Genomic DNA, 139,935 nt, shown 5'->3' on the forward strand with positions numbered 1-139,935 from the left:
AGCTTCCGCCGGCCCCTGCACCTGCTGCACGCGCGGGGCAAAAGGGGTAGGCAGCATGGAGAAGCTCCACGGAGCCGGATGGAGCCACGTTTTCGTGGCTCCTCCTCGCCTGTGTAAGCCACGAGGGGCTCCAGCGGGGGCTCCAGATCTGGAGTTGGTGCCAGAACCACCATTTGGCAGGCCTCCGGGCGGAGCTGGTTTTGAAGCCACTCGTGGAGCCCTGCCAAACAGGGCGTAAATCCGAACCCAGCCCAACCACCTTTTTTTGTGCATGGACCAGCTTGAGCAGAAGTGAGTGCTAGTGTGGTCTACTCCCTCTCTCCCTCCCGTTCTTTTTTTTAAGAAAAAGGAAAAGTCCAATTTTCACCCTCGATCTATTGCAAAAATCTAATTTTCAACCTTCAACTACGAAACCGGATAACATAGACCATCCAACTGTCAAAACCGGGCAAATTTGACCATGAGGTGATTTTGAAGGTATTTTGCATTTTCTAAACAATTAAATAAATCTAATTAGATCTAAAAAATCAAAACTAATTCACTTTAAATCAGAAAATATATGAAACTAGTACCAATTTTTTTTTTAAAATGTAACCTATCTATTATTGCTCCATTTGAATCTTAGTTATTAAAAATAATAGACATAACTGCAAGCAACCAAATATTATGAACATAAAAAAATTAGATCTAAATAGCTCACAAGTCTTGTGACAATAGATATTTACATTTTTAGAAAACTTTTGATACTCATTTCATAATTTTTTGACTTAAAATGACTTACTTATAAATTTTTAGCGTAAAATTGAATATTTTTAATTCTCACAAGATGAAAAGCCACCTTCAAAACAACCTCAAGAGCCAAATTTGCCCGGTTTTGACAGTTGGATGACCTGCGTTGTCCGGTTTCGTAGTTGAAGATTGAAAATCGGACTTTTGCGATAATTGAAGAGTGTAAACCGGACTTTTTTTTAGTCCTCGTGAACAATAGGCGCAGACCGGTATGCATGCAAAGTGAACTACTAGTAGTGAGTGCGTTTCTGCCGGTGTGTCCGTGAGACCGTGACCGTGACCGTGACCGTGACCGTGAGACGAAGGCGTCGTTCCCTGCCTGGCTGTGCCTTGTGGTAAATCCGCACCCGATCCATCCATCCATCCGCACGCACGGACGAACTGGACCTCTCTTACACACGAAGTTAACGCGCGACCACAGATCTGTAGGGACGACGACATCCAATGATTCATGCTTCAACATCTTGAAATTAGTATGTGTGTGTCTATATATATATATATATATATATATATATATATATATGCATCATGCATGCATATGTTACCTAGAGACTGGTTGATTATTGGATCGATCATTTCTCCAGTTGTTGCTGGATCTCCTCCTATCAGCCACTGCACTACAAATCTACAATGCTAAAACCATTTCCCGACGAACTGTGGTCGAATTTCCTTTGCCTCGCGCGCCCTCGCCGCTACCAGTTTGCCTATTCACCAACAACCTCAAACATGCACCAGGTTGGGCTGCCTTCCCTCTAAGCATGCATGCTACCGTCATCAATTGAATCTCTCAGTACAGTTGGCAGGGGCGAAGCTAGGATTGGAATAACCTTGGTGCACTCTCCGTTACATAAAACAAAATTATGTAATTTATATGGTAAAAATTAAGTTAACTACTAAAAATTTGATTTTCACCATGGTGCACGTGCACCTGGAAAATATGCAAGGGGTGAAAGTCGTCGGGACTCGGGATGCAGCAGTACATATCGTCAGAGATGAGAAATCATTGACTGCAAAACGGATAGTGATGATCAAAATTTCGAAAGTTTGCCAGGTCTTGGTCAAAGCATACCAGAGGGAGCGACGTTTATTTTAACATAGACAATCCTATTGATGAATTTTATTGATCTAGGAACAGAAAGAAGTTTTATTCCAATGAACATTTTGCTGCACCATAGAAACAAATTACTGCAGGATTTTAACGTGCAATTCACTACTACAAAAACTTCATTTTTTTTCTAGGGGCAGCCCAAAAGGTAATCCACTGCTGTAAATGAAACAAGTTATTGTAGCAACTCAACCACCCTTGGAAATGAATTTGGGGGGGGGGCACAATTACCTACTCCTGCAAACAGCTATTTCTAGCTACGAAAAGCAGGAGCTGGTACAGCATCTGCCCCTACAAATGAATTTTTTCTCATCCTAAAAACGCTTTTCCTAGTAGCAGTTGTGATTTGCACGAACCAGAAGCATGCATGCAGTGAATTGTGCGATGCCTGCATGCAGAATTTTAATGTTAATCAATGTTTGAAGACGAACTTTGCATGACACCTCTGCACCTGCATGCATGCACACAGCAGCAATTTGTCCGGCATGCATCTGCACTTGCATGCATCTGCACCTGCATGCATCTGCACCTGCATGCATGCACACAGCAGCACTCACCGGCCCGTTTCAGAGACGTCCTGCTGCATGCATGCATGCGTTATTCAGTCCGTAAGACCGTAACGCGTAATTATTGCTGCTCATATCCTCTTGTTCCTTGATCTTAAAAAAAAATATCCTCTTGTTCCTTTTTCAATTTTGTGGATTAAGGTGGCATGTCGGTCTCCCTGCCAACTGTGATACAATATCATACTAGTGCTAATCATCATGAGCTTATGTTTGGATCAAGAGTGAATCATACGAAACTGATCTAGCATGAGGTTGTTATATGTTCTGTCGTTGGGCATCTTCTTTACGGAGTAGGTACCGAAACACATTCTTGTCAGAGAAAAAAAAGCAATGTTATTGCTCCACCTTCATTGATTGGAAAATAATCGGCTGCATGACTGACACGTTAGTTAGTAAATATCACTTTAATTTACTGGGCTACGATCCACGCAAATATACTACTATATACTTATCTTTTACGCTTATTGGGATCAATCAGTCCCTCCACTCCTTTACTACCGCTTTTCCAACGTTTACACCTCTCTGACCCTCTTTCTTCATTTTTTTTTAAAAAACATCCAGGAGCTTCGTTCAAACCTTGGTGGGTAAATTAAACTAGGGACGGGCGCGCAATGGCGTCTACTACCATCCAAGCACATGCATAGGCCAGATGGCAGTTCGTCCACCGATAAAAATCAGGGAGAAAGGGACATAAAAACAAATCTTATTACAGATAATTATGTGCATGAAGAAGTAGAACTTCCAAAGCTTGACACGGCCGGATGGGAGCACAAGACATGCAGATTACTAGCAAGAGGACAGGCGATTTTTCCTAACGATTGAAATGAAAATCAGGAAACAAACTTCCTTTTGATCCTCCACGCATGCATGGGCGGTGGCATTCAAACTCACGGCTCAAGCCAATGCCCAACAGTATGTCAGTATCAAGTTGTCGCCCAAGGCATGCACCTACCACAGGATCACATCCACAAGATATCCAGCCAGACACATGGGGCCTCTGAATTGATAACCACAGACGCCAACACATGGCGATGTTCAGCTAAAGCTAGCACGTAGCATCTCTCTCTCTCTCTCTCTCTCTCTCTCTCTCTCTCTCTCTCTCTCTCTCTCTCTCTCTCTCTCTCTCTCTCTCTCTCTCTCTCTCTCTCTCTCTCTCTCTCAAAGGGTTCCATTTACGCGCGCATACTTTGACGCACACTGTTCTACCTCTACGTGATGTCGTGCATAGTTGCACTGTAGTGGATTTGTAAGGTTACGCGAGCTCACGTGTCAATCCTGAGTTGTTTGCTAACACCACATGCAGATGCAGCTAGCAGCCCAAGATCTATGTGAGGTAAGCATACTTGTCTCATGCACTCATGCAAGCCGCAGCTACAGCTACAGAGCACGGACTGAGGCCGGAACGATTCCCTCTTCCAAAAAAAGTGCATTTTTTTTAAAAAAAATCTGGAATCTAGAAACGCCCGGAAGGCTAGCCCATCATCAAGCAGATTAGTATTTATTTAGGCCAATTAAATAAAGCCAGGCACGTCATGGGTCATACCGTGTATGGCTATCCCGTCGTCCATGGTTGGAGTTTGTTTCCAGAGAAAGAAAGATGGGGCGGCGCGTCTGCAGTTAAGGTGGCGCAGGGCACCACATGTGCCTGTTTGGAATTGGCAATTGGACGTTGTCATTGGCAGCTATCACCGTACGGTTGCCGTTTCTCTCGACCGGTGACCGAGAAACAACACGTTCTCGGACAGTCGGATTTCATTCTCCTTTTTCTCTGAAACCATCGAATTTCATTCGAGGTACACCAATTGCAATCTCCAGAATCCTGCTGCGTGCTGAAAAGTGTAAAGTGTACATGATCAAAACGAACAGTGTATGCCAGTCGGGTTCGGGAAACAGTTGGAGCATACTACACAGTAATAAAATGCACACATAGAGGATGTGCTTCGTGCGCGCGCGCACTAGGCATGGCGCTACGTACGGCGGCGCCCGCGTGCGTGGCAGCGTGGGCGCAGGGGCAGGCAGGTCGCTCGTCTCCGGCCTCCGGGGCAGGGCCGCGTCTCCCGGTCAAATCAGTGCTCAGTGCAGCCATCCGGTAAGCCCCAGGCGGGGGCGCGGAGAGGCAACCAACAAAGACGCGTGCGCCTGCGGCCCTCGTCGTCGGGTCGGGTCGGAGGCACGCGCCCACCCTGGCCGCTTTGCTGCCGTGCCGCATGATCCCTCGGCGAGTGGTGGCCTGTGGGGGATCGTTACCGGCACGCGCCCACCCTGGCCGCTTTGCTGCCGTGCCGCATGATCCCTCGGCGAGTGGTGGCCTGTGGGGGATCGTTACCGGCCGGCCGGTTGACTCGCTCGCTCCACCTGCGCGCCGCGCGGCGGCTGTGGGATATAGTAGATCGGAGGTCGCCGGGGCCCACCCGGCCCGGCCCGGCGCGGCACGCACACATGCATGCCGCTGGATCGTGCGTACGTGGGGCGCGGGCAACGGCCAGGTTCTGTGGCGCGCGAGCTGTGGAGAACTGGAGATCATCGATCCCATCCAGCCGATCGGGGCGCCGGTGGGGGTGCCCGGCGGCGCGCCCCGGCCGGCCGGGGGCCTCTCGTCACGTCTCTTTCGCCGTTTCCCCGGCTGCAATCCATGCCCCCCCGCGCGCGGATCGACCGACCGGGCTTGTTTTGGCTGGCCCGTGACGCCCGGTCACTTCGGCCGGTAGCTGCTGCTAGCTAGGGTGCCAAACGCTGAACCGACCTGGACGCTGGCCACCCCGCTCACCTGAGACCTGCTGACCGGCCGACCCGTGCAGTACTGTACTGATCTGTATCCGCCGGTAGCCACTACTTGTGCAGAGAGAGTACTGTGTGGTCTCAATCTGTACCTCTAGCCGGCCGGCCACTTCGTTCTGCGCGCGGATAACGAACCACCTGACGATCGCGCGCCATGGTTTTCTGTAGCGCCGAGCTAGTGAAGTCGATAGATCGACCCACGGATGGTGCACGGGCAAGTTGTAGGCCGGATTCCACAAATCGCTCGAGGACAGCGGCTTGATGGCCTGGCGGGGTACGGCCAGCCGAGTTGGATGGATAGGCCCCTGAATTTATGAGCAGCTGGATCATCGGACGCACCCCCATGCAAGTCCACACACCTTTGCCAGGGGGAGCCAACCTACTATCAGGTGTGGCGGCAGCGTCTGTCCGGCCCTGCAGCCAAAATATCCGACCCGCCCGGCCGGCCTGGATGGACCATCTCAAATGGAGAATGGTAAAAAGGCAATCGACGTGATGAGCGATAAATTAAGGAATACTGTACTACCCTGAGATCCTTCGTGCAACGAGTAACGACAGTACCTAATCGCGCTGCGCTTGCCTACCTTGGCCAGTAGATGAACTCAAAACAAATTTAAGCTATACTTTGATATGCATCATGGGTTCGAATTTTTTAGAAGTGAAGACATCATGGGTTTCAAATTTAAGCTGCTTCACTAGATAGCTAGTTATGCAGTTAACGAATGAAAAGTATAGGGGCTAGCTAGCTGAGATAATATAGCAGATCGCACCCAATCATTGTCTTGATATGCAATAATAACAACCTTAAAAATAGTGTGACCACTTGAACTGGAGTGACATGAAAGCTCACTAGTACCAAATTTTGTCTGGTTTTTGTCAAGGCGCTAATCATGCGTTTCCTTGAATCGACATTTTCTGATAGTTATACTTCCAACTTGCAAGTAGCGCGTAGACTTCTTAAGAAAAAACTTCCAAGTAGTATAGAAGTTCAAATTCAAAACCTTCATGCACAAAATCGATACAGAAATCAGCCTAATAAATTTCAAAATGCCAAACACAACATATAAACCTTTTTTTCTAGTGAAAACATGCAGATAACTTTGATGTCTCCATATGGCTGCAGTCTGACCACATTCCTTTACGGACATCATCGACGGGGATCAGCGCAAGAACCGAAGAAAACAAGAAGCTTTTATTTGAGAGGCGCAAATTAAAAGGAAGCTCTTGCCTCCAGGCAACATGGTAATAAAGGGCTAAAGGCAATGAATTATGGAGAGATCGGAGCAAGAAGAAGATGTCTAGCCACTCTTGCTACCACATAGGGTGCTGCTGGAGTGCAGCTGGTAGCCGGTTACCGTCCGCAATACACGGGCTGGGCCCGCTGCGCAGGATGTGACTGGACCCAGGTGGCCCACATGGCGGGGTGACGTCCGGGGAAAGTGTTTGATTGCCATGGCCTAGGGATCCAGGTGGGAAGATTCCAACTGCCTGTATGACGTGGCGAGGCCCATCCGATCCCAATCACGCTCCCTACAGTCCTACGGCCCGGCCTACCTCCGTCTACCTGGCCCTGGTGCGCTAGTGCCTAGTGGTACTCCTCCTACACGCCATGCATCATGAGCTTTATTTATCAGTGTTCTGCGATCAGGCCATGGCCTGAAATTACATTCCGTCTTCCCATTAATTCGAGGCATATTATTTGCGAGGTAATATCACCTGCAATATAAATACTATTGCTTGGTTATACTTGTTCTTTTAAAAGGTCCTAGTCCATATCAAATCGGCTGTCCAGTCTTTATGAATTGAAAGGTTTCATTTCTGTAGATGAGCATAACATAAACCAATGTTTGCAGGCTTAGAAAATAATAATGAGAGACATCGTGGTATGGCCAAAATTATAGAAATCAGCACGGCATATTCCTTCAGTTAGAAATAATTGACATTTTGAGGTAATATCAATTACAAGTTTTAGTGACAAAGTACAATGTTGAATTGCACTATTTTTTAATGCAACAACTCATAACCAGGCAAATATACATTTTTGCTGCATTGATTAAGATTTAATTTCTTTTAGTCAAAAAAATTAAGATTAACTGTTTATTAGGAATAACTAATATTTTTTCCTTATAGCAACAGACTAGATTGACCTTTGAGCTTAATTTGCCGATGCACATCATGGGCACAACGTCTCTAGCTAGTCTCTCCACAATAATGTTTCAATTCAGAAATATAATACTTGACCAATTTGATTTTAACTCAATAATGTCTCTATATATTAAAGGCTTTCTTTCCTGAAACTTCTAATACCATGCAGGATTGCAGGCCCATCCCGTAGGGACTTCCATGCTGGACGTTCAATAGAGAGATAGATATATAGCAGCAAAAAAAAAGGGAAAAAAAGTCATGTATGGGGATAAGAAATGAACTGTAGCTTCTGAACTCTTATGTGTGCTTTGACTGGTTGGTTGGTTCGATTGACATTATATATAGCCAGCCAAATGCTTATCTTCACCTTGTATATAAACGCACAAATCGGCTGTAAACAGAAAAGTTGTAGTGGGGTTGGATCCGTCTCTTTCACAATTTCTGTTCTGCAGGCTTGTGAACAAGATAGACATATCCTTGTAGCTGGTTTCTGTCAACTCCAATATTGAATAGTCAGTGAATTAAAAGCAGAATTTTTAAACATCAGTAAAATACTCAAAGAAAATAAGAAAAATAATTAATCAATTGTAGTCCAGTAACAGACATGTGGGGGCATCAATAGTGCTACTGGGGGAGCATTTGTGTGCGTGTGTGTGTGGCGGAGGGCGGGGGGAGGGTCACAAATCCTTAGCCCACCGAGTCCATGATCGCCGGTAGGCCGAGGGATGAGCCTTCTCTCTCAGGGATCCACGCTTGTTCAGTCATGCATTTTTTGCCCAACAAATAGTTTGACTAGTAAAATGGCTACCAAACAACTACGACATTTTAACTTAAATAATTAACAGAGAAAATAAGATGGCATAAAACTGAATAAATGCAATCAAGTTTTAGCATAGCTTTTGTCTACTTTTGGAATGGCTATTTAATTCATTCATACCCTTTTCTAAACAGAAAAAATAACTTGCCTAGAACATTGACACAATATACCTATGATAATCGATAAACATGGTAACAAATGAATAAATAATTAAATTTATATGCTCCAAAAAAGAACCCCCACCCTCTGCGTTGCATCTCTAGGCGACGGGAGGAGCACCCCCACCTCTGGCCACCAACCCGCTCCATATAGCTCCCTCCGGCCGCCGCCACTGCCGCAAACCGTCAAGCAACAGCTGCGGCCCACGACGGATTCAAAGTTGGCATCCGTTCGCGAAGTCTCCTTTCCCTTTTCTTTTGTTCACCCTCATCTTCACCTTCATCCCTTTCTTGAGCTTGGTGTTCCTTCCAGTTGCATCCATGGCCATATCTGCCTCTCGAGGTGGAAGATCCAGGCCACCCTTGGCCGAATTCAGTCCCTCCCCTACCGGATCTATTCTCCCTGAGCTTCGGCGGTGTGGTACCTTGATGCAAGCGTGAGTTGCAACAGGGCTATAGCAAGGTGCTATCTCTTCACCCCAACCACCGGTGTGGAGGTTTGGATTGGGGCTCCTACTGTTGCAGGCCTGGAGTGGTGGCTCGCTGCATGCGCAAGACGCTAAGAGCTCAAGCAGCAAGGTGCAGCTACTGGCCCCATCTGTGGTGGTCACGGTGCAGCGGCATAGACATCCAGGATGAACTTCTAAGGTTGGTGCTCCAATCCAATGGGTGCATCACCATGTGGCTTCAACCGGCTGCCCAAAGCTTCCCACCGCACCTTGTTGTTGGCGCAAGCCGCCAAGGGCGCAAGCAGTAAGGTGTACCTAACATGGCTGGGTCCGGATGGAGTTGTGGGCTCGGAACCAATGGAGCTTGTGCGTTGCTGAGCATGTCCAATGAGGTTTGGCATTGCGCTGCGGGATTCCGGAGAGTTGCAAGCGAAAGTTGTGCTTGATCTTATTGGGCTAACTATGGCAACGCCTTTAGGCACAGCTCACCTTCTTCAGGCATCATTTTAGCGCTCTCCTCCCATGTCAACTTCAAGTTCCTTTGGATGAAAGTGCAATTCCGATTCTATCGGACCGGCGGCGGCATCAATGACGTTGTATCCTACCTGTAGATGGCATCGTGGAGGTACATCGTTGGTTCCACACCAAGTTCTTCACAAGGTTCATGGCTAAATCCTTCCTTGATGGTTGCCCAAGCTGATTGCCGGTGAGTGTTTGCTACTCATGGTTTAGCCCTGTCATCATCCATGTTCCTTGATTGCTTTGTCTCACTTAATGCCAGTTTGCAAGACCATGATCCTCTCTCTTGAATCTCCTCGTTCTCCTGTCATCGGCCCTCCCTCTTTGGGGATTCTTCCCCTCAAATGGTGGAGGGAGGTGATTGAATCCCGGATATGCACCATAGATGATGCAAATCATGGTTGCCATCTGTCAGGATCAACTCCGAGCTTCACAGTCGCATGTGGAATGGAGGTCGTCGGAGTAAAGCCCTCAGTTGGTGCCATTGCTTGGTGAGTAACAACATGTATCCATTGCTGGGGACTAACCCCTAGCCTTGTAATAACTTTGTTCCTATCTTTTTTTTTGTTTGTTGATGTTGGTGGATTGTTCATCTATACTTTTAGTAGTGTGAGCGTTCTTCACCTCTCATCTCCCATGTTTTGTACTCTTCAGTCCTGCCAAAGACAATCATGTATTTGGTGCTATGCACCCTCCATTATCGGCTTGCCAGCATCTGTGGGAGTCAACTCAGGTAGGGACTATTCGTCCCCCTCCCCCGGTGTTCCATCAAAAAAATTAATTAAATTTATTTGCTGATCAAAATAGAAGTTAATTGTACATTATGGAAAGTATGTACGTATGTATGCATGTACTACTATATATTCAAAGAGCAAGTAGTATTGACCGTGTGTTTTAAATCTACACAGTTGTTATATATATATATATATATCTCAAAGTATCAAACACACAGAAGGCCAGGCGGAAAATATAAACTAGCCACACAATCATCATTAGTGATGTATTAGCTAATGGAATCAATACACACCGCTCCCTTAGCTTTCATAAACCATAATCATTAGCAGACCACGAATTGCAGCTCTGTATTATTGACCATTTTTAAATTGATTTGATAAGATTATCTGCACATACCATAGTAATATACAGTAATTAGGACAACCCATATTTTATATGCACACCTTAATTAGTACCTTGGCGAGCATTATTAGCAAACCTAATCATTTGTTTCGTTAGCTTCTCAATCATTTGATATCTGAACTTCATGCTTTATTTTATTCTTATGCCCCATTGATCACATAGCTAGCGAATATTTTCTTTGCTGGCTTGACAATTGTGGACGCCTTTATTTGCTTTCAGTACCAGTACATATGCGTCTTCTACATGCAAGTCGAGTCTTTTTTTTTTGGTCGGTTCTTTAAAACCACAATGTTCTAAGAACAATGCATAAAAAGCCAACATTAGATATATATACCCATGCCTAGCTTGCCAGTAGTCAGTTGGATGTCAATTTCCTATGAAATTTTCATTTTATATATAGTTCTACGTTGTGAAAAATAGAACATTCAACATGCATATCCTATTCGCTAAGAATAAATTGTTGGCAATGCGGTTGTACTTACTATATATATAATCATGAAAACAAACTCAGCCTAGCTAGTTCAGTAGTGGGAAGAATAATGGTTAGATAATCACCACCCTCGCTATCCAACTTTAAATTGATGGCTTTTGCTTTCTTAATGTAGAAATGGCTAGTTTTCAATTAATCTTGTTTTGAATGATCATCATGCTGTGTGTGAGTAGTATATTTTTGCATGCATGTGAAAGATCCTCCACTAGCTCGCAATTTTCAGGCTCCTCTTCCTGCTTAACTTAATGCACTTATAACCTGTCCATTTACAGGCTTTCATGTTTACTACCTGGGAGGTGGTTGACCCAAATCACTCAACTTTATACCACCACACACCAGTACCCTGTTGCTAGGTCTCAAAAAGCTGAGGATTGGCCTGCCCTCCACTCTTTTGCATCCCTTTTATTGGCATAGTGATCCCATATTCAACCCTTTAGGTCTTTGGCACTTGGTGTCATCCAACTTTAAACAGAAGAAAATTGGATTATTGCTATATGTACCAAATGTGATTCGATATGTGCTGAGAATTTGTGCGAAAAGGTGACGTATGCAAGTAGATGATACCCCATGTGTGTGCAATCTTGCTGGCATTTGCACTGTTCCAAATTAATATGATATATTTTGATAGAATGAGCATGCATACAAAAGGTTGTGTCTGGCTGAGCTGCACTGAAAAGAAGAGATGCATGTAAAGGAAAGGCTGATCACTTGGAGCATTGTTGTCTGTCTTACCTGTAACACAACCAACAACTTTTACTTTTATCATTCATCCATGTGTTAGCCCCTATTACACAATAATAACCTAATGCTGATTAGAGCAGCCTTGGTGCTGTTCACCACTTTGAACACTGGAGCATGGCATGGGGACCCGGTTCAAGGATTATACTAGGGGTAATACATGTGGTTGATAACAGATGTATTTCTTCCGACACCATACTAAGAATTTTTCAAAAACCGAATAGAGAAGTAATGGAGTGTCGTGAAGTTGCACTCGTCAAAATACAGCCATATTGAGAGACAGAGGGGGTAACATATATCACCAGGCATGCACCAAACACATCAGCACTTCAGCAATAAACAATGGGAAAGATTTACCTTATTACTTTTTTAACTGAGAAAACTAATGCAAAAGGATTTAATTTATTCGAAACAGATCATCTAAGTATAAATTCCAGTGTATACCAAACTAATGTCGATTGCATTGTGATCAATATAGTGTAAGTGTTGGAGTACCTACTACTTGAAAGAATATTCTACCAGAATAACAAGAAGAAAGAAAAACAGAGAGCTGGAAGACAACCTTGTACTATTTGCCTGCTTATAACAGAAACACCAGCTGGTCATATTTGGTACTTTTTAATGATTCAATGTGGACTAGAAAAAGGAGAGAGAAACGTCAGTCACTGCAAAAGGTGCTGTTTTTTTCGGGTAATTTCTGTCTACCAATGGCCAGCCATATCTCCCATCCATCTTCTCATTACCGATCTTTGTGATCATGTGTGATGTATATATTGTTGTGGAAAACACAGTTGACAGGAAGGTGAGAGAGATGAACTAGGTCCACTTCAGAGAATGGTCGGAGAGGAAAACGATATGGGGATTTGGCAGGCTCTTGGTTGGGGCCCCTAGGAAAGTATAAAAAAAATGAAGTTGCGATTAATTTATGTCACTAAACGACATGATTTTGCTGGAACTTGGTCAGGGTGGTAATTAAATCACTTCAAAGAAGGAACAATGAAAGGAACGTTTAGAGGGCCTTAATTTGTCGATCCATCTATTGTACTAATTACCTCTCAAGAAAGGATTATTAGAATTAAATGACCAAACTCTTTTGATGGACTGGGTTTGGTTCAATTTAGAAAATGACAAGAACTCATCAAAGGGTCACTTGCTGCATGATGTATATGTAGTTCTTGCTATTGAGAAAACGACATCGGTACGATATAGTCGCTCTTATATATGTTAGCTAGGCTATTCATTTATATGCACAGATGATATCATTTCTAAGTAGAATGTTTCACCTAGTAAATTGCTGGTTTTAGAGTTACTTAACGACAAGATATATATATATGTATATATATATGTATATATATATATGTACATGTACTGTTGTAAAGAGCGGGCTATATCATTTAGCAGAGCTGGGCCCGGTCACCTTTTATTGAAAACATATATTACCCAAAATTCAGAGCCAAAACTTTACAGAGTAGGCATAAATAATTCTTTCTGCTGTTGCTTTTTTATGTAGCAGTTCTATTTCAGTTTATCCAAGCCCAAGTGGACTAGTGGAGTAGTATACGACATATGAAGGCAATACGTATGGAATGCTTGTGTAACTGCACCACGTCCATGGCAGCAGAAACTAGGCACCACGAATTCTAAGGCTGGCAAACAAAGTAGGAGCAAAGGCTAATACAAAAGGCAATAGAATGATTACTTATTGAGCTGGCCCTACATTATATTATCTCTCTTTGCTGTTGTTGCTCCCATATTTTTTTCCAAATTAAACATACTCTTTTACTGATCAGCTTCATTCGTTCCATTTGGAGAGAATATATATGCAGTACTACTCTGAATGGACACACATAATAATCTGCAGTTTAAGCACAATAGCATGAAACAGATATCCACATCAATTCAAAAAGATTACCAGGGCCCAAAACAAAAAAATGTTGCTAAGGTATCTTCCTAGCTTGTGTATTTTGACTTTAAGAGTGGCGGCTACAGTGTGCAGTCTTTGGGGGATTGAATGATAAAGAGCACCGCACGTGGAGTCCCTGAGCCACTGATCTGACTGCCTCTTCACAGTTTAAAGATTTTCCTTTTGCCCAAAAAAGAATAAAGAAGAAGATCGGAGCAGAAAAAAGAAACACATTTCAAACAGCAAAAGGACCGGGGAGAGAAATTAGAAGACTGAGGGGTGCTCTCAAAAGCAGCCCATCCACAAAGGAAGCTTTGCTTTCCATTGCCTGTGTTTAATCCGCAGCACAACGCTGGCGGCTTCATGAGAGAGAGAGAGAGAGAGAGAGAGAGAGAGAGAGAGAGAGAGAGAGAGAGAGAGAGAGAGAGAGAGAGAGAGAGAGAGAGAGAGAGTAGTGGCGTGGCATTCTTTTGCTGGTTGGATGGGAGATTCGTCTGTTAGCATCAGGAGAACATACCACGTTACGTTCTGCCACAGTACTGACGCACACTGTGCATGGGATTAGCTATCTAGGTGAACATAATAATTCCCCCTCCCCATCAGTAGCTCGCTCCCCTCTCCTCCGCCTTATCCTCCTCTCACTAGCTCACCACCAGCTAGTCTCCGTCCATGTACACTCGTGTAGCACCAGACTAGTAGCGGTTTCTTTCTCCAGCTTCTCTCTCGGAGCACCAGAAGGAATCCATTTAATCCGTCCATCTCTCTCCTCAAGCCCTACAAAGTACACCATCCTCTTCCGGCGGCCGCCTTCCTCCCCCTCCTCTCCCCTGGCCTCCTCCTAGCTAGGGTCATCAGCTCCCACCCCTGAAATCACAGATGAACCACACCAAAAGTCCATAAAATAGTGCTTGTGATCTCCCACACGCACACACAAACACAAGCTCGCCACCCTCCTCCCATCCATCTATCAGCCATCTTCTCTCTCATCATATCATATGAGCAAGGATTCTTTCCAACCTACAATCTTCTTTCCCTGATAGCTAGCCAGCTCTTTCTTGGACTCTCTCTTCTCTCCCTACCACCACACCTAACCTTCTCGAGCTTGACCCACAGCAAGGGGGGAGAGGCTGCTGGAGACATCAAATCCGTTCCGCTTTCTTCCAAACCACTAACCACTCCATTTACCCCGCTAAAAACCATACACGCCAAGATATATACTTGTGTCTGTGTATATATACCATGGCCTAATTCACCATGGACGTCGCCGGTGATGGCGGAGGCGGCCGCCGCCCCAACTTCCCTCTGCAGCTCCTCGAGAAGAAGGAGGAGCAGCCGTGCTCCAGCTCGGCTGCCGTGGGCGGCAACGCCGGGAATGGATCGGGGGCCACCGGAGGCGAGGTGCAGGTGCGCAAGGCGGCGCCCAAGCGCAGCTCGACCAAGGACCGGCACACCAAGGTGGAAGGTAGAGGGCGTCGCATTCGGATGCCGGCTCTGTGCGCGGCGCGGGTGTTCCAGCTGACGCGGGAGCTGGGCCACAAGACGGACGGCGAGACCATCGAGTGGCTGCTGCAGCAGGCCGAGCCGGCGGTGATCGCGGCCACCGGCACCGGCACCATCCCGGCCAACTTCACCTCCCTCAACATCTCCCTCCGCTCCTCGGGCTCGTCCTTCTCCGCCCCGGCTCACCTCCGCACGGCCTTGCCTAGCCCCGCCACCGCCGCCCGGTTCGGCCGCGCTGACGCGTGGGACCGGGTTGTCGGCCTGGGCTTCCCTTCGGAGGGCCCGGCCTCGTCGTCATCGTCGCCGTCCCCGTTGTTGCTCAACTTCCACTCGGGCAGCGTCGGCCTTGACGTGCAGCCGTCGCCGTCTGCCGCCGCCGCAGCCGCCGACATCTCAAGGAAGAGGCGGTGGGAACAAGAAATGCAGCAGGCCCAGCAGCAGCAGCAGCAGGCGCAGCAATATCAGCAGCAGATGGCGGGGTACACGCAGAGCCAAATGCCGGGAACCGTGTGGATGGTACCGAGCAGCAACAACACGCCGGGTGGGGCGCCTTCCGGCGGCGGCGGCGGCGTCGGTGGAGGAGGCGGCGGCGAGTCCATCTGGACGTTCCCGCAGATGGGCAGCGCCACGGCCGCGGCCGCCGTGTACCGGGGGAGCGTGCCGAGCGGGCTACATTTCATGAACTTCTCTGCACCGGTGGCGCTGCTTCCCGGGCAGCAGCTGGGGCTCGGCACCGTGGGGAGCGGCGGTGGAGGCGGTGGCGAGGGCCACATGGGGATCCTCGCCGCCCTCAATGCGTACCGGACACAGGCCGCGACGGATCCCGCGGCAGGCCAGGGCGGCGGAGCAAGTACCGGAGGAGGAGGGTCCGGCCAGCAGCAACACGGTGGCGGCCGCGGCGGCGAGCGGCATGAGAGCATGAGCACCAGCGACTCGTAGCCGACGGGGGTCTCCGAGGATCGCATACATCGCACAGCTGGTGTGGCTTTGATCTGTTCTTTGTCTTGGTTTCAATTTTTTTTTCCTTTCTTTTTTGTGGTTTCCTTCGTCCTCCTCCTCCTAGCTAGACACCCCCTGCGAGGATTACGCTCAGCTCCATTCCATGGCATGCGATAGGATCAGCCACGATCCTAACGCGGGCTGTGCTTGTGACCTGTGTGAGTGAGAGAGCGGGGTGTGCCATGGGAGAGGGAAGAGGAGGGAAACGCAGCAGCAGCAGCAGCAGAGATTGTTCATTTTGTTCTTTAGTTTTAGGGTTTGCATTGATCAAGTGCGAGCAGAAGAGATTTTTATCGAGCATGGCACCATTCATCCGCCGTGATGGTTCATTCTTTTTCCCCATCCAAACAAGCAGTGCTAGTTGCTAGTTCTTCTTCCATCTTGCTGCAGAGACTTGAGTATTAGTAGTTGGTTGCTTGATTATTGTGCTAAAACTATCTTTTTTTAAATTTTAGCTAGTAAAACATCAATCATGGAGTGTTTGATCAGCAGCAGCTACCGCTAGGGTTTCCGATGATCGTCCGGCGGCCGGTTCGTTGGTTCCTTTTGGTCGTTCTCGGCTACATCTGCGGCCATCTTAAATTAGGCTGATGACGAAATAAAATGCGGAGCAGAGAGGTTGGTTGGGAGCGTACAAAGCATGTCCGCCCCAAAACCAGGCATATGAGCGGACGGCGACGGGCGATCGATCGGCGCGGAAGGGATCGGATGGCAAAGGCGCCGCCTGGGCGAGGGCGAGGCTGTCCAGTCCAGTCCTGTCCAGCTGCGCGGGCGTAGGTTTTTGTCATCTGATGAGCCAACAGTCTGCAGGGGCGCCACGCTAGCAACCAACCGGCCGCGGCCGCTGCCGGTCGATCCAGGACCACGCACGCAACCACAGGACTGCTGGAGAGAGAGAGAGAGAGAGAGAGAGAGAGAGAGAGAGAGACGCAGAGGCAGCGCGCGCGGAGACCGACGTCTCGCTGGCGCGGACTCGAGTCCAACAGTGCCGACGCACCGTGGCGTGGGAGTATTTTATTCCCCTTTTTTTCTATTGCCGCCGTCAATGATTTCACACGCGCGCTCGCGTTGTGGCGCGGTCGTCTCCCTCTCCCCCGCCCGGCGAGCAGGCAGGCCAAGCTCTCGCGTTCGCGTCGCGCGCACCAACCGCACCGCGCCAGCCGCCAGGCGCGGCGACACGGAGCCTTGTGCCACTACAGCCACCGCCACCGCAGACCCGCGCGCGGCTACAGCGGCAGCGAGGCGAGCAGGCGGGGGCATTCATGGCCGGCCGGCCGGCCGTGTAGTCGCCGCAGGCCTCCCACTGCAGGCCCGCGCGCGCGCCCTGGCGGGATGCCCCCTCCGGCCGGCGCCATGCCGTCACCTCGAGACGTGCCCGCCCCGCGCACGCGCCGTGGCCAGTACTGTACGCAGGAGGCCGGCCGGGCAGCCGAGGCCATGGCCAGTGTACCAGTCCGCGCGTCCATATAAAGCAAGCGGGGAGGAAGCCAGGCAGGGTGTGTACGTGGTCCTGCCTGCGCTCCAGGGTTGCCGTCTTGGTCGACGCCCGGGCGTGGTGGTTTTCTCGATCGCATGTGCGCGCCCTTTCCATATCCATGTATCGCCCTTGTTCCCTTGCTGCCCCGGGCGGGGCGGGGCCAGCCCAGGGGGGGCTACGACGTGGCTAGTAGTAGTAGCTGGTGCTGGTTGGTGGTTGGAGAGCTATGCCGCTGTGGTCGACGGATGGATGGGCGTGCGGTGAGTGACTGCCTGCCGCTGCCTGCCGTGCCCTGCCGGCCGGCGCGCGCTCTGGATCCCCGTGGAGTATAGCTGGCCAACTGGGCCGAGCCCGTTGGGCCGGCACGGGCCCGGCCCAAGAAAGCACGGCACTGTCCCGGTCCGGCCCGGGAGCAGGCGGGCTAGTGCCGGGCCCGTGCCAGGCGCCGGGCCGTGCCTGGGCCGCGATCAAGGCCCACGGCACTAGCACGGGCCCGGCCCGACAGAAGCGGCGGCACGGGGAGGCACGGCCTCGGCCCGTGAGGCACGGAGGCGGCCCGATGGGCACGCCGCAGCCTCCCCCCGCGCCTCCGGTGACCGTTGGATCGTCCCGTTGGGGAGTCGATCCGCCCGTTGGTGGCTGGGCTATATAAGCCCCGGCGCCGGCCGCCCTCCCTCCCAACCCTAACCCTGATTCATTTCCTCCCCCCGGCAGCCGCTCGCCTCGCCTCTCTTCTCGTCTCTGATCTCTCACCCTCTCGCCTCTCGGCCTCTCCCCTCGTCTTCCTGAACTCCGGTGAGAGGCCGGGGCCTGGTGCCGGCACTAGCAGACGGCACGGCCTTGGAGACCCATCATCTCGATCTCGCACAGACCATGTAGCGTCCTCATCTCCTTGTCGTCCTCCTCGTCATCTCCGTCGCCATCGCCGCCGCCGGACTCTGGTGCTCCGGATCCGGATCTAGCGTAAGTGAAACGAATCCTCTCCCTTTCGTACCTATTCTTTCAGTCTCAGACTCTCACTCACTTCTTCAGTTCTTCTGTAGATGTAGAAGGGATCCGTTGAGGAACCAGGGCCGGAAGCGGAGGGCTGGATCCGTGCTTCATCCACGTCGCCGGTGCACCTGGTGCTCCAGCTACAAAGGTAAGTCCCAAACCCTAACCCTAATCCTAGATCCAGTCATCCAGTACCGTTTCTTCTCCAAGATTTAACCCTAACCCCTGTTCTTTTCTGTGTTGCATTGTAGCTGTTGAGGAACCAGGTCACTGGCGCTTGAGCATGGCCGGATCTGACGAAGAGACGGTGGAGGTGGGCATGAACGAGGAGCGGCGGTTGTGCGGCTTGGCCGGAGATGACGACGAGGACAACATGGACGAGGACCGCGCGGCCCTATTCGGCGCAACCGCTGATGATGCTATTCCCGTCGACGGCGACGGCGAACACGTTGAGGAACCACCTGCACCTGACGGTAACACCGCCAAGCGCCCACGCCCCTCTACCTCTCCTGTCTGGGCTGACTATGAGAAACTATTCAAGGAAATCAATGGTAAGACGGTCAGGTATGGAGCTCGATGCCTTCACTGCTCTAAGGTCTACTCTGGTTTCTCTAGTGGTGGCACTGGTCACTTATCCCGGCACATTTTAGTTTGCGTTAAGAAGCGTGAAAAGGATCGCATGTCTCAGTCTCAAATCTCTTTTACTTCTGATGGTAGTATGCGTACTTGGGACTACTGTCCTATGCGCGCTCGTACTGAACTTGTTCGATTGATTGCTAGACTAGATGTTCCTATCTCTCTTGGTGAATCTGAGGCTTTTGTCGAGTACATTAAAAATGCTCACAATCCTAAATATACTAAAGTGTCTAGGCAAACCACCTCTAGAGACATACTAAAGTACTTCACTGATTGCAAGGCTAAACTTGTTGAGACTTTTACTACTTCTATTAACTGTGTGTGTCTAACCTCCGACATTTGGTCTGGTAATGCCAAAGAGGATTACATTAGTGTTGTTGCTCACTACATAAACTCTGACTGGCAACTAGAGAAGAGGGTGCTTGGTCTGGTTCTTATTGATGTGTCCCACAATGGACAAAATATTGCTGACCGTGTAGCATCTGTTCTTGCTGATTATGGTTTGTCTGAAAAGGTGTTTGCTGTTACTTTGGACAATGCATCGTCTAATGCATCAGCCATGCATAAACTGAAACCTATTCTGTCTAAATACCTTGGTCTTGAAGTAATTGATGAATCAGAGTATGCATCATCTAGTTTAAACAATGCAGTCAATTCTATATTCTTGCATCAGCGTTGTGCATGTCATATTCTGAATCTGATTGTCAAGGAGGCACTAACTACTCTTAAGCCTTTGATAGAAACATTTAGAACTGCAATATCATTTTTAAATTCATCTAATCAGAGGATTGCTGCATATAAAAGCTACTGCATTGCAACTGGTGTTAGGCCTAGAAAGTTTCAACTGGACATGGAGGTTAGGTGGAATTCTACCTACCTAATGCTTAAACATCTGTTTCCTCATAAGTCCCCTTTCACTACTTTCATCCAAGCTCAGTATCCTAGGGATGAAGGTGAGCCTTTGCTGTTAACTGAGGATCATTGGATGATGGCACAAAAAGTGCTATCCTTTCTTGAGTTGTTTTATGATGCTACTGTCACATTGTCTGGTGTGTACTATCCTACATCTCCACTTATGATTCATTATCTTGTTAAGATTTCTCTGCACCTAAAAAACTATGCTAATGATGTGCACATCAGATCTGTGGTGCAACCTATGATAGACAAATATAATAAGTATTGGAGGGACATACCTTTGCTTTACTCTTTTGCATTCATCTTGGACCCCAGAGCTAAAATGAAAGGTTTTACTAGGGTGCTAAGAAGGCTAGGTAATCTCACCAGTACTGATTATTCTGCTTATTTGGTTGGCACTAGAGCTAGACTTGCTGATGTTTACAATAAATATGATGAGAAATATGGTGCTGTTAGGTTGAGGAGGACTGACCCTCCTGTCCTGTCTGGTAAGTCAAGATCTGCTTGGGATGAAATATATGATGATGATGGTCCTGTTTTGGGTGGTGTTATCTTGCCTGGTAATCCTAACATGTCTAGAGATACATCTGCAACTTCTCTACTGAATGCAGTAAGGTCATCAGCTTCTAATGCTTCTGAACTTGTGTCCTACTTGGACTGTGACACTGTAAACCACCTAACTGATGACTTTAACATCTTGGACTGGTGGCATCAACACAAACTTACATATCCAGTATTGTCAATCATGGCTAAAGATATCTTAACTGTTCCTGTGTCTACCATATCTTCAGAATCCACTTTTAGTATGACAGGCAGGATTATCGAGGAGCGGCGAAGGAGTTTGAAGCCTGAAATGGTGGAGATGCTGACCTGCATCAAAGACTGGGAGGCTGCAGAAGCAAGACTGCAACAGAATGTGGAGGACAAGGAGCTTGAGGAAGCTTTTGAAGAACTTTATCTTGATTCATGATCATTTATGTAATGGCCTGTAATATTTAGGACTTGGACTATAGAACTTTAAGTTTGAACTGTGATGTAATGAACTACTTAATTGGAGCTTGGCTGTACTCTTTTTCCCTCTCTAGGGTTTCTCACAAGGGTGAGTTTTACCTAGAGAGGTTTTTAATGAGGCAGCCATTGCACAAGCTCCTAATAAAATTGATTTTTTGTTAACTGTTTGAGTTTGGTTTGTGTCTGAGTTTGATTCAGTTCAATTTCTTATCTGTTATTTGCTTCTATATGTTTGAGACTTGAAAGTGCTTGAAATTTAGAGTTGAATGATGTGTTTTGGCTATAGTGCTAGTGCCGGCACTGGCACTACTGTGCCCCTTGGCACGGCACGGCACGGCAAAGTGTTAGCCGTGTCGTGCTAGTGCCTTGACACCGGCACGGTGGCACTACTGGGCACGGCACGGCTAGTTTGCCGTGCCACTTAGTGCCGTGCCAGGTCGTGCCGTGCCTGGCACAGGCCGTGCCGTGTAGTGCCGTGCCGGCACGTTTGGACAGCTATACCGTGGAGAGGGATTCAGGGATTGGGCATGGCCCGTCTCTCCCCGGCCGTGTGGGAAGGCACGCGGCGGCATTCGCGAGACAGGTAGTAGTAGCTCCGATATGACCACCGGCGGGCGGGCGGGCTTGGGCGTGCAGAGCATGCCTGCGCTCCGACCGATCGGTCGCTGACAGATGAGCTGTAGCTGCATATGAGCCTGTCGCGCGCGCGGTGATCTGCAGCTGCAGCTGGATGGTGGCAGGAGCAGCATCTGAGCCACTGATTAGACCGTCGTGTGTTACTCCTAGTAGCTAGTGGCGATTTAAGTTTAATTGGCGTACCAGCTGCTAATTAAGCAGCTCGCTTGTTTGCTGCACGTGATTAATTAATAATACTGTAAGTGTGTGCCGGCAGTGTTGACATATAGTACACACACATATTAATTAGCTAACGTGCTCATCGATCAGCTGGGCTGGTGTGTCAGTGATGTGATGCACGGTTAGGTGTAGCTCCTAGTGACGCTGTCGCACGCTGGCTATCTAGCTGCTGGTGATTGTGCGCTCGTATATTAGTTAGCTCTAGCTCCTTGCTTGCTTCTAGAACACTAATAATAACCGGTAATTAACAAGTTGGCCCTCTAACAATCGAGCCGGGGCTGAGTGGACACACGTGAGCGGGCTGCGTTAATGTTCTAGGGCTATGGGCACACGTGTCAGTGACGGTGGCGCGGCATGATAAGGTTGCGAGCCAGACTGCGCCGCGCGCGGCCGGGACAGTGCGCGTGCGTGCCCCCAGCGGCGTATGTGCCGAGTCCTCCAGCAGGAAGGAGGAGAGGGGGATGAGGCCAACGCCGTGCTGGAGGGCCTGTCGGTTGCGCTCGCTCCGTGCCTTATTGGAGCCGTCGTCACATGCTGAGCTGATTGGGCGCATTGAGTAGCTAGCGCCCGGCACAGCAGCTAGCGCCCAGCTCCGGCCGGCCCTAGCTAAAAACATGTGCCCTTGTCCTGTAGTTTGGGCGCCCGTCATCGAGAGGCAGCTAGGCGGCTCTCTCTTGCCTGGTTGATCGATCAGGAATTAAACGCAAACATACATCATGCGTGAACACAGTACTCTTGTTGTGGTTTCCTATTAGATAGCAGTCTCTCCTCGCTCGCTCCTTATTAGCCTACTATCACGGTCGTACACACCAGAGAGAGAGAGAGAGAGAGAGAGAGAGAGAGAGAGAGAGAGTACTACTGGCAACAGCAAGTAGGGAACATATGTTTTTGGTGGTGGACGCAAATAAAGCAAATGCAAGTCATTTCAAACTTCAAGCTCCTTCCCGGTGTGTGCATGTCTAGTTGTCTCCGGCCGGTCTGGTCTGTCTAATTCATCGCTCTGTTGCTCGGCAGCTCCAGAAAAGCTCAATAAGGCCGGTAAGGTGTAAACAAGCAGGAGATGGCGGCTTCAGAACAGAAAGAAAAGTTGATAATGCACACAGCAGACTAATAATCTCTCTATATACATGACTACTGTCCAACTGTACGTTCATGATTAGTACTCCCTCCGTTCCAAATTATAAGTCATTCCAAGAATCTAGGAGAGTCAAACCATCTCAAAGTTTGACCAAAATTATAGAGAGAAATATAAACATTTATGACATCAAATAGGTGCACTATAAAAATATAGCTAACAAAGAATCTAATGATACTTAATTGGTATCATAAATGTTATTATCTTGTCATATAAATTTGGTCAAACTTGAAAAACTTTGACTTTTCAAAATTCTTGGAATGACTTATAATTTGGAACAGAGGGAGTAGCATGCAGTAGGTGCAAGCGACAACAGTTTCTAGTGCATGCATGCGCCATCAGTGGAACATTACCTCGTCCTTTTTTCAGCTGCAATAATAGATCGTACACAACGTCATATATGCATGTATTTCAGCAACCGGATATATATACTATATAGTATGAACTGAATAGTTTAGTTTATTACTGGGGTGAGGGGCTAAGCTTTTGAACGAAACGAGCTCTCATTTTGACTTGGCTTTTGTCAGGGCTGTGCGCGCATTCTTCTTTTCAAAAGATAGCTGTTGCGTGCGTGCTTGTCGAGGTGACAGCAAAATTACAAGGAATTCATAGGGATCATGATCAGTGTAAAGTAGCTAGGTCAGGAGCAACTAACTCATCGCATTGCATCGGTTTCCTCAAAGAATATATAGCTACAGACTATCCTCTCCCTCTCTTTTTTTTTTATCTCAAGCATTCTTGCATATTTTCTTCACAGGAGGAATCTGCTGCTTGCAAACACCAGAGGACCTACTCCCCTCTTTATCACTTTATAGCTGGAAACAAGCAGCTCTTCAAAACACCAGCAGCTTTTGTGCGATCAGATTTTGAGCATAGTGTGGTGATCTGTGATAGATGCATATTACTTGCTTTTTCGCAGTGTGTGCATGCTTATAATTCTTTTGCTCCCCTCTCCCTCTCTCTGTAGCCCTTAGCTTTTTCCGAAAGGTTTTTGTGTCTCTACTTTCATCCCTCGCCTGTCGCGCTCCTGCTGCCCCTCGATCTCCTTTCTGCTCCTCGAGATCGACTGCGCCATGATTTACGTTTGATGGACCGATGATCGATGGTTTGCTGCTCAATGCTCATAGTCATTGCACGCAGAATTCTGCGTGCTAGTACTCTTTCAACTATCATTCCAGCTTGCCCTATTTTGTTTCAGACTTTTGGAGAACGATATGGTACAAGTGGGCAAGTTTAAATGCGGAAGATTGCTGTGCTAGGCTGCTACGGTGCATCAACTAAAAAAATGTCCATAAATAGTGATGAGCCCCAATATAATTATGCATGGTGCCAAACATGATCTGATGGAATAATCAGGGGATCTCATCGATCTGCAGCAGCAGTAGTTAGTTGTACTTTTAATTAGGCTGTGTAATTCATGTCCATGCTGGATGTTGGCTGCATCCTAACATTCCTAGGCAGGTTTGTCTTCCTCTAGGCCATTACAATGAGATTAGAAGGCTCTAATGGTTTTAAATTAGGTTTCAGTGGTCCATGTCGGTCTGATGTTTGGTGTGGTTGATACTCTACAAATGGAGGCTTAAATTATGCAAAGAATATTAGGGGCTATGTACTTATAAGATAAGATCTGTTTGCTTACGCGTGCACTCATACCCAGAGAAAAGAATCTTGACCCCTGCCCTACGCGGACAGAAATATACATTTGCCAATTGCAACTGATGATTATGGAGTAGACAGAATAGGTTACGCTAAATATAATATGTACTGTAGGTGGAATTATTAGCCCCATATATATATAAAGGAACAACGGCGGTGACTTTAATTCTTACTTTCAGAAGCACAACACTTCCTTTCTAGCGCTACGAAACAAAGTCCAACCATCGATCAAAAGTTCTTTCTTGAACTGAAAAATACTTTGATTTGATTTCTCCCTTGAAAAAGGGGAGAAAACCTGAAAGCTTTACATGCATGCAAGGGACTTGAGTTCAGAAGATGAAAACTAGTAACTAGTACGCTGTATTAAATCTGAGCCAATTAGATGAACTGATTATTGTTTTGCAATTGCTTGAAAAGATGATGTGTTTGAAATAAAGCTTCCTTCCCTGGAAACTAATCATTACCCCTCCAGATCATGAATATGTCCTTAACCAACTTTTTAGAAAGAAGAAAACAGTGCAAGCTAATCCAGCTGGATCAACAATAAGTGGGCTTAACCTTTTCGCTAACCCCATCTTAATCAGTCCTTTATGGATGAATTATATATATTGGCCTCATGCATATGTCTTCCTTTGAAAAAATAGACCCCATGCATGCACATGCAACTTTAGTCAAATCTGCAGTGCATGCATTGCATCTATTGATATTCATCTATCTATCTACCAACATTTGTAAAAAAAAAAAAAGACTTTGCTGGTAAACTAATGCAACTGTCATTTGAAGAGTGCGCAGCATCGTTTGATCATTCATAGTACAGCTTAGCCGCTGCATGTTCGTTCTAGAACAGGATGGCCGGGCGACATGCATCAGCTGCATGGGTCACTCATCAGGCCGTCGTCACGGTTTCAAGACGGGAAAAGCTCCGCTCCGCCGTGCTGGATCGTACGCACGTCGCGCACTTAACAAAAAGCGGCGGCATGCATGATTACCCGCGCGCGCCCCCCTTTGCCGAGTTTGGAACACGATCATTGTTATTAGCAGCAGCAAAAGCAAAAGCACGACGAGAGCGCATGGTTCGTGCCGCCCTGGCGCGCGCGCGCTCCGATCTATCCATCGTCCACCACCCGTCCTTGTCGTCTGTTCTCGATCGATCGAGCTATCTATCGGAGATGCAGATCGATGCATGCACGGCCGGGGACGCGCGGCCAGCTTGCCCCCTGCTGGCGTGGCGGGCAGCAGCAGCAGCAGCCGCGAGAGGGCTATAGCCAGAGACGTCGCCGTCGACGACCCAGCCGGCGGCCGTCAGGCATGCACGCATCATGGGACGGCTATGGCCAACAGCGACAGGACGTACGGCTGGGCTGGTGCGAGGCACCCATGGCCATCAGCCCCCCTGCCGTGCCCGCCGCCGTCCTCCCTCGAATCTCGATCTCCTCCCGCCCGCCGCGCACCACGCAACGCATGCGCTCATCATTCCGTCTGCTAGCTCCCCCACCTGGGGATTGGGGACTCGCGCGCCCCGGCGGCCTCCGTGTCCGTGTCGTGTCGGAACCGGCGCCGCGCCCCGCTCTCGTACCCGTTGTACTACGCTACGCGCCCAATGCAACATCAAAGGAGAGAGACGATCGAGCTGTTGGGCCTCGGCGGCGCGCCCGTGCGGAGGAACCCGGCGCGCGCGGCTTTTGCGCGAAAGGTTTGCGGAGTCGGTTAGCGCGGCCCGCCGGGAGCGGGTCGGGGGCCGGCGGCCGGCCGGTCGCTTTCGCTGGTTCGGTCCTGCGAAACCGGTACAAACCAGGGGTTCCCGACTCGTATTTTCAGAGATTTTCTAACAGTGTGCGATTCCGCCGCCTTTGTTTTGTTTGTTGGCAAAACGTTGGGTGAGCGGATCCGTCGCGCACGCACCGTCCCGGCGCCCCTGGCACCTGCCTGAGTCAACGTGTTGGGTCAGAAAACCGGCCCGTGTCTGCTTTAATGCTCGGGGTTGCAGGGTTACGTTTTCCTGCCTGCGCACAACTATCTGACTTGTTGTACAATGTAACCCGCGATGAAATTGTCCAAGCCGACGTCGACACGACACGATACGACGTCCGTCTTTGATCGTCTCATATATGCTCCAACCACCCAAGTCGTGCGTGCGTATAATTAAAGGGTATCGCTGCAAAGCATTCCCCAGTGTTTCTCGAGCGGTTTTCAAACGGGCCGGTTTCCTCCTTTTCCTTTTCGAAAAAGTGCCTCGACCAGGATAGGACTGCTCTTTCCTTTTCAAAATGAAAGAACCCCTCCTTATTCACTACTCGATTTCTAAAAGGTTTCAGAAGCTATTCCTAAAGTTCCTCGCAAAAAAAAAGAAGCTATACCTAAAGTGAATGGTGATTTGAGTACTGCACTGAAGACAAGGCTTGTGAAAGGTAGTAAAAGATCAATTTTCCTTTTGACATTAATATACATAGAGTTCGATGTACTCAATGAACTATTTGTCTATTTCATAAAAGAGTTTGTAGCCTAATGGTTATAGAAGCCTCGGTAGCACATTAGATCATGGGTGGTTCGACTCCTCGTGGGAGAGAATATTCTAAAATTTAACGCATTGTACTTTCAGTGGTAGGCGACGCCTCAGTCTTCGAAGATACTCATAGGGGCAGAGTTTGCGTACGTGTATTTACATATGACGAGTGTGCGTGCGTTGTGAGTGTCTGAGTTGTTTTGTGTAATTAAGGAAAACTACCTGTCTATTTCGGCTGTTTTTTGACAAAAGGATAAAGCTAAAGTGTACAGACCCACCAGGATCCGGCCCAACCCAGTACACTTCACGGGCCGAGGCCGTATCGGAGAGGAAAGAAACACCCCACGCTGGGCCGAGCACGGCTGTGCCACCAGCCCACCACGACCCTGGTCAACGCGGTCGGTGGACGATGGAGATTGGAGACTGAAGGGGAAAAAATGGCGGAATTTACTGGCCACGTCAGGCGACGAGCAAGACGACAGAGGTTGGTGAAAGCGAAAGCCGGGCTTCGCAGGTTCTAGACCACCGAACCCAGCGGGCTCCGCTCCGAGCAAGCCGGCACTCGCATTCCTCCTCAGATTCGCTGGTTCTGTTGGGCGGCGGAGTGCGGAATGGGGGGCGGTGGATCCGGATCTTTCCTCAAGGTCCTGGTCAATAATCTGGATGTTCTCGCCGGGTACGCGCTCCTGATCTGGCTCAATCCCCTCGGATGCTTATCTATCGAGCTGCTTGTCTCAGCGTTTCTCGTACGATTCCTGTGATGTGCTGCTGTTTCGCTCGAGGTATAGCGTCATTGTGTCCTGTTAAGTGACCTAGACGGAGCGTGCTCGAGTCGTTGCGTGATTTGTCGACTGCAGTGGCTGGGAATTTTTGGTTGCGGTGCGTATAGTGGATTGTGCTTGGGCTCAGGGTTTTTCGGGCAGCAGAGGTTGTTCATTCTAGTGGTATTAGGGAACGACTTGTTTCGCATGCGGTGAGTGGTTGCGAAGCTACCCAAAAACCTGCAGAGCGTGACTGTAACGAACGTGACCTTCCAGATTAGGACGTCAGCATTTGGTCCTGGAACGTGAGTGTTAAATTTCCAACAAAAAATGAGAGAGTAAAAGGCCCCTTGATTATTGCTATTCGTGACCAAGTTTGTGCAAAAACTTTGGAAACACATAAATCAGCCAGATGGATGCTGACATTTAGTTAGTGATGTTGACGTTCTTTCTTTTAGATCAGGGAGCTAGTGATGCTGATGTTCTTTCCTTTTAGAACAGGAAATCTTTGCAGATAGTCTCCTATCCTTTTACATAACGATGGGTTTTTAAGCTATTATAAGCTCTATTGATTTTACTTATACAGAACTTACTAGTATTTTCAGATGCGTAAGTCACACAACCAGGGTAACTTCTTCTTGGCTAGAACATGATATGATAATACATAACCACATGGTATCCAGTGGTTACTAAATGCGATAGCCTTTTAACTGTGGTTAGCTTTCTTTCTGTCCATTAAGTGACATTTAGACATAGTTATGGTTTTCAACGTTAGTGAATGCTCACCTGCAATTTGAATCCTCTATTTTTTTTCCTTTGCAGGCCTCTAGTTTCACTTGCATATCCTCTGTAAGTTGACCCGTTCACTTTTTAGATAAACATGTAGACGCTGCCCTTCTTTCATTTGATGGTAACTGTTTCTGTTTTTCCTCATTGGACATTTTTCACAGGTACGCCTCTGTTAGAGCAATTGAAACAAAATCTGCTGTAGATGGTCAGCAATGGCTCACGTACTGGGTGCTGTACTCATTTATCACTCTATTTGAGCTCACCTTTGCTCCAGTACTGGAATGGTAAAAGGAAAACCCCTCTCTTCACACTTTATATTACTTTTAGTCTGGTGTGACTCGATCTTGGAACCTTCTACAATGTTCACGTATGAAATATTTACTGTCATTGTGCAGCCTTGGCGAAAGGGCTGAGAACAGTAATACCATGTTTTACTTAATGAATTTCTTCGCTGTTCACCTTCTATTGTTTAGTTATGTGCTTCTTAATTTGCCGTTAATCAAGAGATGAGTTGATGTGCTTACTACGGGCTCATGCTTGCAGGCTTCCTTTCTGGTCTTATGCAAAATTGTTTTTCAATTGCTGGTTGGTATTACCACAGTTTAATGGCGCTGCACATGTGTATGAGCATTTTGTGAGGCCAATGATTGTAAATCAGCAAGTTGTAAACATCTGGTATATTCCAAAGAAGGGTGAATCAGAGAGGCCTGATGATGTGATTTCAGCTGCACAGAGATACATTGAGCAAAATGGGTCAAAAGCATTTGAGAATCTTGTTAACAAGGTATTATCTATTTCCTGGTAAATTTTACCATTCTCACACTTGGCGCCAGTTTGTTTGCAACAGTGATGCTGCCTCACCGGTCCAAAATTGAGTTTCAGTTATCAAGTGTCAATGTCTGTTATGACAGTGCAGTGCAATTTCTGTACGACTATAGAGTTTCAGTTATCAAGTGTCTTCTATAAAAGATTGCATTAGTGATCTCCCACACAGGGGCGTAGACGGGGGGGGGGGGGGGGGGGCTGGCCCCCCCTATGGCTCCCAAATTTATATTGAAAATTTGAATTTTGATTAAATTTTTATATAAATTAGCATGGTTGGCCCCCCCTAATAATGAAAAAAATAAATTCCTGGCTCCGCCCCTGCTCCCACATCCTAGAGCTTTTATACATAATTACAAGGATTTATTACCAAAAGTCCAAAATTGAGTTTTAAGTTGGGGCTAAGTAGCTAGGTTGCTTCTGGGCTTTATCTTGCAGAAACTCAGCAAAGCGGATCCTAAAAAGTGAGATAAATTACAGTTTGACTAGCTTGTGGGCTTGTGGTCCTCCCCTTAGCTAGGTTCACTCTAGCAGCTTTTAAGCATTATTCAGTAAATTTGCTTGTTGAGCTTAACCCAAGAGAGTAAGAGACAAGACTGAATAAGTTGGCTTGTTGATCTCAACACAAGGATAATTTGGCTTGTTGAACTGAACAAAACTGGATAAGTTAGCTTGTTAAGCTTTAACGCAGAACTGGATAAGTTGACATGTTGAGCTTAGCACAGTCAATGGAACTGCTCTTAGCTTGCATTCTTTCTTTTATCCTGTTACCTAAAAAGTAGAAACATCGCTTTACTGCTGTTAAAATCATCAGGCTATCACACATCCTAATCCCATTCTTATTGCAAAAAATTGTCAGCGCACCAGCTTAGTTTCTTTTCAGTTTTGTACATCTTTTTTTTTACTAGCGAATCCTTTCTTTGAATTTAGGGATTCATGGAACATAACTATTTTCTTATTCACTTGTGCAGTTTAAGAGTTCAAACCCAAGACGGTCAATACTGGAGGAGGTAGAGGTTGAAAGGAGAGCCAGGATTCAACGAGAATCTGAAGCAAGGGAAGTTAACCCCTTCTTCAATCCAGATTACTGATACTAGGAAGCCTATTTGCTTTCAGTTGGCAGGTGAGAGTTCAAACCCAAGACGCTCAAAGTGTTGCTCATTTGGCCCTTTGCAGAATAAAAACTTACATAATTTTCTGTGGCTATGATAATTGGGAACTGAATGCAGGAATCTATAGGATCAGTTCGAGGGAAGATGTATGGACATTAGGACTGGCATTTTGCACCTACTGAATCAATAATAATGTGTAGCTGGACGACCATGATTGTTGTAAATATGTTCTAGCGTTGAAACTCTTTATCATGTAATGGTCATGTCATGAATCTTTCGTGTCACTGAAAATTATGTATCCAGTATTCATGCCACCAGACTCTAGGTTTGTGACTCGGTGGTTCTATGGAGGCTGTTCATGATCCAGTGGAAAAGATTGTTCTTCGTTATCTGATGTAGATGCGAACCATGTGTTAGTGCCTTGTGAGGTTGAGATATAATCCGAGCAGGTCACACGTGAACATGTTGCAGCAATCAAACTTCTCCCAATTGTTTTGGAGTAGGCTGCAGTAGAAATAGAAGCTCCAAAGTCGTAGATTGACAGGATATCTGGAGAGATCAACCAGTGTCCAAGTCCAATGCAGGCTTTGGTTCAACCGATTGGTTCCTTGGCGGTTGCCTATAGTTTCGGCCTTTCGGTTGCAGGTGGTGGTGAATTGGTGATGGAATCACGGGAGTCGCCTATAGTTTCGGTTGCAGCTAACCAAGCACACCTGAAGTTCACGCGAGGCCACGGCGTCGCGACACCGGTCCAGACCGAGCCTACAAGCTCCAAAATATCCGCCGGTGCACTGGGGCCTCACACGGGCCGCGCTCCTCCAGATCCCATCCTGCCGGAATGCCGGTGGTCCGCATCGGTCGTTTTCTCAAAAACGCTCACGCGCAGGCCTCCAACTAACCATCAACCACGACCGCCAGGCAGCTTCCTACACGCGGTGATAATATTCGGCCACCGGCCCACCACTGCTGTTTCAACAACCCGGCAACTGCAGAATGCACATCAGCAGCAGTATTTCCGGGACGGCGACGTATAAACCACATCTGCTGCGCTGAACATCAAGCATGGAGCATTCGAGCATGATGGTGTTGTTCCTGACACGCCGCGCCCAAGATCCAACACAGGGGTCCGGCATACGCTTCTGCTCTGCGAGATGGTCAGTGCCGTCCCATCCAGATAAGGAAGAAACTTTCAGTGATGTCCATTACTGAACTGCGAACAGCCGTGGGGAGGCAGTAAGCATGAATACAGAATGGACGTAAATGCAGTCAAGGGGGCAGCAAACACGAAGTAGCAGGCATTTTAGGTAAAAGAGTGGCGAATATGAAATGCTCCCAGGTAAAATGCATTCCCTCGGATCATAATCTGAGTACCATTCTTCAGAAACATCCAAGGAATGTTCAGTCTGACAGAACGAAGCAACCGGAGCAGAACATGAACATTGACTACTATGTAACATTTCCAGAAAGACCAATCTGACAAAAAAAAAGCTATCATCAAGATAGAACATGACCACTGATTCGGTAACATTTCCAGGAGGATCTATCCTACAAACCCTATGATACATGCTCAAAATCCTCATTACATCATTTTTGCTAGGTGATAGGATAATTGTTACCTTAAGACTTGAAAGCAGAACATATTGAAAAAATGCAACCAGTTCTTCTATCTGTATGTACCACTAAGTTTCAAATCTGTCTAGGCAAATCTGCTCAATAGACAACACCACCGCATCGATGTTCAAGTTATTATTCTGGCTTCGACATGAGCAGCCTCAAGCCTTCCCCTTCTATACAATGCATACCTCTGTCAACATAGTTGCTTCGGTCAAAGTTGGTCACAGCATTTTTGCCACGTATCTCAATGGCAGCAATATCATAAGCCTCTGCAGCTTCTTCCTCAGTTTCTAATTCAAAAAATAAGAAAAATCATCAGTACACTCAATTGAATTACTTCTAAAAAGCATGGGTATATCAAAATTGTTGTGCAGCATACTGAATGTTCCAAGGTATATGTCTCTAGTTCCAGCAACCAGTCCTATGCGTGCTTGCCATCTCCCGTCTTTCTGCCTTCTGTCATGTGACAAAAGACTAGCTTATCTTCACTGATTTTACAAAAGAAAACTAATTGACCAAGCTGGATAAAAGAAAAAAGAGAGGTAACCTTGTCACTCCTCTATAAATGGAAGCCCCTCTTGAAAAGCAGCTGCTCCTCCTGCAAGAAGAAACAATATTCTTGCTGTGGTTAAATCTCTAAGTAATCATACAGATATAGGTAAGATTGATAACATACCTTCTCAAATATGTCACGCATTCCTCTCGTGATAAGTCCCTTATGTCCTCCAGCTCCTTTTCGTACAGTGAAATCTGGAATGAATCAACACATAAGATCATGTGATTGACATATATCACACTTAAAACAAAGAAAAGAGGGGAGAACTTGCTGGAAAGTTTAGTCTTGTATTTTGACCCCAGTATTTAAGAGCTGCAACATCATAAGCCCTAGCAGCTTTCTCCTCAGTATCATAACTTCCTGCAAGGTAGGAAATTTGGGGGGGGGGGGGGGGGATGATCAAACCGTAACACAGGAACTGGGAAGGAAACAAACTAGCAATAGTTACCTATATAAAACTTTCAAAAAGAAATAATTACCTAGATAAACTGAAGCATCGTCACATGAGAAGACCATCGCAAGAAAGAAATCGTTAGTAACATGCCACAAAAAAACTACATATAATTTCTATAGAATGAAATAATAGAAAAGCTATAATAAGGACCACAAAAGCTATACATACCATACATAGAAAAGAGTTGCTACAAGGTAGGTTAAGCCATAAGTAATTAACTATGAAATGCTAAAGATCATTTAACAGAGGGACCCAGGTCCTTAAAATATTATTTAGTACATGGAGAAAAACTCTTCGTATGCCCAAGAGTTAGGAGGTCAGGATACCAAATTACATGTTAAAAAGTATTAACAGTACTGAGTGTAATGCTTTTTTCTCATACCATATAAATGTAAGAATTTGATTGGTCATGCAAGAACGAATTTTAATAAAGGATGCAGCTACTTTTGCAGTTATGATTAATTGTTTACTTCAGCAAACGAATGGCATCTATTAAGAGTATGCAGCTAGAACTTAGAAAATAGAGATGCAGAGATATTTGAAAGGCGGCGAAATGTGGGATTCAACTAGGTGCATAGTAAACTATGCGCCACACCTAAATGTATATCGAGCTACTTTTGCTGCATACTGATGGTCCAATTATCGCAGCACAATTGTGCAATGCCAACAATAGTAAGTGAAAGAATCAGAATAAGGCACAGAAAAATCTTAATGTGCAAGTGGGGAACTTGGACAGATGAGTTAGGGCCCGTTTGGTGCCACTCTCAGGCTGCTCCACACAGCTCCTCCAGCTCCGTATCGATTCGTGACCCAATCGTTTGGTAGAGATTTCTGGTCAGCTCCAGCTCCAGGTCTCGCTGGTGGTCAACGGGACGGAGGCCGTAGAGGCGGAGGACGAGAAAGGCAAGCCGCAGGCGAGCGCGAGGAGGTGCGGATGCTGCTACGCGAGTCGCGAGGAAGCAGCGCGGGCGCTGAGAAGGGGCAGGGGCGGCTGCTGCGCCGCGAGGAGGTGCGGACATCAAAGAGGGCCCGCTTGAGGAGTCGCGAGTGGCAGTGCGGGCTGCGCTGCTTGCTGCACGAGCGCAAGGAAGAGGTGCGAGTGCCGGAGAAGAGCCTCCTCGCTATGAAATCCAGGCCTCCTTGCCGCAAAATCTGAACGCCGGAGAAGGATGCGGCCGGCAACCATGGCTGCGCACGGTGACTCCATTGGATGGAGAGGGAATCGAGGGTGAATCAGGGGGGCGCAGGTATTTTCAGCTCCACACCCGTAGGTCAAAAACGCGAATCGATCCAGAGCAATTCGGAGGTAGAGCAGCTGGAAGCGGCGGCGTTTGGCAGCGCTCCGCCCAATTCTTGATTTCTTGCAGAGTGGAGCGCTGCCAAACACAGCTTTATATGATATCCCCAGAAAAAGAACTTCAATGTTGACCCGATAATGAAAGAAACATAACATTTAGAAGTATTCTACGGCTGGGTGTAGTTCGTGCTAAGTGAATGTAGCCTGGAGAGTGCTATACAAAACTGTGCTCTTCTATTAAGTGGAAACAATCCTAGTCATGTTCTACTACTGCAACAGAACAACTCAGGATAATCGCACACTGATAGATAAATGAGAAGAGACTGAAATAAATGCGAGAAACAGCATGCCTTATACGAAACCTATTTTCGTTCCATCGAATGTTTCTATATCTGGCAATGTTGTATAATTAATATTTACTAATAAAAGCAGTAACGGTTCAGTATATAACGATTAGATGACACGCCTCACACTGTCCGTTAGACAGTTAAAAATAAGCGCATACCTTGTTTCCCTTTTCTTCTACGTCCTTCTACTCTGCAAGAACTGTCCCACAAATGTGCTTCATATTTCCCACTCCATCTATGCCTGCACAAATGGATGCTTCTTTAGCAAGTCTGTCCCAGTATGCTTAGATCAGAAAAAAAAGATACATTTATTAAATTAGCAATGCGACAAAATCAATCACGTTATTTTGTTTCCACTTAACAATTTCAAATTAGGAGGACACGCCCGCCAAGCTCACCTGGTCACACCATGGAAACATGATGATCGAGAACCAGCAGGTCGCACTGCAGAAATTCCAGCAGAAGCAACTATTGCGCCCTTCTCTTCTGTACACCCTGCCTCTGTCAGAGGGACAGGATTAATAGAGTCGCCAATTTCATCTGCAGGTTCATCCTTCTTGACAATACTGAGGACCTGAGCTCTCTCGTCGTCATCACCATAACCAGCAAGCCCTTCATTTCCCGCCACAGTAACCAAGGCTGCCTTATCGGCAGGGTCCTCACGGCCTTCAACTTCACTTTCATACTCCACTTGCTCACACTTGGGCAGCTTCTTCTGATCAGCATCACCGGGCTGCTCTGGCTCCCCGGTTCTTGAATCCTTGGTTCCAGACACCCCTGCGCCATGCGTCTCACCATTCTCCTGAATGCTCCTCGCCTCCACAGCAACGGGTGGCACCGTATTCAGATTGATAGAGTGGCTCCTCTCCATCGTACCCTCATCCCCCGATTCCCCCGCCGCCTTCTCCTCTTTCATTTGCTTCCCAAGATTAACCCCTTCCTCCGATTCCTCCATCTAATACGGGAGACGAAAACAATTCCTAGAACCCTAACTATCTATATCTATGTACCCCCTTATTCACAAACCACCTGCAAGGAAGGAGATGAAAGAACATGGGAAACCAAAATCGCATAGTTAGATCCGAAAAACCATAGAAAAAAGGGTCCACGAGGACACCTAAAATCTGCTAGAAACGGATAATCCAGGAAAGCGGCGGAAAACCAGTACCTTTGAGCCGCCGCCCGCAGCCACGCTGGGATTGACGGGGAAGCCACCGGACGACGATTGAACCCTAGCGGCGTGGGTACTTAACACCGGAGACGCAACGAAACTGCAAATTTCACGAGGCAATCGGCCATCGACTATCGAGGCAGCGAATTAATAGGGGCGCGGGCGAATGACGCCGGTTTGGGCAGGAAGCGACGAGCGAGCACCAGCGCGGAGAGGGGCGGCTGGCGGCTCGGCTTAGTGGAGAGCGATGCGGGAAACAAACGAAAAATTTTCTCGAGCAAATCGAGAGAGGGAGGCAGGGCGAGGACGAAAGAATCGCATGATAATTTCCCTCTTGCTCCGGCGGATTTACCGAATCGCCCGCGACCGGAGCACGATCCTGCCTGTGCCTGGGATAGCTAGCCAAAGCCCACCCGCAGGCTGCAGCACACTCTGGCGCCCGCCGCTGCTGAGGACGTCAGGGAATAGGTAATTAGGGCGCGTTTAGAATTCCGTTTCCTTGGGGTTAATCGGGCGATTAAGCGCGAGCAAATTGCGGGGGCGTTTGCTTCGTGCGCGACGCCCCTCGTGATGCGTGCCAGCCTGGGGGACAGGGGGCGGAGGGACGGGCGGCCGGCGGCGCGTGCACGGCGTGAGGACGTGGACGGCGCGGATTCCGTTTGTGGGCTGCGGGGTCGATCCCGGCCGTTCGGAGATGACGGCGGTGGGCGGGCCGGAACGTTCTAGGGCGGGGTGGGCGGGAGCGATGCGGGAGCCGATCTCGAGGCGTGCCACGGGCGCGTGGGGGCGTTGGACGGCTCAGAGCGGCGGACGGTTCAAGTGGGGTCGCCATCTTGCGGCTTCGAATGTCAGTTGGGACCAACTTGGACTCAAATACGCAAGTAAGGACGCACCCCATGAACCCTGTAAACGAAAAAAAAATATCACATCGAATATTTCGACACATTTATAAAGTACCGGATAAAATCTATTTATAAAACTTTTTGCATGGATGGGCTGTAAATCGTGAGACGAATCTAATGAGCCTATTTAATCCATGATTTTGCAACAGTGATGCTACAATAATCATCTGCTAATTATTAATTAATCATGGATTAATTAGCATCATTAGATTCGTCTCGCGATTTACAACTCATCTGTGCAAAAAATTTTATAAATAGACTTCATTTAGTACTTCAAATTAATAAGATTCCAACACAAAAAAATTGCGCGTGAAACTAAATACGGCCTAAGCATATGTGAAATCTCAAAATCATTGGTGTAATATGTTTTGTTTGATACCTGTACAGCTATGGTTCACGTTAAAAATGCTAAGGAGAGTTTTGGATTTCAGTTTCCAGCCGGATGTTATCTTATGTCACGTTAAAATTGCCATGTTCTGCATCGTCCATCCTACTTCGGTAGCCCACCAAAATAATATATAAATTTAAAGTAATATTTATGTTGTTTAAAATTTTGGAGGCTGTCTGGTTGCCCGCCAATATTTGCCAAACGATGGCAGCCACAAGCTTCTCTAGTTCATTTTCTCGCCACGGTCAAGTGCGGATCCGAAGAGAGGCTAGGGGGTCGAGCCCCCTACCACTCCATTTTGGGGGTGAAAGAATTAAAAGAAGAGAGGAAAAAGAAAAAGAGAACAGGAGAAAGAAGAAGAAAGAGGAGATGAGCCGTCTACATATCTATGGACTAGGGACTAGATTCGCCACTAAGCATAGTTGTGGCGGTCATTTACTTTACATCGGTTTCGGCGTCGCCACAACTAGCGTGGCTGGTATTGGTGGACAACCAAACAGTTCCTAGGTCAATCATGACCGTGATCGGATACGCAACCGATGCACGACAGCCTAGAGCATACCCTGACAATGTCCCACCTTATTGGCTATCTATCCAGATCTCGCATCGTATATCTACGCTACTTGTGATAAGGAAGTGATACGTATGCTGTTTTAGTTCATGTCCATCTGGTGTTGGAAACTTCATAATAGTTATACATATTAGGTTGTCTATTCGTTTATAAATTGATTAACCAATTTCAGATCAGATGAGATTAGAGAGAAAGAAAGATTGATCATTTCACATTCTTATTATTAAAAAACAAAGTAATGAAGGTTTTAAGCAACGCCATTGATAATTTTACAAAGACAATATTGACGGTGGCAAGTTTGCAAAAAAAAAACCATTTCTTTGAAAAAAAACATTTCAGTGCAAAAGTCCGAATTTCTCTCTCTATCCGCCGCCCTCTCCCGTTCCTTCCTCTCTTTTCTCCCTCCTCCCCGCCGCCCGCTTTTTGCGCCGCGCCTGCTCCGGCACCGCCGCCGCCGCGACAACCCCCACCTCCTCCTCTCCCGTCCTCCGGTTGCAGCTCTCTCCCTTGATCCCCCACCCCCCGCTCCCCAAGGGAGCCCCTCACCGCTCATTCCGTTTGGATCCGACGATTAGGGTTTCGCCCGCTCGCCGCCGATGAAGGGCGGCCGCCTGCACCGTCCGGAGCCGCCGCAGAACCATCTCGCCACGGCGGCGGCGGCCCCAGTCCCAGCCCCCAATCCCGCCGATGACTGGGTTGACGGCTCGTGGACGGTGGACTGCTCCTGCGGCGTCACGTTCGACGACGGCGAGGAGATGGTCAGCTGCGACGAGTGCAGCGTGTGGGTGCACACGCGGTGCGCGCGCTACGTACGCGGCGTCCACACCTCCTTCTCGTGCCACAAATGCCGGAGGTCTAAGCGCGCCCCTTCCTCTGCCGACGAGGCCGAGGTTGCCGAGCTCCTAGCCGAGCTGCCCACCCACCGCCCGCCCCCGCTGTACCGCCGCTGGGCCGAGGTTCCGCTGCCCGCCCGCGTCCACGTCCACGGGCTTCCGGGCGGGGGCGACGCTGCCTTGTTCTGTGGCGCCCCGGCCTTCTCCGCCGCCCTGTGGCGCTGCACCGGCTATGTTCCCAAGAGATTTGGCTTCCGCTACTGCGAGTTCCCCTCCTGGGCTGATGACAACGACGGTGCTGATGCTCTGTTTGCGCTGGCTAGAGAGAAGCCCAGGGAGATGGCTGATGCTGTTTTGATAGATGTTGAACCAAAGAAGGAGAAGCATTACGTCCGGAGCCTAAGCTGTCGTGGCAAGAAGGTTGAGGGCGATCAGCAAGCAATGCCTCCTCTGACCGAGTCTAAGAAGAGAGGTGATCGTTTGGGCACGACTTCTTGTTTAATTGCTTCATTTTTAGATATATGTTTTAAGTGTGTTCCCTATGTTTTGCAGATCCTGGTAGTTTGAAGGATGGGTGTCAGCAGAGTGGGGCCTGTACCACGCGTGGGGATCGTCATGTTGAAGCAAATATGGCAAGTTCTGATTTACAAACTGTTAAAACCAAGAAGAAGATAGAGGAATCCATGGAGCTATGTGGAGATAAGAAAATCTCGGAGCAAGTTCGTGGGATGCTGAGCAAGGATGACAAAAAGGTGCTGATGAAATTGGAATTCTTATCTGGAGTTAAAACTACATCATCCGCGGCGGAACAAGAAGTGCACTCAGGATTCATAGGAGTAGAGGTTAGTATCTCACATGAATATTGCATATGACTGAATATGTCGCTTAATTGTATGATTGGTAGATTTATTTGTTTTGTCACAATAGCATAGTTGTGCTGTTTCTACTTTATGTAGTTTGGTGGATAATCTCACCCTGGGTCGCGCAAAAAAAAAGGCCCCTCGCCAAGATACTGTCTTCAGAGTTACACATGATGCAGGTGTGTGCTGTCCTGGGTAGGGTGGTTATGGATCATGGGTGGCCCTAGTGCCCCCTTCACAATCTAACCCAACCCTTATTCTTAGCTCAAAATTATCTAAAATATGAGCCCAGCCCGTAAATTATGTTGGCTAAACTTTGAGATCCTTTACCATCGTAGTCCTGGGCAGCTGGCTTTCATGGCCTTTTCTTAACCTCAGATCGAGGGCCTCAGGGAGGTCTTCCCCCCAGGGTTCAGCACCCCCCCCCCCCTCTCCCCCTCCCCACAGTATGATGAGTTGCTGTGAATGTTTCGCCTTGGATGAGATTGTATACTACACTGCAGTTGGATATAATGGGCCGAATACTTCACAACAAAATGAAATCAGAACATAAATGGAACACGTCTTAGTGTTTTTCCCCCTGTTAGGATTGATGCATTTTCATCTTGATATATTAACCTGCTGTGATAAAACTGTAACGTTTCTTATTAATTATTGATGGGTTCATAGTAGTGTATTAGCTGTTAGTTCCAGTGATACAATATACTCCCTCCGTTCTCTTTTGATAGTCCTATTTCCAAAACTCAAATATTCACAAATAATAGTCCTATTTACTGTTGATAAGGACCATGTCAATAAATAGCACCAGTAACGAGGAGTTTCTAGCTAAGACATTGGAGGACTAGCAAAAAGCCTCGTGCTACATTAATTAGATGATAAGCAAGATTGCTTTGCCTTGGTCATTGTGTCAATGTGAAATAGGACTATCAATAGAGAATGGAGTATTTTGGTACAGGAAAGCACAACAGTTTGTGATCTTACAGTCATCTAACCTTTTTTTTTCCCGTTTTGTACAGCTTTTGAAGTAAGCAACATTTGCGTTGCTATCATATGGGAGATTTATTTTTAATTGTTAATGCCATTTGAAGCAGCTTTTTTGGGTTCTCATGTTTTTGGTTTGAGTACATGTAAATTTACAGTTCCATCATGGTGCACTAATAATGTAGATGTTTTCATAATTTTAAATTTCTGATTTGCCTACGGGTTCTCCATCAAAAACAGCGAGTTCTTTGTCTTTTTGTTATCTGAACTCCTGTTTATTTTATTGTTTACTCTACTATGTTAACTTAGTTACTGCATTATTTGTAATATCTGCTTAACACACATGGCGGCACGGTGCAGGGTACCATGCATAAGCAACAATCAGAAGGGGATCATAATGCGGGCTTAAGGTCTAGCATAACGAGTTCAGGTAACTCAAGTTCCCTAGATACTTCACTGATGCACATATGTCGGTGGATATGTATTTGCCTTTTAAATTCATCACTTCTTATGTTTGGAGCCTCCCAATGAAACTTTGATTATCCATGCAGGTTCCATCAAAATGCAAGACAAGCATTACCTTCAGCAGCAACCAAATCGAACTTCAAATATGCAGGATGTTGCTGGTGTGCCAGATTCACAGATTGTTCAGTCAAAATCACAGATCATGAAAACTGAGCCTGGTTCCCCAGAAAATGAGAAAGCTGATTGTGTCCAGTTAGTAAGTGATGACCATGAAAGCAATAAACAAGGTCTAGGGGATGCTGCTGTTTTTTCCATTGGCCAAAGAGATTCACCCAAACCAACATATGATTCAGTATATCGCGAACATCCAAAATCTGAATCACAAAATCTGACGCACACAGTTGTTGAGCATCCTAGCTCAACTTTGGGTTCTGCAAAAGTTGGTACATCCTTTTCTGGTTCTGTCTCAATACCACGTGAGTTATCACACACTTCGGCATCTAAAGAACCGTCATCAACAGGTAACAGTGATTGTTCAAAGAAAGGGGAACTAGTCTCACCAACTGACAGCAAACATGATTCTGCAAAGTTTTCTGAAGATAGTTCCCAGGAAGTGAGAAGGTGCTCTGAGAAAGTTCAACCCAAAGGCTCACTGCCTTCTGCATCAAAGTCATCTCAAGTTTGTAGAATGCATGTGTCTACAGTCAAACCTAGATTACCGGTATCAAAGGAATACTCACACAAGATAGCCATCACTGGAGGCACCTCAGCAAGATCATTCCATGGGGAAGTACCACCACCGCAATCTCGTAACAAGGCAGTAGCTTCTAATTCTTCCCAGAAAAAGGACAAGGTCTACCACCGCACTATTAATGTCGCACAAGAGAGCTCCAATAATTCAGCATCAACTGAGCTGCGAGCATCTGAATTGGCTGCTCCATTGAGCGATGAACAGGTATGAAGTTTGTCCAAACTCCAATCTTAAGTTTAGCTTTTCTCACTTTTTCGGGGGTTTTTTTCTGTAGCTTGCATTACTATTGCATCAACAATTAAACAGCTCCCCTAGAGTACCGAGGGTGCCACGTTGCCATCAAGCAGCTGGTACGCAGATGCTTCATCCAGCTGGAGCTACTGTTTTCTCTAAGCGGTCTTCAGCACATGGAGGGAGGGATCATTCAGCGGTAAGGTTATTAGCACCTGGAGCACATAAAGGTATCTTTTCATGTCAATTCATCATTATTTGGTTTCTAACGTTGTGATGCTTCCCACGGGAGTGCAGGTTTTAAAGAAGAGAAACAGAGATGAATCACTAAAAGATAGTGAGGACACGAAGAGGATAGAAAAAAGACATAGAGATGCTGGCACAGAACGTGCTTCTTCTGCGAAGGACTCATGCAGATCAGCAGAAAATGTAGCATCAGAACAGAAGAGTCGTGGTGTCTGTTCAACTGGAGCTGACACTGGTTTAGGAAAGGATGATTCGACCGACAGCAGTGCTTCACTCAATTTGCTTGGTATGTAGCTCAAACTGCTCAATTCATCTGTTTCTGTACAATGTAAAAGTCTGCAAACGTGCCATATATTCTATGCACAGGATTGATTGATGAAATTATTAGTAAACACAGAAATATATCATATGGGGAACTCTGTGATGCTATTCATCAGGTATGTTCTTTTTTTTTTTTTTGAATGAGCACCTGTCTATATTCTGTGTTATCATACTTCATGTTGATCTATCAATTTGCAGCGTTTGAGGGATTCAAGAAAATCCAGTGGGGGAGACTCTGAGTATCCCAACTATTTAAACACCATCAACGATTGTCTTAGGAAGAGGAGGGAGTGGGCTTACCTTGTTGATCAGGCTTCAAAGGTCAGATTCCGGCCTTCATCTTTTCTTATCATTTTATCTGGTTGCACTGTCCTGCATGAGTACTCTTGAGATTGCAAACCTCTGTCTTCCACTTTTCCTGCTTCCAGACCATAGAGGGTTAATTTGGTTTTGTGTTCTAGCATGTGGTCTTGATATTGCAAACCTCTGTTTTCCTCCTTCCTGACCATAGAGGGTTGATTTGATTTTGTGTTCTAGCATGTGGGGGTGTGTCATTTGGTATGTATCTTGCTATTTTCTAAATACATCTCTCAAGTCTCAAGTTTTGAAAGTTCACTTGTAGTATTAACCAAATTAGTTGCCTTCTCTCATGACATGACTCTATGCTATGTGACATCATTAGTAAGCCTCTAAGCCCCATGCTCTTTTCCTGAAACTTGCCTTATGGTGTTTCAGGATAACTGAAGGCTGTTGCCCAGAGGAGGTGTGGGTTTCTAGATATGTCAGAAAATATTTATCCAATCTGTATTTTGTCCCAAAAATAGCGTCTTGCTATACTATTCTTTGCCTATACTCACAACTTTTACGGTTTGATACAACAACAACAACATAGCCTTTTTTCCCATGCAAGTTGAGGTAGGCTAGAGATGAAACCTGAAAGAAATAAGTTCAAGGTTCAGGCACATTGATAGCTAGTCTCCAAGCGCTCCTATCCAAAGCTATCTCTTTAGAGATATTCCAATCCTTAAGGTCTCTATAAACCGACTCATCCCACGTCAGTTTAGGTTTATCTCTACCCCTCTTTACATTATCGACCGGCGCCTCAGGAGGCCTTCGTTGGACATGTCCAAACCATCTCAGCCGATGCTGGGTAAGTTTCTCCTCAATTGGTGCCACCCCGAACCTATCCCGAATAACTTCGTTCCGGGCTCTATCCCTCCTTGTGTGCCCGCAAAACCACCGCAACATCCGCATCTCTGCTACACTCAGTTGCTGGACATGTCGCCTTTTTGTAGGCCAACATTCAGCACCGTATAACATCGCCGGACGAATTGCTGTCCTATAGAATTTGACTTTTACCTTTTGTGGCACCCTCTTGTCACAAAGGATGCCAGAAGCTTGCCGCCATTTCAACCAGCCAGCTGAAATTCTATGGCTAATACCTTCATCAATGTTGCCATCCTTTTGTAGCACCGATCCTAAATACCGAAAAGTATCCTTCTGGACCACCACTTGCCTATCTAGACTAACGTCTCCCCCCTCATGCCTCGTCGCACTGAAATCGCACATCATGTACTCGGTCTTGGTCCTACTAAGTCTGAACCCTTTCGACTCTAACGTGCGTCTCCACAGCTCTAACTTTCTATTAACCCTTGTCCTACTCTCGTCAACTAGCACTACATCATCAGCAAAGAGCATACACCAAGGGATCTCACCTTGTATATCGTTGCTAAGAGGGTTACGCCCCTACGAGTTTCTTGTGGGTTTCAAATCCATTAGAGTGGCTATTTTTTATGCTGGTTTGCCAAAACCTAACGCAACCCTCCTCCTTTACCCGGGCTTGGGACTGGCTATGCTGAGACGACTCAGGAGAGAGAGTCTTCCAGTCAGCATAGGGCGGTTTGATAGCTGAATATTAATTTTATTGATGTTCTTTCTTTAGTTTGATGTTGAAGAATCATTTCAACAAACTTTTGTTTCAGATGAATTCAAATAAGCGGCGAAAAGGGGAAATCGACTCTTTGTTGGCTGACGTACTGGAAGTAGAGAATGTGAGTAATGGGCCTGAAAGGGATTCAGAGGGGAGTGCTGATTTGCATCAGGAAGACCTTCCTAGAGGCAAACGGAAGTCCCGGAAACGCAGGCGACTTGAGCTCAAAGGTAGGAGAGTCAGGGATATAAGAAAGAGATCCAGCATTGGTTCTTCCTCAGAAGATGCTGCGGCCACCTTATCTGATTCCAGTAATGACAAAAATGATACCGTGAACCAAGAAGATAATTCTGTTGCTCCGGAAAATGGTGGTTACATTGAAGCTAAGAGTGCAGATTCAAGTTCATAGTAGGTTGTTGATGCCGCGATGCTTGTGAATACTTGACCATCCAGTAGTTCTTATTTATGTTGACTATTTGATAGTCCTTTTGAATTCATTGTCATCATCAGAGTGCAGTGTATTGCTTTCTCTTATATATTGTCGCTAATATTTGGTTAAAGCACTTCGTTTTCTGTACATTTCCTTGTATGATCTATGAAAGCATGAAAGTTTTGTTATTAGGTTATATGCATGAGCACAGGCTGGCGGCTGCGACACAAGACAGGGCCCCACATATTTGTAAATAGATTTGACATATATTTCTGATGCTCGTGTTCTCTATATTTGATAATTGTGTTCTTAATTTTCTATACTTAAATATAGCACCTATATACATTTGTTTCCAAGTTGTATTAAACCCGTTAAAATTGTGGCCGTAACTCGTTGCTTTGATATGGACGAAAATATTGTCGCTTTCCGTTCTCTCTTTCTATTTTTTCTTTTGCGAAAGCAGTATTGTAGCCCCTCTTCGGAAGTTTTTTTTTTTTGAAAAGTAAACAGGCAGCATTTCATTAAGCTGTCATATCATTACATAGAGTAGACCAGAGAAACTCTGGTGGTACATGAAGCCATACAGATTCTGAAAGACGATCTGCCGATCTAGCAAGAACATGTGCTGCCTTATTACAACATCTGTTTACATGAATAAAGGAAAAAGCCACAGTAGAAGTACAGACCACCTTTTTTATGTCTTCGATGATAATTCCAATATTGGAGCGGTCCGTGACTCTCGACTGGAGCTTGTTAATCAACGACTCACAGTCAGAAGCAATTATAATATGGTCATGAGGGAGCTGGGAAGCAAAGTTAACTGCTCTCCTAAAAGCAATGGTCTCCGCCAATTCTGGGTCTGTAATTTTGTCAATTCCCTGCTTGCAAGCAGCCAGAAAAACACCTCTCTCATCTCTAATGACAATACCCAAGCCCATGCGATTATCTTTGTGGAAAATTGCTGCATCAACATTGACCATAATCCACCCTTGGGCGGTGGTTCCCATCTTTTCCGATTAAGGACATCAGACTTTCTAGGATGGGCTGGAGTACACCAATGCACAAGCACCATGTCAACATATGCTAAAATCTTCTCAGCTATACAGTAGGGGTGCATTTTATTTTCTCCATTTCACACAGCATTCCTAGCCTCCCAGATATGCCAAAAGGCTATGGCAAGGATAGTAGCCTCCCTATCTGTGCAAGCAGCCAACATTTCAAAAATCCATTGCTTAGGTGAAACAAACATTTTGACCATTAACTTGAAGCCGCCTTTTCTCTTTAGTTCCCTCCATATTTCAGCCACATATTGACACAAGATAAAAACATGTTGTGTGGATTCATCTATGCCACAATAACAACAAAGATCATAAGCCGGGATCTGTCTATTTCTTAGTTGTTGTCCAGTTGGGAGGCAGTCATGTGCAAATCGCCACAGCACGATTTTCATCTTGGGAGGAGCATTGATATTCCACAAACTCTTCCACTCTTTTGCTGTGCATACTTGATTTGATGATTCCCCTTTTCCCTTGGCACTAGCATTTAGATGTACGGCCTCACATTTAGCCATATTATATGCTGATTTCACCGTGTAAATACCTGTCTTTGTAAATGGCCATGCAACATGATCACAGACCCTGTTTTGGCTGAGAGGGATATTTAGAATGCTTTCAGCATCAGCAGGCCTGAAACATATGCGCACTAGCTCCTCGTTCCATTGTCTTGAAGATTCATCAATTAGAGAGCACACCTTGAGATCATCAGGCATTTGGACAACAGGCTGGATAGGATGACAGGGAGCATCAGGAACCCACTTATCTTTTGTAATTCTAATATCTTCTCCGTTGCCAACTCGCCAAAGGATACCACGTTCCAACAGGCTTTTCCCGTGCATCAAGCTTCGCCATGTAAAAGAGCATGATTTTGTAGGGCCAGAATCAAGAAATGAGCTTTTTGGATAGTACCTTCCTTTAAGCACCTTTGCACACAAAGAATCAGGCTCTGTTATTAATCGCCAACATTGGCGCCCTAGCATTGCTTGATTAAAAATCTTCATATCTCTAAAACCCATTCATCCTAAAAATTTTGGAGTTGACATCCAGGCCTAGGAACGCCAATGCATCTTCTTTTTTCCTCCCTCAAAACCCCACCAATAATTTGACACTATAGCTCTCATTTTTTCACATATACCATCAGGGAGCTGAAAGCAACTCATAATATAAGTGGGAATGGCTTGAGCTACAGATTTGATCAAAACTTCCTTCCCGGCTCTAGATAAAGGCCTATCACTCCAACCTTGGACACGTTTCCACACCTTTTCTGTAATAAAATTAAAAGCATTCATTTTTGATTGACCCACATATGTTGGCATGCCAAGGTAAGAGGAGTGGATAGATTCATTGTGCACATTTAAGGAGTCCATTACCTTCTGTTTGATCTCGGTAGGACAATGAGAGCCAAAGTATAGTGATGATTTCTGTAGATTAATCTTTTGGCCCGACCCCTGACTGTAAATCTGCAAAACTGATTTTAAAGCATTAACACATGTATCATCAGCACGTGTAAAGAAAATGCTATCATCCGCAAATAAAAGGTGTGATATAGCTGGGCCAGTGCGACCATTTCTCACCCCCTTTAGACGAGCAGCATGTTCCTCCTTCTTCAATAAGCAAGAGAGGCCTTCGGCACATAACAGAAATAAATAAGGGCTGATAGGATCCCCCTGCCTCAGTCCTCTAGTTGGGGTAAAGGATTCAGAAAGTTCTCCATTCACTCTAACTGAGTACCGGACAGAAGAGACACAACGCATAACACTATTAATCCAGCTCTGTGCAAAGCCCATTTTTTGAAGAACTCCTTGCAGATAGTTCCACTCAACCCGGTCATATGCTTTCATCATGTCGATCTTGAGGGCAAAAAAGGGAACTTTAGCACGTTGTCTTCTAATGGAATGCATGCATTCATAGGCTATAAGCACATTATCTGTGATCAGCCTCCCTGGAACAAAAGCACTCTGTTCTTCTGTAATTATTTTTGGCAGCAACCTCTTTAGCCTATTGGCCAAGACTTTGGATGCAATTTTGTATAGCACATTGCATAGGCTAATAGGTCGAAAGTTTGATAGAAGTTCTGGTTTTGCCACTTTTGGGATAAGAACAATTGTTGTATCACAAAAACCTGCTGGTATATCATCTCCATCTAGAAAATTTCTCACAGCTTGGCATATATCATCCTGTAAGATAGCCCAATGCTTTTGATAAAACAAGGCTGGGAAACCATCGGGTCCTGGAGCTTTTGTCGGTCCCATCTGAAAGAGTGCCTCTTCTATTTCTTCATTTGAATAAGGCATGCACAATGCTTCATTTGTGACTTGATCAATTTGAGAAGGAACAACCTCCAAAATTTGATTCACATGGGTATGTGGCTCTGATGTAAATAAATCAGTATAAAAATCCTGAGCCATCTCTCTTATCTCATCTTGCTCCTCACATTTGCTCCCATCCTGTCTTAGAAGATATTTTATCCTATTAGTCCTCCTCCTACCTATAGCTCTTGCCTGAAAAAAAGAAGTATTTCGATCTCCCGCCTTTAACCAGTCAACTCTAGAGCGTTGACGAGCCATAATTTCCTCTCTCTCAAACAACTCACAGAGCTTTCTTTCAATATCTCTCTCCTCTTGAGAATAAAACCTTGTGGTGATATTAGTTCTTAGCCTCGCCAACTGTTTTTCAAGTTTATTTATCTCTTTACGGGGAAATCCAAAAGATTCTCGATTCCATTTAGCTAGTTGTCTAGCCATCTTGTTCAGTTTGGCCCAGGTAGTTTGCAAACTTCTTGGCCCAGGTAAACCTTCTTTCCAGCATTTTTCCACCTTTTCCATATAATCTGGTGCTCTACACCATGCGGCTTCATATCTGAAATTATAGCGGTTTAAACCCCTGTACTTTCTCACATCATGCCTTGAGATAGATAAAAGCACAGCATAGTGGTCAGAAGAAGTTGTGACAATATTTTCAACTTGGATGTCTTCAAAGAGCTGTGTGAATTGACCATTAGCTACAGCTCTGTCCAGTCGGACCCGAATATTACATTCCCCTCGTTGTCTATTATTCCAGGTGTATTTTGGTCCACAGAAACCCAGATCAACAAGTTGACAATCCTCCAAGCACTCGCGAAATAGCCTCATCTGGGCCTCTCCTCTATCAGATGCCCCTAGATGCTCATCACTACTTAAAACTTCATTGAAGTCTCCAATACACAGCCAGGGCCCATCCCATTGAGCCTTAAGAAACCGTAAACGATCCCAAAAAATATGCCGCTGCTCTGTTTTGGGTTCTCCATAAACAAAAGTTACCCGCCCAAGATCTCCAGACTCAAGCTTGACATGCACATCAATAAAATTTGGGCACAGAGATTGTAAGCTCACATAGAGCTCCATGGGCCAAAAGAGAACAAGACCCCCACTCTTCCCTTCACAATTAACAGCTAGACAACCATTATACCCCAGTGACCACATGAGACGCTTAACCCTTTCTTCCCTCATTTTTGTTTCTGATAAGAATAGGAGGGAGGGACGGTATTGCTTCACTAACCAGCGAAGCTCTCCAACTGCCGAGTCCCGTCCCAAGCCTCGGCAATTCCAACTCAAGAGATTCATGGCTCCCGGCGGGGCTGCCAAGCAGCCTCCGCCGATCTTGTATGTGTGTCACTGGTTTTCTTCATCTTCTTTACCATCTCATCGTCTCCCTCATCCAACACAATTTCCTTATCCATCATCTCTCTTCCTGGATTAAAATGCATAGATGTGTTCCTAACAATTAACGCCATTGCATCATTACTGGATTCTGCCCTCAAGATTTGTTCACTGCCATTAGACACGTAACAATCATTCCTTGCTTGTTTACGTTTAGTACCATGGCCCTTTATAGGGCTTAGAACTAAATCCTTACTCCCTGTCTTTGTACCCTTCTCCACTATTCCTTCTTCTTTCTGACTTTGCCTTTTTAGCAGCGAAAGAGTTTCTTCCTCAAAGCCCTCCTTCTCTTGATCCATTACTGTAGCAGATCGGCCTGTCTTTGCCTGGTTATCAGAACTCTGCTGCCCTTGATGTCTCTCCCCAGAACCATGTCCCCTTGAACTAGTGCTCCGACCAGATGAATTATTGGATTGTCTATCCTCCAGCCCCTTCTTATATTTATTTTCATCTACCGCCCGCAGATCCCTCCCATATGGTAACAGCCCCTTCTCATCACGATCCGCTGGATTTGGACACTCTAGAGAGGAATGCCCAATGATTCCACATGAATAGCAGTAGTTTGGGAGCTTTTCATATTTCACATCAAACACTTGTGTTGTTTGTCTCTTCCTAGAAAATATAGTGACACACCGCATGAGAGGTTTAGAAATGTCCACCATCACCTTGGCTCTTAGGTAGGGACCCCATGCTCTTCCTTGCTCATCAGTATCAACCTTCACAACAGAGCCAATCTTCTTTACTAGTTCTATCCCCCAATTTTTATTCATCAACCCAAAGGGAAGGTCATAGATCCTAATCCAAATCGCCATTTTATCGAAAATCACTTCCGACGGCCTTAGATTTGGATCAAACTGCTGAACCAGCACTGCTTTGCTCCCCACATTCCAGGGAGAACCATCCAAAGCTCGGTCCAAATCCTGCTTCGAACCAAACTCTGCAATAAAAATATTATCCCCCACTGATCTGGCTTCCAGTCCCCTTGGATTTCCCCATGCCGGGCGAAGTGCCGACATAATAGTATGAATATGGAGGACACTAGAAGATAGAACTTTACCGATGATGGCTAGGTCCGAGGTCGCTAGTCCATCCAGAGCTTCATCATCTACTGCCAAAGCATCTCTTTCTTCAGCAGTAAGCTTGAGCCGGCCCATTAGCTCCACTACGTTGGAGCCAGAATGCGCAGCACCATCCTTCTCCATAGCAACAAGTGCCAAAAACCCCTCCCGTCACAAGATGTAGTGATTGCCCCGACCTTCCCACTCTCCGCTGCAACCACCAGCCAAGGACGGGCAGCGAAGCAAAGTTCGCCCCTTAATCGTCCCGAACCGTGGCAGAGGAGAGGAAAATAATGGGGATTTGTAGAGGAAGGGAGATGATGGGGGATTTGTTAGTAGAGTGCAAACCACTCTTCAGTAGATGCACAAACTGCTCCGCCAGTCGCCGTCGCGGCGTCAGAGGAAGACTCGATTGGAGAGGAAAGCTCAGTCTGCTGTTCTCTCAAACAGACCGGAAAGAACTAGCTTGGAACAAGCCGAAAACCAACCCCAACGGGAACACAGGGAACACTGATAGCAGCGCAATCCAATCCAAATAGATGCCTGCAACAATCCCCTACCAGCTCCTGAATCAATCAGTAAAGATTGAGGCAGAGATGGGGGAAATCGCCATTCTCTACTGTTCACCTAGGAACACTCGAGAAGGCACCTCATGACTGTCCGTCTATTCCTTTGGTAAATCGATTCTTTTTGCCCCTCTTCGGAAGTTGGTAAACTGATCGAACACTTTGAATTGCGTATCGACATTTCGTAGCTACGGCCTACGGGCGCCAAAGGCAGTCTCTGCCAGTGTGTAATCCTATGCGGAAAGAGTGGGGTTTTCTTCACATGAAACCAATAGATATTTCAATTAGTATTAGGGCTTTTCCCATGATATTTGTGAGCAGTCTACGACTCTTCGAACCTTTTTGTTAAACTCTTCCGTAGTGCTATATCGACCCAACTCTTTATTCTATATTGGGCCAGAAGATAGGTTTTGCCTTTTTTGTGTGCCCAATTTGAGATATATCGTCTGCGAATGTTCATGTGAATTCATTTGAAATGATCAATTTAAGTTGGCTTGTTCCTTGATTGTCTCTATTTTGTAACGTGAGTGCGATGGTGACAGCGGCAGGAAATTCTTCCCCTCTATGATTTGGGCTATATAAATGCCCGCCTTATAGTCGACGAATTGTAATGTGGAATTAGTTGTGCATAAGTAGCAGAAGATGAAGATCCAAAGCCACCAAACTATTTTATTCACATGGAACGAAACATGTCTTTGAAATACACTCTTTCGGCTAATGAACAGCACGTGCAAACCTTTAAGAGACTGGAATTCCGTTATTTCACCATGATAACCTTTTCAGTTACTTTTTGAGGATTTGATGGTCGGCGCTATACATTGGGTTGGGATGCAATCTTATTAGAGCTATCGAAGCCGTTGGATAGCTTTAGTGGAGAAAAGGATTGGAGAAGATCGAGCAAGCTGGTATACACATCTTGCAGAAATGGAGAGCTCTGAGTTGAACTCCGTCTGAAACCCTCCTCCAACCACCCTCCGACGGCTCCTTGAGTAGAATGCATTGCCAGCTCGACGACACAAGCATCACCATGAGATAAGCCAATATATATTTAGGGTTCTACTGGTGTCGGGTCACCGGGCATAATGAGCGGGGATAGGGAACAGCTACAGGAGGCGGACGCGGACCATCAAAGGGTGGGACATAGGACGGGTTGGACACCAAGGGGCACATAGCAGGGAGTGGCTGCAGCAGCAGGGTGGAGAGAAGCATAGAATTGAGCAAGGAAGAGAGGGATGGATAGCGTGGGGGTGCGGTCTTTCGCAAAAGTAGTGGTGCACGTCTTTTTTACATAGTCGATATTTCTTAAAGAAATTTTACAAAATCGATATGATTTTCATTTTTTCTCTATTTTCAAATATGTCCTATTACAAAGATAATGGCGTAAAGGAAATAAGTATCTTTATTGCTGCAAATTTTACCCAACATGTTCCACACTGTTGGGCGCGAGAAACATTATCTAGGTGTTTGAATTCACCTCAAAATGTGACGAAATTTTCTTCAATTCTATCTATAAAGAAGTAAAAGTAACTGGGCTTTGACTCGCCGAATGATCCAAGCGGGAGGTCATGGCAGCGCCTTTACAACGGCTAAGCTAGCTACTTCTTTTTGTTGAAACCGAACGGCTAGATATTTGATCGAGGTTAAAACGAGTCACTTTTGACGAGAGCATAGGCAAGAAAGGGAGCGACGCTGACACTAGAAGTTAACTGGTATACCAAAGGCTACCACTTGCACAGTTGCACTCCGTATAGCTATGCCATAGTCACCCCCATTTTACAAGTACTTATCCGTACGTACGTGCAAATTTGCACACGCCTCGGCCTCGCTACAGCAGAACTGCAGAACCGTGTACTGTTGGCAGCGTAGCCTTTCCTAATTCCTACCCCTAGGCCCTGGCTAGCTTCCCTGCTTCCACTATCTGGCTCGCGCCCTGCGATCGCCTGCCTCAGCGCAACTGCCGCGCGCGCTAGCCGCTAGGGGAAGTGGTCGAGTGGGCCGTGGTTCAGGTTCCACCTCCGGCCTCCCAGTCCCGCCCCTGCCGAGCGCTAGCGCGGCGTAGCCTTTTTCCGATGCTGTTGCCGCGCCCGGTAGGGGTGAACCCGTCATTGTCCACGAGCCCCTGTCTGCCCCTGGCCCCCTCCCTGCAGCCTTTTTAACCGTCGCCTCGGCGGCACCCAACCGCTCCGCTGTAACCGCACCGCACCGCAGCCGGGGGCCGGGCCGGGCCGGGCGGTGGTTCCTGCTGGTCTGGTTGCACGCAGGGAGCTGCCGGCCCGGCCGTTAGACGAGCCCCCGCGGCCGGCCCTCCCCCCCCCCCCCCTCCCGTGGAAATTATATATCTTCCGAATTTTTTTTCTAATCATTTTTTAGTATTTGAGATTTGTGCAAACATCTACCACCATTGGATCTCCACAGTAAAATCTAGCCCACCGTCTCCTTCCTCCCATGAAGCCCGTGCCGCCGCGCCCGCCACCCCGCCCGCCGTCGCCCCCGGCCGCCACCGCGCCATGGCTGCCGCAGCCCCCGACTCCCATCGCGCCCGGCCGACGCGGCCCTCCCCTGCACCGCCGCCGCGGCCATGCTCCGCGCCGCCCACGGCCATGCTCCGCGCCGCCCACGGCCCTCCTGTGCCCCGCCGCCGCGGCCCCGGCCGCCATTGCCCCTGCTCCCGTCGCTCCACGCCGCCGGCGGCCCTCGCGGCTGCCCGCCGGCCGCCTCTCCGCGAGCGCCTGGCTGCCTGCGGGGAGCGCTGCCGCCGGCGTCGGAGTCCGGAGAGGAGGCCCCTACCCCCTCCAAAAAAAGTTGACGTAGGATTAATAAATGTTAAATTTATTATATCCAAATGTTGAAATAGTTTATAAGAGATGTTGAATCCATTATGTCAAAATGTTGAAATATTTTTAGATAATATTAAATTTAATTTGGACTTAATGAGCTTTATAGATATATAGACTATTCATCTTTCAGAAGTTATACAGACACCCCCCTCCCTCGGCCGGCGCGGGGCCGCCGAAAGCGCCCGGTCCTTCTCCCCCACTCCCACCCAGGGTTAAAAAAACCGCTGGGAACCGGACCGGTTACCGCGGTTACCGGTCTAACCGGCCCGGACCGGTTCCGGTTCCGGCCGGTTCAAACCGAGCCCAAATTCAAATTTTAAATTTGAATTCTAAAAAATGGAAAAATCCCCAAAAAATCTTAAAAATACTTCAAGTTGTGACGAATTTAATGATGTCAAATTTTTTCAAATATTCGTTCATTTAGTATACTCTGCGAGCATTTGAAATTAAACAAAAAAAACGTGCATACAAAAGTATACAAATACAATGTAAAAGTAGTAAAAAAAGAGTTGGAGGGTTCATTTAGAATAAAACATGTTATACAAACATTCATTTAGTATACTTTGCGGATATTTGAATTTAAACAAAAAAAGAAAAAAAATTGAATTTAGCGGGTTACCAGTCAAACCGACCGGTAACCGGTCAAACCGACCGGTAACCGGTCAAACCGGACCGGTAAACCGGTCTAACCGGCCGGTTAGCCGTTCGAAACCGGTATAACTGCGGGTTTTGAATTCAAATTTGAGTTTGACCGGTTTTTACCGGTAACCGGTCAAACCGGACCGGTTAGCCGGAACCGGGCGCCGGCGGTTCGGTCCGGTCGGTCGGATAAAAAAACCCTGCTCCCACCTGCAGACCCGCTCGCTCTCTCTCTCTCTCTGCGTGCTCGCTCTGCTGTCTGCTCCCACGACGCCGCGGCGCCTGCGCAGGTAGGGACGACCCGACGACGAGCAGGCCCGGCCACTCCGGCGACCACGAATCGCAGCCGCGTACCACCACTCCACCACTGATCACTCCACCACTGACGAGGCACATGCCGCTGTCCTTTGCTTTGCATTGCATCGCCTCGCCTCTGACCATCACTAGCTACCCCTGCCCTGCAGTTGCACGGCCTGCACCGGGCGGGCGTGCTTTATAACTACCCGGTATGGAATAACGGATAAGATTTACTCTACATATTGAATAAATCACACATATTAAATAACTTTCTTATGCTTTTGTCCTCGCTTCGCGCAAAAATTCGAAACGGAGTTACTAGCTTCCCAGAGACCGGCTATTTAAGCTGGTTCAACTCTCTCGCCGTTTCTAGTTTGGGACTAAAAGCAGCAGCAGCGTATAGACTGTTTGGATAGTGCTAGGATTGAACACATCGGCCGGGTGCTCTAAAGAACAAAACTCTCCAGCGTATGGTCCTACCTCAATAAAACTTGGAGCAGCTGCTGGACATTTTTTTATGTATGGTCCTACCTCAATAAAACTTGGAGCAGCTGCTGGACATTTTTTTATGTACCAGCTACTTGCAACAGCGACTAAAAAATATTATTCTATTTAGAGCACCGGGTGCAAAGTCAAGCATCATGGCTAAAGTCCCGCCGGCCCATAGGTCGTGACAATCACCTCTCATTGAGGATTCGATGTCATCGTCGAACCAGCTTACCCATACAACACAAGCTCAGGATTGACTTTCCTGACCACGTTCGTACGTCCAGTGCTGCCACATGTGCCATACCGTGGCCACACATACCCACGCGTTATGCGCACCATGCCCGCGCATCTGTGCCCGTACGTCTCATGTAACGACCCGGTCCGGGATAATGGCTAAGATCTGTTCTGCATGTTGAGTAAATCACACATACTAAATAACTCTCTTACGCTTTCGTCCTCGCTTCGCACAAAAAGTACAAAACAGAGTTACTATCTTCACAGAAACCGGATATTTAAGCTGGTTCAATTGGTTTCCACTTTGGACTAAAGACATACTGTGCCGCGTTGCTACCGGAGCGCGTTGCTACAGTAACCCGCCGGCCCATTTGGGCCATAGGCCGTGACATGCCTGGGCCGGAACGTGTACGCAGGTCGTCGCGGTCCTGTCGCGCGTACATGCCCAAGTACGTGCCGGTAGTGCCGTGCTGGGTCAAAGAAGGGGCAATCATTTTTTGGCTGGAAAGCTGCAGCTGCACGGGGGGGGGGGGGGGGGGGGGGGAGCTGGCGCCGAAACTTTTCGCAGCGTGTCAGGAATATCGCTCGCAGATGCAAGCGGATTCGATCCTGTGAGAGCTCGCTCTTTCCCAGCAGCATGCAGATGACACGCAAGTATGCAACGGGAGCTGCTCGACCTTTTCATCGGGTTTTCATCGTCAGATAAAAAAAGGAAGTAGGAAGAAAGGAACCCTCCCTCCCTCTGCCGCCTGAAAAAAATTAAAATTTCACGCCTGAAAAAATAAAAAGGCATCACTTGTGACTGCAACTGGTGCCGCCGCCGATGGCAACATATGATGTAGGCTGGTCCATGGCCTAAAAGTGCAGCCCGGGCAGAGATTTACTATGCCACTTTCTCATGTGAAAAGATGCCTCTGGCAGGCAGTCTTAGCTTTGAGTGGTCAGATCTTGACTAGCCGGCCGGCCGGCCGCCGGGTGCGGGCGCGGGAGCAGTGCTCGCTCCCTCGCAGCTGGTCCTCGCTCTCGTCCTCGCGTTTTTTTTTTTTGACCACCGAGGCCGTACGCGCGCGCAATAGTCCTATTGACGCGCACCAAATGGAGCCTCCCGGGCCGTACCTCCTCCTCTGCACTGGCAGTGGTAGTTACTGCACCGCTCCCTAGCTCGCTGATGCTTCTACTCCAGCCTCTACTGCCACTATCTACCACGCTACATAGCTAATTCAACCAAAAACAACAACGACGAAGCTTCCGATCCATGGCAGCCGAGGACATACTCCCTCCGTCTCAAAATAAATTCAATTTTAGGACGAAGCACTCAAACCAATATTAGATGTAAAATTACAAAAATATATTTTGTCTTTTGTGCTGAGTAGACGAGGTGTTAGTATCTTTTGCAAGAATTTTCCAAAAATTGCCTTATATTTTGTGGTAGGTACGTCAAAATTAGCAATTTTTGTAGGACAAATTTTAAACTATGTAGTTGCAATTATTTTAGAATGGAGAGAGTACAGATGTCCCAGAAAGATCGACGAAGGAAATGAAGAATGCAATACCTTTTTGCAGCCGCGCCTCCACGGCTACTACTACTGTTGGTGCCATGTGGGGTTCCTTGCAGGGCTTAGCCATGGTGCCGGCCGGGGCGGGGTGCGTGACCGGCCATGCCATCGTCTATCGTCTTAGCGCGCAAACGGGTCATCCTTTGCGTTAGGGCACATGCGTCCATAAATAACCCCCCTTGCAGGGGATGAGAGGCACTGTTCACGCGTATGCGCAAGAGCCGTGCGCGTTCCGGGCTGCCGCGCGCGCCCCCCGTTTGCACGTTCGCCTGCTACGTTGGATGTGGCCCTAGTAATTTAGTTTGGTGTGCAGCTAAACCCCGAGAGATAGACTTCATTCACAGTGACAGTGAACGAGCTGAGCGCACAGCAGGCCGGGGCGTACCGTACGTAGCTAGCTAGCGCTGGGACGGCAAGAAAGGCCGGCGCCTTTTGGCGGCACGTACACTGGAGCTTGACTTCTCGCCGCGCCGCCGATGCGTCTCTCGACCGCGGCATGTGGGGGCGCGCGGCGCCGCGCCGAGGGATCGGTCTGGGAGGGGTACGTCGTCGTCGCCGGGACAGCAGCGGCCTCGCGGGCGCTACCGGCCGAGCCGAACCGAGGCACGCAGTTGACGCGGGCCGTTTGGTTTCCTGATCGATCCGCCCGTCGACCGGTTCCTTTCAGGCCGGCGAATTAAGAGGAGGCTCGAGACTGCTCGACAGGTCCAAGCGGGTGGGAGGTCGACACGCTCGCGGCTGGCACGGGGCCTTGTCACGACGCCCGGCAAGCCCGCTAGTAGTAGCGTGCCGTCGGCGTCCATGCACCGATCGTATGCTCGCTCGCGCCGTCGTCGTTGTCGGCCGTAGCTAGCTAGCTTCTAGCTAGCTAGTGGTGGTAGCATCACAGCAGTCGAACGCAAAGCGTCGTGAGCGCGACAATGCACGGCTTGCCAATGCAAGTAGGGTTGCAGCCGCGCACTCTAGCTACACTCTCTCCAAGTAAACGGGGGCGTTAGTTGCACGTGCTTGCGTACGGACAGCACTTAGCCGGGAGCACCAGGGAGCAGTTGTAGAGCCATGGAAGGCAGCTAGCTAGAGGTGAGAGGGCGCCCACACACACACACACACACACACACAGCGGCTAGGTGTTGCATACCTTTGGTGAGCTAACCATGCATAGATGAGAAAAAAATATATTGAAGTACTTTCTCGTACGTCGCAAGTAATTAAAGTGGTTAAAAGCTGGGCAGTACACCATGATGATGATAATCAATTTGCTCTAGGTAGTAGTGGTCGGTCGGTTGTCTGAAGAGAGCTAGCCAACTCGATCCAAGCCACCGACTAAATTTACAGGGATAACGATACAAGCGGGGCATCAAAAGAAGAGCTAGCTAGCGCGGAGGACTGAGAGATCACATGGAGCGCCATGGAGAGGGGGAGAGGGGGGTCGGCGAGCTAAAGTGAGAGGAGGGGGTGCGTGGATAAAGCTTAGCTTGCTTAGGCCCTGGCGCTAGTGTCCTAGCTACCCGGTGAAGCTTAGCAGGGAGATCAGCATACGCGTGCGTGCAGCTAGTACATTTTGGTATGGGGCTAGCCACATGATCTCAGATCTAGGGAGATCGACAGGTAGTGAAAGGAAGAAGAGAAAGATACACATATTTGTAGATATATATATATTTTATATATACCCAAGCTAGCTAATTGAGCCCGCACGTGGCCGGCCGGAGAATGGCCGCGCGCGGCCGTCGTAGTAGTCGCCGTTGACCTCCCCTCGCGGCCGGCCGGCGAGCAGGCCGGCGCTACCCGCGGCGCACGAAGGCGCGATCAGGAGCGGAGAATGCTGCGGATGATCTCCGCGCCGGGGCTGTTGCTGTCCATGGTGGCCATGAGGTCCGAGAGCCGGTCGCTCAGGTCGTCCACCTCCCGGTGGAGGCTCTTGATGTAGCTGCAGGTCTCCTTGAGCAGCTTCGTCGTCGACGCCTGCATTACATGTCCACGCCAACCGCAGTGTTATTAGACGCTTTAATTAAACAGAAAAGGGAGAACAGGCGCAACCGCCTGTTACGCCAGTACATGGAGCTCTGTTAGGTGCTAGCTACATGGTATGAGCTAGCAAGAGGGCATGCACCATGCGACGTGAAGCACGCGCAGCGAATGATGATGCGAGTCGAAGGGTCAGTTCGCAGAGCTAGCGGCGACGACGCACCTGGCCGGAGCCGCGGCGGCGGGAGCTGGGGAGCAGGGCCTGGAGCTTGGAGATGAGCTCGTTGATCTCGTCCTCGGAGATGTTGCCACGCGACGACCTCCGGCTCGACATCCTCGCTCGCTCAGCTCTCTCGTCGTCGTCGTACGTCGCCGCCGGCCGGATCAAGCAAAGCAACACTTCTCGCAGGCAGCAGGATCGGAGGCTAGTAAGCTTGACGACGAAGCTAAGCTAGCGTCTCGTGTGCGTCCACCGGGGGCTTGCTCTGCCTGGCTGGCTAGCTAGCTAGCCAGTGAGAACAGGGAAGCTGGTGGGTTAGCCGCTGGACTCGGAGCTCGCTCTGCAATAGCTGGAGGCCGGAGTGAGTTGTGAGGGAGACAGAAAGGGAGAGGGTTCCTTTATAACGAGCTGGGTCGGGGGTGGATCCAGATTGGGGCGGGATAGGAAGCGGATTTCATTTGTGTGCGTTGTTGTAGTAAGGGAGCAGAGCGGTCGCCGCCTCTCGACTCGACGGCGAGGAGAAGAGGGAGGGCTGCTAGTTGGGCCCCGCGTGTCTCTCTCTGTCTAATCACCGCGGAGACTGCTCGCACGCATGGCCCACCGGTAGGCAGCCCATGGGCCCCGGATAGCTATGATATGCTACGACCACCCGCCACGTGCCCAAGTTGAGTTGCCACGGTGCTGTATTCATTCACAAAGAAGGAAAACCACGCGAATCCAATTTGGCACCCGCGCGCTACAACGCTTCCTGGCGCGCGACGGTACAGCCGACAATCCAATTCAACGTCGCGCGCTAAAGCCCTTCGTAGCGTGCAATGCGACACGCACACGGCAGCAGCCACAGACGGAGATGCTGAACTCTGCACCTACCAATCTGACAGCCTAGGTATTTATTTATTTTCTCATTTCACTTCTATTCCTTTATTAGGTTCCATAATAGCAAGTGCTACTGTTTTTTAGCATACCTTTTTCTTTTCTTTTCCAGGTTTCCCTTTGACCTTCTATTTTATCTGAAGTTTTCTTATCTTGACAACTTTTATATAGAAACTATACTAAAAGTTATATTGAGGATTTGTACTTATAAGTTGTGTGATTAAAGGTTGTGTGAAAAATCTTTCGCATAACATCTTCATACAATTTGTGCTAAAAAGTTATGCACTATAAGTTATTTGAAAAAAATAGACGCATTAAATTTGTATGTATCGTAAAAGTTGTGCTAAAAACTTATTCGTCAAGTTGTTAAAAAAAAGTTATGTGTAAAAGTTGTGGGTATCATAAAAGTTATGATGAATTGTGTAAAAAGTGGTGCGTAAAAATTATATTTACAAATTATAATTTTACAGAAATAGAAATCTGTGGAGAAACAAATTTTCCAAAAAAGAAAAAACAGCTGTGCGCCAGCAGCTCTCCTGGCGCGCGCCGATTAGCCAGCCCCGGAAAACCATCAATGCAAAGAAGAAGAAAAAAACATCAAACGAAAGGGGAAAAAAATCTAGCTGGATCCAACGGCCCGCACCCATGTTGACTTGTCGAGTGTTGGCCGATCGATCGATCGGCAAGAACAAAAAAAACAAAGAAAAAAAAAGAGAAGGTTTGGTTGGTTGCTCCATGCTCAGGCGGTCAGCCCCCCTGCTTCGTCACTAATGCCGTGATCGATGCTACTGCAGCCAAGCCCTTTTTCTGCTCGCTGGATCAGACGATCAGATCACAAGTTCAAAAAAAAAAAAAATCAGAACCTAGCTACTCCTAGCATTATGCTATACACCTATGTACGTGCAGCAGCTAGCTAGCACAACGACTCTATCTAATCATCGGGAGTCTTAAATAAAACCGGATCAAGTTTCACAATGTCTGTCTGCTACTGTACTAAATAAAAGGCCGGGGTCGGGTCGAGCCGCGGCACGGCAGCAGACTCGAGAGATGCCCTGTCGCCCCCGGTGCCCTGAACCTAGCGGCGTAGTACGTGCGCAACCCTCCATCCGCCTGTCTGATGTCCGCAGACTCGAGCGGATTTTTTTTTCTTTTTAGCATCCGATCGAGCCGCAAATTAAAGGAGATTAAGGGCGCGTTTAGTTCTCCGTCCAAAAATTTTTGGATGTCAAATCAGCACTTTGACTGGATGTCGGGAGGACTTTTCGGACACTAATTAAAAAACTAATTTCAGAACTCACTTGGAAACCACGAGACGAATCTTTTGAGGCCTTTGACCGCGTCATTAGCACATGTGGGTTACTGTAGCACTTATGGCTAATCATGCACTAATTAGGCTTAAAAGATTCGTCTCGTCATGTACATCCAAACTGTGTAATTAGTTTTGTTATTTAATTACATTTAGTGCTTCATACATGTGTTTAAAGGGGAGGTGAAATTTTTGGGTGAAAATTTTTGGGAACTAAACGCGCCCTAAAAAAAGTAGTACGGTGTCGAAGTCGAACGGTAATCAAGGAGCGTGATCGGGCGCACGGACGCTCGAGTTTGTCCGGGCTCGCGGCGCCAGCCAGCAGCCAGGCAGCGTGATGCGCCCGGGCTGTGGCCGCGTCTACCGAACGCACGCCAATCTCGGGAGGGGCCGACGTGGAACTAATCCCCGGGCCGCTGCCATGTCGGACTGGTTGGTTCGAACTTCGATCGGCCGGGCAGCCAGGCAGGGCCCCGACCGACCCGACGGCGTGCGCGCCAACCCTTTCTCACGTCTTGACGACTTGACGTGCGTGCGGTGCGCCCCTGCTCGGGCAGTCGGGCAGGGTCAGGCTCGTCCGGCCCGGCCGGCTAGCTGGCCCCGTCGCGTCGAGAGCGAAGGAACATGTGACTATGTGAGCGCAGCGCGCGGGCGTTGTCGAGGCGAGGGGCTCGTTCGCGCCGCGGCCGTGGTCCGTGGAGGGCTAGGTGGGCGCGCGTGAGAACGAGACACGGCCACGACACGGGCGCGCGCGGGTGGCCGGCCGGTCGCGCCGGGGGCGGGCGCTGCCGGGCTGGCCGCGCTCTGCTTCGCTAGCGTGATGGGTGGGAGCAGCGAGCGACGAGCGTGGCGAGCTGCGGCCTGTGGGGCGAGACGCACACCGCGCGGTGCCACTTGTGGCGGGGGAGGCCCATGTGTGGGTGACGGCGACCCGGGTCGGGCGCCTACCCACCGGCCGGCAGGCCGATCTGGGTCGGCCGGTCACGCGGCCCTGGCGTGCGATCGCGTTACACGGCACGTACGCCTGTCGCGCGCCGGCCGCGGCCGCGGGTACGCGCACGCCGGGCCGTCCCTGCCTGCTGCGCTGCTGCGGAGCAGAGGCGCCCTCCGGCCAGCATGGATGTTTCTTTCTTTCTTTCTTACCGGTATGGGTACGGCCGTAGCTAGGTACTAGTACCTGTCCATTTTTCTTCTAGGCTCTATGTACAACGTGTGGTACTATAACAGGGCCGTGAGGTGACCGGACCAGCTATGCTAGCCCAGCACCAACAGTGCAGAAAACGGCCGATCAGTCGGGGGAGGAGTACCACCGCCGGGCCGATGCGTAAATGCTGACAACAAACGAACGTGCCTGTCACTCCATGCAGACATGCACCACTGCATGTCTACGGCGCTAGCGAGCAGGCCCAGGCTCTATTTTTGACAAAGCCGCGACCGGACCGGGTATCTCTCTCTCTCTCTCTCTCTGCTGCTGCTTGGCACACCACACCACCACAAGGAGGCCGCGCGCTCACATCACAGCTTCTCTCTCTATCTCTGTCTCACGGATAATGCGTGCGCGGCGGAGAGGGTGCAGGGCGGTACCTCTGCTTTCTGGATCCTACCCCCCTGCTGTTGCCAAAACCGGTTTTTTCCGGTACGCACGCGGCCGCTGTGCGCGCAACTGTAGGCCGGCTCTCTCTCGCGCGCGCGCAAGCCATCAGCAGCGAGCAACCGATGCGTACGTTGTGCACACCCTACCGATCCATGCTCGGTAAGCTTGCCGGTCGGCCGGGCCTAGCAGCAGCAGCCTAAAGGCCAGGCGGCCGATGCAATGCAGAGATTTGATGGTACGGCAAAGGCAAGGAACAGTCGCGTGTGCGTTGTGTGTGGGTGCCCGGCCGGCCTCTGCAAAGTCATGCTCCATCCACTGTACGTACGTCCTCGCGCCCCCGCCCAAAAAGCCTCGGCTCTGAAACATCTGCTGCATGCCATCTCGCAACTAGTACCCGTACCCGCTGCCGCTGCCTCTGGCGCGCGCTAGGCATAGTATGCCGTGGGAGCTACTACCAGTTACTCAAACACGTATGACGGGCGGGGAGGCCGTACCACGTACTGGGGCGCCCCTACATCTGGGGACCTACGCGTGGTGACCGACCGACCGGTAAAGCTGCGGTCCGATCCTGTGGTAGTTTCTAGGAAGCAGCAGTACGTGGTGGGTAGGGTAGCCACTGTCCATTGGCGGCCAGCTCGTAGGGCATGGTGGTAACGGTGAGGTGGGAGAGCGCAGAGAGAGGTAGTGGCAGGGGATGGGCCAAGTTGCGCGTCGCCGTCGCGGTGTTTATTGCATGGGTGGGGGCAGGCGATCGGGAGGCCGCCGTGGGATCCCACACGTGCCTGTGCCCGACGTCACAAGCAACCGCCTCGGCGCTAGCTCTTCGTAGATATCCCTTGGGCAGTTGCCGCGCAGGTGCTCCCTCCTACCGCACAAGTACGCGTACTACGTGTAGGCTTGCGCACTACGAGCAGAAAACGCAGCGCAAGTAGCCACGGCCGCCGCACGCAGCTACATGTACAGTACAAACGCGGCCGGGGCACACACGCGTCGCTTGGTCCTTGGCACGGAGCTAGCCACGGACACGGATGCATGGTACCGCCTCTCCCCGGTGGTTGTGTGTTTGGTCGGCCGGGGTGCCGGTACGCGTGCATGTGGGGTGCGTTGCCTTGGCTGGCACAGCGCGCGGCACCCGTGGCGTGAGTGTGAAATATCTCACCTCCTCCGCCAAGGTCAGGGCGGGCCGGCCGGTAACGGGCGAGCGAGCGAGCAGCACAAAATGTTCGTGGATCTCTGATGGTCATTACGTACCCAGGCGCACGCCGTACGTGCTCTGCTGTTCTTGTTTCTCACGTCATCATGCGGTGATGGAGGTCACCTGTGAGCTTGGATCGAGGCTAGAATAACTTTATTTTCCGTTAAGTTTCCTGTATTTGAGAGAGAGAGAGAGAGAGAGGACTACCAGTTTACTATTTTCTAATAGCTACTTCCTTCCTACTCCTTCCATCCCATAATATAAGTATTTTTAGATTTAGTCAAAATCAAACTTGTTCAACTTTGACTATAAATAATAATTAATTTATAAAGATTTATAAGATAAAAATAATATTAATAGATTTGTTATGAAAGCAATTATCATAATATATAAATGTTTATATTTAAAATAATTCAATCATAAGAATATTGATGGTCAAAGTTGAATAAATTTGACTTTGACTAAACCTAAAAGTGCTTATATTTTAGGACAGAGAGAGTACCAAATTATTAGGCCATTTTAGCAAATCTAGATACATAGTTTTTTCCTATCTATCTAGATATAATATATAACTAGATGCATATAAAAAATTATAAATATATAAATTCCAAAATGACCAATAGTTTGGAACGGATAGAGCAACTAGCTAGAGTCCAGGTACACGAGTTGACTGAGCAGCATTGTGTTGCTGGGCGCATGCAGCGCGGACCACGGATGGAGGAGCACTGTCGTAAGATACTCTACCATCGTTGTATTTTTTTTTTGGATATCACCATCATTGTATTGGATCGCTGCACGGTCGGGGTAAAATTAAACGTACAAGTGTGTGAAACCGACCAGATGAGCGCACGGCTGTCGGCTGCCCCCACTGCATGCCGGCGGTCTCGACTCTCTCAAGCTCGCTCCATCTGGGTCTTACGCCCCGCGAGCTTGATGCATGCACGAACCTCCTCCGAATTCTTAAATCTCGTCCTGTCACGTGATTAGCCGACCGCGCATTCTTCATCCTGCAGTGACTTGATTGCTGCATTGCGTGCCGTCGATCGACGACACTACTGGTGGCCTTATCTTGGGACAGACGACACAACGCTAGCTGTACACGGACCTGGTGGTGTTATTAGGCGGGAGTTTCAGCGCCTGTCAGCGGGCCTTGTTGCCGTTGTGCGTGGCATTGGCATGGGGTCGGTCGGTCGGCCGGCGAGCCACTCCACACGATATTTCTTTGGTGTCCGCCGCTGGCTGTGAGCTCGATAGCTACCAATGCAAAGACGGCGACCTCTCTGTTTGGCCGGCCGGAGAACTTGGTATGAACAGTTTCTCGATTATTTTCCTGGCATCCTGCAGGAGAGTGACGACGGCTTTCAGCTGATGACAAACAAAGCCAGCAAAACACGCCCTGCAGTTGAAAAAGCTAAGGCAGCCTATCTACGTTACTACATGTGACGAAGTTACGCTGTCGCTTCTCGGAGAACAGATGTACCACCACCATGTGCCCTCCTATTATTGGGTCCCGGCCGGAAGCGCGGTCCAACAACATGGTGAATAAGGTGTCGTTTGGTTTCAAATAAATCACCTACTTATAAGTCAAGTGATTTAAAATCAGTGACTTATAAGTCAGGAGTGTTTGTTTGTTAAGTGACTTAAAAGTTGTGGGCCCACGCGGAAAATGAGGACTTATAAGTTTTAAGTTGGGGTAGAACTACTTAAAACTTATAAGTTGAGGTGACTTATAAGTTAGAGTTGTTTGACAAATTAAGTTTTTTTTTCACTTTTTAGCTTGTAAGTAGGTGACTTATTTGGAACCAAACGGGGCATAAGAAAAAAAAGCAGAGACGTTATCATTATGTCGTCTGACAAGCGTAACGAAACTTTGTAATAGAACACATGCAGACATGCAGTACGCTAGGCGACTAGCCTTTGCAACCTGCAGCAGTGTCGTAGGTGCGGGCCGGGCCGGCGTACACGCACACCGTCAGTCCGCCAGCGCCAGTAGTTATCGCCACGGGACCGGCAGTCGACCGGCCGGCCGGACCACTCTCTAGCCTTTCCCTGTCCCAGATGTGTCGCGTGGACCTCATGGTCCGAGCCCTACGTATCCAATTTGGCTTGGTCCCAGGATACATATAGGGAACTGCTCGCATCAACTCCCATGCAGCGCAGTAGAACGTACCCACGGACCCGGTGTAAATTTGGTCCAGTTACGTTTCTCTAGCTAGCCCCTGCAGGACCAGCTTATAGCCCGTGTGCACGGTCGCCCAGTTGGTCAGGGGTTGTGCGTGTCATCAAAGCGTTAGATCGATCCGTGGAGATTTAGCGAGGATTCTCATGGATACAAGCAGCATCTGGTCGACCGATCATTTTGCTGCCTACTTCTGAATTTCCTTCCCGTATGTGTTGCAGTGACCCAAGCATTTGTGGTTGTTAAATTTACACGACTGACCCTCGCCACACGCATCGTGCAGCTAGCAGCAGCCCTGAACACGAGGTCCACCTCACATGCACCGCCGCGCGGATCGGCCGGCTCGTGCCTATCCATCAGGCGGCGCAGCTGGCCGGTACCAGGCATGGCGGCGGGCGGCGGCGGCGTCAACTCCTTGGAGCCAATCAGGATCGGCGCAGCTGCGCGCGCGTCACATCATCGGCACGGGACGATCTCGATCCCTCCAGCCCTAGTACACTTGTACTAGCCTCCTAGCTACCGTAGGCGCGCGTGCCGGCCGCAGCCGCTCCAGTGCGTGCGCGCGCCGCCACTCCCCCCGTCGTCGAGTCACATGCATGTCCGTGCGACGGCGTCACGGCGCGCATGCATGCAGGTGGCCGGAGAGGCGGAGACCAGGGCCCTGTTTGGATGATTCGGGGTAAATTTAAATGTTTTACTCCTATCATTTGCCTCTAATAGTTTTACCCTATAAAAGTGTTTGGATTAGGGGTAAATATAGTTGGGGATAACATTCAAAGTTTAGTAGGTAACTAGGCTTGGTAAGATAGCCATGAGAGAGAGCCATATAATAATTGTCCTACTTTTAGTGGGATCTAGGCAAGTTTTACCCCTATTTGACACCCAAAGAGGGGTAAAAAAAATTTGGGGGGTAAAACATTTACCTCAACTCCTTTTACCCTCATGTTTGGATGTTGAAGGTAAAAAGTACCTCCTTTTACCCCTTTTACCCCTCCATGCAAACAGGGCCCACAGCGACGAGCTCGCTCGCCGCGCGTACGTGTACGTAGGGCGGGCCCCGGTGCCCGTCGCGGCCACGCGCGCGGGGACCGCCCGGGACGACGCGAGTGCCGTCGTGGGGGCCGCGGGGACCGGGCGCTGCACGGCGGCCCGCACGGCAAGGTGGCCTGCCTGTCCGCCCCTGCGCGCGCGGGGCAGGTCGCGCACCTACTGGTGCCGCCCGCCGGATCGCTCGTATCAGCGGCCGGGACGCCCCCGCCTGTCCCCCTCTCCGGCCTTCCATCTTTTCCGCGATCGATCGATCGTTGAGCTCTGGCCAAGGCCCAGGGTTAGGTGGGTGGCTGACAGACAGCGCTAGCCCGGCGGTGGTTCGGGGCCGGGAGGCACGCGGGCACGCCCTGATTAAGGCGGAGCTTCCCGGAGTCTCTCGGGCCCGAGGCCGTGCACCGAAAAGTTGTTGCGCGCCTCCGCCGCATTAACGCTCCGGTTGTGGTCGTGTCGGGCCTGGCGGTGCGCCGCGCCCGTCGGCGACGTGTGAGAGGCACGAGCGCACGTTGCGCCGAGCGGGTGGGGAACTGGGGACGGATCCGGGCCGGGTTAAGCACTTAAGCGGCTTACGAGCAAGCTGAAACTTTTTTTTTTTTGAAAAAGGGAGCAAGCTGAAACTGAAGCGAAATGTTTCCATGGAACGCCTGGCATGGCTTCTAGTGAATCCGCTCTGCGCAGACGTGCAGCGCCGCCGCTCCGCGCTTCTGCAGGTTCGGCGAGACTGGAGCGGACCAAGAAAAGGGAAATGCACGGTTCCCTGAAAGAGGCAGGCCGTCAAAACCTCACTGAGTCACTGATTCACCAGTCCTCGGTGCGCTTCAGTTTCCCAACGGTGCACAGCTTTAGGGAAAAAGCTGCTTTCTTGGCCCTTCAAGGGAGAGGGTGCGCAGCCTTTTCTGTAAAAGGAAACACCAGAGTATTTGCAATATCATGTTTTCATCTTTCTCCATATATATTCCAACAGTGTACATTATTACACCAGTCAACAAGCAACGAATGGATCTGTTGATGAGAAGATACAAGTCTGTATAAGCTATGAAGTAAAACAGTACTGTAAACTCTTTCGAATGAGGTAACTCTTTTTTCACCTTCAGGCTGATGTTAGTCACCAACTTGTTATCATGCCTCATACACCCGGTTTTTTATTACCTTCTCAGTGTCAGCAGCTGTCAGATGCCTAATACCATGTTGCCTCAACCAATTCTTATCTGTAAACACGCCATCTCTTACCTGCTGCTCGTCAACCTTCAGTAACCTCAGTCCCTCGGACAGTCTTGGGAAGAAGCCTTCGGGCCTTAGACACCACGCTGAAAATACAGCAAACAAAACGCTCAGGTCACCCTCAAGCCTTTCTACTCCACCATTGCTAATCTTTGTGCCGCCTGTGAAAATGCCGGCGAAAAGCAGCTGGTCTACCCCACTTGCGACACTTCTCCATACGGTCACAAAATCAAGGGCATTTAGGCCACCTTCCAGTTTAGATAGCTGCCCTTGCATGTAGTCTAAAGATTCTATGAAGGCTCTGGATACAGCAGGCCCCTCTGATTTCTCCAGCCACTGCCTCTTATTTTTCAGATAATCCCGAGAACGAGAATCAAATGCACGTAAAATGACAGTGGTAATCTTGTTAACCCATTCCACTCCGAACTCTTTCAGATGATTTATCTCTTGCTGAAAGATACACCCACCCTCACCATTTACAGATAAATTTTCCATTTCAAGATAGAAAACATCCTCACACCATTCTGTCAACGTGGATTCAAAGTATCGAGCAGCATTGATGGATTGAGATACCTTGAGCAGAGCATTATCATCTGCCAGAGCAGTTAGTCCCTCGGCTTCTTGACACCTCCGGAGCATGTAACCAAGGAATTCAGATATAATAGGAGAAGCAGACATCCTAATGAATTCTGCCCTAAGTGCAATGCTTGGGACAGGACGAGCACGATCAATTAGCAAAGACAAGCTCTGCTGAACGGCAGTGGTAATTACTGGAGACTTGTAATCATCTGATCCGTACTCAAGCATTGTTCCTTGATTCCTTGTACTCCAATTTTTCTCTAACTCCATTGCTGATTTCAGTTTATCAAGGGTCTCTTGTCTCTCAATCTCTGCCCACACTTCAAGCCAATCTGGCCGATCACAGAAGACAGAGAGGACTGAGATCCGCTGCCAATTGTCATCATCCCTTACCGTAAGTAGGAGTCCTGTACCTGAGATTAAATCTTGAGTTCGCTTGTCAAAAGATATCATCAGATCAACAAGACTGAGCCATGAGACTCTAGCCTGATACGGCATGCAGCCTGCATCGCCTGAGCTACTTTCTTGAAGAAGTTCAATCTGCTTAGGAAATATCTCTTTCGCCAAGTATGTAGACAATGCAATGACCATTCCTGAAATCCACTCCTCTCTACAACTATACCCAATAAGTTTGGCCTTATCCACAAGGGGCTGTAGAATCTCATCCATCGAATCAACAAAATCTCTAATTATCTTATAAGAAAGAGCAAAAACAAATTCAGGCTTGTCAGTCCATTTTGAGAAGTGGTGTTGTGCTGCTGTAGATATTGGATTTACTAGCTCTTCAATTACCCATAATGGTTGCCGTAATTGATTGCCCACATTATGCCCTTTCAGTTGTCGAGCTTTTCTGCGTTTCTGCAGTTCCTGCAAGTAGCATAGTGAAAGAAAGCTCTCAGAATACTTGCTCTTCAAGTCACCCGTCATTGAAAATAATGGGTTCACAATCTCTGCTTGTTTTCCTGAATCAATACTTGAAAATTTGGAGCCAGCCAATGAAGGAGGCCAACCAAGGGATGACAGAAGAGCTCGATGATCAACAATGGCTTGTGGTCTTAGTATAGCTAAAGATCGGTCCACTCTGTGATCCACGGCAGATAGAAGGCAAGCCCATTGTGTTCTAGTCGTGGTTACCGAAGCTAAAATATCTTCTATGTTTTTAAGATATCCAATCACAACATGATGTGTTTTCTGAGAAAAATATAGGCAATGCAAAAATTAGCAGCTGTCAAGTTGACTGTCCCAAGAATGATAATATGACAAGATCCATACCTCTGAATTGTCCCCAACAGATTTCAGTTTTCTACTGACAGAAGAAGATACAGCATCTTCTACATCGCCCACCAAACTGTCAAGCTTTAGAGCCGTTTCTGTATAGGATAACCTACCGTTAACAATACACCAGTTGCAAAGTTAACAATAAAGTACTACAGAGACATTCTGAAAAATAAAAAGCCAAGATAAGGGCTCGGAGATATGGACAGCAGGTTGTCATAATTGATATCCAATACCAAGTGGAATAGTTGAAATATGTAGGAGTTTGGTTAAATTAGTTTTAACAATTAAATTTATTATCTTCATACAAGTCCAAGATTACCCTACTCCACAAATTTCGTTCCATTATAATTGTATAATTAAATTAGTACAATAGCTTAGACCGTCTTTTTCATTCAATACCATGACATATAATTACATCTTCTTTCAGGATTCTAAGAAGAGTAGAGATTAAGAGCACACTTGATTGGAGCTAGCACGAAAGAATGGATATGAGAAAAAAAGAGACCGCAACAATTTCAGATCCAGTGCCAAATGATTGAGTTATTGGCTTAACGCAAGGATACATATCATCATCCTTCCAATTGGTATCAGGCTAGATCAACAGCAACCAAACATAGTTATCAACCAAACCAAACAGCAGCTTCTATCACCAACACCGACTTGCTCCCACAATAATTAGCCCAACGCATCAAAAGTCATAGAGCGCATTGCTAAAAAGTAATCAAGCTGCACATTGAACATCGTATCAACATAAATTTCACAATTAAACATCTGTCAATTTCAACATCACGCATAAGTTATGTACCTCTTATATGCCTAACATAATGGTTCAACCCATAGCCGATCATTAACCAAGCAGATATTGGATGGAACACATACTAGACTTACATGGTAGGTTCATAGCACGTACTCTAATGCTTGGAATATAAATAATGAGGAAAATTGGCAGCACGGAGACAGTGATTCAAAATCTCAAGCATAGTGGGAATCTAATTTCAGAACTTCTATACTCACCGGCGTACTCTCTGACCATCTCCACCCTCGCCACCTCGGAGGCTAGAGCAGGGAGTTGCTCAAACTGCATCTTCTCCGTTCCAACCTCAACCTCTTCTCCAATCCCTAAAATCGCAGAATATCATGAAATTACAGAAGCTATGTACTTAGTAAGCTCTCAATTTGAGAATCCTCGTGAGTGTGTGTTCGAGATACCTGTGGAGATGGAGGCTTTGAGGGCACCAAGCCCGACGCGGACGCCACGAAGGGCCAAACCAGCGGCCTCGCGGCAAGACGAGTACGCTGCGGCAGCTTCGTATATGCGTACGGACAGGTCGGATACTAAGGCTTCGAGCTCCGAGCAGCGCCCGCGGATCTCGGCCTCAACGTCGGCGGCCGTGGCGAGGTCGGCCGCCGAGCGGAACCGGGCGTCGAGGAAGCACCGGACCCCTGGGTTGAAGTCTGGGAGGAGCGGGAGCGGAGGTGGTGGAGCTGCCGCTTCCATGGCGGAACGGATCACACCACGGCTTAGGGTTCAGGAGTGTAGATGGGGGGAACAGCTGAGGAGACCGGGGAAGAAGACGACCGGCAAGATGGCCTTTACTTTGTGTAGCTCTAACTAATCGCGGCCGTTAATTTGAGCGGGTAACGGTTGATACGAGTTTGGACAGGTTGGGGCCGTTAGCTCTTCAGTCGTCATGAATCATCATTTAGAGTCTTTCTAAAATCTACACTCTAAATCATCATTTAGAGAGTCACTTGAATAAAAATTGCTTTCTATATTCTTATATTTTCCAACAACTTTTCTAGAAGAGGCAGGTGGAGAATATTTTCTTCACCAAAATCTCTATTTACCCAAACTAAGAAAGATATGAGGAGTCTATTGGTCGTATGGTTACCATCAAACACCACCCCCCACCCCACCCCCACCACCACCCCACCCCCAACACACACACACGAACCAAAATCCATGTGCACGCATATTTTCTACACCAAGCAACACCCAGAGACGTGAACTATCCTCCACCCCCTACTGCCATTTGCAACAAATATATGGGTCCTATTGCAAGGGGTCATGCCTATACACACACAAAAAAAAATCATCAGTAATCAGGTCATCCTAGAACAGTCTATTGTTGATTCGACAGTAAATGTGCCCCGGTGATGCGTTGGTGTTAGTTCAAGAGTTCCAATTGGCCCTAACATTAGTACCTCCATCTGACAAGTGGCGGTGCTTTTCATCAGCAAAAAAAAAAATCTACAAAATGACTACGAACAGGGAGAAAATATCCAAATCTAATTTACGAGAGGCGGGCCAGGGCCAAAGACGGAGAGCTTTTATTCATATCACCGACCCCATTTGTTCCACGTTTTAACATGCTTCACCAGATCGTAATTCTCTTACATGAATGTGTTTGTCTGAAAGGAAGATGACAATCCTACTTGAGGCTAATCATTTCTCTGCTGACATCTGAAGGTATCTCATTCAGTAACAAACGTCTAGGAGGCAAATACCATTTACTGTTAGGTAACTGCACAATCTGCTCACATAACAGTTTGTACCGAGGATGATTATATACAACGGCGTAATATTAATAGCACAGGCTGTTGGGCATCACTGCAGATACTCGAAATCTTCAGTTATCCCCACCTGAGTTTACACAAGAACAATTAAAGAGAAACCAGGACAGAATCCTAGGAAGGAAAAAAAATGGCTCGCAAAAGGAAATGAGGATATTGGAATTTTAAAGTTAAATGCTTGGATTAGACAAACATGCGGGATTGAAGAAAAGAACTGTTCTTAATTTTATTGCTCCTTGTAATGTGAACCTAGCAAACCATTGTACCTACAAACAATTAAGGTTTGCAATTGAGCAGTTCATATGGTCTAGGGAGAAAAAAAAGGGAGAAGGTTCTGTAATACGCTCATCCTAATGTACAACATGTTAATTCACTCAATCATTTATTGATTCTTACGGATTATGGGTTGTAATGACATGTGTTAGGCATTAGTGCATCTAAAGGTCAGCTCATACAGAATGCCATTTCACTTTTTCCTCTTTTTTCAAGTAGAAGCACATAGCAAAATTTCCATACTCCTTAGAGTAATCAAGAGTTCATCCGGATATCTGAATACCTAAGACATCGAGGCACTAGTTCATCCGGAACACTTCCAAGAAGAGAACAGAACCTACCTCCCTGTACATATGTTCAAGTTGCTCTTTTGCTTGTGGAAATGTAGTTGAACACCATTGTTGCAAAGTGAAAATGTTGTCTGAAATGTGATTCAAAATGACAGTAGCCTTAGAATGACAGATATTGGACATATATTGAGCGGAGTTCATCAGCAGAAGGACCAGTACCTGTCCACCTGTTTGCTGCTGAATGAGCAACATCAATAGCATCCTCTGCAATTATCAGCATACAGTAGTAATTAAAATGAGGGGAAGGTTTGCATACTTAGACATATTCATCAGGTAAAGATACTGCTAGAACTTGGATGGAGAGAAGCCATGCCGAAAAAAAAATCATATGTATTAATAACAGTAATGTGCTCATCTATACAAGGGTAAAGGATTGTATATAAGAGGGGTGTTCAAACTCATACTCATTGCTTGTACTGCAGCTGGATCACTGTCTGCATATGCAGCTAGTTCTTCCTGAAATTGTCAAGACATTGTTGAGCTGAAGATAGCACTAAGAGAACCACTGAATAGAATAAGGAATAAGGGTACCTTGAGCTTCTTATGGTGTAGTTCTACAGCCTTCAGCTCCTCCAGAGCTGATTCTCTCTCTTCCTATAGCAATGCACTGTATCAGTTGTGTCAACATGATTGCTGCACAGCTGTCTAACAATATACAAAACAACTTACAGAGTCTTCCCTGCCTCTTTTCAAGTTGTCTCTATGTTCAACAAGCTCCAGATAACGCTTTTTAGAGTTTGAGAGATCAGATTCCAACTTATTGTAAGCATTCCTCAGCTACAAACAAATCCAAGGAAGAAAGGTTGGCATAAAGTTCATCAGCTCGGAATTAGAATTAGCAAAGCGCACTGAGAGATACACAAGCAGGACCCCTAAATGCATCTTATCTTGATTCCTCAAGTATTTTATCTGTAATACCAAGTGTACAGATGTACAGTGAGCCTTTACAAGCGATAGACAGTGATAATTATCTTTTCATCTCGCAAAGCTTCCATAAAGTAACTAGCTTGATTTTTTATTTTGGGAAAGTGATACTACCATAAGGACTAACTATTCTATGGTCTATGAGCACAGAAAAGAGGACATAAAAGTAAATAAAAATTGCAAACAAGTCTTCCAGGGATGTCAACATCGAAAATGGAGCCGAAGCCTTCACTAAGCTCCCTCCACAAGGAGACGGAGCAGCCAAGGCTCCAGCGCCCGAGCTACAAACCAAGTTATTACTATACACGTCAGGACAAGATGGTGTATACAGCTTTAACTTGTTGAACCACTGCAACATGGATGGACGGAAGATGCTTCACTATGCAGACTGATTGACACACCAACGGTCCAACCAATGGTCATCATGGAATTAGCTCTAAAGGAAGAAGAGGTTGTCTAGACAATGTACATGATTGCCTTTAGCAAGTAGCAATCAAATCACCATGACACTGCATTGATGTATGCCAACCGAGCAAGAAGATGCCCTTCTGGTGCAAAGGATCTGGGAATGCAGAAAAACGAGAAGCACACAGCGCAGATAGCAGCTCCAAGAGTGCCCTCCTGCACCACCAGAAGATTTCGGGAACAGAAAAGAAAGGAAAATGAACTGCTGATGGGTCCCCATCTTCTGTGTCTGGGAATGATGGCAGTCAGGCTGTGAAGATTAGGGGACGGGGGTAGATCTGGCTGGGATTGAGAGGAAATAAGTTTCATGGTCTTTCATTAGAGGATTCCAGCGGGAAAGGGACTACAGAAGACTGCGGCAGTAGAGAGGTGACGGTGTTGAGAGCTCCTTTTATGAAATATTAGTAATGACATCATAATATATGTTCAGAAATTCAACATTTTCTCATCATGCATACAGTAATCGATCATATACAGTACTTGGTGATTACATACTGTAGAAAGGAATTCACATAATGCTTAATGCATCTTTTGACTTATGGTCTGCTTACTCCCCACATGTGTTACTCAGTAAACAAAATTATTTTCAGTTAGCAATTACAGTGCATCCAGTACCAGAGTGTGGAGGCAAGAAGAGCTGAGATGATGATCATAAGAGTACCTGGTTCCCAGCACAACTTGGAAGACTCCAAAAGTACACCTACAAGGAAACTGTTTTAGTTTGGAAGCTAGATACAAAAAGGGGTATGGACAATCAGACCAATTTTGTTTGCAATGTAGAAACCATGCAAAGTTGTGGTTATATGCAGCTAGTGCACATGTTATTGAACAATAAAGAATCCTTCCTTGAACAACACAACAATTAATTTTATTGCAAATCCTATATGTAAATGGCCACTCCATTGTGTCGGCAGTCAAACTACTCTTGATCCATGATCAAACTTACAAAAGTCCCTATTTTGTCCTTCAAGACAAGATCATCATCCACCAGGCTTTGCACAACATCCTTCACAGACTGACTGATCACTCCCCTTTTAGGACCCAATTTCTCTAGTTCTTTAAGCTGAAAATGACCAAAGGGAAGAGACAGGATCACATGTATTTCAATATCCATTTTCAAGAAATAAAGAGGAATGAAAATGTCCTAAAAAAAAGAGGAATGAACATGTCCTTAAAAAAAAGAGGAATGAACAACTCAACAGTCCATCAGAAAAATGACTACAAATATAAATGGTTACACCAAGAGAATGCATCTATTATATTAGTACTGTCGGTACCCTGTAACAGGGATACCCACTCTTACTGCGGCAAGACAGGACCCGCGTAGTTATCCGTAACTGCGCGCAAAGGACGGAGTAGCCAGGCCCCACGGGTCAGGCTCTTTCCTCACCAAGCCAATGGCCCCGGACCCGTCCTCCGCCTGGGGATGGGTCCGGAGACGCCACATGTCCCTAAGGAAGGAAAACTCCGGGCTGACAGCCGAGGCCTCGGACCCCCCATAGGGGTCCGGGACCTCCTGCGTCCATCCGGACCTCCCTTACCGCGTGGGGTCCGGAGCCGCCACGTGACCCGGAGGCACAGGCACGGACTCGTGCGTAAGTCTTTCGCTGGAAGACTCGCGCGCCCACCGCATTTAATGCAGATGGTTGAGGCGTGCTCTGTCATCGCGGCACACGGGACAGCCTTTGTCAGGCCTCACTGTGCACCGTGTATTACCAAGGTACACAGTGTAGCCGCCTGTGCCGCGCCCGCGCAGAGCCCGTCTGCCGCATTAATTGGATACGACGGCATGACACTTTTCCATCATGCCTCCTACGCCGCAAGCTACGCGGCCCGTTCAGCTACGTGGCAGGCAACGCCACTAGCTATGCCTGGCGCCACTCCGACAAGACAGCGCCTGGACACGCCGGACGGAGGATTCCGGGAGCAGGCATGGAATCCAAGAGAGGGATCTCCTTCGCCTGCGACGCCATAATTATGAACTGTACGTTATCTTGTACTTCATCGTTGGGCCCACCTGTCGGGGTCCCAACGGCCATGTACGCGCCCCCTTGAGATATAAAAGGGAGGCGCTCGCTGTACAAAACAGGCTCTCCAGACACACACAAGCTCTCGCGAACTCTCTCGAGACAAGGCAATACAACACACAGTGGACGTAGGGTATTACGCTCCGGCGGCCCGAACCACTCTAATCCCGCTGTGTTCATCGTGTTCTTGAGCAAGATCGAACTAGGACTAGCTAACCCCTGAGTACACACCATCTGGGCTTAGGCGGGTGCCTTCCGCCACCCGGCTGTGGTTTGCAGCACCATGACATTTGGCGCGCCAGGTAGGGGAACTAGTTGGTCGCAGTTCATCTCTTCCCCGTCTCCATGGTTCGTGTGGACAACGTGGAGATGACGGAGGGTGTGGCGTCCTCCACGCCACACGCCTCCCGAGTTCCTGCTCCAGGGGCAACTGTGCCTGTGGGGCAGGCACCGTCGGCGGCAGTGCGCGCTGCTCGACGGCAAGGGACAGGGCGGCCGTCACGGGCCCCCTCGCAGGCTGCGAGCGGCGGAGCGCTGGCGGCGGCTAGGGAGTTGTTTCGCAACCCTCCGGCTGCTACAGCCTCGCCAGATGCCCTGAGGCAGTGGCGGGACGACGTTGACTGTCTCCTCCATCTGGCTCAGGCCTCCCCCAGTTCTGCAAGGACTGGACAACGACCTCCGCCCGGCAATGCGGTGGTACCCTACCACCAGCGCCAGGGCGGTGCGTCGGCATCTGTGCGCTCCCCCACCATGAGGGGTGCACGGACAGAAGACTTGCGGGCGGAGTTCAACCGCCGGCGCGCGGGAGAGGATGCCCGCATCTCCGTCGAGAGGGCGCAAGAGCGCCGTCTCAACATTGAGGGACGCAACCTCAATGCCGATTTGGACGTGGCGGCACCCAAGCCTCCAGTGAATGCCCGGATACAGGCGTGCGCCCCGGTGGCTGGTGTGGGCTGCGCTGCGCTGGCAGAGTACCTCCGCACGGTGGCATGGCCGTCCAAGTTCCGCCCGCACCTGCCGGAGAAGTACGACGGTACCACTAACCCGTCGAAATTCCTGCAAGTGTACGTTACCGCCATCACAGCAGCTGGTGGTAATGACACAGTCATGGCGAGCTACTTTCATGTAGCCTTGTCTGGGCCAGCCCGGACTTGGCTCATGAACCTCACACCTAGGATGATCCAGTCCTGGGAGGAGCTCTGTGCGAGGTTCACAGCAAACTTCGCCAGCGCATACCAGCAGCATGGTGTGGAGGCACACCTTCACGCCGTGAGGCAAAAACCCGGAGAAACGCTCCGGGCCTTCATCTCGCGCTTCACCAAGGTACGGGGTACCATTCCTCGTATCTCCGATGCATCTATTATCACTGCTTTCTGCCAGGGGTACGTGACGAGAAGATGCTCGAGAAGCTGGCGACGCACGAGGTGGAGAGCATTACTACGCTTTTCTCCCTGGCAGACAAGTGTGCCAGGGCCGCTGAGGGCCGTGCATGGCACTCAGCCCCCCAAGACGGAGACACCAAGGCTGGCGGCTCCGGTGCTACCGCTCAGGGCGGTGGCAAGAAGAAGAAGACAAGAACCGGAGTCGCGGGGAGCCGCATTCTGGTGGACCAGTCGCTGCACCAGCAGCACCAGCGGCCGGGGGCCAGAATGCACATGGCAAGCGCCCTCGCCCGCAAGGTGGAAGCGGAGGTTCATGCCTAGTGCATCCCACCGCTCGTCACAGCGCCGCTGACTGCCGCGAGATCCAGAAGCTCGCGAAGCGGGTCAGTGGGCGGCGTGAGCAGTCCTCGGTGGGCGGCGTGAGCAGTCCTCCAAGGACGGATCGCCCCCCTCGCCAGCGGCCTGGCAAGGAGAAGGCCTCCGACAGCGGAGCCGCTGCTGGGGAGAAGGAGCTAGGGTACCAGTCCCCCGCTCGGGAGCTGAAGGGCGTCTACCACGACGACGACTCCGATTCCGACAACGGCAACCGCCGCAAGAAGCTGTACGTAATGTACGGCGGAAGCGAGGAGCTTGTCTCCCGGCGGGACGTGAAGATCCTTCGCTGAGAGGTCCTTTCGGTGAAGCCAGGGGTCCCGAAGGCGGCGCCGCACCAGAGGTGGATGAACACCACCATCTCTTTTGGGCCATCCGACTGCCCGGAGAATATGGCTGGGGCTGGTGTACTACCTCTAGTCACCGCCCCTGTCATATCCAATGTGAGGCTCTATCACGTGCTGATCGATGGGGGGGCTGGCCTCAACGTCATCAGCTATGCAGCGTTCAAGCAGCTGCAGATTCCGGAGTCCAAGCTGACTCCCTCTCGCCCATTCTCCTGAGTGGGCCCACATCCGGTGTTCCCTCTGGGGAGCATCACACTTCCGGTCACGTTCGGGAGAGAGGAGAACTTCCGCACAGAGAGCGTTCTGTTCGATGTCGCGGAGGTGAACCTCCCGTTCAACGCCATCATTGGCCGGCCGGCACTCTACCGCTTCATGGCCATTGCTCATTACGGGTATTTGGTCTTGAAGATGCCTTCCCCTGCTGGTGTCCTCACCGTGCAGGGCGACCGCACCGCTGCTGTCGCTGCAGTCGAGAGACTGCATGCTCTGGCAGCGGAGGCAGCGCGTTCCGAGGAGGACCCATCCCCCTCGCAACCCAGGGCGCCTGCAAAGACACCCAGGGTTCCGCCGTCCAATCCGGATGATGTCCCCGTGAAGACGGTCCAGATCAGGGCGGACTCCTCTGGGACCACCCGCATCGCGGGGAACCTGGAGGAGAAATAGAAAGACGCGCTCATCGCTTTCCTCTGGGCAAATGTCGATGTGTTCGCCTGGAAACCGTCGCAGATGCCCGGGATCCCCAGGGAAGTGATCGAGCACAATATGAGGATCTACCCCGACGCCACGCCGGTGCGCCCGAAGCCTCGAAAGCAGTCTGTGGAGCGGCAGAACTTCATTCACGAAGACGTCCACAAGCTCCTACATGCTGGCTTCATCGAGGAGGTCCACCACCCTGAGTGGCTGGCCAACCCGGTCGTCGTCCCAAAGGACAATGGGAAGCTTCGGATGTGCATCGACTACACCAGCCTCAACAAGGCATGTCCTAGAGACCCTTATCCTCTTTCACGTATTGATCAGATCGTGGACTCCACCTCCGGGTGTGACCTTTTGTCTTTCCTAGATGCATACTCTGGTTTTCACCAGATTCAGATGTCTAGAGAGGATAGGAAGCATACTGCATTTATAACAGTAGATGGGCTTTATTGCTACATTGTCATGCCGTATGGTCTAAGGAATGCCTTACCCACGTTTGTACAAGCTATGAACAAAACCTTCTGTAATTTAATTAGAGATATTGTTGAGGTGTATGTTGATGACATTGTGGTCAAGACCAAGGTAGGGTCTACACTAGTGGAGGACTTGTCCCTCGTCTTCGACCGGCTCCGCGCCACGCGCACGAAGCTGAACCCCGAGAAGTGCATCTTCGGCGTCTCAGCGGGGAAGCTACTGGGTTTCCTGGTCTCTCATCGAGGCATCAAGGCAAACCCAGCCAAGATCAAGGCGATCGAAGCGATGAGGCCTCCCGGCCGCATCAAGGATGTCCAGAAGCTTACTGGATCTCTCACCGCTCTTAGCCGCTTCATATCGAGGCTGGCTGAGAGGGCCCTCCCCTTCTTCAAACTATTGAGGAGGTCCGGTTCATTCTCTTGGACCGAAGAGGCTGAGCAAGCCTTTCAGGAACTGAAGCAGCACCTCACCTCACTGCCAGTATTGGTGGCTCCAGAGCCTGGTGAGCCGTTGTTTCTGTATCTTGCTGCGTCTGCGGAGGCAGTCAGCATGGTGCTGGTCGCCGAAAGGACGGAGCAAACTCGCCGGGGGGACACCAGGGTCTCCCCGACCAAGGATGGTGAGCCAGACCCCAGACACGGGGGACCGTCAGCCTCACCTCTGCCTAAAGCTCCGGAACCCCGACAAGGGGGTCCGGAGGAGCCTCGTATCAGTGGGAGCCCAGGACCGCTGGGGGCCCAAGGACCTGACGTGGAGGATAAGGGCGAACCGGACCCACTCACCAGGGTTCGGACCATCCAAAAGCCAGTCTACTACGTCAGCGAAGTCCTCCACGAGGCGAAGGCCAGGTATCTTGAGACGCATAAGCTTATCTATGCGATACTTATTGCGTCCAGGAAACTGCGCCACTACTTCCAGGCACACCAAGTTGTTGTAGTGACCTCTTATCCGCTAAGAGCGATCCTGCACAACTCCAACGCCACGAGCAATATCGCCAAGTGGGCAGCAGAGCTGGCTGAGTTCCAACTGGACTTCCAGCCTCGCCACGCAGTCAAGAGCCAGATCCTGGCAGACTTCATAGCGGAATGGACTCCTTCCCCAAGTAATTCTGGGGGTCCGGACTTCAACGCCGGGCCCCCGGAGCCGGAACTCAGGACACCAGTCTTCACAGAGCCCCACTGGACACTCATCTTCGACGGGTCTGCCCGCGAGAAGTGGGCCGGAGCTAGCGTGGTCCTCATCGACCCAGACGGAGATCAGCTGAAGTACATGGTGCACCTTGAGTTCAAGGCCACCAACAATATGGCGGAGTACGAAACTCTGATCTTTGGTCTGACGCAAGCCCTGTCTCTGGGGGTCCGACAGCTTCTGGTGAAGGGGGACTCTCAGCTAATCATCAAGCAGGTCCGAGGGGATTGCAGCTGCAACAATCCCCAGCTCGCGGCATACCTCATACACGTGAGGAAGCTCAAGAAGGACTTTGACGCCTTGGAACTGCAACACGTTCCCCGCGAACTCAACTCAGCAGCGGATGATCTCTCCGCGAGAGCATCTACCTGGGCATCCGTGCCCGAGGTCGTCTTCGAAAGACGGCTGCTGAGACCTACCGCCCAGCCTGCCGAGCTGGGTGAAGGGGATCATGCTAGCACCTCGAAGCTAGCAGTCCCGGCGGCATTCCACCTATGGTGCCCGACCTGGGCTGTGTGCTCTATTGAGGATCATGGAGACCTCATAGAGCCACCCCCACCCGCTCAGGGAACTCCCGATGCATGGTTCTCCGAGATCCGGGGCTACCTGAAAGATAACATCCTCCCTGATGACGATGTGTCCACTGAGCGCATAGTCCGATTGGCTAAACGCTACGCGGTGGTAGAAGGGGATCTCTACCGCCGTGGCGCCAATGGTGTCCTCATGCGATGCATCTCCCAGGGAGAGGGCCGCGAGCTGCTCGCGGAGATCCATGGAGGTGAGTGTGGAAGTCATTCCTCATCTCGCACGCTTGTTGGCAAGGCCTTTCGGCATGGTTTCTACTGGCCAACAGCACTCCAGGATGCGGCTGAGCTGGTAAAATCCTGCAAAGCATGCCAGTTCCATGCAAAACAAATACACACACCGGCTCAAGCTCTACAAATGATTCCGCCCTCATGGCCATTTGCCGTGTGGGGTGTGGATATCCTAGGGCCATTCCCTCGGGCCGTCGGCGGGTACCGGTTCCTCTACGTCGCCATCGACAAGTTCACAAAGTGGCCGGAGGTTACCCCTATGGTGAATATCACAAAGAAATCAGCAGTCGCATTCCTCAAGTACATTGTGTGCAGATTTGGCATCCCAAACCGCATCATCGCGGACAACGGGACCCAATTCAAAAGCAGACTCTTCCAAGAGTACTGCGAGGACATCGGCATCCAGCTATGCTTTGCGTCCGTGGCACATCCCCACAGCAACGGACAGGTTGAGAGAGCGAATGCAGAGATCCTCAGGGAACTCAAGACCCGCACCTACAACTACTTGAAAAAGCATGGTGCCAAATGGGTTGATGAACTTCCATGTGTACTATGGGGCAACCGGACCACACCCAGCCGAGCCACCAGGGAGACTCCGTTCTTCCTGGCCTACGGGGCTGAAGCATGTCTTCCCCCAGAAATTCACCTAGGCTCACCACGGGTCCAGGCTTTTGACGAATCCATGCAGGAGCAGCTGCGGCGTGATGACGTGGACTTCGTTGACGAACGAAGGTGGCGAGCAGCAATCCGAAATGCACGCTACAACCTGGCACTCAAGCGCTATCATCAACGGTTTGTGCACAGTAGGGAGCTCCGGGCTGGTGACCTCATCCTCAGACGGATTCTGAACCGAGCAGGGCTCCACAAACTTTCCCCCAGCTAGGAGGGGCCCTTCAAGGTTACAGAGGTGTGCCGGCCCAGATGCGTTCGCCTCGCCACAGAAGATGGAGTGCCACTGCCCAACCCATGGAACATAGAGCATCTGCGTAAGTTTTACACCTAAGCAGAGCAGGGAAATAAACTTTTCCTTTGTAATAAGGTAGAGTTAGCATGCGGTCCAGAGCGGTTGGGGGCCACCCTCGTAAACCCGACCTCTGGCATCTATCGCATCGTCGGCTAACGCGCGCCTCAGAGCGGTAGAGGTCCGACCTCGTAAACTCGGCCTCTGGCATCCATCGCGCAAAGCCATGTACATCAAGATTGCAAAGGAAAGATTTTCTCCTAGTTCTGTCTTTGTGGCAAAATTTAATTTCGCATTCTGATTCCCGAGATTTTACCTTTCTAACCCCCGCGTGGACCTCTACTCTTGTTGCTACAACTAAGATCTGTATTGAGTCGCTGGACTGCCGTATAGATCCGGACCCTCTTGCTGCTGGCAGAGAGGTCCGGACCCCTAAGAACCAGCTCTGGAGAGGGGGTACTTGTTTCCTGGGGTGGTCCGGAGCCCTGTGTAGCCGCTTAGCCGGTTCCGTACCCAAAGCCTGCACACTCCACCACCCTGTAACGAGTGCCCTAGTACCCGGGGCTGGGTAATTAGGGGCCTGGACCTCGTTCCAGCTCAAGAGTTGGCTTCCTATGTCCTACACGGCATGTCCAGCCCTATATCTCAAAGGATCGAGTACAACAAAGTGACCTCACCCACTGCTGCGAAGGGTCTGGGATGATGAAGCCAGGTCCGGAAAGATCGTGCTGTTTCCTGGAGTGGTCCAGAGCCCTGTGTAGCGCCTTAGCCTGGTTCCGTACCCTAAGCCTACGCACTCCACCACTCTGTAACAAGCACCGAGCTACCTGGACCTGTGCATCTAGAGCCCCGGACCTGGTACCAGCCTGGGACCGGTCCAGGATGAGTCCCGCGGACCTGCTACTAAGCTGTAACTTTGAAGTGGTACACAGGTTAAACCCTGACTGGAGGTAGCCAGCCTCAAACCATTGAGCCTACCTACCAGGGGGTCCCGGCATCCGCTTCAAAGGTTTCATGCAGATCAAGGTCCAGTCTCAATGGTAGACAGACTCAAAACAACTGAGTCTATCTCCCAGGGGGCCCGGAGCATCCGCTTTGTCCCAGACATCATGAATGGATTCTGCATGCGTCAAACAGCTAAGTTGCAGTATCATTACTACCGTATAAGCGAATTTGATTCTTCTCTCTGTAGTTCTGTATGCTACATAGGGAACAAGATGCTTGCTTGCCTTGCAAACTTTGCGGCACCTATGCCCAAGGAGGTTCGGAGTATCTTCTACGGCTCAGGTGGCAGACAGGTCCAAACAACTGAACCTATTCGCCAGGGGGCCAGGGCGCCGAGGTGCTGCATGTCACAGAACAGTCCAAATAATACCGATCAAGTGCACTAATTAACCTTTTAACTTAAACCTCTGCTACTGCACTTCACCAGTACACCCAGACTGCCTGCTTTAACCAGGATCGATTGCACAGGAACTCTCGCCAAAAGACGAGCACAGATGATTACAAGCAACCAAGGTTTTCAAACTTAACTTACAACCAGAGTTAAACAAAGTCTTCAAATTAACTTACAAATAAGTTTTACAAGCCAGAGTTACATTTCGAATACAGAGTTTAAACGCAGCAGAAAATACAAACAGGTTTGAAACAAGCTTCAAAATACCGTACGATAAATAACGTCGATGACCAAAAGACGAACTTCACATCTTGCCCACTGATGTGAGGCTCACCTGCCTGCAATCACGGAGAAGGCGGAACCCACTCAAACGTCCAACCTGGAGGAAGAGGCTGACCACTCCAGGACGCACCGATTTCCTCGAAGTCTTCCGGAATACAGCCTGCTCAGAAGGGTTACAACCAAACCCTGAGTATTCTAATACTCAGCAAGGCTTACCCGTCTATGGGTATACTTAGCCCAATACCTAGACAAGCACAGCTCTTTGGCTCTGGGTTATTTTGCTGAAAACTACTAAAACTGGATCCTTACTTTCAATATTTTAGCTCCAATTGTGTTGATAGATAGAAACTAGGTTTGCCTAATTCTCTAGAGCACACATGGTTAATCATATTATCTTTTCAAGAACACCACATAAAACCATCTTTTCTCTTTCTGTCCTTTCAATTCTTACTACGATGCGACGCATTGACCAAGGCTCTCATATCCGCGAGTCACGGCGAATCGATCCGATTTAACCTTGCAAGGTGGACCTAACTCACACGACACGCGTAAACCCCGTCGGGCCACACACGTCAACTGTTCCCATAATTACCCCGAAGTCTGAATCAAGCCCGCAAGCACCCAGATGATGAGCCCCGCACGTGCGAACACCCAGTGAACCTGTGGGCTACTTCACCATCCGTCAACCCTACCAGCACCGCAGGTCGAGACCCAGATTCCGACGCAATTAAGGTAATTAGCTTACCAGTTTCGACTACCTCCTACTTCCGGCATGTGGTTAGTACTGTTCAATCCTCAGTCAAAGGGCCAACAACGGAACGGTCCTCAATCGACACAGGCGGAGACTCATCTTTCTTTTCTCAATAGCCACGTCCATCTTTCCCTCCGCCCGGTCTTCAATTTCCTTCTCATTGCATTATTTCTCAAAACACTGGCTGAAGTAACAACCCTATATATCGCGGGTAACAGGAAATCACCCGTCTTCTACCGAGTTTACTTAAGCCTAGCAGTGCTAGCGATACCTACACTAGTAAGGACACTGGGTAATCAAGATTATGCATCTATGGTTCCAATCAATTCCTTGAACGTAAGTGCACAATACTTAAAGTATAACATGGAGTAATTAAAATAAGGGATATGCTCCGGGGCTTGCCTTGCAAGTCAGCAGGGTTAATAATTTCTTCGGGTGCGTGCTCGACTGCGTCCTCCTGCTGTTCTCCCGCTTGCGGCTCCTGGATCGGCTCGGCAATCAGCTCGTAGGCGACTTCGGTGTCAGCGGCTACACGAGGAAAAATATGCCATGCATGAGACTCAAGAAATGATGCAAAGCACTACTCACAACGAAGGACATGGACCAAACTCCAAAAGCGTCTACAGAGCAACCTTACAACTAGGGTTACGATAGCAAAGGTTTAGAACGGATGTGCAGCTTTTGGTTCTAAGGCCTTTTTAGCCTGAAGTGTTTCCTATCAAGCAAAAGTTATGAACTCGCTTCGAAGGATTAGCATAACTCTAGAGCAGCATGAATCAAAACAGGAGCTTGGTTGATTGAGATTACACATGCATGGAAACATTAACTCGCAACAAGAATTTATCGAAATGAAAAGAATCAAGCACTAATAGATCCACACACATGCACATAGGATATGCACCTGAAACTTTTTTAGTGGACTACACATCAAAGATTAATCTACTGAATAAATTTCACAATTTTTGAAGCAGCGGAACACCCGGTATTAAATAAACTAGTTTAAACACAAAACACAAATTAAGCAGGGGCAAAAGTGACATTTTGCAGGCATGAGTATTTTTCTACTGAAGATCTTGATTTTAGAAACCTAACAAAATTTGGTTTGCAATTTTAGGATTTTCCTGTATTTTTCTATCAATTATCAAACTTTCACTCAAATCAACCAAAAAGGAAAACAAAAACTAGAGCCACGGGCCCACCCGTCAGCGAAATAAAGAGAGGGAGGGGGAGCGAGCTCCCCTGCTCTGCTCGCGTGCCCGGCCGCTCACGCCGGCGGCGCGCCTGCGCGCGCGCGGCGGCCATGGGCCGGCCAGCGGGGCAGCGCAGCGGCTCGCGCGCGGAGCCAGCGCGGGGCCCGCGGCCGAGCAGGGCGCGAGATGGGGGGCGGCCAGGGTGCACACGCGGCGGGGCGGGAAGCGCGCGGGACAGCGCTGGGCATGGGCGGCGGCGCGGCGTTCTCGCCGGCGGCAGCGCAGACCGGCGAGAGGGTGGGGCACGTCGCGGCCAGGAGAGCCCGGCGGAGCGGGGGCGCACGGCCGCGCGGCTGGGACCCGCGCGGAGGCAGCCCGCAGCGGGCGCAGCGGCGGCGCCATGGCGACCACGGCGGCGCGGCTGTGGTCCAGCGCCGGCGGCCGCGGAATCGAGCGGGGATAGGGTTGGGAAGGGAGAGGGGCGCGCGGAGAAGCTCACCGGCGACTCGATTGGAGCGGAGGGAGGCCGGGGAGGGGAGCTCGACGGCGAGGCAGAGCTTCGGCGCGGAGCAACAATGGCGGTCGGTGACACAGGGGCCGATTCGGCCCGGGGTTGGCGCGAACGGGTTCGTGGAGGGACGAAGGAGCTTCGGGGCGAGGTCGCGCGGCTTGGGGCGCGGGGAATCGAAGCACGGCGGCGAGGGGGTGGCTGGAATCGGCACCGGCGCGATGAGCGGCAACTAGGGTTGCTCGGCTCTGCTGTGCACTCCGTGCGACGCGAGGAAGGGGAACGGGGAGGCGAAAACGAGCACGACTCCACGCAGATAAGGACGGTGTGTGAGCACGACAGGCGAGGATCGCCGACGGCCGACGCGTGGCGACCCCAATGTCGAGGCCGGCGAGGCACTGACCAAACGGGAGCACAGTAACCGAATTTGTGTGGTTTTTGGCTGACTTTGACCATCCAAAACTCCAAATTTTACATTGGAACATGAAATTTGGCCAAAATAAAAGTTGTAGAGGACGAGAAAATCTACAACTTTGCTTTTGGGCGAAAGTTAAAATGAAGCTCGGATCAGAGACAAAAACGCGATCGAACACTGCTAAAACAATGTTTACCGCGCGAACACGATTTACGCTAACGACAAGATTAACTCCTAATTAGCGAATCTAAGCTCATGATTAGCGCTCAGTAACACTGGGGTGTTACAGCCTTCCCCCCTTAAAGGAATCTCGTCCCGAGATTCAGACACGATGGAACGTATAAGATAAGATGGGCAAGTGAGAAGTACCTTGATGATCATTTAAAAAGTCCGGATACTTGGATCTCAAAAATTCTTCTTTCTCCCAAGTAGTTTCTTCTTCGGAGTGATTACTCCATTGAACTTTGTAGAATCGATTAGTTGTGCGACGAGTAATCCGATCCTTGCGATCAATAATCATGATAGGATGCTCCGGATAAGTGAGATCAGACTCTAATTGAATTGAGTCACTATCAATAGCTTCAGTTGGAATTCTCAAACACTTCTTCAGTTGTGACACATGAAAGATGTTATGAATTGCCGAAAATTTTGCTGGAAGATTCAACCGATAAGCTACAGGGCCACATCTCTCCACGATTGGGTATGGACCAATGTAGCGGGGAACTAGTTTTCCTTTTACTCCAAATCTTTGAATGCCCTTCCGCGGTGATACTTTTAAGTATACATGGTCACCAACTTTAAAGACAAGTGGATCAGTCCTTCTGTCAGCGTAGCTCTTCTGCCGAGACTGCGCAATTTTCAAATTTCCTTGAATAAGACGGACTTGTTCTTCGGCTTCTCGAACCATGTCAGGTCCGAAAATAGTTCTTTCCCCTGCTTCAGACCAATTCAAAGGGGTTCGACATCGACGTCCGTATAAGGCTTCAAATGGTGCCATTTTGATGCTCTCTTGATAGCTATTGTTATAAGAAAATTCCGCTAATGGCAAACATTGATCCCATTTCTGTGGATATACTAAAACACAAGCACGAAGCATATCTTCTAAAATCTGATTGGTTCTTTCTGTTTGGCCATCTGTTTGAGGGTGGTAAGCAGAGCTGCGAATCACACGAGTTCCTAAACAAGTATGCAATTGTTCCCAAAAGCGAGCAGTGAATTGGCTTCCACGATCAGAGATGATAGTCTTGGGTATACCATGCAGGCATAAGATACGCTCAATGTATAACTCAGCATATCTTTTGGTGGAATAACGAGTACTGACTGGAATAAAATGTGCTGACTTGGTTAGTCTATCAACCACAACCCATATAGAGTCCTAGCCCTTCTGAGTCCGAGGCAATCCGACTATGAAATCCATACTAATATCTTCCCATTTCCATTCAGGAATACTCAAAGGCTGCAGAGTTCCTGCTGGCTTGAGATGACTAGCTTTAACTCTGCGACAGATGTCACACTCGGACACATATTTAGCGACCTCTCTTTTCATCCTAGTCCACCAAAATCGTTGTTTCAGGTCCTGATACATCTTGTTGCTACCAGGATGGATAGATAGTCGGGAAGTATGAGCTTCATCAAGAATTTGCTTTCGGAGTTCAAAATCCTTAGGTACCACTATTCGGTTCTTGAACCATAACACATTCTCACTATCTTGGTGGAAACAGTTTACTTTCGGATCTCCTTCTGATAATCTTCTTTGAATTTCCTTTACTCCTTTATCTTTCTTTTGTGCTTCGATGATCAAATCACGAAGAGTAGGAGTAAGTTCTAGATGAGCCAATGTGCCATGGGGTACAATGCTCAAGTTCAGCTTTTCCATCTCAAAACAGAGAGACTCACTCAGGGGTATAGCAGAGAGGCAATGACAGTGAGCCTTGCGGCTTAACGCATCAGCAACCACATTTGCTTTTCCTGGATGGTAGTGCACTTCGAGCTCATAATCTTTAATCAACTCGAGCCATCGTCTTTGACGCATGTTCAGATCAGATTGAGTGAAAAGATATTTGAGGCTCTTGTGATCTGTATAAATGTTACACTTCGTGCCCAGAAGATAATGTCGCCAGATCTTCAAAGAATGGACTACAGCTGCTAATTCCAGATCATGTGTGGGATAGTTCTCTTCGTGACGCTTGAGTGATCGAGAAGCATAAGCAATCACCCGATTCTCTTGCATCAGAACACAGCCAATTCCGGTGCCCGAAGCATCACAATAAACATCGAATGGCTTTGTAGTATCTGGTTGAGCTAAGATTGGTGCTGAAGTAAGTAGAGTTCTTAACTTCCGGAAAGCTACCTCACATTGGTCACTCCAATAGAATTTGGTACCTTTCTTGAGAAGTTCAGTCATAGGTTTAGCAATTCGGGAAAATTCCGGTATGAACCGACGATAATAACCCGCTAACCCTAAGAAACTTCGGATTTCAGCCACTGAGGTTGGAGCCTTCCAGTTAAGTACATCCTGTACTTTACTGGGATCAACAGAGATACCCTCAGTCGTGATAACATGACCTAGAAATGGAACTTCCTTCAGCCAAAATTCACACTTGCTGAGCTTAGCATATAACTGATGTTCCCTGAGACGCTGGAGTACTATATGAAGATGCTGAGCATGTTCTTCTTCCGTCTTTGAATAGATTAAGATATCATCAATGAATAACACGACGAATTTATCCAGCTCTGGCATGAATACCGAATTCATGAGGTACATGAAGTAGGCTGGAGCATTGGTTAATCCAAAGGACATAACCAAATACTCATAAAGACCATAACGAGTGGAGAATGCTGTTTTTGGTATATCTGATGGCCGGATTTTGATTTGATGATAACCAGATCGAAGATCTATTTTCGAGAAGAACTTGGCACCGGCTAATTGATCAAAGAGAATATCAATGCGAGGAAGAGGATATTTGTTTTTGATGGTGACCGCATTCAAAGGTCGATAGTCCACACACAATCTTAACCCATGATCTTTCTTTTTCACGAACAAGGCTGGACAACCCCATGGTGAAGAACTGGGTCGGATAAAACCCTTATCTAATAACTCTTGCAACTGAACTTTCAATTCAGCTAACTCACTTGGAGTCATTCTGTATGGTCGTCGAGATATAGGTGCTGTGCCGGGCTGTAACTCAATGACAAACTCAATATCCCGATCGGGAGACATGCCTGGCAAGTCCTCCGGAAACACATCGGGGTATTCACAAACCACCGGAATTACTTCTAGAATCTTCCCCTCAAGATGGTATATGATAGTGGTTGGAATTTCACGCTGGGAAAGATGAATATTCAAAATGCCATGTGTGGAAGAATTGATTCGGATAATGCGAGATGAAGTATCAAGGATAACACGATGTTCCTCCATCCAATTCATTCCAAGAATGATATCTATTCCTTGATTTGGAAGAACAATGAAATCAGTTTGGAAAACTTTCCCACCTAGGTCAAGGGATACACCCGGAACAGATTGACCGGCTTTTAACGGTGCACCCGGTGCATGAATAATATATGGTCTCTTCATGTGTGTTACTTGCAAGTTGAGCCGTGCTACGCACGCTTCGCTGATAAAAGTATGAGATGCTCCGGAATCAAATAACACAACAACAGGGCGCTGGTTAACGGAGAACATACCCGTCATCACTTGAGTACCGTCAGTAATATCTTCCAATGTGGTGTAGTTCACACGACCCGTTTTGATAGGTACAGTCTTCTTCTTATTATGCTGGGTACTAGAAGTTGAAATTGGTGTAGGAGGCTGATAATTGACTTGTCGGCGTGGCATGGGACATTCACGTGCAAAATGCCCAGAAAGCCCGCAGTTATAACAAGGATAGTTGCTGGGGCATACGAACTGCGAAGCGGGAGGTCTCTGCCCTTGCTGTGGCGCTGGGAGACGTGGTACCCACGGCTGCTGCTGTGGCGGCCTAGCGTCCCAACGGCCTTGCTGCGGTGGACGACTTGGAGCCTGCTGACTTCCTGTTTGTACTAGCTTGTAATTGTGGGGCGCACTGCTGGAAGATCCAACAGGTGCCTTCCTCTTTTTGTCAGCCTTATGAGCTAAGGTAGCATCTTCTTGAGTAATAGCCTTATTAACTAGCTCGGTAAAGTTGGCACAGGTTGTTAGAGCTAGTTTGTCCTGCAGCTTGGTATTCAATCCTCTCCTGAAGCAATCCTGCCTCTTTTCATCACTATCCACATGAAAACCACCATACTGAGCTAACTGGTTGAAGGTTTGAGCATATTGAAGAACAGTATTGTTTCCTTGCTTCAATTCCAAGAACTCTGCCATCTTCCTTCTCATCAGACTAGTAGGAATATGATGGGCCTTGAATGCTGCCACAAACTCATTCCAAGTGAGACGCGCACCAGCGGGGAGTAGAGACTTGTGATTAACCCACCATATCTTCGCTGGGCCTCTCAGTTGTTGCGCTGCAAAGGCGGCTTTGTTTACTTCTGTACAATTGAGGATACTTAACTTGTCCTCAATGGTGCGAATCCATGCATCGGCTTCAAGAGGATCATCTGCCTTGTGGAACAGAGGTGGTTGGGTGGCCAGAAAACCGACATAGTCAGTTTCTGCTTGTGGTGCTTGTCGACCCCTGTCGGCATTGTTTTGCACCAATTGCCTCATCAATTCGGTCTGCTCATTGCGGTCAGCAATAAGAGCCGCAATAGCTTGAGCCAAGGAAGGAGGTGGTTGGGGTTGTGCTCCGTGATTCTCATTTTCAGGGTTGGCAGCATGGTTATCACCCATCTGCAAAATAACCACCCCTTGGTTAGCCATTCCGCTATCAGGACTAATTCATGCAAATAAAGAATGTGCATATCTAATATGAACACACAGCATGAATCATTTCCCTTGCGATATGGTTCACCAAGGAAAAAAATAAACTGACTTGCTTCGGTTGAAACCTCATATACTCAACTTGAACCACAGATTGGTAACTCGGGGTTGTACAACTATTAACTACGAAGCGATCAAAATAACCTTTTTTGATGAGACGCAACCGCAAACAACAAAGCGATCAACCAACTCAAATATGCCAGATGTATGCACGTTCTATCGTTTCTCACCCAAGCCAGTACCAAATATGGTATACGAAGACGACTAGTGGCACACTTACGTACTCTCCCTATATATACTAGTCGTTCCTACGATCAAGGATTTCATAACGCGCTTAACGAAGTTAGTGTTCCTGCAGACAAACCAAGACAACAAGAGAGATATAATTATCCATTTCTGGACCCTTCGTGCCAACACACACGAACGGCCCCCATGTGTCCTACGCCACATGGGTAACGCATATGCAGTTTCCCACATATTCACCCATACATTACCGTCCACTATAGAGACGGCACCCAAATGTTCGACACTGAATGGGCAGCGCTGCATACGTCATAACAACGTATTCACTTCCCGTACACTCGCCTTACGGGACATCCAAGGGTAGACGTGTCCCAAGGGTCACGGTCATGGCCAACCGCATGACAGGTTTACATCTCGTAACATTGCCTTACGAAATGACCGTGATCACAATCACACAGTATGAAATCCGCACTCCATATCAGGCGGCAGATAGCGACAGGCTCGTTTGAATTGAGCCTTATCACCTCCTCGTATGCTCATCATACGGGACCTGCGCACGTATGAAACACGTGGGCTATTCTAAGGACTATCAGAATGCTCACCGTGCTTACCTCAGCGTAGGTGCGTCGTTACAGAATAGTAGTTGTGCACAAAAGTAAGGTTTAACGAGAAGTAAATGCTGGAAGTGCTGGAATGAATAGATACTTAGATGCCACCTAACTTGTAACACATAATTAGGGCATATGAACTATCTATCCTATTCCTTAGCGCATCTAGCGTCAACTTTTCGAAAAACCCAAAAATTTTGCAGTTAAGCACTCAAGTAATCACCCCCCAGTGCAATTAGCTCTGATGCCAGCTGTCACAGAATAGTCCAAATAATACTGATCAAGTGCACTAATTAACCTTTTAACTTAAACCTCCGCTACTGCACTTCACCAGTACACCCAAACTGCCTGTTTTAACCATGATCGATTGCACAGGTGTAACACCCTAATTTAAATTTCAGTATGTTTTAATAAATTAAATTGGCTTTATTTAATTTTCTAAGGATTTAATTTGCTTAGCTTGCATTTAATCTAATCTTTGTTCCATAAGTATTAAAATTTTATCTAAGGTTAAATTTTGTGTTGCATTCATGCTGGTGCATACTTTTATTTGAGTGTGGTTTGAATTCAAATTTAGATTTGAATTCAAACTTTGTTTGAATTAGAAATAGAAGAGAAGAAGAATTAGAAAAGGAACCCAAAACCAAACTCAAACCCAAACCCCAAGCCCAGTCTAGCCCAACCGAACCCGCGGCCCACTCCCTCTTTCCCTTCTCTCGCCCGGCCCAACCGGCTCTCCCCGAGCCCACTCACGAGCGGCCCAGCCTCTCCCCACCCCGGCCCATACGCGCGCCCCGGCCTGCTCCCACGCCGCACCCGCTCCGGCCCAGTCCAGCCAGCGATCCCCGCTCGCCCCGCTGCCTTAGCCCGCGAGCACGCTCCCCTGCCTCACCCCGCTGACCCCCCGGACCCACTGTCAGCCCGCTCAAGCACGCCCGCAGAGCGCACGCCCCGCTCGCCCGACCCCGCTCTCGCTGACCCGCTGGCCCCACCCTCCAGGCTCTCCTTCAACCTTGCGCAACGGCTGCGCTCGGCCCGCCGAGATCCCCGGCGAAACCACCGGGGGTTTCCTTCCCCAACCGCGCCCGCAATCCCCGGCCTCCCTGCTTTAAACGCCCAAGCCGCACCCCCCTGGAAACCCTATCCACCCCTCAGCCGCCGCTCTAGACCCTAGCCGCTCGCCCGCCTCAGCTCTGCTCCTGCGCCGCCGCGGACTCGCCGCTTCACCACCTCCCCGCCCTCACCGAGCACCCCAGGAGCTCCGCCGGGCTGCTAGGAGTTTTCCCCGAGGTTGCTGCCCCGATCTCCACCACCATCGCGCCGAATTTTCGCCAAGACCTCGTCGCCGGTGAGAAGCTCCGCCCGCTCGATTTCTCGCCGCCGGTGGTCCCTGACCCGTCCTAACCCCAGGTTCTTGTTCGCAACGCAACCCCGCATTGATCCGAGGAGATCCGGAGCCCGAAGCATCGCTGTGTCGGCCCCTCCGCGAACGCCACCCACGCCATCGCCGCCGAGCTCGCCGTCGACCCTTCTGCGCCGCGTCTCCTTCCAAACTAGAGCACGGTGAGTGCCGCACGGGCCCCTTGATCCCCTTTGCGCTAGACCTCGTAGACCCTGGCGCGCTCTAGGCGCCCAGGCACCGCGCTCCGGCGAGCTCCGTGGCCGCCGAGCCGCCCTCGCCGTCGAGGGGCCCGTTCCCAGCCCCGAGCCGCCTCCCTGTGGCCTCCAGTGCGTCACGCACGCCACGGCGGAGATCCACGGCCACAGCAAACCCCGAGCGGACCCCGGGAGCGCCGGTTTGGTTTTCCCCGGCGAGCTCACCGCCGCGGGGCCGCGCTCCGGCGACCCAGCGCCGCCACCCGCGGTCCAGCTCACTCCTAGACGTCCGATCTTGCGTGGACGATCCGGATCAGATCTAGGACCAGTCTAATCCTGGCCCTCAGATCTAGATCCAACAGCCTCAAGCCACCCATAACGATTCGGCCTGGCTCTTTTTCTAAAGAGACCCTAGCTTTCTTCTGATTCAACCCGCAGTCCATCTCTGGTAAAAAGTATTTCCAAGTATGCCCTTCCTTTTACGCTTTAGCCCCTGACTTTTCCAGTTTTCAAACCCGCAGTCCAGCCCCTGAGTTTTTATGCGCTAGCCCCTGGGTTTAACCTTTATTTACGTTTTAGCCCTCGGTTTTAGCAGAAAAGCCCCCTGGAACTTCTGTTTTCTTACAAATAAGCCCCTAGAACTTGTTTTTAGCCCAGAAAATGCGTTTTAGCTCCGTTTTTAGCGTTCTTTATGTCCACGCGATCGTTGTAACGCGTAGAACAGTATTAGAATAGTTTAGTGTGCTACTTTTATGTATTGATGTACTGTTTCTTAGTTTTTTGTTAATGTTTGTTTGTATGCTTATTTTCGTGCATTGTTTTGGCCATGTGTTCGTGAGTAGACGTTGATCCATCTGAGGAGCCCCAGTACCAGTACCCGGAGCAGCCGTCTTCGGAGCAGTTTGAGCAGCAGCCAGAGCAGTACGAGAAAGGCAAGTGTAACATGAACAACCTATCACTTTAACTACAATTTCATACTGCATTTTAATTCTATATGCCTATAAGGATTTCCTAGCCAGTTTATATCCTTTAAATATACCTTTGGGTTGCATTTTGGTTAGTTGTGCTAGGTTGCTGCGCTATAACACACTCTGGTCCTTTTTAATTAATTTGATTAATGGTTTACTTGAACTTAATTCTGAGAGTGGCCCTCTGTGTGGATGAGTGGCTCACGTCTCGTTAAAAGATGTTTTTTTTGTAGAAACATGGTTTAGGGGGCCAGCACGGTGCTTAGTGCTTGGTTGGCCACTCTCCATAAGGACCGGTTCATAGAGCGACAACCTGGGACAACAGCGCTACCACAAGGCTAGAATGGGATAGACTTGGCTTACTAATTAGGTCTTTTTGGTTTGGAGTAACTTACCTGCGGGGCAAGAGTAGTAAGCTTCAATGGTCCCTGCTCCTCCGGCTTGGTCTGTGCTTGGATTGCGCTCCTGTACTTGTACCCCCGGAGGTGGGCCCCATCGTCGTTGACCTATCTCTCCCGGTTACGCCTTACCAACGAGATTCTTTGTAACGGCCTCGTAGTGAGTCGCTAGTCATCTCACCTAAGGAAGTGTGATGAACAACTGGCGTAGCTCACGACTTGTGGGTAAAGATGTGCAACCTCTGCAGAGTGTAAAACCGGTATACTAGCCGTGCTCACGGTTATGAGCGGCCCAGATCCTCCTTTTGATTAGTGGAGTTATCTCCTTCCGACGAGGGAGGTGCTTCTCGGGGTTACCTTGGTGGCTTGGTTTTGGTTTGGTTTCTCAGTAGTTACATGATTAAACTTGACTAATAACTATGTAACTGGGTTAATGGTAATTCATCAACTCGTAGAAAATAGCTTTAATAAAATTTTGCCAACACTTAAAAGCTAATGCAGTTGAGTCAGCCAATCTTAGAGCCTCATAGTTTGTGTTATACTTGTTGAGTACAAGTTGTGTACTCACTCTTGCCTCTTCTCTACTTTTTTCCTCTTGGCTACGCTACTGCTGCTCAGTTCCTGCCGACTCGAGGGAGTTCGTCCAGCGCTACCAGGACTACGAGGACTTCTAGGTGTTCGTCTCCCAGTCGACGTCCCTGTGGCGCCCTGCTTCAGCTTCGGAGAGCTTTATCGTATTTTGTACTTCGCTTCCGCTGTATCAGACATTTTTGTCATTATTGTAATAAATAACATTCGCATTCGCTTTAATATGTCTTTTTACGTGATATGTGCTATGATATACTGTTCATTCTGTTGTATATACGTGTGACTTGATCCTGGCACGTATATGATCGCTCGGTTTATGTCCTTTTATAAACCGGGTGTTACAACAGGAACTCTCGCCAAAAGACGAGCACAGGTGATTACAAGCAACCAAGGTTTTCAAACTTAACTTACAACCAGAGTTAAACAAAGTCTTCAAATTAACTTACAAATAAGTTTTACAAGCCAGAGTTACATTTCGAATACAGAGTTTAAACGCAGCGGAAAATACAAACAGGTTTGAAACAAGCTTCAAAATACCGTATGATAAATAACGTCGATGACCAAAAGACGAACTTCACATCTTTCCCACTGATGTGAAGCTCACCTGCCTGCAATCACGGAGAAGGCGGAACCCACTCGAACGTCCAACCTGGAGGAAGAGGCTGACCACTCCAGGACGCACCGATTTCCTCGAAGTCTTCCAGAATACAGCCTGCTCAGAAGGGTTACAACCAAACCCTGAGTATTCTAATACTCAGCAAGGCTTACCCGTCTATGGGTATACTTAGCCCAATACCTAGACAAGCACAGCTCTTTGGCTCTGGGTTATTTTGCTGAAAACAACTAAAACTGGATCCTTACTTTCAATATTTTAGCTCCAATTGTGTTGATAGCTAGAAACTAGGTTTGCCTAATTCTCTAGAGCACACATGGTTAATCATATTATCTTTTCAAGAACACCACATAAAACCATCTTTTCTCTTTCTGTCCTTTCAATTCTTACTACGATGCGACGCATTGACCAAGGCTCTCATATCCGCGAGTCACGGCGAATCGATCCGATTTAACCTTGCAAGGTGGACCTAACTCACACGACACGCGTAAACCCCGTCGGGCCACACACGTCAACTGTTCCCATAATTACCCCGAAGTCTGAATCAAGCCCGCAAGCACCCAGATGATGAGCCCCGCACGTGCGAACACCCAGTGAACCTGTGGGCTACTTCACCATCCGTCAACCCTACCAGCACCGCAGGTCGAGACCCAGATTCCGACGCAATTAAGGTAATTAGCTTACCGGTTTCGACTACCTCCTACTTCCGGCATGTGGTTAGTACTGTTCAATCCTCAGTCAAAGGGCCAACAACGGAACGGTCCTCAATCGACACAGGCGGAGACTCATCTTTCTTTTCTCAATAGCCACGTCCATCTTTCCCTCCGCCCGGTCTTCAATTTCCTTCTCATTGCATTATTTCTCAAAACACTGGCTGAAGTAACAACCCTATATCTCGCGGGTAACAGGAAATCACCCGTCTTCTACCGAGTTTACTTAAGCCTAGCAGTGCTAGCGATACCTACACTAGTAAGGACACTGGGTAATCAAGATTATGCATCTATGGTTCCAATCAATTCCTTGAACGTAAGTGCACAATACTTAAAGTATAACATGGAGTAATTAAAATAAGGGATATGCTCCGGGGCTTGCCTTGCAAGTCAGCAGGGTTAATAATTTCTTCGGGTGCGTGCTCGACTGCGTCCTCCTGCTGTTCTCCCGCTTGCGGCTCCTGGATCGGCTCGGCAATCAGCTCGTAGGCGACTTCGGTGTCAGCGGCTACACGAGGAAAAATATACCATGCATGAGACTCAAGAAATGATGCAAAGCACTACTCACAACGAAGGACATGGACCAAACTCCAAAAGCGTCTACAGAGCAACCTTACAACTAGGGTTACGATAGCAAAGGTTTAGAACGGATGTGCAGCTTTTGGTTCTAAGGCCTTTTTAGCCTGAAGTGTTTCCTATCAAGCAAAAGTTATGAACTCGCTTCGAAGGATTAGCATAACTCTAGAGCAGCATGAATCAAAACATGAGCTTGGTTGATTGAGATTACACATGCATGGAAACATTAACTCGCAACAAGAATTTATCGAAATGAAAAGAATCAAGCACTAATAGATCCACACACATGCACATAGGATATGCACCTGAAACTTTTTCAGTGGACTACACATCAAAGATTAATCTACTGAATAAATTTCACAATTTTTGGAGCAGCGGAACACCCGGTATTAAATAAACTAGTTTAAACACAAAACACAAATTAAGCAGGGGCAAAAGTGACATTTTTCAGGCATGAGTATTTTTCTACTGAAGATCTTGATTTTAGAAACCTAACAAAATTTGGTTTGCAATTTTAGGATTTTCCTGTATTTTTCTAGCAATTATCAAACTTTCACTCAAATCAACCAAAAAGGAAAACAAAAACTAGAGCCACGGGCCCACCCATCAGCGAAATAAAGAGAGGGAGGGGGAGCGAGCTCCCCTGCTCTACTCGCGTGCCCGGCCGCTCACGCCGGCGGCGCGCCTGCGCGCGCGCGGAGCCAGCGCGGGGCCCGCGGCCGAGCAGGGCGCGAGATAGGGGGCGGCCAGGGCGCACGCGCGGTGGGGCGGGAAGCGCGCGGGACAGCGCTGGGCATGGGCGGCGGCGCGGCGTTCTCGCCGGCGGCAGCGCAGACCGGCGAGGGGGTGGGGCACGTCGCGGCCAGGAGAGCCCGGCGGAGCGGGGGCGCAGGGCCGCACGGCTGGGACCCGCGTGGAGGCAGCCCACAGCGGGCGCAGCGGCGGCGCCATGGCGACCACGGCGGCGCGGCTGTGGTCCAGCGCCGGCGGCCGCAGAATCGAGCGGGGATAGGGTTGGGAAGGGAGAGGGGCGCGCGGAGAAGCTCACCGGCGACTCGATTGGAGCGGAGGGAGGCCGGGGAGGGGAGCTCGACGGCGAGGTAGAGCTTCGGCACGGAGCAAAAATGGCGGTCGGTGACACAGGGGCCGATTCGGCCCGGGGTTGGCGCGAACGGGTTCGTGGAGGGACGAAGGAGCTTCGGGGTGAGGTCGCGCGGCTTGGGGCGCGGGGAATCGAAGCACGGCGGCGAGGGGGTGGCTGGAATCGGCACCGGCGCGATGAGCAGCAACTAGGGTTGCTCGGCTCTGCTGTGCACTCCGTGCGATGCGAGGAAGGGGAACGGGGAGGCGAAAACGAGCACGACTCCGCGTGGATAAGGACGGTGTGTGAGCACGACAGGCGAGGATCGCCGACGGCCGACGCGTGGCGACCCCAATGTCAAGGCCGGCGAGGCACTGACCAAACGGGAGCACAGTAACCGAATTTGTGTGGTTTTTGGCTGACTTTGACCGTCCAAAACTCCAAATTTTACATTGGAACATGAAATTTGGCCAAAATAAAAGTTGTAGAGGACGAGAAAATCTATAACTTTGCTTTTGGGCGAAAGTTAAAATGAAGCTCGGATCAGAGACAAAAATGCGATCGAACACTGCTAAAACGATGTTTACCGCGCGAACACGATTTACGCTAACGACAAGATTAACTCCTAATTAGCGAATCTAAGCTCATGATTAGCGCTCAGTAACACTGGGCTATTACACTGCATACTGCAAATCAGCAACTGACAAACAGCTAAGTTGAAGTTTTCTTCTATTCCAAAAATTTCAACTAGTACAAGGTTTGTTACATAACACAAAAGATATAAAGCCTAGCTCAAGGGTCTGCAGGCTCCCGCTTGAAATAGGCGGCAACGAAGTCGACGACCTCCTGCATGCTGTCCCGAGCGGCAGCCTCCGTCTCCGCGACAGGACCATCGACCACGGGCATTAGCGAGATGGCCGGGTCGTGGCTCCAGAGGCAGGTCAGGATGTGCTCCGCCACCATCCGGATCAACTCGCGACCCTCGGCTTCGAGCTGACCAGCAAGGACCAGCTCTAGACGTCGAAGCCTATCCGAAGCAGAACTCAGCACTGGGAGGGCGTCAGCTATCGAAGCTGGCGGCTCCGCCACCTGGATTGGGCTCATTCCAAGTGGCACCAGTGCTAGGCTCGCTTCAGCCGCCTAGCCAGCGATCCACTGGGCCCCCACGCGCTGGTCCTCCTGGTGCTTCCGGACCGCCTCCTGGACCGCCTCTTGCATCCGAGAGTCCAGAGCCGCCTTGGCCACTTCCACCTCGCGGGACCTCTCCTCGAGCTCGGCCTTCCTCTTCTCCGACCACTCCTTCAGCTTCTTGAGGGAGTCCTGCTGACGCCCAAGTTCTTTCTCTATGCCAGTGGCGTGGGACTCCCACTTGGAGAGGGACTTCCGGTCCTCCTCCAGCTCCGCCTCGGCAGCGGCCAGCTTGCTGGCCCTCTCCTCCAGCTATTTCTGCCATCCAGCCAGGGTCCCAGAGAGCTCGTCCAGCTCCTGCCTGCGGATGTCGAGACCCTGGCTGCGGGTCTGAAGCTCGGACTGCTGGGCAGCAAGCCGACTCTCGAGGTCGGACCGCTGAGCCGCAAAGCTAACAACCTCCAGGGCGAAGGTCTCCTCCTGCTGGGCCAGCGCCTTCTCCCGGCTCGATACTGCAAGCTCCCGGTTGAACACCTTCAGAAGGTTGGCTCGGTAGGCCTCTTGGTCGGCTTTGAGCTTTGACCGGGCTTCTGCAGCACGGGAGGCTTTCTCCTTCGTGTGCGCTTCCAGGCGGGTGTGCTAGTCGGAGAGGCGCTGGCGTTCGCTCTCCAGGGCAGACCACTCCCGCCAGAAGGCCGCCTCGGCGGAAGAGGTTGCCTCCTCTATCGACCGCCAGACCTAGATCAGCACCTGGGGAAAGGGAGTCGCTTCCTCCTCCGGGGGTTGGAGCTACAGGAGCTGCCTGCCGAAGACCACCTCCAACTCCTCCTCTGCAACAGGACCGGAGCTAGAGGTGGGAGCTTCCGGTATAGATATCGGGGCTTCAGTAAACGTTGTGCCCGCAGCGGCTGTGCCTAGCACCGGCGCCCCCGCCGCCGCCGTATCAGGTGCGGCTGCGCCCAGCTCCGGCGCCCCCGCTGCGTCGGGCGCGGCTGCGCCCAGCTCCGGCGCCTCCGCCGCCGTTGTGTCGGGCGCGGCTGCGTCCAGCACCGGGCTAGCCGCCGCCGCTGCCGCTACATCCGCTGCGCCCGTCGCCATTGCATCAGGCACCACCGGGCTAGCAGAGGTCGCTGCACCTGGGGTTCCCGCTCCCGCCGTCGCTCCCGCTGTCGTCGCAGAGGTCCCGGTCGCCTGGGCACTGGCCGACGAGCCGGCGATGGTAGAAGAACTGCTGGGGCGAGGAGCCCTGACAACAAAGTGGAGAAGCCTTCAGCAAAAAGTAGAGCTCCTGGCACAATGGAAGAGAGCGGGATAACACTAACCCAGAAGTGCCGGGTACCCAGCGTCCTCGGAGGCTCGACGTTTGCTCCTGCTGTTGCTGCTGCTCCTGTGGCTGCTGTTGCTGCCGGCGGGAGGTATCTCTCGGCAGCGATGGTGGCGGCGCAGTCGCCTCGGAGGACCCGCGAGGGCCGGCGGCCCGGGAGCTACCCTGGCCCGCGCCATCAGCGGTCCTCTGACGCTTCGCGGCGGGCTCCGTGACCGGGGTCCCGTCGCCCCTGAGTAACCTGCGCCAGCCTGTGTCTCCTGACGATGTGCCAGAGCTGCCCCGCACCTGGCTGGAACCGGCTGTGGCGGTGCTACTGGCCAAAGCCTGCTTCCCCTTCATCATAGGCCCGGACCCCGCGGTGCTCAGCGTAGCTTGATTCCCGAATGCGCCAGGGATCCGGAGCCCACGGTTCGGATCGCCTCCGGTCTGGCGTGGGGCCAGCCCCCCGTCGTCAAGAGTTGGCAGGGTAGCCAGCACCACCACCCTCGCGGAGTCCTCGCAGAGGGGGACAATACCCTGGGGGAGGATCAGGTTCTCCGGGATGAAGGCGTCCCCCGTCACAGCCCGCACCAGGACCTCCAACGCTTCTAGTGTCAGATCGCTCCCCTCTCCGTGGTGGGTCCTGCTGCAGTCGTTGAGGCCGGTGAAGCTCCAAGCGGGGCGCGGGCGCTGCTTCAGGGGGGCGATCTGGCGCTTCAGGAAATCTCCGAGCACGTGCCATGAGGTGAGGCCGCTCTCCGCCAGCGACCTGATCTTGCCCAGCATAGAGTCGAATTCCGGCTGCAGGGATGGCTTGGCCCTCCAGGATCCACGGTCGGTGGCAGGTCCCTCGGTCGGCAGGGCGAGGCGCTCGTTGGCTTCGGTGGTGGCGATCACCCAATCCCTGCGCCACTCCTCCCACTTCCCGCCAGTAAGGCCGGGAATGTAAGGTGTCGGCAGGTCACTCCTCATCTGGAAGTAGTACCCCCCCACTTCGTCCTTGCTCCTTCCGGACCTCACCAGGACGAAGAAGTAGCGGAAGAGGATGACGCAGGGCCACACTCCCACGAACATCTCGCATAAATGCACGAAGATGGACGTCAGGAGGAGGGAGTGGGGCGTCAGGTGCTGAAGTTGGAGGCCGAAGTCTTCCAGCAGCAGTAGCAGGAACGAAGAGATTGGTAGCCCCACGCCGGTGGAGATGTGCGAGGTGAATAGCACAAACTCCCCGGCGCGGAGGTTACCAAGGGGAACCGAGCCTGCTCGGACCCCCCAGCCGGTATCCTGAGCACTCCACCCAAGCAAGCGGCGCACCGTGTTCAACTCCTCCTTGGACTGGAAACGGCGGGGATGAGCAAGGGATGCCATCTCTCTGTGGAGGTGAGGAGTAGCCTGCGTGGGGGAGCAAGGGGCAAGGAAAGCTCGAAGGCAAAGGGGCGCAAAGGTTGGAAGGAAGAAGGCGAATGCGGGAAAGTAACCGCGGTATACGGTTCGCCCCGTTATAAAGCCTGACTCAACCGGCGCGCCCCGGAACCGTCGCTGGAACCCATGTGACGCCCGCACCTGGTGTTAACCGCTCAGTCCCTGACAAGGGGGCCCAGGCCCATCTGTCAGGGAGGGCGGGTAACCAACAAAGGTGTGAAAAGGCGGGATCTGAACCGTCGCCCACGCGCGAAGCAAGGCGGAAACTGAGCTGACGTGCGCGTATTAAATGCTGGCGTGGCCGAGCTTTTCGGGAACTGCGCCGGTGGTAAATGTACCATTTACTCCGGCCGCAAAAATGCCGAGCGTCGTGTGCATGGGGGCCATGAGTCAGTAAGCCGTTGCGATGTGATGAGGCAGCAAACAACCCAACGGATGGTCAAAGCCGGTCAAGGCCCCTGCAGTAAGAAGCTTCAAGCTATGCAGAGCCAAATCTCAGTAGTGGCCCCACCTGCGGGTTCGTACCTCCCCCAAGGTGGGCCCGGGGGCCACTGTCGGTACCCTGTAATAGGGATACCCATTCTTACTGCGGCAAGACAGGACCCGCATAGTTATCCGTAACTGCGCGCAAAGGACGGAGTAGCCAGGCCCCATGGGTCAGGCTCTTTCCTCACCAAGCCAATGGCCCCGGACCCGTCCTCCGCCTGGGGATGGGTCCGGAGACGCCACTTGTCCCTAAGGAAGGAAAACTCCGGGCTGACAGCCGAGGCCGCGGACCCCCCATAGGGGTCCGGGACCTCCTGCGTCCATCCGGACCTCCCTTACCGCGTGGGGGTCCGGAGCCACCACGTGACCTGGAGGCACGGGCGCGGACTCGTGCGCAAGTCTTTCGCTGGAAGACTCGCGCGCCCACCGCATTTAATGCAGATAGTTGAGGCGTGCTCTGTCGCCGCGGCACGCGGGACAGCCTTTGTCAGGCCTCACTGTGCACTGCGTATTACCAAGGTACACAGTGTAGCCACCTGTGCCGCGCCCGCGCAGAGCCCGTCTGCCGCATTAATTGGATACGACGGCACGACACTTTTCCATCATGCCTCCTACGCTGCAAGCTACGCGGCCCGTTCAGCTACGTGGCAGGCAACGCCACTAGCTATGCCTGGCGCCGCTCCGACAAGACAGCGCCTAGACACGCCGGACGGAGGATTCCGGGAGCAGGCATGGAATCCAGGAGAGGGATCTCCTTCGCCTGCGACGCCATAATTATGAACAGTACGTTATCTTGTACTTCATCGTTGGGCCCACCTGTCGGGGTCCCAACGGCCATGTACGCGCCCCCTTGAGATATAAAAGGGAGGCACTCGCTGTACAAAACAGGCTGTCCAGACACACAAGCTCTCGTGAACTCTCTCGAGACAAGGCAATACAACACACAGTGGACGTAGGGTATTACGCTCCGGCGGCCCGAACCACTCTAATCCCGCTGTGTTCATCGTGTTCTTGAGCAAGATCGAACTAGGACTAGCTAACCCCTGAGTACACAGCCTCTGGGCTTAGGCGGGTGCCTTCCGCCACCCGGCTGTGGTTTGCAGCACCACGACAAGTTATTATGATGAAGATTCATAATATACTAATATAATAGCCTACCCCAACTTGCTTGGGAAAAAAGACTATGTTGTTGTTGTTGTATTATGATGAAGATTCCGATTCCAGTAAATTCGAAGGAAGCAAAGTTGCACCAGCTAAACAAGTTAAAATCAATAGATTAAGGAACTGTGAAAACTGTTGTAGTTTCATTCACACTTGGCATGCCCATTAGATTTGTTTATTCAGCCATCTGCACTATACTGTATAATACACAAGCAGAAGAAAATGGTGAATAGCTATTGGCGCATTTACACACTTCCAGATTAGCATGAGAAAGAACAGAACCCATATGAAGGAAAGTAATTATTCGTTGCAGATATTAAATATGACAACCCTGGTTATTAAAATGACGTTTAAACGTTGTGAAAACGACGTTTTCACGAGAAAATGTTCTTGTGAAATCGACGTTTAAATGTTAAAACATCCGTTTAAACGATAAAACGTCCATCGTTTCGTTAAAATCTACCCTCTATTCATTTCGTTGTTTTATCGTTTTAATAACCCTGATGACAACATTGAGGAAAGATAACGAATTCTGACAGAAGAGTTCACCAGATAGAAGTCTTGACTCTCGTAAAATATTTGAAGCATTTGCTCCCTTTTTTCCTCCAATGAGAGACCCCTCTTCTTCGACTAAGCAGAATATAAGGAAAATAACCAGTTATGCAATATTCATGACCCCCTTTTATCTTCCATAAAAACTACGAGGGTGCTTATTAATACAAGAAACATAGCACCAGTGGACCTGGAGGAAGAAAAACTTAATTGAAACATAGCAGAGCCAGCAGACATCTTCAAGTTATTCGCACAAACCAGAACCAGGTGACTCCACTTGCTAACTACCTGTATTTACAAAACTTTGAACGCTGACTAATAAGAAGTTTACAGTGGCTAAGGCCTACAGAACTAATGACCAACACAGATAACTGACACTGCATATGTCAAATCTTGTTGCTGTCGGTGTGACTTGGTGATTGATGGGTGTTGGGCGAAAGCTTTGCCCGGTGTAATACCGGTGCCGGCAGCGGTGATGTCCACGGGCTTCACATTCCTTCCTGGAGGCGCCGCCGTAGATCCCCTATGCCAAGTTCGATTATGAGGGATTTCGGGTGAAAACCCATTCCGATCTTCCTATCTAGCTATGACGGCGTCGGTTCGACGTATTTCCCTTGGTGAAGGCATCGCTTTGGAAGATCCCCTCATGCCGCTGTTCACAATGCCCCTGTGCTCCTGGCGATACCGAGTGCTTTGTTTGTTCTCCTTCTGCGCACATTCTTTTGGAACTGCTGATACAGGTTGTTGGCTTGCATCGTGGCTTGGCAAGTGCCTCCATTTGGCGCCTCTACTCCGTCGACGCTCCTCTTGTTGATGGTGTCATCAAATCTTATGCCGGGTGGTGTTTCCATCTCTTCTGTCATTCCCCTACGAGGCTTCCTCCCCTTGTACAGCATTGGATGGCAGTGGGTGGAGCCCGGATGTGCTATGAAAGGTGTTACTATCAGCTTCAAGGGGGATCTTCGTGTCCCGTGAGTCCTGGTTTGCGCACCTTCTACCATTTTTAGTCCCCACTCCGTTGGCCTGACCCTCAGATGGAGGGTGACAGCGGAGCGGCGTAGCTACGAGGGGTGGTATGGAGGTGCAACGACCATGGCTCTCTGGGCGAGCATGTTGTTCAATGGCGGTTCTAGTCAGCGATTGGTGCTTGTTCTCTAGCTTGTACCTTATCTTCTGAAAGTGTATGTGGCACCGATGTTGTATCTGGGTGTATCTTTTCCTACCTTTTTCATTGCTAAAAATCTTGTAAACTGACACTGCATATCGATGTGCCATTTCCCGCAATAAATAGGCTCACATCCACGAACCACCAACCCGATTGAGCTCATCTGGCCAGACAGGATCTCCTAATTGCCCAATTACCTGCCCCCACAGAAGTTTGGCTAATTCTAAGTCAGGGGCGGACCCAGCATAGAACATGGGTGTACATATGTACACCCGATAATTCTTGCAAACGAAATCGAAGTTAGTAGGTAATATATTGTAACTGGATTCAGATCCAAATACAAATAGTTTTGTTAGGGTTTGGGGTGCTCCGTCTCGCACAGCAGAAGGAGAGAGAAGGGGCGGGCATACCTGGACCCTGGAGGATGCGCTCATCGCCGACAAAGGGCTGGGCGAAGACAGGACAAACGGCGCCGCCGCTCGCCCAGTCGGCGCCGCCGGGGTAGGAGGAGCAAGCGAGGAGAGAGTCCGAGAGGATATGAACCTGAGGAGGGCCTGAGCGCGGGAGCCGGGAGGGCTGTGAGCCGAGCTCGAGCGAGTCTGCCACCTCGTTCGTTTCCTCCGCAAGGCCCAGAACTAGGCCCAATCCGGCCGGATTCGAACGGCCCGGAACGAAGTCAGGTGCGATCTGGAAAACTTGTTCATTTTGACCTGGCCCGGGAAGGAAGCCGGGTTTGACGCATCCCCTCGTTTCCACGGTCTGGATGGAGCTAGAGCCCTAGTGAAGATGGAGTAGGTCTAACTATATTACTGTGCTTCATGATTTATTGCCGATAAATCCATGTGTTGAGCCTGAAGTCTTGTCAATTTGAATAATAACACGTGAGATCTTTAGAAACAAGAATAATTAAAATGGGATGAGAAGGGATCTGATTATTATAGGAGAAGAAAGGAAGAAACAAGGAGAAGATTTGAGAAAGGAATATATAAGAATTTATTCTCATGTCTTAGCATGTAAATCTAGTTTAATTAGAGTGAGCATCATGGAATCTTGTTTCATTAGCATTTGCAAACGTTTCATATTTTCTTACAATCTAAACGACCTAAACTTTTCATTCCTGTGTTTTGAAATTCTATAATTTTTCTCGTTGTACTCCACATGGTTCCTGCATTTTCCCGTTCCTATGTTTTGCATTCCTACGTTCCAAACAAACCCTTAATTTTTATGAAGACCACAACAAAATGACTTCACGACAACACTTGTTGCCTATAAAAAAAAACCCCAATAGATGGGCATAGGAGCAATATGGACATTTTTCTTGGTGGGTCTCGTCATGCTGTTTATTAGTTAGATACCAACAACGGGTGGATGGAAAGGCACAGGAGTAAAAAAAAAGTTTGCACGAGATTATACAGATGCGACTGAAACTCCTAGCTTCGCCCGTTGAAACTCCGCTACCTTCCGTTCACAACTTCACATGCCGCATGAGAGATACAGGGCACCTCACTGATCTCGTTTGGTTTTTTAAGTTGCTGTCACATCAAATATTCGAATGTCAATTTGAATGTTCAGATGCTAACTTAATATAAAACTAATTACATAAATTGCAATTAGGGCTCTAGACGAATCTACTCAGTATAATTAATGCACAATTAGTGGATAATTACTATAATAATTAGTGGTCAAATTATGAATTAATTAGGTTTAATAGATTTTTCTCGTAATTAAATTACGACTTATAAAATTAATTTTATAATAAATCTATATTTAGTACTTTTAATTGATGTTTAAACATGACAGGAATTATGACTTAAACTGAAAAAAATCAAACAACACATCTGTCGACAGCACGAAATACTCGAGAGCAGGAGCTCAACTGCCCCAGGTCTCGACTGTCCCGGTCTCTCAGACCAGAGCCATGCAGTTCCATCCAGATCCAGGTGCGCAGCCAGCATACCGTGGCCTACCCCTATCTGCGCCCTGTGGCCTGCGAAACGTACGCTCGCGGATTTTCCCGTCGCATCGGCGCAGTAGATGACGGGAGTATCTTTCCACCCAACGTCCGCAGGATACGATTGCGTCGCTGCCACTGTAACGCTCGTGGTGCGCGCCCACCTCCGCTCGTGCTCTGCTCGCAACGGGACCAAGCCAGCCGGCAAGCCGGAAGTGGGCGGTGGGCAGCGCAGGGGAGGACGACGACGCAGCAGCAGCCACCTGCAGCGCACCCGCTGCCCACGGGCGCTGCACCACCGTACCGCACGGCTCTGCATGCAAGGACTGTAAGGCCGTGTTTAGTTCAGTTGCAAAATTTAAAGTACTAAATGAAGTCTATTTACAAAAATTTTTGTTGTAAATCGCGAGACGAATCTAATGATGTTAATTAATTCATAATTAATTAATAATTAGTGGATGATTACTGTAGCATCACTGTTACAAATTATGGATTAGTAGGCCCATTAGATTCGCCTCGCGATTTACAGGTCATCCATGTAAAAAAAATTATAAATAGACTTCATTTAGTACTCCATATATGTGTGAAAATATTTGATGTGATGGTTTTTTACGTTTACGGGATTTACGCGGTCAGATCAGGGGTCTAAAACGAAAAGGAAAACCCGATGCGAGCTGGGTCCAATCATCCGTGACTCGTGTCATCGATCCCGCTGCCTTCCTGGCTTCCATTTTCGTGAACCCGCGTGGATAGAAACGGAAACTGCACAGCGACAGCCCTGCAGCCTGGGGACGATGATTCTGGCCTCTCGTCATCAAGGCAGGACGCCAGGGGTTGTTGCCCAGGTCAGGTTGGCTAGAATCCCAAGACATGGAATTGAACGCAAGGATGAGAATCCGGAGTGCTACTGCCAAAGCAGAAAAGAAAAATGGCAGAAAAAATATGCTCGACGAACAGAAATGATTGCCTAGCGACAGCACAGTAATTAGGACCGACCAAGACAGATCTACTCTATTGCAGATTCAGTGCGCATTTTAGGTATTAAAATTATCTTTTATTTCCTAATCTTGTAGGATGATGTTGTAGCCAATTATGCAATCGCGAAGGGATGCATAATAGTTTTAAATGACAGAGAACAAATCATCAGATTTTTCATAGATTTGCTGCAAACTGATGGGGTAGTACAAACAAACCGATCAGCAAATTATAGGCACAAGTCGACAAACGAAACATGGCCTCCCAATCTCCACGATGCAGAGCACGAACCAGACAATGGTCTACTGATTAGCTCCGCAGCTGTCGCCATCTCTGGAATATAATAAAATGGCCACCTGCCTAACACTAGATAATGATATCTCATAGGCTAAGCAATAAAGTTAGCGTAGGATCCCTATTACTCGAAAGAAAGTGGAAGGACTTTAGCACCAACTGTTTCAGAGGATTTAAAGGCGCACCACACACATGGAAGGGTCGGTGCTCCAATTCATGCTGGCAAGTGTATAGATGAACATTTTAATTTATGCTGTTCTTGGCAGGAGACATTTGCACGATAGGAACTATAACCTTGACTCAGTTCAGAACAAGATACAATCATATAAATGCACGGTTATCTCAATTACAGTTTGTCACATATATGCATCCATCTCAGAGAACTCATTTCAACAGAGTATATGGAGCAAAGGTACTGCAAATCAAATGTGCTGAAAACAGAAACCAATGGGTAACTATTAACGAGTACATGGAACTGACTACTCTATTCGGCCTTGAGTAAAATCTGAAATGTCAAAAAGAATGCAGAGATTACCCATCAGGTAGAATCAGTGCTTTATGCCATATGATAAAACCAATATCACAATCTTTCTTGTCGACGGTATGTTTGAGAGAGAACAGATCAGCACCCCATGACAGCACAGTTATAAACAAAGTTACCAGAAGGTTTGCTTCCGATCATGTTCCATTGTAATGGACCTTCCCTTGGGATCCAAGAATGAAGCTCAATCATCCCACCACCCAACACTCTTGGTCCACCAATAACCAAAAGCCGCTCTCCACAGCCCCGGAATGCAATGCCCCATCCATTCACGGCTTCAGGTCGCTCTGGTAACTCACCCAATGTTATCCATGAGTTCTCTCTTTTATTGTACTTTCTTACTAGCTTTCCTGCGTATTGCGCTGCATACAACTCATTTTCGACTACAGCAACAAGTGGAGGAGCACCACTTGCACCATTGAGCCCCTCAGACATGTTCTCAATCACCCGCCAGGTACCTCTATCTAAATCATACTCTTCTCCACAGGTAAGGACTTCCGTGTTACTCGCCATTCCACCAATTACGTAAAACTTTCCATCCATAAATACACCAGAACACATCCGCCTAGCTTTATTCATGTTTGGAAGTGTTATCCATCTTTTAGTTTCAGAGTTATACAGCTCAGCAGAGCGAAGCACCCGTCCATCAGCATCCATGCCACCAGCTATAATTGCTTTCTCTCCGAAACTAGCTGATCCAAACAAACATCTAGGGGCATTCATTTCAACACCCCGCGACCATGAATTTGTCAGAATGCTATAGCTCAGAACAATATGTGAAAGAATCTCCTTTCCAAACACCAGAAGTTCAGTGCCCACAGCAAGTGACTCCTTGTCAGAGCACATGAAACATTCATTATGGGGCATTCTTGGAAGTGTCATCCACCGTGAACGGTAGGGATCATACGCCTCCCACTCCTGCACATTGCAGGAGAAGTAGACCCAGTGTTCTGAAATCCCAAGCTGCCGACGTTCCTTGTACAGATCACCAGTGCGGACAAGTGACCGGAAGCTTCGGTTGAGTGATGCAATAGAACCATAATCAGAACGAGAGCAACGGGCAAGGCAGTTGATAGAGTTATCCCGACCAATGGAACTTATCAGGGTGCTTGAATCTGAATCGCCCTGATCATTACTGCCCTGACTATCCAGTGGCTCACCCTTCTGGTTCTCGGCGGACTTGGTCCGTTTAGTCAACGCTGCCACTGCAGCAACGTCGTGTTCAATAGACAGGTTTGCAGGTGGGCGCTTACTCCTTGTGATCTCGAGGAGGTGGAAAGTCATGTAAGCTAGTCTGGATTCCTGCTCACAGGAGCTTGGCAGTGACCTTGATATCAGGCAAGATTGACCCTCCAACATTCCGTCAGAAACTGCAACGGTTTGATCAATTGAAAGAGAACCTATACACAAGAATACAGCCCCTCTGTACACATCCTAAATCTGCAAGAGATCAAAAAGATAGACATGTCACAAGGAATTGCAATGAAGCAATAGAACTGTTTTAGGTAAACAAATCACTAAAATTTGCTAGAGGTTATAAGCATCAATCAGCTTAAGCAATTTTGATTATTACAATTGAGAGGAAAGACTGATCAAATGTCACTAAATCAGTAAATGATACACCATTAGCCCTCACAAAACCAAACGCTGACAACAGGGGATAGTTAGGAAATAGATTGTGATTCATAGAGAACTCTGAACTATTTTCCTATCTCAAAGCCTCCAAGAATCCTATTAACAGAAAACTACAGTACTAAAATTCAGTTTCAACAGTCTCATGTACTATATGTTTGGGTAGCAGATAGTGTATTTATGTTGGGCAAGTCTCATGTAGGTAAACTAAAAAGATATATTCCTAGTTGATCCTTAGCCCATCCCAACTCATATCAGAAATACTAAGCCTGATATTATGGTCTACCTTCTTGTGCGTGTAACTATTCCACAATCCAAACTTATGAAGTTATATGGATTTAACCAAGAATGGTGTTACTAGTTAGAATGTACATCCATTAGTTTATACAATGGAAACAAAAGAACGGTGCCAATATCTTCACCGCCCAGCTCTTGACCATTTCGCGCTTGTTACTTTATCAGCTTAATTTGGCTTATTGGTAATTAAGTGGCGAATTCCATTTTGGTACGACCAAAGCATAATACAAAAGTATCTTCTTGGACGGTAATCTTCATTGCAGACAAAGAAAACCTTCTGGGGCGGACTTTGAGTGGGACATGAGGAGTCAGTAAGAACTGCAAAATTTCCTTGGGAAAATAAACTGCACCCGTGCGTTGGACCAAAGTTCCATGGCGTCAACTGAGATCGAATTTACGCGCGCTGCAGAACAGAAACAACATAACCGAACTAGAACCATTGATGGATGGATGGATGGATGGATACTCCACTGTGAAGCAAGCAAATCTAATACTGATTAAGAATATAGAAGATTTGGATTTGATTGCTCACGTCATATAAAAGATCTCCCGGAACAAAACCCCACTCCAGGAAAATCCCTCCAATCAAGTTAGGGGTCCTTATAACAAGAAAGAAAGAAACCTATCCAAGTCCGGATGGATCTCCACACCACGGCATCCCATACCAATTAAAGGACGGGAAGGAGGCGTTGGCAGCAGCACCAACCACAACGACGGCAGACCTCTCGAGGTGGCTGGCGTGCTTGGGTGGACGGATGCTGGACGCGGGTGGGTTCGGCCGCGCCGGCAACGGCGATGAAGAGGACGACGAGCGAACGGTTATGGAATATGGAGCCAGATTTGCTACACGGCGGTTTCACAAAATTAGAAATAGAGCACTCAGCTTCATGATTCGGTTGATAAATTTTAGCATCATCTCCTGAATTCGCCCCCATTCCCTCATCACCCATTTATTTTCCCAGCAGGTTAACCAGCAACCGCACGCACCTCAAGGCTCAAGTCATGTCAGTCCGCGCGGCGACAAGGCGCGCCGCCCTCGCCTCGTTCCCGCGCCGCCGCCGGCATGCGCCGCCGACACGGCGCCACTCGCGGAAGCAGCGACGACGGGCGAGAACAGCCGGACGACGAGGACGCAGCCCCGCGAGGTCACGGCGAACCAGCCGCCCGGAGCTCCTCGCCGGCGGTCGGCGCGGGCACTCCGGCGGGATCGGGGCAGCGCGCGCCGAGGAGGAGAGGCCGGGGGGCGCTGCGAGGAGGCGGTGGTGGTGGCGGCGCAGGCGAGACGAGGAGGGAGCGAGCGAGCGGAGAGTAGAGGAGAGGAGGGAAGGAGGGCCTCAGCCGGAGCAGCAGGCGCTGGAGGAGGCGGAGGCGGAGATGGGGGCGCAGTAATGCGGGGGAGGTGGAGTTTATGGGGGAACGGGAACGAAACGGGAACGGCAAAGCCAAGCCAAGCCAAGTCCCCCACATGAACGGCGGGCGGGCGGGCGGGCGGGCGCTGCCGTTGCGTTTCGACGCGGCGGCTCACGTTGTTCCCTCCGCTTCAGCTTGGACGGTCAGCCACGCACATTTTACGTGGAGCTTTTCCCCGTCGCAGCCCAATTAACGCATTTAACTAATTACTAATTAAACAACTAATTACTAATTAAACAAATGGAATTGAAAGAAACTCGCAGCTGGGATTTAATTCTTCGGGATTATCTAGGGCTGGTCCATCAATAGAAATGCCGCTGCGTGCGTCCGGCCGGGTCGCCGTCACGTGGACGCGGGTAATCACAGGGGCGGGGCATTGATTTATTCAATTCAATTCCGGCCCGACGCTGCGCTCCGGCTCCGGCTCGTTCGCGCGCGAGTGTCCACTTCGGATTTGACCGACCTCGCGCTGCTTTGCTTCCGCGTCTCGTGCTGTAAACTGGATAGGCTATAGTAGCTTACGCCGCGCTGTAGCTTCGCCTCGTACCGGATGCCGCTTCTTGGATCCATACGAGCTGTTAACCTCGATGGCATCGACTCGACGATGCGGAAAATGAACACATGCTGATTTGTGTCGCCGCCCTACGTACGTCTTCTTCTTGGTAAACACTGTTAGCCACGACCCCAGTCATTCGGTGAATACCAAGTCGTCGTTTCTCGAGTTCGAACTCGGGAGTTTCAGGTTAACCCTGCTAGAATTCAGTAGCACCATGTGATGCTCCGAAGAAACGGAAGTGCTCCTATAGATCAAGGGCGTGCGCGAAAAGGCTGCTGAAACGGGGAACTGCAGTGTAGTTGCATGGATCAACCGTGACGTACTTGCAGTCAGCATCCTCCTTTAATCTGCATCTTCTTTCTCCGTCCTTTTTTTCCCCGCTCGCCTGCTTTTCTCCTTGGAACAGGCGCCGCAGCGCCGGCCTTTGCTTGGATTCGTTTTCTCCTCTTCTTTTTTTGCGGCGAAGAAGGTCGCAATCCGGAGTTCGTTTTCTGCACGCTCCGAGCTGTACTTCCTCCGGCGCCGCGTGTGGGACTTCACCTCTACACCGAATAATATTCCATTTTTCCTTGACCCTGAAATTTAATTATTAAACCAAAAGGTTCCCGTCCTCTTTCAAAAACAAGATGGTCTTTGCTGTCCACCCGAGATAGAGCCATTAGGCCGCAGTAGTTGTTTCGACGCTGGAAATCATTAAGCCGCGTTCAGCCGTCATCCGCCCGAGAGAGAGTCCAATCCAACTAACTAATCCGTGGACGTCCTGCTTGTTTTCCAATTTCCACGGGCCGGCCGGCACGCGCAGCCAAGCTACGCGGCGACCATGCCCGGCCGAGGACCTTGTAACTCTATCTATAGCTAGCTAACGGCCGGCCGGCGCGGAGGAGGCGCCGTGCCCGCACGGCCATCCTCCGCAGATGCGCTGAGCGCTGGCGCACGGTGGCTCACGCTCGCGGGTCCAAGCACGTCTCCTCTCGAGCATGAACCCTCGGGTTGCGGCTTGTGAGTCGTGACCCGTTCCTTTTCTCCTCTTTTGGGTGAGAAAACCAGCTACGTTTTTTTCCTGGAAGGAAGAGGCACGGTTAGGCAGCGAGGAAAGAAGGGGTGGCGCCTCGTGCGTTTCCATCGGCAAAGATCTCGGTGTTATTTCCGTCGATGATCAGCGCCGGCTTTCAGCGTCGTCGCTGCTGGTTGCTTAACGATCCAGGGCCGGAGTATTTCGTCATGATTGGCGAGCTTTCTTTCTTTCTCCTTGGTGATCCACGTAGCCTGTTTCTGTTTTTCTTTGTGCGATGCGTCGGGATAACCTACCCTAGCATAAAGGTTAGGCGAACCCTATGGATTGAAGGCAACGGGGCATATGATTGGCTAGGCAAAGGCTTTAGAGCATCTCCAACGGATTACTCGTTCCTCTCTCCAATACAAAAAAATTGTCCTTTTTGTAATAGACAACAGATTATCAATTACATTGCCAATGTGATCGCCGAAACACATCTCTCTCTTGGTCAAATGTAGGGGATTTCTCCTTCCGTCATACCCTTTGAGTAATCTGCTACATCACTTGCTACAAAAAAATTATGTAAAAAATATTATTGGTGATGGAGAGAGAAAATATATAAGGTATTGTCATAGATAAGTATTATTGGCCAAAAATGTAACAAGCTAGAACCAAGAAGCAACCATAGGCAACGGGGAAGCCAATTTGTTTTGCTATCCAAGAGAATATACTATATGAATGAATATGAAATGTTTCAGGAAGCTGTTGTTTTGTCGAAGAAATATCTCGTTTATGCGAATCGGCACAAGCTAAGGTCCAGTGCATCTTTAATAGAATTCATAGGCTTGACCTTGTTATGGAGAAAATTAAGCTAATATTAGTTTTCAACATCAATATTTGCACGTCCCACGAGACATGTAGTATATATGTTCCTCAAAGAAAAAAAAAGGAATCATACCATTTGTGTACTAGTTCTTTTTCATTTTCGGTAGCCATGTTATTCGTACCTTGGCCCAGAACTTACACGAAAGCAAAAGGTAAATAAGCTCGAGATTGTGATTGATATGAAAGCCATGTTTTATATATAATTTGTCAAGCCAAACGAAGAAGTAAACGTCCATACATCGTCCAATTTGCGATGTGGACACACTGCTAAAGAAAAGGTCGTCGAGTAGGACTACTTACCAACCTCCCAAATCAAATTTAGTTTTTTGCAAGCCGTGATCTTCATCATTTCTTTTGTTTGTTTGACATCTGTCCTTATTTTTCTAATGACAAATAGATGTACGGTATGAGCTGGTGATTTGTCAGCATAATAGACATGTTGGAGCCCCAATGTTTTTGTTTGGATTTCTTTATATTTGACACATATCACGAACTGAAAGAATATACATCAAGGAGGCATTCCTATTAATTAATGCTTTGTCACAAACAAGATAGCTTCTCTATGCTCGTTATTATAGTTAAAAACAAGTTGACCAGCATATCATGATTAGGACGAGCAAACGAATATATGTCAACCGATTCTTTAAGTTGGGTTTGCCAATTGTTAATTCTGGAATTTTTATCATACACATATGTGTGCACGGTAGACAGTTGAAGATTGGTCCAACTGAAATTAGTTTGGGTCAAAGGTAAGAATGCTTTCATTCCCCCACACACGAAGGATAGAGTACTCAGGACTCCGCGTTAGTCAATGACCTGAAATCACATGAAGTTACTGAGTACAACTCCTAAAACAATTAAAGCCTATTTATTCTATTCTATTTCTTGGATTAACATTCAGACCAAAATTGAATATGTGTATGTAACAAAACTTTTAGGCCTTGTAACAAGGATTCCAAAACATTTGGATTCGTATCCCCGAGGCCGGGCCCGCTTACATCCGGCTGCTTTTCTAGGACATAGACTGTCCTCACAGACCAACACCAGTCTTTTCTGCACACTTTGTCCTCACTCGTGCGCACCCGGGAAGAATTTTCCGGTCGGTCACCCATCCCCAAATTTCTCCGTGCCAAACACGCTTAACCTCGGAGTTCTTTGGAGACCGACTTCCGGAAAAGAAGTTGTAACTTGTTGGTATGAGTATCCTATTAATCCTATTAAGCCCTGGGCCGGGGTGTCACATATTCATACTTCATTCAGCAGTTGAAAAATCTTGGTGTTAAATAACTATGAACGCTGACTTTAATTTTTTTACTTTGATTGTTAAGAAATGTACAAGTGATTAATCATTTTTTGCAGGGTACATGTGATTGGTAATTAATATACCAACATGCTTGACGTATTATTATAAGAAATATACTACTGATAAGTGGTTTATTTTCCATTCTACTTATGCAGATATTTAAAAGAATACTATTATTAGTCAAAAGTATCAATTTATATGGAACCGGATACTAGATAAGTATAATACAGTGGTGTGTACTATAGCAACAACCAAAAAATTATACTGTGTGTTATTCTTTACATTCATTCAGAATACTTTAAAATTTGATGCTGACATAGATAGAATTCTAATTCGGTGCACGCCGTTCTCACAGACCACAAAGAAAAAGATTTATACAGTTGTATCCTATTTGGACAAAGATTCAGTCAAATTTTGATCACAAACAGGAGCTTTTATATAGAAAGTGAGAGATCAATAATAAATACAAAAAAGAATATATGCACAATGATTTTGCAGCTTGAAGACTAACAGGAAAAGAGAAAAAGAAGCAAAAATAGAAGTGACACTACAGAAAAGCATTTGGAATAGAATATGTGTCCCTGTCACATCAGATTGGATGCAGATTTATCAAACTGGAATCCTAACTTCTTCCTCTTCATTTGCCTGTTTTGTTTTTTTTAATGCTAAGAATGAAGAATCCATGCCAAAATAATGTACAGCCTTGAGGCCTTGTTTAGATCCCAAAACGCAAAATACAAAATTTTTGTAAATCGCTTGCATGGTGTACTAAATGTAGTAAAAAAATAAATCGCATTACACAAATGGACTGTAAATCGCGAGACGAATCTAATGAGCTAATCACGACGTGATTAGACACTAAATTGCTACAGTAAATATACTCTAATGATAGATTAGTTAGGCTCATTAGATTTGTCTCGTAGTTTACAGACAAGATCTGTAATTAGTTTTGTGATTAGTCTATATTTAATGCTTTAAATATTGAAGATTTTCTTTCAAAAACGCAAAAATGCAAAGTGATCTAAACACACCCTGAAATGGTTCCCAGGAGCACCTACAAGCATGCACTGGAGGACTAGTACAACTGTTTAAACTTGATACACTTGCATAGGGGTTGTGTTTAGATCCGTAAAATAGTGGTAAAAAGAGTCGTATCGGACACTGTAGCACACTGTAGCACTTTTCGTTTTTTGTGGTAATTGTTGTCCTACCATGATCTAACTTGACTCAAAAAATTCGTCTCGTCGTGTACATCAAAACTATGCAATTAATTTTTTTATTTACCTATATTTAATGCTCCATGCATGAGGCAAAAGATTTGATGTGATAGGTGAATAGTGAAATTTGGAGAGAGAAATTTTGGCTCAAACCCCCTGTTGCACCTCTGTTTCAGTAGACATGTGTAGTTGAAACAGCAGGAGGCATGTGTTGTCACCACGTCAAATTGATTGCTTGTTACATGTGGGCGGCGCAAAAAGGAGCTTGGATCCTTCTCCCTGCCGCCATTTTCCTCCCGCGTTCGTGCCGCCGCGACGTGGCATCTCTGCCGCCCCCTGTTCCTTCCGGTTGGCTGGCCACTCCTCCATCACCCCTCCCGTTCCCGTCCCCCGGCGGCCGGCGCGCGTCCCTTTCCGTCGATTTCCACACGTTTCTTTTCGGCGGGACGGGAACCGTATCATGCGCCGGCTCCAGCTCCATGCGACCGCGACGCCCGGCGGTCGTCTCGCGCGGCGCGATAGGGCCATGCCGCGCTTCGACCACACCGGGCATGTACGCGATTTGTTCCAAGTTTGAATTCAGCGCCAGGCTCGGCGTCACGCACACCGGGCAGGTAGCTGGATGGAGTTGGACCGCGACCAGTTCAACCCAGCGACGGGTGCGGCCAGCACGATGACGATGAGGAGCGCCCTCCGTGGTCACCGCCTCGTCGGCCCGGCCGGGGTCCATTTGTCAAGCAAGCGTGTGGGTGAAAGCGCCTCCCGCCGTAGCCCGTAGCCGGCGTAGGCTTGCTTGCTCGCACCGCGCACCCCCCCCCCCCCCTGCCCCGTCGGTATCGGCCGCCGTACTAGCCCAGACCCGACACGTAACTACCCAAGAGGCCAAGAGGACCGAGCGAGAGGCGAGCACGCAACGCACTCCGCCTGGTGCGGTGTGGTGCCTGCGTGCGCGCGGCGAGGGGTGGAATTGTCGCACGGCGAGCCAATCCGCTTCCCATGCATGCACGCGCGCCACCACCACGGCGAAAGGCTGCTGCTGACTGCTGGGTGAGGGCGGATTGACATTCCCGATACGGCAACGGGGCCCGTTCAACGGCATCGAGCGAGACGCGCACGCGGGCGCAGCAGCAGGGGGGTCCCGTCCCTTTCCCTGACCCTTCGTACGCGCGTCGCGACCTGGCCTTTGCCGAACCCAGACTCGGCCGGGCCGCCGCCGTGGAAAATCGCCCCGGCGCCGGGCGGGCGACAGCGCGTTCCCCTCAAGGAAATGGCGAGCGCACTGGGCGCGGCGGCGGCGGACGGACCAGTGGGCGGGGCGGCGGCAGATGAGCCTGAGTCCGGTCTGCGTCGCGCGGCTACTTGCTGGCCAATGCGGCCACGCCTCCGGGCGCCTTTTCCTTTCTCCCTCCGCTTTGCCGTCTCTCTTTTCTTTTTCCCGATCTACTAGAAGGGGATGGTTAACCAAAGTGGCGGGCCCGCGCTCCGCGCTAACCTCCCCCAACTTGAACGGCAGGGACAGCCGGGCCCAGCCGGGGTGCCATGCCAGCGCCTCCCATTCACCGATCCGGCCAATCACCCGCCCGGGTGGGAGCGCTCTTCCCCAGTTCCCCCATACAGTAATCTTTTCACGTTGGGTAGCAAAGCTAGCTCATGCATCTAGGCCCGCCTGACATCTGACTCGACTGAACGCAGGCAAAAAAAAAAAACCATCCAGCTGCGCTGCGCCGTCTGAATCCGTATGTACTTTACTTCAAAAAAAGAATCCGTATGTACTCGGTCGCTTTCATCACGGGACGTGCGTGCCTGCTGTTCACGCGCTGCTAGTCTGCTACTGTATCGCGATGCTGCAAACCGCAGGGAACGACCGAGGGTGTGTTTAGATGGAGAGAAAAGGGGATGCGAAAAGTCATATCGGATACTGTAGTATACTGTAGCACTTTTCGTTTGTTTGTGGTAAATATTGTCCTACCATGACTTAACTAGGCTCAAAAGATTCGTCTCGCAACATACATCAAAACTATGCAATTAGTTTTTTTATTTATCTACATTTAGTACTCCATGCATGAGTTATTTGCTATATTTAATGTTTCGCAGTTTCGATGTGATGGAAAGTTTGGATTTGGGGGAGGGTTTGTGAGATCTAAACACACCCCAAGTGCGGAGGCGTCGCGTCGTGAGAATGAACTGAACGGAAAGCTCCCGCACTTGTGGTTTGGTTTCGCCTTTAAGCAAGCAGAAGAGAAAGGCGTCGGATCTCTTTGCTGCTTGCGCTGTGCTTGCCGAGTCCGAATCCTTTTGTTGACTGCACACGGGTCCAGCTAGGGCTGGGCGTTCGGTTCTAACCGAACCGATCGGTTCGGTTCTTCGGTTCTTAAAGAAGTTCGGTTCCTGAAAAACAGGAACCGTTCGGTTCTTTTCAGGACTAAGAACTGAGAAATTTCGGATTCGGTTCCGGTTATAACTGAAAGAACCGAACTTTGTTGAGAAGGAAAAAAATCTCTGGCAGCCAGGACTGGCGCGGCCGCGCGCCGACGGCGGCTTGCCTGCGGGCGCAGGGACGGCCGCGCCGCGGGCGCTGGACTGTCGAGGACCGCCACTGGGCTTGCCGAGGTCTGCTGCTGGAGGCCGCCGGGGAGGTCGGAGCCACGGGCCCGCGGCCGGGGAGCCGGGGAGGGGCCGCGACGGTGGCCGCCTGCCGGGGACAGGGAGGGGCCGCGACGGCGGCCACCGGCCGGGGAAGGCGAAGAGGTGGTCGGGGACACGGAGGGGCAGCGGCAGGGGCCGCGACGGCGGCCGCCAGCCGGGGAGGGCAAAGGGGTGACTGGGGCCGCGGCGGGGGCGGGGAAGGGCGAGGCGGCGGCTGGGGAGGGCGAAGAGGTGGCCGGGGCCGCGGAGGGCGAGGCGGCGCGAGGCGGAGTCGGAGAGGGAGGAGGAGCAGGCGGCGGAGGCCCCTGTGCCGGCTGGAGGTGGAGGCGCCATGGGGGGATCCACCGCGGGGGCCCTGTGCTAGCTGCGGTCGTGCTTGGAGGGCGACGCGAGGCGGAGTCGGAGAAGGAGGAGGAGCTAGCCGGCGGCGCATGCCTCAGGCCCGGCCACGGGTAGCCAGTGGCGGCGTTGGCTCGTGGGAGGAGAGAGGCTGGAGGCGCCGAGGCGGTCAGGCGGAGGCCGCAGGGCCACGCGCCGTCGATTCGCCGTCGCGCCGGCGGCCGGGCGGGGGGCTGGACCGCCGGAGACGCTGCGCCGCAGTCGTGGTAGCCTGGTCGGGGGGGAGTGGAGGTGGCGGGTGTGCGCGCTGTGTGGAGGCGGCGGGATTGGGGAGTGGAGGCGGCGGGTGTGCTGTTGGGGGAGGCCGGGAGGGGATCAGCTAGAGTTGAAGATGGGTCTTTGTACGCGTTGTTGTTGGGTTTCGGTTAGTTCGGTTAACCGAGCTCAGAAACCGAATTAACCGATCTATTTCGGTTCCTGAGAACTTGGAACCGAATAGGAATCGAAATTCTCGGTTTCGGTTCGGTTCGGCTCTGGTTCTCGGTTTTTTCGATTCGGTCCTCGGTTCTCGGTTTTTCGTGCCCAGGCCTAGGTCCAGCACCGGCCGCCTCGCCTTTTCCATTATTCCATCACCGCGCCCGCGTCGGATTGGATGTGGACTCCGACTAAGCTGCTTCCAACTCCCTCTCTTTGTCTGATCTGGACGCTAGGCTCGGCAGCTTAATCACCGAGAGAGATCAGATCAGATCAGATCACAGGGCCATGCACTATCGCGACACCATGATCGATAGGTTAACGTCCCATCTCACTCGAGCCGATCTGGCTCCATCCCTCTCGCGCTCGCTCCGCTCGGATGGAAAGGAAAGGATAAGAAAGTGACCGGGGCAGTTAGCGCTCCACGAACCCCCGAGCACCGAGGTGACAGAGCCATAAGGGCTGTGTTCAGTTCCCACAAAAACCCCCACAAAAACATCACATCTCCATCATACCGAAATATTAAATGTAGCAAATGACCCATGCATGAAGTACTAAATGTAGGTAAATAAAAAAACTAATTGCATAGTTTTGATGTACGTTGCGAGACGAATTTTTTGAGTCTAGTTAGGTCATAGTAGAACAATATTTACCACAAACAAACGAAAATTGTTACAGTGCACTGCAGTGTATTTTCCATCCGCGCTACAATGCATTTGAGGGGAACTAAACACAGCCAAGCAGACAAAGCCGCCCGGCCCGGGTGCTTTACACGCGTAGCCCTCCCCGGCTCGGTGGCCGACGCGCGGGGTGTGTTAAGTTTTTGCCGGTCGCGCAATGGAAACCACAGATTGACGGAGGCGGCGGCCCGGTCGGCTTCGAAGTGCTCAACGGATCACAACGAACTGACGAGCCAACCAATGGCGCTTCTAGATGGCCCAACCACCCTGCAGCGCTCATCGCAGTGTCGTCGTCTTGGGCTCGGGCCCGCTCTCCGTTTACTCCCTCCGTCACAAAAAGACCGTCATTTTTTGGCTTTTAGAAACTGCATTTGACTGCTCGTCTTATTCAATTTTCTTTTACAAATATTATCATTTTTATTATAATTTATTACATTACTAATGATATTTTAATAATATTTTATTTGTCTTATAATATACATAAAAAATTTAAATAAGACGAGCGGTCAAACGCAATTTCTAAGAGTCAAAGAATGATGGTCTTTTTGGGACGGAGGGAGTATTTTGTTTCTCTCTGTTCGCCATTTTTTTTTGAGTCTGTAGCACCGCTACGTACGCTGCGAGTACGAGCCTAGCTACCACTCGAGAACGGCGTCTGAAAAGCCAATCCGGTAGTGAGAGCTTGTCTGTCCCGGCCGGTCGTGCATGGGGGGCATGATTACGGCGGCAGACGTTGTGCCGTCGCGACGCATGGTCGCATGATTGCGCCCACGCCAAAAATCCGTCCCCGTCACGTACAGCAGGAGGCTGCAGGGCGTTGCATGGAGCATGACACCCAAAAAAAAAAAAGTTGGCCCGGTCCGGACGACGGAAAAGGGGGGCCATGGTCCATGGCTCGGTTGGTGTTGCGTTCTCATCGTCCCAAATAATTGCGGTGTCCTCGCGCTGATCTAGCTAAGCCCCTAATCTGATGCAAGACATGTAACCGTGGCTAGCGAGCTAGTAGTAGTGCCTTTCATTCATGGCTGCTACGTACAACCTACAGGGCAGTAGTAGGCTGGGCCCAGCAGCGACGTGTGCAGAGTCCCGGGGAGATGGTCACGTTAAGGAATCCAGTTGGATCGAGCTTGACAGGCTACCTAGGCGTGGCTAGGCAGGAGTAGTAGGCTCTATACACATGAGGGGATTGGGCGTGGCAGGTTAGTCTGAACCCGTAACATTGAATCTTTGGACATATGTATGGACCATTAAATGTAATTAAAAAAATAATTAATTACATAGTCTAATTGATTACCACGAGATGAATCTTTTAGGTCTAATTAATTCATGATTGGATATTATTTGTCAAGTAACAACAAAATGTGCTACAGTATCAAAACCCAAATTTTTTCACCAACTAAACACACTCTATCTCGCGGGTGCGGAAAACACCGTGGGCCTGTCGGCACCCTGCAACAGGGATACCCACTCTTACTGCAGCAAAGCAGGACCCGCGTAGTTATCCGTAGCTGCGCGGGAGAGACGGAGTAGCCAGGCCCCACAGGCCAGGCTTTTCCCTCACCAGGCCAACGGCCCCGGACCGTTCCCCGCCTGAGGATGGGTCCGGTGGCGCCACGTGTCTCCATGGAAGGGAAGCTCCAAGCTGACCGCCGAAGCCTCGGACCCCCAGAGGGGTCCGGGACCTCCTACGCCCGTCCGGACTCCCCTCACCGTGTAGGGGTCCGAAGCCGCCACGTGTCCCGGAGGCGTGGGATCGTGCGCGAGCCTTCCGGAGGAAGACTCGCCCACCTACCGCATTTAATGCGATAGACAAGGCGTGCTCTGCCGCCGTGGTACACAAGACAGCCTTTTGTCAGGCCCCGCTGCGCGCCGCGTATTACCAAGGAGCACAGTGCAGCCGCCTGAGCCGCGCCCGCGCAGAGCCCGCCTGTAGCATTAAACGGATACGACAGCACGGCACTTTTCCATCATGCCGCCTACGCCGCAAGCTACACCGCCCGCTTAAGCAATGTGACGGGCGGTGTCACTAGCTGCGACGGGCCTGACCTGACAAGACGACGCTAGGACATGATGGACGAAGGGCTCCGGGAGCAGGCGAGGGAATCCAAGAGAAAGATCTCCTTTGCCTGCGACGCCATAATGCATGAACAGTGCGTTAGGTTATACTACATCGTTGGGCCCACCTGTCGGGGATCCAACGACTGTGTACGCGCCCCCTTGAGATATAAAAGGGAGGCGCTCGCTGTGCACAGGGACATCCATACAGACTCAAGCTCTCGCACCTCCTCACGCTTGTGGGAAGGCAATACAACACACAGTGGATGTAGGGTATTACGCTCCGGCGGCCCGAACCACTCTAAATCCTGCTGTGTTTCTTGTGTTCTGAAGGGAGATCGATCTAAGACTAGCTACCCCCTGAGTACACTCCCTCTGGGCTAGGGCGGGTGCCTTCCGCCACCCGGCCGTGGTTTGCAGCACCACGACATTTGGCGCGCCAGGTAGGGGAAGCTAGCTCGTCGCATTTTCATCATCCGCTTTGTCCCCATGGTTCGTGTGGACGACGTGGAGATGACGGAGGGGGTGGCGTCCTCCACGCCACACGCCCCTCGCGTTACTGCTCCAGGGGCAACCGTGCCTGTGGAGCAGCCACCGTTGGCGGCGGCGCGAGCCGCCCGCCGGCAAGAGTCAGGGCGCCCATCAAGGGCCCCCTCACAGACTGCGAGCGGCGGAGCTCTAGCCGCGGCTAGGGAGTTGCTTCGCAACCCTCCGGCTGAGGCAGCCTCGCCAGACGCCCTGAGGCAGTGGCGAGACGACGTCGACCGTCTCCTCCACCTGGCTCAGGCCTCCCCCAGTTCTGCAAAGACTGGGCAACGACCTCCGCCTGGCAACGCGGTGGTACCTTACCACCAGCGTCAGGGCGGTGCGTCGGCATCTGTGCGCTCCCCCACCGTGAGGGGTGCACGAACAGAAGACTTGCGGGCGGAGCTCAACCGCCGGCGCGCGGGGGAGGATGCCCGCATCGCTGTCGAGAGGGCGCGAGAGCGCCGTCTCAACATTGAGGGACGCAACCTCAATGTCGATCTGGACGCGGCGGCACCCAGGCCTCCGGTGAACGCCCGGATTCAGCCAGGGGCACCGGTGGCCGGGGTGGGCTGTGCTGCGCTTGCGGAGCACCTCCGCGCCGTGGCGTGGCCACCCAAGTTCCGCCCCCACTTGCCGGAAAAGTACGACGGTACTACTAACCCGTCGGAATTCCTGCAGGTGTACGTTACTGCCATCACAGCAGCTGGTGGCAACGGCGCCGTCATGGCAAGCTACTTTCATGTAGCCTTGTCTGGGCCAGCCCGGACCTGGCTCATGAACCTCACACCTGGGACGATCCAGTCCTGGGAAGAGCTCTGTGCAAGGTTCACAGCGAACTTCGCCAGCGCCTACCAGCAGCATGGTGTGGAGGCACACCTTCACGCCGTGAGGCAAAAACCCGGGGAAACGCTTCGGGCTTTCATCTCGCGCTTCACTAAGGTACGGGGTACCATTCCTCGTATCTCAGATGCATCTATTATTACTGCTTTCCGTCAGGGTGTGCGTGATGAGAAGATGCTCGAGAAGCTGGCGACGCACGAGGTGGAAAGCGTCACTACGCTTTTCTCCCTGGCAGACAAGTGTGCCAGGGCCGCCGAGGGCCGTGCATGGCACTCAGCTCCCCAAGACGGAGACACCAAGGCTGGTGGCTCCAGCGCTACCGCTCAGGGCGGTGGCAAGAAGAAGAAGAAGAACCGGGGTCGTGGGGAGCCGCATTCTGGCGGACCAGTCGTTGCAGCAGCAGCGCCACCAGCGGCGCCGGCTGCGGCAGCAGCGGCTGGGGGCCAGAATACACACGGCAAACGCCCTCGCCCGCAAGGTGGAAGCGGAGGTTCATGCCCAGTGCATCCCACCGCTCGCCACAGCGCTGCTGACTGCCGCGAGATCCAAAAGCTCGCGAAACGGGTCAGTGGGCGGCGGGAGCAGTCCTCTAAGGATGACTCACCCCCTCCTCGCCAGCGGGCCGGCAAGGAGAAGGCCTCTGACAGCAGGGCCGCAGCCGGGGAGAAGGAGCTGGGGTATCAATCCCCCGCTCGAGAGCTGAAGGGCGTCTATCACAACGACGACTCCGATTCCGACAACGGCGACCGCCGCAAGAAGCTGTACGTGATGTATGGCGGGAGCTGGGAGCTTGTCTCCCGGCGGGACGTGAAGACCCTTCGCCGGGAGGTCCTTTCGGTGAAGCCGGGGGTCCCCAGGGCGGCGCCGCACCAGAGGTGGATGAACACCACCATCTCTTTCGGGCCGTCTGACTGCCCGGAGAATATGGCTGGAGCTGGTGTCCTACCTTTAGTCACTGCTCCTGTCATATCCAACGTGAGGCTCTACCACGTGCTGATTGACGGTGGGGCTGGCCTCAACGTCATCAGTTATGCAGCATTTAAGCAGCTGCAGATCCCAGAGTCCAAGCTGACTCCCTCTCGCCCATTCTCCGGAGTGGGCCCACATCCGGTGTTCCCCCTGGGGAGCATCACATTGCCGGTCACGTTCGGGACCGAGGAAAACTTCCGCACAGAAAGCGTCATGTTTGATGTTGCGGAGGTGAACCTCCCGTTCAACGCTATCATTGGCCGACCGGCCCTCTACCGCTTCATGGCCATTGCCCACTATGGGTATTTGGTCTTGAAGATGCCTTCCCCTGCCGGAGTCCTCACCGTGCAGGGCGACCGCACCGCTGCCGTTGCTGCAGTTGAGAGACTGCACACTCTGGCGGCAGAGGCTGCACGCTCCGAGGAGGATCCGTCCACCTCGCAACCCAGGGCGCCTGCAAAGGCTCCCAAGGTCCAACCATCTGATCCGGACCAAGTTCCCGTGAAGTCGGTACAGATTGGGGCAGACGCCACCAGGACCACCCGCATCGCGGGGAACCTGGAGGAGAAATAGGAAGACGCGCTCATCGCTTTCCTCCGGGCAAATGTCGACGTGTTCGCCTGGGAACCGTCACAGATGCCCGGGATCCCCAGGGAAGTGATCGAGCACAATCTGAGGATCTACCCCGACGCCACGCCGGTGCGCCAAAAACCTCGGAAGCAGTCTGTGGAGCGGCAGAACTTCATCCGCGAAGAAGTCCACAAGCTCCTACACGCTGGCTTCATCGAGGAGGTCCACCATCCCGAGTGGTTGGCCAATCCGGTCGTCGTCCCAAAAGCCAACGGGAAGCTCCGAATGTGCATCGACTACACCAGCCTCAACAAGGCATGTCCAAGAGACCCCTACCCTCTTCCGCGTATCGATCAGATCGTGGACTCCACCTCCGGGTGTGATCTTTTGTCTTTCCTAGATGCATACTCTGGTTTCCACCAGATTCAGATGTCTAGAGAGGATAGGAAGCATACTGCCTTTGTAACAGTAGATGGGCTTTATTGCTACATTGTCATGCCGTATGGTCTAAGGAATGCCTTACCCACGTTTGTGCGAGCCATGAACAAAACCTTCTGTAATCTAATTAGAGATATTGTTGAGGTTTATGTCGATGACATTGTGGTCAAGACTAGGGTAGGATCAACACTAGTGGAGGACCTGTCCCTCGTCTTCGACCGTCTTCGCGCCACCCGCACGAAGCTGAACCCAGAGAAGTGCATCTTCGGCGTCTCAGCAGGGAAGCTGCTGGGTTTCCTGGTCTCGCATCGAGGCATCGAGGCAAACCCAGCCAAGATCAAGGCGATCGAAGCAATGAGGCCTCCTGGCCGCATCAAGGACGTCCAGAAGCTTACTGGATCTCTCGCTGCTCTTAGCCGCTTCATATCGAGGCTGGCTGAGAGGGCCCTTCCCTTCTTCAAGCTGTTGAGGAGGTCCGGTCCATTTTCATGGACCGAAGAGGCTGAACAGGCCTTCCAGGAGCTGAAGCAGCACCTCACCTCGCTGCCAGTATTGGTGGCACCAGAACCCGGTGAGCCGTTGTTTCTGTATCTTGCTGCATCTGCGGAGGCGGTCAGCATGGTCCTGGTCGCCGAAAGGATGGAGCAAACCCGCCAGGGGAGCACTAAGGTCCTCTTGGCCAAGGATGGTGAGCCGGACCCCGGACACGGGGGCCCGTCAGCCTCACCCCAGCTTGAAGGTCCGGGCCCCGCACAGGCAGGCCCGGAGGAGCCTCATCCCATTGGGAGCCCAGAACCACTGGGGGCCCAAGGGACAGATGCGGTGGACAAGGGCGAACCGGACCCAGGAACTAGGATCCGGACCGTCCAAAAGCCAGTCTACTACGTCAGTGAAGTCCTCCACGAGGCAAAGGCCAGGTATCTTGAGACGCATAAGCTTATCTATGCAATACTTATTGCGTCCAGGAAACTGCGCCACTACTTTCAAGCACACCGAGTTGTTGTAGTGACCTCTTACCCATTAAGAGCGATCCTACACAATTCCAACGCCACAGGCAATATCGCCAAGTGGGCAGCAGAGCTGGCAGAGTTCCAACTGGAATTCCAGCCACGCCATGCGGTCAAAAGCCAGATCCTGGCTGATTTCATAGCGGAGTGGACTCCTTCCCCAAGCAACCCTGGAGGTCCGGCCATAAATGTTGGACCCCCGGAGCCGGAAATCAGGACACCAGCCTTCACCGAGCCTCACTGGACACTCTTCTTTGATGGGTCCGCCCGCGAGAAGTGGGCCGGAGCTGGTGTGGTCCTCATCGACCCAAACGAAGATCAGCTGAAGTACATGGTGCACCTTGAGTTCAAGGCCACCAACAACATGGCGGAATACGAGGCTCTGATCTTCGGCCTGACCCAAGCCCTCTCATTGGGGGTCCGGCAGCTTCTGGTGAAGGGGGACTCCCAGCTAATCATTAAGCAGGTCCGAGGGGATTGCAACTGCAATAATCCCCAGCTCGCGGCATACCTCATACACGTGAGGAAGCTCGAGAAGGACTTCGACGCTTTGGAACTACAACACGTTCCCCGCGAGCACAACTCAGCAGCAGATGATCTCTCTGCGAGAGCATCTACCTGGGCTTCTGTGCCTGAGGGTGTCTTTGAAAGACGGCTGCTGAAACCTACCGCCCAGCCTCCCGAGCCGGGTGACGGGAATCAAGCTGGCACCTCGAAGCTAGCGGTCCCGGCAGTATTCCACCTATGGTGCCCAACTAGGGCTGTGTGTTCTGTTGAGGAGCCTGTTGTCCTCACAGAACCACCCCTATCTGCTTTGGGAGCTCCCGATGCATGGATCTCCGAGATCCGGGACTACCTGAAAGATAACATCCTCCCTGATGACGATGTGTCCGCTGAGCGCATAGTCCGATTGGCTAAACGCTACGCGGTGGTAGAAGGGGATCTCTACCGCCGTGGCGCCAACGGAGTCCTCATGCGATGCATTTCCCAGGGAGAGGGCCGCGAACTGCTTGCGGAGATCCATGGAGGCGAGTGCGGAAGTCATTCCTCCTCTCGCACGCTTGTTGGCAAGGCCTTTCGGCACGGCTTCTACTGGCCAACAGCACTCCAGGATGCGGCTGAGCTGGTAAGGTCCTGCAAAGCATGCCAGTTCCATGCAAAGCAAATACACACCCCAGCTCAAGCTCTACAGATGATTCCGCCCTCATGGCCATTTGCTGTGTGGGGTGTGGATATCCTGGGGCCTTTCCCCCGGGCTGTCGGCGGGTACCGGTTCCTCTATGTTGCCATCGACAAGTTCACTAAGTGGCCGGAGGTTACTCCTGTGGTGAATATTACTAAGAAATCAGCAGTCGCATTCCTCAGGTCCATTGTGTGCAGATTTGGCGTCCCAAACCGCATCATCGCGGACAACGGGACCCAATTCAAAAGCAGACTTTTCCAAGAGTACTGTGAGGACATTGGCATCCAGCTATGCTTTGCGTCCGTGGCACATCCCCGTAGCAATGGACAGGTTGAGAGAGCGAATGCAGAGATCCTCAGGGGACTCAAGACCCGCACCTACAACTGCTTGAAAAAGCATGGTGCCAAATGGGTTGACGAGCTTCCATGTGTACTATGGGGCAACCGGACCACACCCAGCCGAGCCACCGGGGAGACTCCGTTCTTCCTGGTCTACGGGGCTGAAGCATGCCTTCCCCCAGAAATTCACCTGGGCTCACCACGGGTCCAGGCCTTTGACGAATCCATGCAGGAGCAGCTGCGGTGCGACGACGTGGACTTCGTTGACGAGCGAAGGTGGCGAGCAGCGATCCGAAATGCACGCTACAACCAGGCGCTCCGGCACTACCGTCAACGGTTCGTGCACAGTAGGGAGCTCCGGGCTGGCGACCTCGTCCTCAGACGGATCCTGAACCGAGCGGGGCTCCACAAACTCTCCCCCAGCTGGGAGGGGCCTTTCAAGGTTACAGAGGTATGCCGGCCCGGATGCGTTCGCCTCGCCACAGAAGACGGAGTACCGCTGCCCAACCCGTGGAACATAGAGCATCTGCGTAAGTTTTACACCTAGGCAGAGCAGGGAGATAACCTTTCCTTTGTAATAAGATAGAGTTAGCGTGCGGCCCGGAGCGGTTGAGGGCCACCCTCGTAAACCCGACCTCTGGCATCCATCGCACTAGCGGCTAACGCGCGGCTCAGAGCGGTAGAGGTCCGACCTCATAAACCCGGCCTCTGACATCCATCGCGCAAGCCATGTACATCGAGATTGCAAAGGAAAGATTTTTTCCTAATTCTGTCTTTGTGTCAAAGTTAAATTACGCATTTCGATTCTCGTAATTTTCGCTTTTTTCTAACCCCCGCGGGACCTCTACTCTTGTTGCTGCAACTAAGATCTGCATTGAGCTGCTGGACTACCGTACAGGTCCGGACCCTCTTGCTGCAGGAGCGGGGTCCGGACCCCTAAGGACCTACTCTGGGGAGCGGGTACTTGTTTCCTGGGGTGGTTCGGAGCCCAGTGTAGCCGCTTAGCTGGTTCCGTACCCAAAAGCCTGCACTCTCCACCACCCTGTAACGAGTACTCTAGTACCTGGAGCCGGGTAATTGGGGGCCCGGACCTCGTCCCAGATCAAGAGCTGGCTTCCTAAGTCCAACACGGCGTGTCCAGCACCATATCTCAAAGGATCGAGCACAGCAAAGTGACCTCACCCACTGCTGCGAAGGGTCTAGGACGAAGAAGCCAGGTCCGGAAAGATCGTACTGTTTCCTGGAGTGGTCCGGAGCCCTGCGTAGCGCCTTAGCCTGGTTCCGACCCTAAGCCTACGCACTCCCCCACTCTGTAACAAGCACAGAGCTACCTGGACCTGCGCATCTAGAGTCCTAGACCTGGTACCAAGCCTGGGATTGGTCAGGAATGAGCCCCGCGGGTCTGCTCTAAGCTATAACTTTGAGGTGGTACACAGGTTCAAACCTGGCCGGTGGTAGACAGTCTCAAACCATTGAGCCTATCTACCAGGGGGGCCGAGTATCTGCTTCAAAGCTTTCATGCAGGATAAGAGCCAATCTCGGTGGTAGACAGACTCACAGCAGCTGAGTCTCTCTCCCAGGGGGCCCAGGCATCCGCTTTGTCCCACACATCATGGATGGATTCTGCATGCGTCAAATAGCTAAGTTGCAGTATCATTGCTACCATATAAGCAAATTTGATTCTTCTCTCTGTACTCCTGTATACTACGCAGGGAACAAGGCGCTTGCTCGCCTTGCAAGCTATGTGACACCTATGCCCAAGGTGGCAGACAGGTCCAGACAACTGAACCTATCCGCCAGGGGGCCAGGGCGCCGGGGTGCCGCATACCGCAAATCAACAACCGCCAAACAGCTAAGTTGAAGTTTCTTCTATTTCAAAAACTTTCAACTAATACAATGTTTGTTACATAATGCAAAAGAAAAAAGATACAATCCCCAGCCTAAGGGTCCGCAGGCTCTCGCTTGAAGTAGGCGGCGACGAAGTCAACGACCTCCCGCACGCTGTCCCGAGCGGCGGCCTCCGTCTCTGCTACAGGGCCATCGACCACGGGCGCCAGCGAGATGGCCGGGTCGTGGCTCCGGAGGCAGGTCAGGATGTGCTCCGCCACCATCCGGATCAGCTCGCGGCCCTCGGTTTCAAGCTGTCCAGTAAGGACCGGCCCCAGGCGCTGGAGCCTATCCGAAGCGGAGCTCAACACTGGGAGGGCGTCAGCTATCGAAGCTGGCGGCTCCGCCACCTGGATCGGGCTCATTCCAAATGGCACCAGTGCGAGGCTCGCTTCGGCCGCCCAGTCAGCGATCCGCTGAGCTCCAGCGCGCTGGTCTTCCTGGTGCTTCTGGACCGCCTCCCGGACAGCCTCCTGCACCCGGGTGTCCAAGGCCGCCTTGGCCACCTCCACCTCGCGGGACCTCTCCTCCAGCTCGCGGGATCTCTCCTCGAGTCCGCGGGACCGCTCCTCCAGCTTGGTCTCCTTCTGCTCCGCGTATACCTTCCGCTTCTTGAGCGACTCTCGCTGGCGCTCAAGCTCCTTCTCTATGGCGGTGGCGTGAGCTTCCCGCTTGGCAAGAGACTTCCGGTCCTCTTCCAAGTCCGCCTCGTCGGCAGTCAGCTGGCGGGCCCTCTCCTGCAGTTGTTCATGCCATCCCTGCAGAGTCGCGGAGAAGACGTCGAGCTCCTGCCTCCGGACCTCGAGGACCTCGCTGCGAGTCTCCAGTTCTGACTGCTGGGCTGCGAGGTGAGCCTCGAGGCCGGACCGCTGAGCAGCAAACCCAACAACCTCCAGGGTGAAGTCCTGCTCCCGCTGTGCCAAGGATTTCTCCCGATTCGACACTGCGAGCTCTCGGTCAAACACCTTCTTAAGGCTGGCTCGGTAGGCCTCTTGGTCCGACTTGAGCTTCGACCGAGCTTCCGCAGCGCGGGAGGCTTCCGCCTTCGTGTGCGCCTCCAGGCGGGTGTGCCAGTCGGAGAGGCGCTGACGCTCGCTCTCCAGCGCAGACCACTCCCGCCGGAAGGCCACCTCGGCGGAGGAGGTTGCCTCTTCAATCGAACGCCGAACTCGCAACAGCACCTGAGGAAGCGGAGTCGCATCCTCCTCCGGGGATTGGAGCTGCAGGAGCCGCCTGCCAAACACCTCCAACTCTTCCTCCGCAGCAGGACCGGAGCTGGAGGTAGGGGCTTCCGCTGCACTGTCTCCGGCGCTTCGCTGCCGCCGAGTAAGGCGCGGCCGGGCCCAGCTCCGGCGCCGCTGCCGCCGAGTCGGGCGCGGCCGGGCCCAGCTCGGCGCTTCCGCTGCCGCCGAGTCAGGCGCGGCCGGGCCCAGCTCCGGCGTCCGCTGCCGCCGAGTCGGGCGCGGCCGGGCCCAGCTCCGGCGCCTCCGCGCCGCCGAGTCGGGCGCGAGTTGGGGCGGGCCGGGCCCAGCTCCGGGCCTCCGCTGCCGCCGAGTCGGGCGCCGTCGGACCCAGCTCGGCGCCTCCCTGCCGCCGAGTCGGGCACGGCCGGGCCCAGCTCCGGCGCCCCGCGCCGCCGCGTCGGGCGCCGTCGGACTCAGCTCGGCGCCTCCGCTGCCGAGTCGGGCGCGGCCCGGACAGCTCTGGTGCCCCCGCTGCCGTCAAAGGGCGCGGCCGAGCCTAACTTCGGTGCTCCCGCTGCCGCTGTGGCAGACGCGGCCGCATCGAGTGCCCCCGCCACCATACGTCAGGAGCGGCTGCACCCAGCCCGGCGCCACCGCCGCTGCCGCTGCTGCACAGAGCCCTGCAGAGTCTGGAAATGGCATCACAGTCAGCATCGCATCATGTGTCACGGAGTTAGCAACAGGACGCCGTACCTGAGGGTCCCGCACCTACTGCCACCGTCGCTGTCGATGCCGAGGTCGCTGCCGCCCGGGCACCTGCTGATGTGCCAACGGTGGTAGAAGAACCGCTGGGGCGGGAAGCCCTGGTAGCAAAGCAGAAAAGCCGTCAACACAAAAAAAAAACACAGAACACCGGCGCAAGGGAGGAGAGCAAGATGACACTAACCCAGCAGAACCGGGGACCCAGCGTCCCCGGAGCCCGGGCCTCTTCTCTTGCAGCTGCTGCTGTTGCTGTTGCTGTTGTTGCCCCTGCAGCTGCGATACAGGCGTAACCCGGGCCTGCGCCCGTTGCTGCTGTACCTGCGGCTGCGGCATGGGTGCAACCCGGGGTCGCTCCTGTTGCTGCTGCTGCCGTCCGCGTGCCTGCTGCCGCTGCTCCTGCGGCTGCTCCTGCTGCGGCCGCTCTTGCTGCCGGCGCGATGAATTCTTCGGCGGCGATGGTGGTGGTCCAGTTACGCCAGAGGACCCGTGGGGGCCAGCAGCCCGGGGGCTACCCTGGCCTGCGCCCTCGGAAGACCTCTGGCGCTTCGCGGCGGGCTCCGACACCAGGGTCCCGTCGCCCCGGAGTAGCCTCCGCCGGCCTACGTCCCCTGACGACGCACCGGAGCTGCTCTGGGCCCGGCTGGAGCCGGCCGCAGCCGCGGCCTGTTTCCCCTTCGTAGTGGCACCGGACCCCGCAGCGCTTAGCGTAGCCTGATCCCCGGACGAGCCAGGGATCCGGAGCCCACGGTTCGGGTCACCCCCGGTCTGCCGCGGGGCCAGTCCCCCGTCGTCCAGGGTTGGCAGGGTGGCCAGCACCGCCACCCTCGCTGGGGTCCTCGCAGAGGGGGACTATGCTCTGCGGGAGGATCAGATTCTCTGCGATGAAGGTGTCTCCCGTCACGTTCCGCACCAGGACCTCCAAGGCCTCCTGGGTCAGGTCGCTTCCCTCCCCGCGGTGGGTCCTGCTGCAATCGTTGAGGCCGGTGAAGCTCCACGCCGGTCGCGGCCGCTGCTTCAGGGGGGCGATCCGGCGCTTCACGAAGTCGCCGAGCACGTGCCACGAGGTGAGGCCGCTCCCTGCCAGTGACCTGATCTTATCCAGCACGGAGTCGAACTCCGGCTGCAGCGATGGCTTGGCCCTCCAGGATGCTTTGTCGGAGGCGGGCCCCGCGGTCGGCAGGACAAGGCGCTCGTTGGCTTCGGTGGTGGCAACCACCCAATCCCTGCGCCACTCCTCCCACCTTCCGCCAGCAAGGCCCGGAATGTAAGGAGTCGGCAGGTCGCTCCTTATCTGGAAGTAGTACCCTCCCACTTCGTCCTTGCTCCTTCCGGACTTCACCAGGATGAAGAAGTAGCGGAAGAGGATGACGCAGGGACGCACTCCTACGAACATCTCGCATAAATGCACAAAGATGGACGCCAGGAGGAGGGAGTGGGGCGTCAGATGCTGAAGCTGGAGGCCGAAGTCTTCCAGCAGCAGCAGCAAGAATGAAGAAATCGGCAGCCCCACGCCGGCGGAGACGTGCGAGGTAAATAGCACGAACTCCCCGGCGCGGAGGTTGCCAAGGGGAACCGAGCCTGCTCGCACCCCCCAGCCGGTCTCCTGAGCGCTCCACCCGAGCAGGCGGCGCACTGTGTTCAGCTCTCCCTCGGTCTGGAAGCGACGGGGATGAACAAGGGATGCCATCTCCTGACGGGCGAGGAAGGAGCCTGTGTAGGGGGGAGAGAAGGTCAAGGAAGGCTCGGAGGCAAAGGGGCGCAAAGGCTGGAGGAAGAAGACGAATGCGGGAAAGCAACCATAGGATACGGTATGCCCCGTTATAAAGCCTGTCTCAACCAGCGCGCCCCGGAACCGTCGCCGGAACTCAAGCGACGCTCGCACCAGGAGTTAGCCGCCCAGTCCATGACGTGAGGGGCCCAGGCCCACCTGTCAGGGAGGGTGGGTAATCAACGGGGGTGCGAAAAGGCGGGATCCGAACCGTCGCCCGCGCGCGTGAAGCAAGGCGGAAGCCGAGCTGACGTGCGCGCATTAATCATAGGCGTGGCCGAGCTTTTCGGGAGCTGCGCCGGTGGTAAATGATCTGTTTACTCCGGCCGCAACAATGCCAAACGTCGCGCGTGTGACTAAGTGAACCGCTTATCGTGGGGCCCTTAGTCAGTAATCCGTTGCGACGTGATGAGGCAGCAACCAACCCAATGGGTAGTCAAAGCCGGTCAAGACCTGCAGAAAGGAGCTTCAAGCTATATAGTACCAAATCGCAGAAGTGGCCCCACCTGTGGGCTCGTACCTCCCCCAAGGTGGGCCCGGGGGCCACTGTCGGCACCCTGCAACAGGGATACCCACTCTTACTGCAGCAAAGCAGGACCCGCGTAGTTATCCGTAGCTGCGCGGGAGAGACGGAGTAGCCAGGCCCCACAGGCCAGGCTTTTCCCTCACCAGGCCAACGGCCCCGGACCGTTCCCCGCCTGAGGATGGGTCCGGTGGCGCCACGTGTCTCCATGGAAGGGAAGCTCCAAGCTGACCGCCGAAGCCTCGGACCCCCAGAGGGGTCCGGGACCTCCTACGCCCGTCCGGACTCCCCTCACCGTGTAGGGGTCCGAAGCCGCCACGTGTCCCGGAGGCGTGGGATCGTGCGCGAGCCTTCCGGAGGAAGACTCGCCCACCTACCGCATTTAATGCGATAGACAAGGCGTGCTCTGCCGCCGTGGTACACAAGACAGCCTTTTGTCAGGCCCCGCTGCGCGCCGCGTATTACCAAGGAGCACAGTGCAGCCGCCTGAGCCGCGCCCGCGCAGAGCCCGCCTGTAGCATTAAACGGATACGACAGCACGGCACTTTTCCATCATGCCGCCTACGCCGCAAGCTACACCGCCCGCTTAAGCAATGTGACGGGCGGTGTCACTAGCTGCGACGGGCCTGACCTGACAAGACGACGCTAGGACATGATGGACGAAGGGCTCCGGGAGCAGGCGAGGGAATCCAAGAGAAAGATCTCCTTTGCCTGCGACGCCATAATGCATGAACAGTGCGTTAGGTTATACTACATCGTTGGGCCCACCTGTCGGGGATCCAACGACTGTGTACGCGCCCCCTTGAGATATAAAAGGGAGGCGCTCGCTGTGCACAGGGACATCCATACAGACTCAAGCTCTCGCACCTCCTCACGCTTGTGGGAAGGCAATACAACACACAGTGGATGTAGGGTATTACGCTCCGGCGGCCCGAACCACTCTAAATCCTGCTGTGTTTCTTGTGTTCTGAAGGGAGATCGATCTAAGACTAGCTACCCCCTGAGTACACTCCCTCTGGGCTAGGGCGGGTGCCTTCCGCCACCCGGCCGTGGTTTGCAGCACCACGACACTTCCTTGATAAGATCATTACCAGCAAGGATTTGTTTCAGAAATGATCTGAAAGAAAATCATAGCCGCGTGGAGGACAATCAGCTTGATGGGCTGTCTAATGCGTGTTGCATCTGATTGCCGGTCAGTCACCCAGGGTATAGCGCTCTAGGCCTGGCTGTCTCCACTCTGCTGTCCAGTGAACTCGACTCATCATAGGATAGGCTGTCCTTAGAAATGGAGGGAGTCGTCGTATGGCGGAACACAGCTATGCTTAGACTTCTGATGGGTTTGTGTAGGCTGGGACAAAAGAAAGATTCGGCCCAGTAGCCGGCATAAAGGCCATCTTGTTTCTGTACCGTCCCCCTCTCTGTGTGTCGGATTTTGGGCCTGCTACACCCTGGACCTGGCCCTATCTGGTTGCTGCTAGCTCTGGCTTTCCTTGTGGCCCAGTCTAGCATGGCAATCGCTCGCGCAACTCGCAGTCTCTCAGGATAGGCTGAAACAATACAGTACGCTCCGATGATTTATGATTTGTGTCGTGAATTTTGTTTCCCTGTATTGGAATGAAAATCTTGAATTCGACACCCCCCAAATTAACAATTTGCTACACATTGCTCCCCCTATTCATTTCCTGGCTTCGCCCCTGATTTATTCCACCCATTTCATAACTTCCTGACACAGGTTTTCAAAAAAAAAAACTTCCTGACACACCCAAGTACCGACACAGAACGTTTGGGAATACCAGCCCAGCCCTGCACATT

The 139,935-nt window shown here is 50.4% G+C and overlaps 9 protein-coding genes across 15 annotated transcripts; 4 read left to right on the plus strand and 5 right to left on the minus strand.

Annotated features, from left to right (window-relative positions):
- Positions 1–14,203: 14,203 nt before the first annotated feature.
- Positions 14,204–16,472, plus strand: LOC120641720 (transcription factor TCP14-like). The gene has a single exon (XM_039917942.1). It carries the CDS (start codon positions 14,849–14,851, stop codon positions 16,031–16,033), a length of 1,185 nt encoding a protein of 394 aa, XP_039773876.1. The 5' UTR covers positions 14,204–14,848; the 3' UTR covers positions 16,034–16,472.
- Positions 16,473–18,196: 1,724 nt separating this feature from the next.
- Positions 18,197–21,292, plus strand: LOC120641729 (zinc finger BED domain-containing protein RICESLEEPER 2-like). Of its 2 annotated transcripts, none has more exons than XM_039917961.1 (3): positions 18,197–18,533; positions 18,603–18,711; positions 18,815–21,292. In XM_039917961.1, the coding sequence occupies exon 3, from the start codon at positions 18,847–18,849 to the stop codon at positions 21,082–21,084; it is 2,238 nt and encodes a 745-aa protein (XP_039773895.1). In that variant the 5' UTR covers positions 18,197–18,533; positions 18,603–18,711; positions 18,815–18,846; the 3' UTR covers positions 21,085–21,292. The 2 variants fall into 2 exon arrangements, with proteins under 2 accessions (XP_039773895.1, XP_039773886.1); XM_039917952.1 differs by having other exon boundaries at positions 18,614–18,711.
- Positions 21,293–27,640: 6,348 nt separating this feature from the next.
- On the plus strand, positions 27,641–31,152 carry LOC120641754 (HVA22-like protein a). 2 transcript variants are annotated; one of them, XM_039917990.1, is made up of 7 exons: positions 27,740–27,950; positions 28,858–28,884; positions 28,986–29,108; positions 29,368–29,470; positions 29,564–29,608; positions 30,618–30,769; positions 30,876–31,152. In XM_039917990.1, exons 1-6 carry the CDS (start codon positions 27,886–27,888, stop codon positions 30,735–30,737), a joined length of 483 nt encoding a protein of 160 aa, XP_039773924.1. In that variant the 5' UTR covers positions 27,740–27,885; the 3' UTR covers positions 30,738–30,769; positions 30,876–31,152. The 2 variants fall into 2 exon arrangements, with proteins under 2 accessions (XP_039773916.1, XP_039773924.1); XM_039917982.1 differs by having other exon boundaries at positions 27,641–27,950; positions 29,368–29,608.
- Positions 31,153–32,109: 957 nt separating this feature from the next.
- On the minus strand, positions 32,110–36,663 carry LOC120641743 (AP2-like ethylene-responsive transcription factor AIL1). Its single transcript, XM_039917973.1, has 9 exons — positions 36,195–36,663; positions 35,425–36,055; positions 35,185–35,267; positions 33,408–33,416; positions 33,200–33,288; positions 33,049–33,122; positions 32,920–32,970; positions 32,752–32,828; positions 32,110–32,662 (listed from the first exon to the last, which is right to left on the minus strand). The coding sequence occupies exons 2-9, from the start codon at positions 35,979–35,981 to the stop codon at positions 32,505–32,507; spliced, it is 1,098 nt and encodes a 365-aa protein (XP_039773907.1). The 5' UTR covers positions 35,982–36,055; positions 36,195–36,663; the 3' UTR covers positions 32,110–32,504.
- Positions 36,664–38,432: 1,769 nt separating this feature from the next.
- On the plus strand, positions 38,433–45,404 carry LOC120641767. 4 transcript variants are annotated; one of them, XM_039918014.1, is made up of 10 exons: positions 38,434–39,363; positions 39,444–39,733; positions 41,093–41,162; positions 41,284–42,152; positions 42,223–42,378; positions 42,477–42,711; positions 42,792–42,862; positions 42,945–43,067; positions 43,482–43,509; positions 44,729–45,397. In XM_039918014.1, the coding sequence occupies exons 1-9, from the start codon at positions 38,655–38,657 to the stop codon at positions 43,488–43,490; spliced, it is 2,532 nt and encodes an 843-aa protein (XP_039773948.1). In that variant the 5' UTR covers positions 38,434–38,654; the 3' UTR covers positions 43,491–43,509; positions 44,729–45,397. The 4 variants fall into 4 exon arrangements, 3 of the variants coding, with proteins under 3 accessions (XP_039773948.1, XP_039773937.1, XP_039773941.1); XM_039918007.1 differs by lacking the exon at positions 43,482–43,509 and having other exon boundaries at positions 38,436–39,363; positions 41,284–41,640; positions 41,719–42,152; positions 44,729–45,404; XR_005662397.1 differs by lacking the exon at positions 43,482–43,509 and having other exon boundaries at positions 38,433–39,363; positions 42,823–42,862; positions 44,729–45,382.
- A 13,306-nt stretch (positions 45,405–58,710) lies between these two features.
- Positions 58,711–59,943, minus strand: LOC120641807 (transcription factor ILI5). The gene is made up of 2 exons (XM_039918055.1): positions 59,724–59,943; positions 58,711–59,497 (listed from the first exon to the last, which is right to left on the minus strand). The coding sequence occupies exons 1-2, from the start codon at positions 59,832–59,834 to the stop codon at positions 59,342–59,344; spliced, it is 267 nt and encodes an 88-aa protein (XP_039773989.1). The 5' UTR covers positions 59,835–59,943; the 3' UTR covers positions 58,711–59,341.
- Positions 59,944–68,831: 8,888 nt separating this feature from the next.
- Positions 68,832–72,612, minus strand: LOC120641813 (RINT1-like protein MAG2). 2 transcript variants are annotated; one of them, XM_039918078.1, is made up of 4 exons: positions 72,202–72,612; positions 72,007–72,111; positions 70,987–71,084; positions 68,832–70,581 (listed from the first exon to the last, which is right to left on the minus strand). In XM_039918078.1, exons 1-4 carry the CDS (start codon positions 72,488–72,490, stop codon positions 69,034–69,036), a joined length of 2,040 nt encoding a protein of 679 aa, XP_039774012.1. In that variant the 5' UTR covers positions 72,491–72,612; the 3' UTR covers positions 68,832–69,033. The 2 variants fall into 2 exon arrangements, with proteins under 2 accessions (XP_039774012.1, XP_039774004.1); XM_039918070.1 differs by having other exon boundaries at positions 68,832–70,905.
- Positions 72,613–73,302: 690 nt separating this feature from the next.
- LOC120656285 (meiotic nuclear division protein 1 homolog) lies at positions 73,303–107,575 on the minus strand. Its single transcript, XM_039934332.1, has 10 exons — positions 107,429–107,575; positions 106,710–106,790; positions 76,525–76,641; positions 76,240–76,278; positions 74,859–74,966; positions 74,721–74,783; positions 74,594–74,645; positions 74,349–74,393; positions 74,181–74,260; positions 73,303–73,636 (listed from the first exon to the last, which is right to left on the minus strand). Exons 1-10 carry the CDS (start codon positions 107,573–107,575, stop codon positions 73,601–73,603), a joined length of 768 nt encoding a protein of 255 aa, XP_039790266.1. The 3' UTR covers positions 73,303–73,600.
- A 3,810-nt stretch (positions 107,576–111,385) lies between these two features.
- Positions 111,386–115,086, minus strand: LOC120641821 (F-box/kelch-repeat protein At1g74510-like). Its single transcript, XM_039918085.1, has 2 exons — positions 114,555–115,086; positions 111,386–113,078 (listed from the first exon to the last, which is right to left on the minus strand). The coding sequence occupies exon 2, from the start codon at positions 112,995–112,997 to the stop codon at positions 111,720–111,722; it is 1,278 nt and encodes a 425-aa protein (XP_039774019.1). The 5' UTR covers positions 112,998–113,078; positions 114,555–115,086; the 3' UTR covers positions 111,386–111,719.
- Between the last annotated feature and the right edge of the window lie 24,849 nt (positions 115,087–139,935).

This window comes from Panicum virgatum, chromosome 1K, assembly GCF_016808335.1.
Source record: "Panicum virgatum strain AP13 chromosome 1K, P.virgatum_v5, whole genome shotgun sequence".
NCBI lineage: Eukaryota > Viridiplantae > Streptophyta > Magnoliopsida > Poales > Poaceae > Panicum > Panicum virgatum.

Bases quoted from the DNA above. Each gene is read 5' to 3' on its own strand.
- LOC120656285 (XM_039934332.1), bottom strand. From the start codon at position 107,575: ATGACAGAAGAGATGGAAACACCACCCGGCATAAGATTTGATGACACC. The intron at 106,791-107,428 runs GTGCGCAGAAGG...TATTCTGCTTAG, and splicing joins ATCAGCAGTTCCAAAAGAAT to TCGAAGAAGAGGGGTCTCTC. The intron at 74,967-76,239 runs GTACTCTTATGA...ATTTGTTTGTAG, and splicing joins CAAGTTGTGCTGGGAACCAG to CTGAGGAATGCTTACAATAA.
- LOC120641813 (XM_039918070.1), bottom strand. From the start codon at position 72,490: ATGGAAGCGGCAGCTCCACCACCTCCGCTCCCGCTCCTCCCAGACTTC. The intron at 72,112-72,201 runs GTATCTCGAACA...CTGCGATTTTAG, and splicing joins CAAAGCCTCCATCTCCACAG to GGATTGGAGAAGAGGTTGAG. The intron at 71,085-72,006 runs GTGAGTATAGAA...TATCCTATACAG, and splicing joins GATGGTCAGAGAGTACGCCG to AAACGGCTCTAAAGCTTGAC.
- LOC120641743 (XM_039917973.1), bottom strand. From the start codon at position 35,981: ATGGAGGAATCGGAGGAAGGGGTTAATCTTGGGAAGCAAATGAAAGAG. The intron at 35,268-35,424 runs GTGAGCTTGGCG...CCATTTGTGCAG, and splicing joins TGTTTCCATGGTGTGACCAG to GCATAGATGGAGTGGGAAAT. The intron at 32,829-32,919 runs GTTACCTCTCTT...GTCACATGACAG, and splicing joins ATTTATAGAGGAGTGACAAG to AAGGCAGAAAGACGGGAGAT.
- LOC120641754 (XM_039917982.1), top strand. From the start codon at position 27,886: ATGGGGGGCGGTGGATCCGGATCTTTCCTCAAGGTCCTGGTCAATAAT. The intron at 29,109-29,367 runs GTAAAAGGAAAA...TCATGCTTGCAG, and splicing joins TTTGCTCCAGTACTGGAATG to GCTTCCTTTCTGGTCTTATG. The intron at 29,609-30,617 runs GTATTATCTATT...TCACTTGTGCAG, and splicing joins TTGAGAATCTTGTTAACAAG to TTTAAGAGTTCAAACCCAAG.
- LOC120641767 (XM_039918003.1), top strand. From the start codon at position 38,655: ATGAAGGGCGGCCGCCTGCACCGTCCGGAGCCGCCGCAGAACCATCTC. The intron at 39,734-41,092 runs GTTAGTATCTCA...GGCACGGTGCAG, and splicing joins CAGGATTCATAGGAGTAGAG to GGTACCATGCATAAGCAACA. The intron at 42,863-42,944 runs GTATGTTCTTTT...ATCAATTTGCAG, and splicing joins TCTGTGATGCTATTCATCAG to CGTTTGAGGGATTCAAGAAA.
- LOC120641821 (XM_039918085.1), bottom strand. From the start codon at position 112,997: ATGTTGGAGGGTCAATCTTGCCTGATATCAAGGTCACTGCCAAGCTCC.
- LOC120641720 (XM_039917942.1), top strand. From the start codon at position 14,849: ATGGACGTCGCCGGTGATGGCGGAGGCGGCCGCCGCCCCAACTTCCCT.
- LOC120641729 (XM_039917961.1), top strand. From the start codon at position 18,847: ATGGCCGGATCTGACGAAGAGACGGTGGAGGTGGGCATGAACGAGGAG.
- LOC120641807 (XM_039918055.1), bottom strand. From the start codon at position 59,834: ATGTCGAGCCGGAGGTCGTCGCGTGGCAACATCTCCGAGGACGAGATC. The intron at 59,498-59,723 runs GTGCGTCGTCGC...CATGTAATGCAG, and splicing joins GCCGCCGCGGCTCCGGCCAG to GCGTCGACGACGAAGCTGCT.